Here is a 144,179-nt window from a genome sequence, read left to right on the forward strand (position 1 = left end):
AGCAAGAATTCTTTAATCCTTGTGGTTGGTTCTAGTCTTATTAGTAAGGGAATAAGTTGGGGGCTCTCCTAGTCTAGTGTGTGCTGTTACTGCAATGGATAGGCTTTGGTTGCGGGGTTAAATATCAGTTTGAAGAATAAGGAAATTTAAGGTTCAGAGGCTGGTATAATTTTAGTAGGCAGGGATAAATATGAACCTTACAAAGAGAAAAACCTCAGAAATTTGGAAGCATCAGGACTGTGGGACTGACACTAGTGTATATCTTGAGTTTATTTAAAAGAACTATTGTTTTTCTTCTAAATATCCAGGTATGGCTGTATTTTGATTATAACTCTTTTTACTAGATGTTTAAGATCAAGTTGATCAATTGACCTTGTTCATATCTGTTGTTAAGAGTCAGCTAAGCTCCCATAGGGGTCACTCTTGGTGAACTTAAGAGCAGCTTCTTAGTTCTATTAGTGTCATCTGCTTGCTTGAATGAGTTAAGGTCTCTTTGATGAGATTACTTCTCTTGGAAGTATCATGGATTTCTCCCTTCTCTAATGACCCTTCTCTTTGCAGCAAGTGCTCTGTTTGACTTTCTGTTCTCCAGTGGTTTCATTAATCTGCCTGATTGGAAGGTCATGTGACCCAAAGTTGCAAAGCTTCTTAGAGAAGTTCTCTTATTCCCTGGGTTCAGGCTGACACAGAGGGCAAAAGCCAAATATTAGTTTTCTTTCCTTTTTATTTTAACCTCAAAATTTAAGCCTTGGTGTTAAACATCTAGCAAGCCACTTTCACCAGTCTTAAAGTAAAAGTACTGGGTTAACTTCAATGTCAATAATGTCACAGTCATTTACTTATATTTAATTGGGGTATTTATTAGTACTAGAAGTGAGCCTTATATCCTACCTGTCTTTAGGTGATTACTTGTTATCTCCAATTAGCCTAGATTGGGTGTTCTTGAGGCATACCTCTGCAAAACATTAATAAGCAACAGTTACTGAGTTTACAAGGAAAATATAAGATGCAATTAACAAGGGTAAAAACATTTTCAGTTCATGTAAGAGTTATCTTGAATTTTAGCTTCATTATACAATATATCCCTGTTTAAGATCACAGTAATCTTTACAACAAACATCAATCTTCTGAACACAATTTTAAGTGACTTGAAGTCTGGCCTATTTTAATGTAATTCAAACAGGTAGTAAGGTGACAGGCAGAGCCTGATGTTAGGTTAGGTGTGGCTCCTGGTTAATTTTTAGGCAAAGTGTTCTAGTTCTGAAACTGATCTTTGTCTCTTTCTTAAATGCCATTAAAAAGTTTGCATATATTGTTTCCAGAGTCTGTATGAACATTCATTAACATAATATAACATTATATTTAAAACATAAATTAAAGAAAGACTGAGAGAACTTTTAACTTTCCTTTCATGTGGAAAATTGGCAAAATGCTTTCATGCTTTATGATACTAAACTTTAAACAGATTAGGCTCTTATTCTCTTTTAGAAATACATTTATATTTTTATCCCAGTGTAAAATGTTACAGTTACAGAGCATTCAATTATATGACAAAATCCCCAATTAAATTTGTTATTCTTATAACTTTAAAATCATCAGCTTGATTAAGATGTTATTTTAAATTTCGTGCTTTCAAGACTTGTATACCTGGAAGATATAAACACATTCAATATACAAAGAAGAGTAATAGTACCACAATGATATTGGTGATTTTATATTAAAAGTTTATCTTTTAAAGGAAAATTTAGACTGTAATGTAGTGCAATACTCAAAGAAGTTGCTGTTTAACCAGAGTTGTATAAAACACTAATATCTTCAAGACTAGTTGCTCTAAAGAATAAAACTTATTAGATACAATGTTAAATGTAAATTAATGTTGTAAGAAAATTTTTGTCAGTTTAACATATAGATTAAACATTGGTTTTATATCGGTACAGTAGTATTTGACCTTAGGGAAAAATCATTAAAAGATTTCACTGAATATTCACATAATATAACCAACTTATTTACATATAAACTTGTTTAAAGTTACCTTTTACTTACATAGACCTTCACGTTGTTTATTTTATCACACAAATACATTTTTACCCAGAAACATTTCCCTTCTATTAAATATACTTTTATACTTAGAACTTTCTAATATCTGTTTCCTATCTGTTGACCCTTCTTTTTGTTTACACTCTGAAATAACCCTTAAGAAATTTTTGAATTTAGATATATTACTTTGTTTTAATAAGAAATGCTTTCTATTATTTATAAAATACTAATTGAAACAGTTGAAACATTTGGATCCTTTGTACATGGAATTACATCTGATTGTTCATCAATTTATGAAAACACAATGTTCAAGTACAACATCCCATGGAATTCAAGAATTTAGGAGTACTTGATGTTACATTAGCCATTAGCATTTTAACTTTGAAAATTATGAGATGTCTCTAGCAAACACATTCATAATTAATACCATATATGTCAAATCCAATTTGCTTATTTTTCCTATAAAACTTACGATATTAGACAAATGCATTGAACAGTATTTGCCATATCTTCCTTGTTTAAGAAAAGTCTTAGAAACAATAGATATTAGACATTTTAAAATAAATATCATATTACTTTGACCACCAAGAGAGACTTGTGATTTAAGCAATTTTAATTTCATTTGTTTACCCAATTTAAATTGAACCTTTAAAATCACATGATTTAAAGGTATTTGGATCCGTATTTTTGAATTTTAATTTATGACCTCTCATTATCTATATGCCAATTTCAATATTATGTATATGATATATGGATGCAAGCACATGTATATTGACAGATAACACAGTATACACATAACATAAAAGATATAGTAGCTTTTTGAGGTGAATCTCCATAGCAATAATATAGAGGTTTAAGAAACTCTAGAATTGACTAAAAATAGGACTGATCAGAAAAACATTAACCTAAGTTAATGTAGGATCAAAATCAAGAGCTCAAAAATATGCAATTTAAAAAAAAAAAGAGACCTGGGGGAAAAACAGATAAGGTCATTAATTATTTCAGTAAAAGTAGCATGAGAGAGCAAGAAATGAGAGAGAGGGAGAGAGGGAGAGAGAGAGAGAAAGAGAAAGAAAGTCTTGCAAACATTTGTTTGTGTTGCAGCCCAAAAGTTAAAAGGGACACTTTTTTTTCCCTCTTTAGTCTCAGGTTGGGACCCTGCTGGGCCTGCTGACTTTTGCAATTTACATTCCAAGGCTGGCTTCAGAGTGGCTTGACCAGGGAAATTGCTGCCTAGGGCTTTTTAACATCTTTTTTTCCCCCGTGGTTGGTATCAGGTTAGGTAAGGATGCAAAAAATTATGAAACATTATTATACTCCTATTGAGACATACCACTGGCTCTTGGGTTAGTTAGAGTTAAGGGAGGATATTTACCAGTAAGTTGTGCCCTTAAAATTCTCTTCAGAAGGAGCATATTTACTGCTGCTTGGCCATTCACCATCCCTGTAATTTAAGATTCCTTGGAGGTATTAGAGAACTTGGGAATCTGGCTATAATGAGGGTAGGGGTGTTTGCCCTGGGGACAGTCCACCGTCCAGTGTCCCCACTGCCCACATTTAAAACATGACTTGGTGGAGGACCTTGGATTTTGACAAGCTTTTGTCCAATGTCCAGTTTGTCAACATTGAAAACAGGGTTCTTGAGATATATTAGATGGTCTGCTGGGGCCATGAACAGCATGGCTTTTTTTATTTTATTTTTATTTTTTTGAGGGGGGTGGTCTAGGGTGACTGAGGCTAGGAACTGATGCTTTTCTTTCTACTGTTTGACCTTATCTTCCCTATTGCAAAAGATCTTGAAAGGAGTATTTAGAAATTGCTTCTGGAAAACTTTGACACCCTTCTCTAAGAGTCTCAGTTTCTTGTGGATGTCAGGTATAGACCCTCTGATGAAGTTAAAATGTAAAGGGTGTCAGTCACCAGGGCTATCAATATACAAATTTGTATATTTAGTGACTGCCTCAGTAAGTTGGGCAAAAATAAGGCAGACTTTTCATTGGGTCTCTGGGTAATTTTCTTTTTTTCCCAGCTTACTTTGGTGTGAGAATTTTTTGACATTCCCTCAAGGAGACAAGTGACCATATGCTGTATCCTGATAACTCCCAGGTCTTGAAGTTGGTAAGTCCAATCAGGTTCAACTGAGGGAAGAGCAATGTTGACTGTGGGGTGGATTTCAGGGTTTCTCCATGCAAGAGATTTGCATGATCTCTAGTAGTCTGCCAGATACAGGCGTGCCCCTCATGGTTCAGGGTGGAAGTTAATATATATATATATCTGCCCAAGTGAGATGACAGACCTGAGTCAGATGGGTAAATTCCTTCTTATACTTGGCAGGATTTTCAGAAAATGAACCCAATTTGTCTTCTATTTTGGGACATATCTGTCATGGAGAAAGGGATATGAACTCTGACAGTTCCTTCATCCCCTGTTATTTCCCAGAAAGGGAGCAAAAGTCCTGGTGGTAGTAATTTTGACCACATACAGGAAAGGGATGGCAAAGGGAAGGGAGAGTGTGGAGTTGGTGAAGGGCAGTCTAATGGAGGAGTTGTAGGACTTTGAGAAGGATCTGATGGGGAAGTGATGGGGCTTTGGAGTAGGAAACCCAACGGGGAGATGGAGGCCTTAGGGAAGGCTAGGGGGACCCAGAATCAGTAAGGGGAGCGTTCGTCCATCATCTGCAGAACTGTGAATGTGGAAAGGGATTGTCAATTTGTAGCTGATAACTCCAAAGTAGTACAAGGTTAATATAGGGAGGGGTTTAAGTGGAGAAGGAAAAAGGTCTGGAGATACAGGAGTTCCAAATACCTGCCATTTGGGGTTAAACATTTTTCTAAAGCTTGTAAATCCTCTTTATTGAGTGTTCCATATTTGGGCCATGTGTGCTGGCTATCAATCTGTACTGTGGCCAGATGTAAGTACTGAGTCTAATGAGACATTTAATTTTGAGATCAGTATGGGAAGAAAGGGTTTTAAAATTGGTGGAGACAGCCCATGAGGGTGTCTCTGAGAACCTATTGGGTAGTTCCCATCTTTGGAGAGGTTTGACAGAGGAGGCGACAATGAAGAGCAAAGTGTCCCCTGAACTCTATGTCTCCGTATGTGCCGGTCTTGGACTGGACTTCCCCATGAGTGACTGAGAAAAGTATTTTCCTCAATCCCAGTGGTAAGGGACAGGGAACTGGTTAGCCTAAGGGCAGAGTCTCTGTCCAGAAGATAGGAAATGAATAAGGGACATGGTCCTGGTTAATAAATGGAGTCTTACCTCTCTGAATCGATGAGAAGGTCAGTGGTAGATGCAGAAGCAAAATGGCGAGTAGGTCCCTGATGCGTGAAATTTGCTGAGTACCCAAGGGAAGAGAAGATTGGGGAGGGAGAGAAGTAGGCCTCCTGTAATGCCAACAACAAGTTTGATATAAGTCTCTTTACTGTTCACATGGCACAAAGCTGTAAAATTTAGTAGGTGGTTGATATCTGGTACCCCTGAGGGTTTCAGATTTCAGACTCAAAGCCTTCCTGTAACACTAGGGAGTTGCCCCAGACAGATGACTTCAGTTGCTTTTGAACCTTCCTCCTGTCTCACGCACCAAACCTCTCCCACACAGCGAATGATATCTGGTACCTCTGAGGGCTGTCAGAGTTAGATTTCAGACCTGAGATCTTCATATAGAACTATAGATTTGCCCTGGCCAACCGGACTGAATTGTCTTGGGCCCTTCATCCACATCTTGCATCAAATGTCTTCTGCATAAAGTAGACAGCAAAGGGCAGGAGAGGCCTAATTTCAACAGGAAAGGGAAATGCAGTCAGTTTGGAGATTCAGTCATAACTTCTGTGAGCAGTGGCTAGAAGTCCTCCCAACCTTCAGAGGACCTTAGAGATTCTGGCAGGTCACAGTCACTCTCCAGGCCTCATCAGCTGTTTATTTGCAGGAGAAGGGAAGGGGTTGCGGGGATATTACCTTGCTCTTGATTCCAGGTCAGTGAACAAACTGTTAGCACAAAAAGACCAGGACAGATACAGATCTCACAAATTATCTCAGCTGTTTATTAAGGAATTAAGTTTCATACCGAAATATATGTTTAAGTGAGCTATTTCACTGCTGTGACTAAAAGGATCTGACCAGCACAATTATAGAGGAGGAAAAGTTTATTGGAGGGCTCACAGTTTCAGAGGTCTTAGTCCATAGGAAGCTGGTTCCATTCTTTGGGGCTCAAGGTAAGGCAGAACATCATGGCAGGAGAGGGTGGTGGAGGGAAGGAGCTTATGTCACAGTGAACAGGAAGCAGAGAGAGACTCCACTCTCCAGATAAAAAATATATACTTCTTAGTCACACCCCAATTCCCACCTCCTCAACTTCAATTTATTCCATCATGGATTAATTAACTGATTGGGTTAAGATTTTTACAACCCAATCATTTCTTCTCTGAACGTTCCTGCATTATCTTGCATGTGAGCTTTTGGGGGACACCTCACATCCAAACCATAATGGGGGATGCAAGGGTGAAAGGCACCAGTGGATTCACTTTCCTGGTGGAAAATGAGCCACTACACAAAGAAAGAGACTGGGTTAATACAAATTATTTTGAGGGGTGGTCTACTGAACATACCAGTTCTCTTGGACACTCTAGAATTTAAACCTTTTGGGTCAGGAATCTGTGGGCAGTGTCTGGAGAGGATTTACTTTGAAGGACATTAATGCCTCTTAAAGACTATTACTTTAGAGGTGATAAAACACTTCCTCCCTTTCTGCAGCAGCACCTGGAAAACATTTGTCTTGGGAGAAGAAGGTTGCAGTGGATGGCTGAATTTTCACTCCCTTTTCTCAGGCCACATTATCTTGGGGAATTTTTTATTTTCCATATCCATTAGAAATGGTCATTCTTTTCATATTCACAAACTGATTATTAAGTTTCACTGGCAGAAAAGACAGCTTATATCCATCTTTGGTATTGGGCAGTACAAGATTCTGCCCAGAGAGGAAAGGGTCTGGGCCATAGTGTAAACTTGGTCCACCTCATGCTTTAAATGTAGTCCTGGCTTCTCTGCCACTGACACTATTTTAAAATGGACAGGACATGTTTTCTTTTCCTCTTCTCCCACTCCCTCTCCCTAACCTGGGAGTAGGGTGGGGAACAATATTACCTTTTTCCCATCCTAGGCTAAATTATATATCTTTGAGCACACACCCACCAAAGGAACCAAGTAATTCAGATCTCAAGGTTTGCACCAGAAAAATCTAAGGAATGGCTGTTTCCAAAATTAACAAGTGAATCAACCCCACAAAGGGAACACCTAGAATGGGTCACTTCTTTAAAAACTCTCCTTCTCCGTGATGAGTAGATCACAGTCTCTGGGCCCGTAGTCCCTTGTGCTTCTACTTTGCTAACAAAGTAATAAATTCTTTTTTATTTTTCTCAAAACTCCTTGTTATTAAATTGGCATCAGGGACAAGGGCTGAGCTTTCAGTAACAATAGTGCTCACTGCTCTATTCAAAGTCAAATTGGTAGATAAGAAGTTTAAATTCAAACCAGATTTGAAGGAAAACAGAAGAAACTTCATTGTTTTGAAAGTTCCATCTCCACAATCTCTGAATATAAGCAGAAATTTTAAAGAAAAGGCAGAAAAATGAAGCAAAAAAAAAAACCAGGTGTTCATAGGAAAGTAGAGTTGAAAATTCAAACCTCGGTTCTTGTGTTCCCATAAAAGAAAATTTAAAGTCAGACACCAGAAGTCCTGCAAGAGAATTTTCTTATAAGTGAAAGGAAAGTAAAAGCAAAGTGAGGCTTAAGCAGATAGCACTCTCAAGAGAGTGGGACATCTCCAAGCAGATAGTGATAAAGGAGATAATGATATCTCCAAATTTGTTACTGTTTGATATTTACCAGCAGAGCTGGGGACCACCTTCTGTATTCTTTGCCAATCAGGTGTTCAACTCCTCCTTCTTGTTGGTCAGTTGAGAATTTGACCTTAGTTGGTCCTCTCCAGAACTGTTATGGTGGCCATCCTATTTAGGTGTGCTTCTTCTAGAAGACAATCCCAAATTAATGTGGGCCCTGGGGTCAACAACTAGTCAGAAATTACATTTGTGCACCTGCACTAGTAAAGGAATCTTACTTCCCAGACAATTGGAGACACTTATAGCCATAACTCCTAAGTTTACACCAACCTCAGCGGACCCTGTCAAGAGTTAGTCCCATTAATCCTGTTCTCTTGGTGTGATTTCCATATACCTCCCTTGCTTCAGTTTATTTCCTACAAGTTAACTACCACTATTTGACTTCTTAAGAGTTTCGAAAAGGACCCTAAAGCAATTTTAAGAACAATTTATGACTTTATCAAGCATTTACTGCTCACTGCTACCTACTACCTAACAAGGCAGTACACAAATGTTAGCAGTCTGAGTCAATACCACTAAGACGTTGTTGGGAATCTCCCAAGTAATGAACACCCGAGAAATGCCATGGCAAGTAATGATACCGCCGTTTACCCGTGACGAGTTCTGCTCCCTCTAATGTTGAAGTTTTAACACTAGAGAAGCACACCAAGGCAAGCATATTAGCAGGTTTTATTTAAAAGTAGTAATACTACAGACTTCTCCTGGGAGGGAGACGAGGGCCATGGCTGATGTTCTAAAGTCCCAAGAAGTGAGCCACCCTATATCTTTTATACATTACGGTCTCTTTTGTTCTCTAGTTCTCTCCTGCCTTATCTCTCCTTCCTGCCTATGTGACTAGACCTGGTTTTGCAGGTGAGATGTAAAAAGTAAGAAGTGGATGGGGCAGGGGAGGACCAAAGAGATTCAGTCAGGCAAGGGCCCAGGGGGCATTAATTAGCAGCTCCTTGTCTGTAGTTCCTGACAAGAGCAGGTAAATTTCATAAACAATGGGCTCTGCAGATCTTTGATATTCCATTCTCCCAGATGCAGTCTCCAACTTCCAGAGGCAGATGGCTTTCATGGTCTTTATTTCCTCCATTTGACCAGATCCCCTATTTCTACATGAACTGCCTGTCCCCAGTTCTGGCTTCAGTAATATAGAAAATGGAAAAGTCCCCAAGACAATGTGACCTGAGAAAAGGGAGTGAAAAGGCAGACATGTATTGACAGCCTTCATCTCCCTAGACAAATGTTTTCCAGGTGCTGGCTACAGAAAGGGAGGGGTGTTTTTTCACCCCTAAAGTAACAGTCTCTAAGGGGCATTTATTTCCTTCAAAGTAAATCCTCTCCAGACACTGCCCACAAATTCCCAACTGAAAATGTTCAAATTCTGGAGTGAGCAAGAAAACTGGTATGCTCACTAGACCACCCCTCAAAATAACTTATATTAATCCAGTCCCTTTATTTGTTAAGTGGCTCATTTTCCACCAGGAAAGTGGGTCCACAGGTGCCATTTCATTCCCACAACACCTGTTTTGGTGTGAAACTTTGTTCCTGAATAAACAGCTGAGATAACTCATGAGGTTTGTGTCTGTCCTGGTCGTTTTGTGCTAACAAATACCTTCATAGGATATGGAGACTGATTATTATTCACATTTAAATGAGGTTTGCCTGAAGTCCCAATGAATGAAGGTAAAACAGAATTCATGGCAAAATGATCAGGTAGTGATGATACAGTGCCTCTTTCTACCATGCCTGGAGGCTAAGCGGTAGACATATTAATGAGTGAAGGCTATGAAAAATAGCAACCTCCAAGAAAAAGAGGAAAAACAATCCCCAGGGAGAAAGGAAGACAATGTGACTGGGTGGGGAGATGGGGGTGGGAGAAGGCAAACAATGGACTCTGGTTCTGGACCTTTTCCTAGAAACAGTGGGTTTTAAACTATTTCAACTTTTCCTCCTGATTTGAGATTTGAACTTGCACAACTGGTTCCCCATGACTACCCAAATGAGGCATTTTTTGCCATGATTCACTTCTTACTTAAACCCTATAAAGATCAGACCCACCCCAGTTGTTATCAATCTCCATTTTCTCTCCTGAAAATGTGCCCCTCTGATACTTGATTGCTTGATTCTGCTAATTAATAAAAGGCATCCTTCATCCCTTCTGTAGAGATCTGCTCCTCTTTGGGTCATTCTTTGCTTTCAGTGAGTCCCATCAAGGCCTACTTGAAATGTAAATGTTGCTGAAAACTTGGTCCTTGTCCCCAATACCAATCCAATAATGAGGACGTGGGTTTTGAGAAAAAGGAAAAAGAAGGTTAGTGCTTTGTTAGCAAAGAAGAAACACAGGAGACTCCTGTCCTAAAGACTGTGATTCTGTCCATCAGCAGGGACAGGTGGCTTTTAAAGAGGTGACTCACAGGGTATATTCCGCATGTTGTCTCTTGGGAGTTGTAATCCACTTGTTAACTTGGGAGATAGTCATTTCTGTGGTCTTCTGGTACAATCCCCAAAATGTGGATGACTTCATTCCTATGGTGGGTGTGTGCTCAGGGACAGATAATTCTGCCAAGGATGGGGAAGAAAGGTGATTCTTTTTCCCCCTGAGATTAGGAAGGGGCAGAGATTAGGGAGGAGCAGGGGGAGAGGAAGAGAAAGAAACATGTTCATTTAAAAATAAGTTGCAGAGGCAGAGCAGCAAGGGCTGCATTTGAAGCATAAAGCAGACCACTGTTACATGAAAGACCTTGAGATTCACATGTGGGAACACCTCCAGTCAACTCCTTTGCCTCAGAGGTAGAAAACAGAGGTAGGATGAACCTGGAAGGAAAAGAAGGTGATAGCCCTAATACTTTTAAATGCCTGTTTAACATACATTTTCTCCATGGTCTGCCCAGAACCACACAAAAACTCATAAACTGGCACACCAAAAGAGGTTTTTCTGCTATCAGGTCTCTTTTCACATGGCCAGAGTTCTGTCTTCTTGCTTAAATAAATCCTGCTCCATTTACTCTTCCCTTCCCTGACTGTGGATTTTGTTCTTTAAAGTTTGAAAGGCAAGAACCCAGAGGAAATTGGTGAAATGGGAATCTAGTCTTATGTGAAAACTTCAGTTTCACTAAAATCCAAGATCTCTGATAGATTTAGGATACTGTAGATTTAGGAGAAAAAAATCTACACATTCTAATATCTAAATTCTAACAGCTAAAATGAGGGTGACTGGGCAGCTGCAAGGATTCTAAAACATAGGGAATTTCATGTCGAGGTTTCCTCTGAAGAGACTGTGGAATTCTTACACTTGTAATGGTTGCCACTTCACTTTTTGAATATAACCTCATTGCTTGGAGGCTGCTTTTTTAAAAGGAAGTGTTTTTTTATTTGTTTTCCTCTCTCTCTCTTCTAACCTCTCTCACTCCCTAACAAGATTAGGCACACAGTGTTATCTTTCTTCCCCTAGCTAATTGTCCTTGAACACAAGCACCACAGGAAGAGGATATCTGCCAGACGATCTAAGAAGTGAATGTCTTACACACGATCAGGCTCAGGTTGCCCTGGGACCAGTACCAGAGCCCACCTGGAATGCAACCTTGAAGAGTTCCTTTAAAACCCCCTGTTCCTCCTGATGGGCAGAATCACAGCCTCTGGGACAGGAGTCCCCTTACTTTCTCCTTTGCTAGCAAAGCAATAGAACACCTTTTTCATTTTTCTCTAAACAACGTCCTCATTATTAAATGGACCTGAATTGGCATTGGGACATGGACTGAGCTTTCAGTAACACATTCCAATGCTCTCTAGACCAGTGGCACTCCACTGGTGCAAGGGCACTTGTCCTGTAGGAGAGATGTGGCAGTGTCTGCGGAGATTTCCTTGCTTGTCATAAATGTGTGTGCTGCTGTGCCCTGGCATCTGATGAGAAGGGGTCAGGGATTCAGCTAGACATCCTATAAAGCATAGGGTCAATTCCCACAGCACAGAATGGCCTGGTTCAAAATGTGTCAAGGCAGAGAAACACTGTCCTTTTTGGAGAAAAAAAGGTGAAAGAAGTTTCTCTTTTATTAATTTTCACAAAATTAATAAAATGTCTCACAAGGGATACATAAAAAAATTAATGCAAAGTCTTACAAGGGATATATAAAATCTCATCCCAGTTAAAATATTTGAAAATCAATTGAATGCTAAATTTTCATCATAAGCAGAACTTAACTCATTCTTTCACTCAGTGATTATTTATGTGTAACAGTCATAAAGTAAATAGTATTACATTGCATACTTGAAATTTGCTTAATGAGCACCAACTGTTTTCACCATAGAACAGAAAGAAGAGAAAAAAGAAAAGAAAAAAGGAAAAGAAAAAAAAAATCATAACTATGTGAGGTAACGATGTATGAATTATGTGAAAAATAATCTCCATTATGGTGGTTACTTTACACTCTGTATGTGTATTACACTATCAAGTTGTACACCTTAAAGATACACAATCTTTGTCAATTTTATTTTAATATGTAAATATTTTCAGGAAAGAAAAAATGAGTAGCTGTGTATTCCAGGGATATGGAAATCTTTAAATAGATAAAAAATGACCCTCAACCTTAAATATTTCTTATAAAGAATCACCAATTAGAGTGCAGTTTTTGGGCCAGATCGTTGAAGGCATTATTATTGTCATTGTTGTTATCATTATTATTATTATTGTAGTATTTAAGTTCCAAATAACAGTCTGAAGCTAGCAGCTTATTTGCAGACTATATGTGAGAGAACTTAGATTGAGTTTAAGCATCTTGCTCAAAGTCATTCATCAGGTGTCAGAACATGGTCACAGGTCTTGAACCTCTTGTCAAATGCTCTTCCCAATTCACTAAAGTAACAAAGTCTATGTTCCATTTAAACAAATGACTCATGAAAATAGAGACACAAATAAGTAGCAATGCAATCTTAAGAGAATAAAAAAACAAGTGCAGTATTAGTATAGAAACAAGGAACGTTAACTTATGCCTTAGCCTTTAAAAGATGTATGTGTTAAACTTGAAGACAAACTCGGAGGATCAGGCATAATCCTGGAAACTATAACTGCTACCCTATTTGGAGAAAGTTTATTTGCAAATGTGATTAGATGAAGGACCTTTACAGGGATGAAACAGGGACTAAACAGAGGGTAAAACGGCAGAGAAACGCTCAGGCCTTCATTTATAATTTGCTGCTAACACTCTTTTTCTACTTCCCCACTCTCACACTGTGTGAAACATGCCTTTTTTTATCCCCCCCCATTCATAATTAAATCAACCATAAACATCAAGTAGAGTAGGACCATGCAGAGAGACACAAGAGTCTCTTTCACAGAGAATTAAAGGACAATTAAAGGCATTGTCAAAAAAAAAAAAATACTAGAGCCTTCCTGATTCAGCTGCTCCATAAAAGGTTAGGCCATTCTTTTGTTTGTGGGTAATTTTGAGGACTCTTTCAGTAAAGGCTGTCTCATTTATCTGGAGGTGAAGCCCCTATCCTCCTTATTTTTCTTTTCCACATTACAGCTTTGTCTGTATATTCAAGCTTACTTGACCTCACATTCATATTTAACAAAATCTTTTCAAATGTCCCCATCCCTGATATCAGAGATAGTATCCTGGACTACCTGCAGGTTTGGGGGCTACTGTAAATGCCATCTCAAGGAGATATCTTGCCAGTAAGAGGGAAGCTAAATGTTATCTCTTTCTCTCTCTCTCTCTCTCTCTCTCTCTCTCTGTCTCTCTCTTTCTCTCTCTCTCTCTCTCTCACACACACACACACACACACATGAGAAGATGCAATGAAGATTGAGCTGAGGGAGTTTTGAAGATGTTTGTCTAGTTGGATGAACTGTCACAGAATGTCTGCTGGTAGCAGAAGCTGGAGGAGCAATGATGTTCTCTTCTAGAAACTCCTGAGCTCTTGAGGGGCTCACACCTTGATTTTGGCCCAGTGATATGAATTTCAGATTTCTGATTTCCAGAACTGTGAGAAAATGAAATTGCATAGTATTAAACCATCACATTTGTGATAATTATTTTCTGAAACCATAGGAAAATAATATAGTGGGTTTAGGATAGAATTTTGATTTAGAAAAGGTAATGAATGAATGGCATCATTTCTAGCAGATAAAAATAATAAAAACATTAACAAAGGTTTTGAATCCTTAAGAGGTAGGGCATCAAACACATAATTTAATTGTTTAATCAGGAATAATTATAAAATTTGAAGCAAAAGGTAAAAGTAAAGCAATAAAAATGATATTATAATAGGTAATAATATATCATTATACTGGTAAGAATTTAAGACAATATTTAATTTTCATGAATATTTTGTCATAAATGTAGAGAATGTCATGTCAAGTTTGCAGATGTGAAAGTTTACAAATGTTCCAAAATTGTAATCTCATAGCAGAAGAAGTAATAAAAGAGAAAATTGTGAAAAATTACTAAAAATTCTATCCAGAAATACATATGAGCACATTGGAAACTAAGAGCATATTATGAAGAAAAAGCATAGATATTAAATAAATATAATTTTTCCTCTAATAAAACTGAATTCAATTTAGTGAAAATGGCTATATGCATCAAGGATAATGAAAAAACATTTCTGTATGTACTTTGATGGGAATTCGTTGTGCCTATGTCAGACCAAGAAATGGGGTCTAATTATACCATCTTACAAATCCATTCAATCCAGTTGGAGATTGAAGAAGAGTAGGTAAGGTAGAAGAGTCAATTAAACTATAACCAGTATAATACATGGCTTAATATACTGGTAAGTGGTCCATTAGAAAGCACACATAATCCCCTTGTTCCTAAAATATTTCCCCATTTAACATTTCTCCACATTCATTCACACATAATTGCCTTTAAAGTTTCCTTATGCAACCCTGAAATCTACCTAAGAAAATAACTGTTAAGAAAATAATTTGGATCCTACCATTTTTTTGAGTGCTTCTTTCACATCCTTGTTCCTCAGATTGTATATCAGGGGGTTCAGCATGGGAATCACAACAGTGTAGAACACCGTAGCCACTTTGTCAGCATCCCAACTGTGGCCTAGACTGGGCTGGCAATAAGTGAACAGGATAGTTCCATGGAAGACGACGATGGCTGTGAGGTGGGAGGCACAGGTGGAAAAAGCTTTGTGCCTCCCCTCTGCAGAGCGCATCTTCAGGATGGTGATGAGGATGAACAGGTAGGAGGTGAGGATGATCGTGATGGTAATGACTTCATTCACAGTGGGCACAATGAATGCCATGAGTTCATTGATTGACACATCAGAGCAAGCAAGAGAAAAGATAGGTGGTAGATCACACAAGAAATGATCAACCACATTTGATTTGTAGGATGGGATTTCAAGAACTAAACACAGGTGAATCAGAGAACACACCATTCCACAGAGGTAGCAACTGGAAACCAACTCCATGTGGAGCTTCTGGGACATGGTCACCATACAGAGGAGAGGGTTGCAGATGGCCAAGAAGCAGTCATAAGCCATAACTGCCAAGAGGAAGACCTCAGTGACCGCACATGTACAAAAGAAGTAGAATTGCACCAAGCACCCTAGGAAAGAGATGGCTTTGTCCTTGCTGAAGATGTTGGCCAACATCTTCCGCACGATTGTGGTGGAGTAGCAAAAATCTATGAAGGACAAGTGGCTGAGGAAAAAGTACATGGGCATATGAAGTTGGCAGCTTAACTGAATCAGTGCAATCATGCCCAGGTTGGCCAAAACTGTGACTCCATAGATGAGAAGGAATATCAGAGGGAGAAGGACTCTCACCTCAGGGACATCTGACAATCCCAGCAGAATGAACTCTGTTACTGTGGTGCAATTTTCCTCCACCATTCCTGCTTGGGTCAGGCTGTTCTGGTGTTTTTTTTTTTTTTTTTTTTTGGAGAGAGAATAAAAGGGAAAAGAAGTTTATAGTAATATCAGAAAAATTTAACATGATATAAAAGTATATCATTGATCTCAGAATATTTAAGAAGGTAACAAAACATAACTATCAAGGAAAAGTTAAGTATCTCAGTGAATGCCACTGTTCTAAATTAACTTATTTATCAGGAGAATCATATATTTATTTCCAACTTTTTCTACCAGAGTAGGTTTAGGTGATCTGTTAAATTAGATCACTCCAGGGACTTTGAAATAGACTCCATGTTTCATATCAAAGCTATATAGTACTCCCTGTAATTTTTATTATGTTGCATCTAAGCACAATGGCAGAGCTTATGACTTTATTTGTATAATATACACTATTCTTTGGTTTGATTTGTCATAACATTAATTTACCTTAAGTGAGTTGCTTTACAGCTACTATTGAGAAACTTGACAAATTTGGGCAATTAGAGGCTCAGGAAGATAGGTCATTTAAATCCAGAAATATGTAGAATGAATAAAAGTTAAAAGGAACCCTGAAAAATCATAGTAATCTTGCTTATAAAATTGATAGTATTTTTTATTAATTAATGTTCAATATTGCTGATGACCCATAGAGATTAATTCTTATATAAACTTATCTGGAAAGTAACTAGGCAATATGCATCTGAAGTCCTAATCCAGAAAATAATAAAAGGTAAGTCATCCTTTTGTTTAGAAGAACTATTATTCTTAGTAAAGGTTTAGGTATATTAAAAGGAAAGACAGAAAAAGGGATAAGACAAAGTCTACCCTTTACTACTCTATCTTTCATACATTCAGTGTTTGATGTTACACAGAAAATCATTCCCATCATCTTCCTCTAAAACTAAAAGACAAACACATTTTATGTATTAAGCACACAGGGAATAGTCCTCATAAATATTCTATTTGTATGAGAGATGAGTTCAACATATTTCAAAATATTTTTTTTCTCAGAAAATATTTTAATTTCCTTTTCAAATAACCAGAATCTAGTTTCAGCTAACAAACCTGTGGTACCATAATTTCCTCCTAGGTCCTAAGGATGGTAGGTGAATAGTATATGGTTAGAGATTTACACTATACTTTAAACTCTTGGGAAATGGGTCCCTGAAGTAAAATTGTTATTAATGTCTGTGGTTTAACCAAATACAAATGGCACAAAGGGCATGTGAAGTAAGACAGGAAATATAATTAATCTCTGTGGAATTAGCTGACTATTTCATCAAGCTACTCTAATTCAAGAAATAACTGTTTAAACCCAAACATGCCTCCTTTCAGACTTCCGGTCCTTTTTTGGAATTCTATAACCACATATCAAATATGTGAGTCAGAGTTTATGCTTCCATTCTGAAGTAACATATATATTTCTTATAAACATTCACTTTCTTATTATATTATTAAAGTCCTTTACTTTCCAGCAGGTCAGGTGCTTTAAATCACACCAAAATTCCTTCGACTGTCATAATGAACTTACTAATAAGAAATTCTAATTAAAAATCACACTTTGGGGTCATAATGTGTCTAAAACTACTCTAAATCATAAAGTACAAGTTTTGCTCTTCTGGTTTCTGGTTTTACACTTCATGACTGAATATGGGAGAAGCACAGGACCAGCACCAGTGTAGGAACTGCAGTTTCCCTAGTGACTGTCCAATGCTGGAAGGCATCCAGGGGAAATCACTCGGTGAACTCTGCTACGTGAGCGCCCTTCACACTTGATAAGGGCAAGCAAGGCGCCTGTTGTACTTGTCTTTATATATCACTAGATATACATGTGGGTTTTCAAGATATACATGATCCAAAAGCAATTTCATATAAATATATTTTATATATTTTCAACTTCTATACAATATATTTCTAAAGTTGATCTCCCAAAGTTTTCACACAAAACTAATAAGACAGTTTGTTTACCTATTCAAACACTTATTTAATTTTCACATACAAAAGGAAAGCTTATGTAAACCCAGCGTGTAGTGAATTATCATCTTGAGTAAAAATCTGTAGACTAAAACAAAAGGACAACTTGAAATATTGTATCGGGGCTACTTTTGAGTCTTCTTTGCACATGTCATAAACTTATCAAATAATGTTTCAGCCTTTCTCTAGTTCCTACATTTCCTTCTACTGCCATCTAGTGTGTAGAAGTCAGGGATGCAGCTCATATTCAAAGGATATGGTGTAGTGGTCCCCATGGAAAACTGTCCAGTGTGAAACATCAGTAGTGTTATGAGTGACAAGTCCTACTGTCTATGTCATGATTCTTCCTTTCAATATTCCTATTTTTATTTAAAACTTCTTCCTGAGTTTGTGAGTGTATTCTTTCTGCTTGTCTCTGAGCTCTTATTGCTTATCTTGGTGATTTTTGCTTTTTTTGTTTTGTTTTGTTTTTGATTATTTGAGAAAAACTCTTGGCTGAGTTTCTACATACATTTCCTATGTCTTGATCTCTGTACCTTGAAGGAAAACCAATTATAGTTATTCTTATTCCTTGATGTTGTTGTGCCCGAAGGCTCGAGACCCCGCAAAGACCACCAGAGACCACGATCAATGCAAGCAGCAAAGAGTCATTTATTAGCAAGCTCGAGCTTGGTCCTCTGCGTCCTTAACCAGTGACGCTAAGAGAGGCCCCCAGCCCTCTTTAACAGGGTTTATATAATAAAAGGCAAGCAGTTATACAGTGTTCTTCCTAATTAGTTAACATATACAATTGTAAAGCATGTTATCTTAAGTTCTGAGTCGCTCTGACTTCCGGGAGGAGGGTTATCGTTAGCAAGGTTTGTTCTCGGGTCAGCTCCCCTGGCCTTCACAGATAAGATGAGAGAGGTTTGTGTTTATACATTCTTTACCATTTTTACGACCGGGGCTGTGGGCAATTTGGGAAAGCTTGTGTTTATACAGGTGCGGAAGAGCAGGGCTGTGGGCAATTTGGGGAAGCCTGTGTCTCTATCTTTCAATGTTACTGCCCTTAGGTGTGGTCTTTACTCATTTTCCTCTTTTTCATTTGAAGTGGGCCATATCGATCTGTCTTTAATTTCACTAAAATACTGCTTGGTTATGTTGGAACTACTACTGTTCTCCTTAAATGCTTTCCTTCTTGGTTTTCTTTTTAGTTTAATTTCTAATTATAATTTTCATGACTTTTTTTATAAATTCCCTATATACTCATGCATGATGCCTACCTGTTTCATTAGTGCATATAGAAATTATAACTATTTTTAGATTGATTGTCATATATTACTTTTTAAAAATTTATTTTTATTGTAAACAAATGGGATGCATCTTGTTTCTGTTTGTACATGGAGTAACAGCATACCATTTGTGTAATCATACATTTACATAGGATAATGATGTTTGATTCATTCTGTTATTTTTTAATCCCCCCCCTCTCCTCCCACCCCTCTTTTCCCTCTATACAGTCCCTATTTCCTCCATTCTTGCCCGCCTCCCACCCCCCATTATGTGTCATCATCTGCTTATCAGTGAAATAATTCTTCCTTTGGATTTTTGAGATTGACTTATCTCACTTAGCATAATATTCTCCATTTCATCCATTTGCCTGAAAATGCCATAATTTTATTATTTTTTATGGCTGAGTAATATTCCATTGTATATATATACCGCAGTTTCTTTATCCATTCATCAATTGAAGGACATGTAGGTTAGTTCAACAGTCTGGCTATTGTGAATTGAGCAGCTATGAACATTGATGTGGCTGTATCTCTGTAGTGTGCTGATTTTAAGTCCTTTGGGTATAGGCCGAGGAGTGGGATAGCTGGGTCAAAAGGTGGGTCCATTCCAAGTTTTCTAAGGAATCTCCCCACTGCTTTCCAGAGTGGCTGCACTAATTTGCAGCCCCACCAGCAATGTATGAGTGTACCTTTTTCCCCACATCCTCTCCAACACCTATTGTTGCTTGTATTCTTGATAATTGCCATTCTAATTGGGGTGAGATGGAATCTTAGTGTAGTTTTGATTTGCATTTCTCTTATTACTAAAGATGGTGAACATTTTTTCAAATGTTTGTTGATTGCTTATAGATCTTCTTTTGTGAAGTGTCTGTTCATATCCTTAGCCCATTTGTTGATTGGATTATTTGTATTCTTGGTGTAGAGTTTTTTGAGTTCTTTATATATTCTGGAAATTATTGCTCTATCTGAAGTATGAGTGGCAAAGATATTCTCCCACTCTGTAGGCTCTCTCTTCACATTGCTGATAGTTTCCTTTGCTGAGAGAAACCTATTTAGTTTTAATCTATCCCAGTTGTTGATTCTTGCTTTTATTTCTTGTTCTATGGGAGTCCTGTTAAGGAAGTCTGATCCTAAGCCAACAAGGTGAAGATTTGGACCTACTTTTTCTTCTATAAGATGCAGGGTCTCTGGTCTGATTTCAAGGTCCTTGATCCATTGTGAGTTGAGTTTTCTGCAGGGTGAGAGATAGGGGTTTAATTTCATTCTGTTGCATATGGATTTCCAGTTTTCCCAGCACCATTTGTTGAAGAAGCTATCTTTTCCCCATTGCATATTTTTGGCACCTTTGTCTAGTATGAGAAAATTGTATTGATTTGGGTTTGTGTCCATGTCCTCTATTCTCATTGATCTACCTGTCTATTTTGGTGCCAATACCATGCCATTTTTGTTACTATTGCTTTTTAGTATAGTCGAAGTTCTGGTATTGCGATACCCCTGTTTCATTCTTCCTGCTAAGGATTGCTTTAACCATTCTGGGTTTTTTATTATTCCAGATGAATTTCATGATTGCTTGCTCTATTTCTGTAAGGTACATCATTGGGATTTCAATTGGAATTGCATTGAATCTGTATAGCACTTTTGGTAGTATGGCCATTTTAACAATATTAATTCTGCCTATCCAAGAACATGGGAGATCTTTCCATCTTCTAAGGTCTTCCTCAATTTCTTTCTTCAATGTTTTGTAGTTTTCATTGTAGAGATCTTTTACCTCATTGGTTAGATTGATTCCCAAGTATTTAATTTTTTTTGAGGCTATTGCAAACGGAGTTGTTTTTCTCATTTCCCTTTCAGCTGTTTCATCGCTTGCGTATAAAAATGCTTTAGATTTGTCGTGTTGGTTTTATAGCCTGCTATTTTGCTGAATTCATTGATGAGGTCTAGAAGTTTTCTGAAGGAGGTTTTTGGATCCTCTAAATATACAATCATGTCATCAGCAAATAGAGACAACTTAAGTTCCTCTTTTCCTATTTGTATCCCTTTAATTTCTTTAGTCTTCCTAATTGGTCTGGTTAGAGTTTTGAGGACAATGTTGAATAGACGTGGTGAAAGAGGACATCCCTGTCTTGTTTCCTTTTGTAAAGGGAATGGTTTCAGTTTTTCTCCATTAAGAATGATGTTGGCCATGGTCTTAGCATAAATAGTCTTTGCAATGTTCAGGTATGTTCCTACTATCCCTATTTTTTCTAGTGTTTTGAGCACAAAGGGGTGTTGTATTTTGTTGAACGCTTTTTCTGCGTCAATGGAAATAACCACATGATTCTTATCCTTAAGTCCATTGACATGATGGATTTTGTTTATTGATTTATGGATGTTAAACCATCCTTGCATTCCAGGGATGAACCCCACTTGATTGTGGTGCACAATTTTCTTAATATGTTTTTGGATACAGTTTGCCAATATTTTGTTAAGGATCTTTGCATCTATATTCATCAAGGATATTGTGCTAAAATTTTCTTTACTTGATGTGTCTTTTCCTGATTTGGTTATGAGGGTGATATTAGCTTCATAGAATGAGTTTGGTAGGGTACCCTCCTTTTCTATTTCCTGGAATACTTTGAGAAGTACTGGAATGAGTTGTTCTTTAAAGGTCTTGTAGAACTTGGCTGAGAATCTGTCTGGTACTGGGCTTTTCTTGGATGGTAGAGTTTTAATGGCTTCTTCTATTTCATTGCTTGATATTGATCTGTTTAAATTATACATGTCCTCCTGGTTCAATTTGGGAGGAGCATATGTCTCTAGAAATTTGTCAATGTCTTCGGTAGTGTCTATTTTGTTGGAATACAGATTTTCAAAGTAGCTTCTCATTATGTTCTGTATCTCAGTGGTGTCTGTCATGATATTTCCTGTTTCATCATGAATTTTAATAATTTGAGTTTTCTCTCTCTTTCTCTTTGTTAATGTGGCTAAGTGTTTGTCTATTTTGTTTACTTTTTCAAAGAGCCAACTTTTTGTTTTGTCAATTTTTTGAATTGTTTCTTTTGTTTCAATTTCATTGATTACAGCTCTGATTTTAATTATTTCCTGTCTTCTACTACTTTTGCTGTGATTGTCATATATTTGATTGTCATATATTTATAACATATATGTTGTCTCTAAATCTGGTTCTTTTAATTTTTGTTTTTGCTTTCTGACAGCAAGTTACTATCTTTTGCTTGTATGTATACCTTAAAATTCTGATTAAGAATGGATATTGATGACTCAAAATGGAGGCATGGTCTTGGAGTTCCAGGTATTTGGATCAGGAGTATCTCTTGAGCCAAGCAGTTTGAGACCAGCCTGGACAACACAGTGAGAGCCCACATAGGAAAAAAAAAGAAAAAGAAAAAAAAAAGGAAAGAAAAGAAAAGGAAAGGAAGGAAGGATGGGAAGAAGGAAGAATAGTTATCATTTTGGGAATAATAGGGCATTTGGTATTTCTGTCCAGAAATTTCTCCTTTCTTTTGCTCAATGTTAAGTATGTTAAGTATGTTGAGCTGGGCTTTCAGCCTAGATGACATTGTGATTGCCTTAGCTGTAGGTATCCAGCTTGACATGAGTATAGCTATCTTGCTGGGAACTATCAACTTGCCCATCAGTTATCCCTGGCATGTATTTCAAACTGTATTGGATAAGAAATATGTTAAGATATTCATGAAAACATTCATGACCACAACTGAAGTCTTGGATTTTTCTTAACTGACTTTTAACCTATTAATAGTATTTGTTCTGTTTTGAGGAATTACAGCTACATTCTGTTTGACTGGAATGTAGCTGAACCACTTGTGTCTATTTTAGTGTATGAATGATTTTGTCATTCCATGGAGAGTGACTTGCTGCCATCCAAGACTTCCTCCATCCATAAGTACCTAATAAATTGAATTGGACTCTGTGTAATTCTATTTAACTGCCTCTTTCATCAATCTCTCTGCACGTTCTACGTTTTATGGCTGGTTTGCATACACCTGATTTTCCTGAAATAATTGATGAGTCAGCCAGGAGCTTTGGAAACTGATGAAGGAGAAAGAACATTCTGCAGGGGAAATCCTGAGCATCTACTCATGTGTATGTGGAAAGGGTGGACTAAATGCCAGATCTGAGAGGCCTGCCATATGAGTACAAGGACACTCTGAAAGTGTGGCTGTATTTGGAGCAACTGTTGACAGATATTTGTCTAATCCACTGTGGTGAGGAAGGGCTGTAATTTGTGCCACTATTGAATGGCCATTGTTGTAGCTGTAGTTGGCTACTGATGCAAAACTGGCTGCAGAGGCCAGAATAAAATGGATGGAAGAGGAATTGTAGCTACAAAGAGATGTGCATTGTTCCACCTACCTTCTGTCCTCCAACATCAAAGAAAAAGTAGAGGAACAAAATTCTAAATTGGAGATATTAGCTTGTGGATTTTTCAGGCTAGGAGGAAAAACAATGGAAGAAACAAGTGAGAGTTACTGTCTCTTGACCTCTCTTGACCTGAGTGAGATACAAAAAAATGGAATTCCTGGGAACAGGAAAGATTGCCTAAGAAGATTTTCTGTCTTATAAAACAAACTTTTCATCGCAACTGTGATTGACTGCAGTGGAAGACAATAGTTCAGACAGCAGTGAGCTTAGCCCGGAACAACCACCATGCAAGAAATCATACTTGGACTGGGGTTATAGTTCAGAGCTAGAGCACTTCCCTAGCATATGTGAGGCACTAGATTCAATTCTCAGCACTGCATATAACTAAATAAAATAAAGGTCCATTGACAACTAAAAAAAATAAAAGAAAAGAGAAAGAAACCTTACTAATCCAGCCACAATCATAAGCAGAATTGATAGACACTGCAAAAACTGGAACATTTTCCTACAAGAGTGCCTGCCTGAATGATGAGTCTCTGGGATGTGGAAGATTTTCTTTGCAGGAGCAAGAAATAATTCTTGAAAAAAATGGATTAATATCACAATGGACTTGGCACTTAGGCAAGGTTACACATTTCTTGAGTTCCCTGCAGGGAGCCCATTGCCTTAAAGGCTAGACCACATGGCAGTGAAGGAATCATGATACAAATGGAGGACCTTAGATAAGGCAGATGCTCTCCCAGAGAACAAAGAAGACCAGAGTTTTCTGGAGGAACCAGAAAGGGATGGGACAACTACACCCAGTTAATTAATTAATTAATGTTCTTCCTTTTTTTAGTTATATATGACAGTAGAATCCATTCTGATATAATTATATAAGCATGGACTATATTCTAATTAGTACCCCATTCTTGTGGATGTACATAATGGTGGGATTCACCAGGGTATATACATATATGTACATAGTAAAGTTATGTCAGAATCATTCCACTGTCTTTGTTTTCCTATCCCCCTCCTATCCCTTTATTTCCCTTTGTCTAATCCACAAAATTTCTAGTCTGCCTCTCCCCGTAGTTGTTGAGGGTTAACTCCCACATATCAGTAAAAACATTCAAACTTTGTTTTTTGGGGATTGGCTTATTTCACTTAGCTTGGTAGTCTCCAGGTCCATCCATGTACTGGCAACTGTCATAAAGTCATTCTTTTTTTTTTAATTTTTTTTTATTGTATACAAATGGGATACATGTTGTTTCTCTATTTGTACACAGAGTCAAGGCATACCATTTGTGTAATCATACGTTTACATGAGGCAATGATGTTTAATTTTTTTTCCTCCCCCCCACCCCTCCCACCCCTCTTTCCCCTCTATACAGCCCTTCTTTCCTTCATTCTTACCGCTCTCCTTAAACCTAACCCTAAACCTAACCCTAAATCTAATGGTAACCCCTCCCACCTCCCATTATATGTCCTCATCCGCTTATCAGCGAGATCATTTGTCCTTTAGTTTTTTGAGATTGGCTTATCTCACTTAGCATGATATTCTCCAATTTCATCCATTTGCCAGTAAATGCCATAATTTTATCATTCTTTATTGCGGAGTAATATTCCATTTTATATATATGCCACAGTTTCTTTATCCATTCATCAACTGATGGGCATCTAGGTTGGTTCCACAATCTGGCTATGGTGAATTGAGCAGTAATGAACATTGATGTGGCTGTATCTCTGTAGTATGCTGATTTTAAGTCCTTTGGGTATAGACCAAGAAGTGGGATAGCTGGATCAAATGGTGTTTCCATTCCAAGCTTTCTGAGGAATCTCCACACTGCTTTCCAGAGTGGCTGCACTAATTTGCAACCCCACCAGCAATGTATGAGTGTTCCTTTTTCACCACATCCTCGCCAACACCTATTGTTGCTTGTGTTCTTGATAATCGCCATTCTAATTGGGGTGAGATGAAATCTTAGGGTAGTTTTGATTTGCATTTCCCTTATTACTAGGGATGTTGTACATTTTTTCATATATCTGTTGATTGCTTGTACATCTTCTTCTGGGAAGTGTCTGTTCATTTCCTTAGCCCATTTGTTGATTGGATTATTTGTATTCTTTGTGTAGAGTTTTTTGAGTTCTTTATAGATTCTGGAAATTAGCGCTCTATCTGAAGTATGGTTGGCAAAGATATTCTCCCACTCTGTAGACTCTCTCTTCACATTACTGATAGTTTCCTTTGCTGAGAGAAAGCTTTTTAGTTTTAATCTATCCCAGTTGTTGATTCTTGCTTTTATTTCTTGTGCTATGGGAGTCCTGTTAAGGAAGAATGATCCTAAGCCAACAAGTTGAAGATTTGGATCTACTTTTACTTCTATGAGATGCAGGGTCTCTGGTCTGATTCTGAGGTCCTTGATCCATTTTGAGTTGAGTTTTGTGTAGGGTGAGAGATAGGGGTTTAATTTCATTCTATTGCATATGGTTTTCCAGTTTTCCCAGCACCATTTGTTGAAGAGGCTATCTTTTCTCCATTGCATATTTTTGGCACCTTTGTCTAGTATGAGAAAATTGTATTTATTTGGGTTTGTGTCCATGTCCTCTATTCTGTACCATTGATCTACCTGTCTATTTTGGTACCAATACCATGCCGTTTTTGTTACTATTGCTTTGTAGTAGAGTTGAAGATCTGGTATTGCAATACCCCCTGCTTCGCTCTTGCTACTGAGGATTGCTTTAGCTATTCTAGGTTTTTTATTCTTCCAGATGAATTTCATAATTGCTTGCTCTATTTCTGCAAGGTACATCATTGGGATTTTAATTGGAATTGCATTGAATCTGTATAGCACTTTAGGTAGTATAGCCATTTTGACAATATTAATTCTGCCTATCCAGGAACATGGGAGATCTTTCCATCTTCTAAGGTTTTCTTTAATTTCTTTCTTTAGTGTTCTGTAGTTCTCATTGTAGAAGTCTTTCACCTCTTTTGTGAGATTGATTCCCAAGTATTTTATTTTTTTTGATGCTATTGTGAAGGGTAGTTTTCCTAATTTCTCTTTCTGAAGATTCATCACTTATGTATAAAAATGCATTGGATTTATGAGCATTGATCTTGTAACCTGCTACTTTACTGAATTCACTTATGAGTTCTAAAAGTTTTCTGGTGGAATTTCCAGGTTCCTCTAAATATATAATCATGTCATCAGCGAACAGGGATAGTTTGAGTTCTTCTTTTCTTATTCGTATCCCTTTAATTTCTTTGGTTTGTCTAATTGCTCTGGCTAGAGTCTCAAGGACGATGTTGAATAGAAGTGGTGAAAGAGGGCATCCCTGCCTTGTTCCAGTTTTTAGGGGGAACACTTTCAGTTTTTCACCATTTAGAATGATATTAGCCATGGGCTTAGCATAGATGACCTTTATAATGTTAAGGAATGTTCCCACTACCCCAATTTTTTCTAGTGTTTTGAGCATGAAGGGATGCTGTATTTTATCGAATGCTTTTTCTGCATCTATTGAAATAATCATGTGATTCTTAACTTTAAGTCTGTTGATATGGTGAATGACATTTATTGATTTCCGAATGTTGAACCAAACTTGCATCCCTGGGATAAAACCCACTTGATCATGGTGCACTATCTTTTTAATATATATTTGTATGCGATTTGCTAAAATTTTGTTGAGAATTTTTGCGTCGATGTTCATTAAGGATATTGGTCTGAAATTTTCTTTCCTCGATGTGTCTCTGTCTGGTTTAGGTATCAGGGTGATATTGGCTTCATAAAACGAGTTTGGGAGGGTTCCCTCCTCTTCTATTTCATGGAATAGTTTGAGGAGTATTGGAATGAGCTCTTCCTTAAAGGTTTTGTAGAACTCGACTGAGAACCCATCTGGTCCTGGACTTTTCCTTGTAGGTAGGCTTTTGATGACCTCTTCTATTTCATTGCTTGAAATTGGTTTATTTAAGTTGTGTATGTCCTCCTCGTTCAGTTTAGGTAATTCATATGTCTCTAGAAATTTGTTGATGTCTTCGAGGTTTTCTGTTTTGTTGGAGTATAGATTTTCAAAATAGCTTCTAATTATGTTTTGTATTTCACTCGTGTCCGTTGTGATGTTTCCTTGTTCATTCCGAATTTTAGTAATTTGAGTTTTCTCCCTCTTTCTCTTTGTTAGTGTGGCTAAGGGTTTATCAATTTTATTTATTTTTTCAAAGAACCAACTATTTATTTTGTTAATTTTTCCAATTTTTTCTTTTGTTTCGATTTCAGTGATTTCGGCTCTGATTTTAACTATTTCCTGTCTTCTACTAATTTTGGTATTGGTCTGCTCTTCTTTTTCTAGGGCTTTGAGCTGTAGTGTTAAGTCATTTATTTGTTGATTTCTACTTCTTTTGTTGAATGTGCCCATGAAATAAATCTTCCTCTAAGTACTGCTTTCATAGTGTCCCAGAGATTTTGATATGATGTGTCTTTGTTCTCGTTTACTTCTAAGAATTTTTTTATTTCCCTCCTGATGTCTTCTGTTGTCCATTCATCATATAATAGTGTACTATTTAATCTCCAGGTATTGGAGTAGTTTCTGTTTTTTATTCTGTCTTTTATTTCTAATTTCATTCCATCTTGATCTGATAGAGTACAAGGTAGTATCTCTATCTTCTTGTATTTGCTAACAGTAGCTTTGTGGGATAAAATATGGTCTATTTTAGAGAAGGATCCATGTGCTGCTGAGAAGAAAGTTGGATGGTATATTCTATATATGTCTGTTAAGTCTAAGTTGTTGATTGTGTTGTTGAGATCTATAGTTTCTGTATTCAATTTTTGTTTGGACGATCTATCCAGAGGTGAGAGAGGTGTGTTAAAATCGCTAGTATTATTGTGTTGTGGTCTATTTGATTTCTGGAATTGAGAAGGACTCGTTTGACGTACGTGGATGAGCCAATGTTCGGGGCATAGATATTTATGATTGTTATGTCTTGCTGATATATGCTTCCTTTAAGCAGCATGTAATGTCCTTCTTTATTCCTTCTGACTAGTTTTGGCTTGAAGTCCACATTATCTGAAATGAGGATGGATACTCCAGCTTTTTTGCTGTGTCCATGTGCATGGTATGTTTTTCCCCATCCTTTCACCTTTAGTCTATGGGAGTCTCTTTCTATGAGATGAGTCTCTTGCAGGCAGCATATCGTTGGATTTTTCTTTTTAATCCAATCTGCCAGTCTATGTCTTTTGATTGATGAGTTCAGGCCATTAGCATTCAGGGTTATTATTGTGATATGATTTGTATTACCAGTCAATTGACTCATATTTGTTTTTGACATGATTTGGTTTCTCCTTTATTTGGCTATTCCTTTAGGCTAGCACCTCCTGTTGCTGATTTGCATCGTTGTTTTTCATCTCTTCCTCTTGGAATATTTTGATGAGAATGTTCTGTAATGCTGGCTTTCATTTTGTAAATTCCTTTAGCTTTTGTTTATCATGGAAGGATCTTATTTCATCATCAAATTTGAAGGTAAGTTTTGCTGGGTATAAGATTCTTGGTTGACATCCATTTTCTTTCAGAGCTTGGTAAATGTTGTTCCAGGCCCTTCTAGCTTTTAGGGTCTGGATTGAAAAATCTGCTGATATTCTTATTGGTTTCCCTCTGAATATAATTTGATTCTTTTCTCTCGCGGCCTTTAAAATTCTGTCTTTATTTTGTATGTTAGTTATTTTCATAATAATGTGCCTTGGTGTGGGTCTGTTGTAATTTTGTATATTTGGAGTTCTATAAGCCTCTTGTACTTGGTTTTCCATTTCATTCTACAGATTTGGGAAATTTTCTGATATTATTTCATTGAATAGATTGTTCATTCCTTTGGTTTGTTTCTCTAAGCCTTCCTCAATCCCAATAATTCTTAAATTTGGCCTTTTCATGTTATCCCATCTTTCTTGTAGATTCTGTTCATGATTTCTTACCATCTTCTCTGTTTGGCCAACTTTGTTTTCAAGATTAAATAATTTGTCTTCAATGTCTGAGGTTCTGTCTTCCAGGTGTTCTATTCTATTGATTATGCTTTCAATGGAGTTTTTAACTTGGTTTATTGTTTCCTTCATTTCAAGGATTTCACTTTGCTTTTTTTTCAGTATCTCTAACTCTTTATTGAAATGATCTCTTGCTTCCCGTATTTGGTCTTTTAACTGTTGATTGGTGCGATCATTTAATGCCTGCATTTGCTCTTTCATCTCCTCCTTCAATGCCTGCATTTGCTCTTTCATCTCCTCATTTGCTTCCCTGATCGTTTTAATTACGTACATTCTGAACTCCCTTTCTGACATTTCTTCTGCTGTGCTGTCATTGGGTTTTATTGATGTAGTATCTAGGTTTGTTTGGGACATTTTCTTCCCTTGTTTTCTCATATTGGTCAGCTGTCAGTGGTACCCTGAGAAATTGCAGATTTCCACTATTGGCTTATAGTGTCCCAGTAGATTTCCGGCGTATCACCTCCCAGCCTTCAGTAGCCTGATGTCTTGGAGGAATTTGATAATGCAGTGCATCCGAAGAAAGCTGCCCCTAGCCCCCTACTGGTTCCAGGGTTTGGAGCTGGCTCTGTGCGGAAAGGCTGTCACTGGGGGCCTGCACCGTGCAGCTGGCCGTGTGGAAGGAGCCCACTGCCGGAGTGTGGAAGGCTACCTGGGGAAGACTCTAGCTGCCCTGCCCTGCTCTGATAAGCCACCCCTATCTGTGCCTGCCACCTGGGCCGAGCTTTACCCAGTGGGCAGACTCACCTGTGGCTCTATTTCAGTCCGAGTCTCTCAATACCTCCCCTTCTTAACTCCTGGGTTCTGGAGCGACTGGGGGTGCAGTCACCCTCTCGACCGCCATCTTGGATCACCCCTGTGAAAAGAGCCTGCCGCCTGAGTGGGCAGAGCCGCCTGAAGAGGTCTCTGGCTGCCCTGCCCTGATCCCAGAGGCTGCTTGCAGATCGAAGCTCTCCGTTGGTTTGGGAACTTGTGGCTGGTTCTGTGTAGAAAGCCTCTCACTGGGTGGTCTGGTCTGAGAAGCTAGCCTTGAAAGGCACCTCCCACCGCAGGGGTCCAGGCTACTTGGGGAAGTCTCTGGCTGCCCTATCCTGGTCCCTGAAGTTGCTTGCGTGCCGGAGTACGCTGCGCTGCGCTGGTTCTGGGACTTGGAGCTTGTTCTGGTCAGAAAGGCTCTCACTAGGGGGCCTGCTCCGAGAACCTGGAGAAGCTGGCTGTGTGGGTGGGGCCCACCACCGGAGAGCGCAGGGCTGCCTGTGGAAGACTCTAGCTGCCCTGCCCGGCTCTGATAAGCCACCTCTATCTGGGTCTGCCACCCGGGCCGAGCTTTACCCAGTGGGCAGACTCACCTGTGGCTCTATTTCAGTCCGAGTCTCTCAATGCCTCCCCTTCTTAACTCCTATGTTCTGGAGCGACTGGGGGTGCAGTCACCCTCTAGGCCGCCATCTTGGATCGCCCCATGAAAAGAGCCTGCGGCCGGAGTGGGCAGAGCCGCCTGAAGAGGTCTCTGGCTGCCCTGCCCTGATCCCAGAGGCTGCTTGTGGATTGAAGCTCTCCGTTGGTTTGGGGACTTGTGGCTGGTTCTGTGTAGAAAGCCTCTCACTGGGCGGTCTGGTCTGAGAAGCTAGCCTTGAAAGGCACCACCCACCGCAGGGGTCCAGGCTACTTCATAAAGTCATTCTTTGTAATGGCTGAATAACAGTCTGTTGTGTATATATGTCACACTTTTTAAATCTATTTATTGGTTGAAGGGCACGCTGGTTGTCTCCACACCTTAGCTATTGTGAGTTGAACTGCTGTAAACATTGATATGACTGCAACTCTGTAGTATGTGGACTTTAACTGCTTTGGATATATATTGAGGAGTATTATAACCAGGTCAAATGATGATTTCATTTCTAGATATTTGAGGAATCTCCACATTGCTTTCCACAGTGGTTCTACCAATTTGCACGCCTAACAGCAATGTATGAGTGTGCCCTTTTACCCACATGCTTGCCAATATTTACTATTATTTGTATTCTCATTAATTGCCATTCTGACTGCACTGAGGTGAAATCTCAGTGCAGTTTGAATTTGCATCTCTGCAATTACTAGAGATAGTGAACATTTTTTTATATATTTGCTATCTATACATATTTCTGCTTCTGAGAAGTGTCTGTTTAGTTCCTTTGCCTATATCTTGATTTGGTTATTTGTTTTTATGGTGTTAAGTCTTTTGAGTTATTTTTATATCCTAGAAATTAACACCCTATGTGAGGAACAAGTGGCAAAGATTTTCACTCATTCCTTATACTCTTTCTTTACACCCTTGATTATTTCCTTTGCTGTGAATAAGTTTTTTGGTTTGATGTCATCTCATTTATTGATTTTTGATTTTACTACTTACACTTCAGGAGTCTTATCAAGGAAGTCAGTTCCTGAGTCAATGTATTGGAGTGTTGGACCTACATTTTCTTTTAATATGTAGGCATTTCTGGTCTAATTTCTGGGTCTTTGGTTGAGTTTTGTTCAGGGTGGCAGATAGGGATTAAAGTTCACTTTACTACATAGCCCATTTGGAATGGTCTGGGTCCTTTCTCTCTCTTTGCCCTTGAGTATGATGTGGTCTCCCCCTCTCTCAGTCCCTTGAAAAGGGCATTGTCCCCTTCTTTTTCCTAGACTCTTGAGAATTGTGTGGTTTCTTTCTGTTTCTTCAGTCTTTTGATTATGATTTGGTCGCCTTCTCTCTTTCCTTATTATAGTTATAAAGCAGTTTTTGTATGATACTGGGGAAGCCATAGCTGTTTCAGAGATAAAGTGGCTCTCATAGCATGTGCCTGGGTACTAAATATATCTAAGTGGGGAGAACAAGCAAGTCTGTCTGCGTAAAAGGGGAAAAAAGGGACCAGTCTGGAAAGCTACAAAACAAATGTTGTTTAATCTTCATACTCACTGATGTTTCAAAGATAGGTAATCAACCCCACCCAGTGACCTGTTGGTGGCTGAAAAAAAATCTGTGGGAGAATTTTGGCTTAAATCAGAATGATACAGGTTTTGTTGAAGAGAGAAGCATTCTGGGGTCCTAGCAACCCCCTGCCCTCTAGGTGGGAAGTGTATACAAGGAAGTGCAAACTGTCCAGAGAGTGAAACAAAATTAAATTTCACTCTACTACATAAGGATTTCCAGTTTTCCCAGCACTGTTTGTTGAAGAGACTGTGTCTTTTGTTCAATGTATATTCATGGCACCTTTATCTGGTATGAGATAACTCTACTTATTTGATCTTGTCTCTGTGTCTTTTATTTTGTTCCATTGTTCTTCATCTTTGTTTTGATACCAATACCATGCTGTTGTTGTTACTATAGGTCTGTACTATAATTTAAGGTCTGATATTTAGATGCCTCCTGCTTCACTTTTGTCACTAAGAATTGCTTCAGCTATTCTGGACATCTTGTTTTTCTGAGTGAACTCATGACTGCTGTTTCTGTTTCTATGAGGACTATCATTGCATATTGGTTCAAGACTTCACTTTGAATGCCAGATGCACTGGTGATTGCCTGTAATTGTACTTGGGAAGCTCAAGCAGGAGAATCATAAGCTCAAGCCCAGGCATGGTGGTGTAGAGACACTGTCTCAAAATAAAGGAAAGTTGAGAATGAGCCTAGTGTTAGAGTGCCCCTCCGTTCAATCTGCAGTCTTGCCCTCAGTGTTGTTTCCTATTGATGTTGTCTAATTTCATTATACTGATCACATTTTTTCTGAGAAGACCATGCTCTCTTACAGAAGACAGTAGACTGCCTTTGTACCAACTTCCAGGCAAGAGGTTGAGTCATTATCTCACCAAAATTCAGGACCGAATACTGTTGCCAAAAGTTTGGTCTTTGTCCCCAATGCCAATCCAATAATGAAGACACAGTTTTGAGAAGAGAGAAAAAGGAAGATTTATTGCTTTGCTAGCAAAGGAAACACAGGGGACTTTTGTCCCAAAGACTTTGATTGTACCCATCAGGAGGAACAGGGAGATTTTAAATGAAATCTTTAAAGGTTGCATTTCAGAAGGGCTCTGGCAAGGAGTACCAAGGTGCTCTGATATTCAATTCTTAGATCTTCTGGCAGATTTCTCCTTCCTGTGGTGGGTGTGTTAAAGGACAATTAACTAGGGGAAGAAAAAGATGATACTATCTCCCTAATCTTATTAAGGTAGGAGAGAGGGGAGAAGAGAAAGAACACCACCACCAAAACCAAAAACATGTCCTTTTAAAAATAAGCCTCAGAGCAAAAAGAACTATATTCAAAATGTGAGTTGATCACTGTTACATTTCCCCACTGTCAATTTCTACCTTCCATTTCTATGGAAAAATGGGCAAGAGACATCTCCAAGCTGCTTCCTACAGAGAAAGGGCAATGACTGGCATCTTTACAGTGGAAGGTTTTTACTTGTTGCCATTCTTTCTTCCTGTCTTTGGTTGTGTATTTGCAAAAGAAGGAACAGTAACAGAAAAGTAAATGGAAAGGTACATACACAGAGGCAATGATGAACAGGATAGTCAGAAGGAGGAGGAGGCAGCCTAGTAAAATAGACGTAATCCTTCTTGGTGTCCTGGAGAAGACTCCAGAGAACATTAGTTAGGCCTAGTTTTATTCCATCCAAAAGGGATGTGTGGTGGTCAAGGGTTTGTTGCAGCTTGTTTGCTTGTTACCTGATCTTTTCAATACCAGTATTCTCTTTGAAGAGGTGTTAGTATAAACAGAGTAGGATGTGTAGCTATAGCACAAACACCCCCTTGTTTGGCAAACAGTCTAAAGTCACCCAGTTATCTAAAACTACTTTGGCCAAGGAGTTCAGAGACATTTGTAAATTTGAAAGGGACAGGGCTGTTTCCTTGACCAGAGTGATTAAAGTGGTGGAAAGATTTTAGAGGACCCAATGATTCACCACAACCTCCCCACCATGGTAATAAAATATAGTCAAAGAAATATTCACAGCCATCAGGGATCCCCTTGGGGAGGTCCCTGGCTGTTGGAGTAAAGATCTTTAACAAACTCGTCCAATGAGCAGATTCATTTAAAAAGTGAATTACTGTCACGTACTACTATTTAGAACAAATAAAATAAAATAAATTAAAAAAAAGAGTGAATCGAGAATGGTATCACTAAATTTCCTAGAAAACATTGGGTGACTGTTATGAAGTTTCTGAGGCTTCTGTAGCCCACGGATGATTATTAAACTTCAGACAGAAACATGTCCTGCAGGGGCACAAAAGACCATTGTTTCTTTATATAAATGCAATGGGTCCACAAGGAGGAAGTAATCCCTGACTTTAAATCCTATTTGTTCCATCCAAGAGTAATCTGGGAAGGAATAGGCAGTTACTACTGTAATTTTCTCTGTAGAAAATTGGGTAACCTTTTGTATACACAGAGGTAGTTGTTCTTGTTCAGGAGGGGATATCATTTCAAGGTACTCTGGAATTCGTACTCCCCTGTGGGCCAGGTAAGTGGTATGAGTGGCAATAAGAGGAAGAGTGAGACAGGGAACATTGGAAACAGTTTCAGCTGGCTCATGCATTACTGGAACCCCATGGACAATGGTGCAGGTTCTGAGGTCCCATGTTGGCATCCAGTCTCCATCTGGGATTGGAGTAAAGTTCATCAGTGGTTGTACAAAGGCATCACCTTGGTCCACAGAGGATTAAGCCCAGGGAAGACAGATCCAGCAATTAACTGCAAGAGTCAAGGTAGACAAGGTCTATGCTCTTCTGACCATATGTTGTCCACCAGCCTAGAGCGGGAATAGGGGAAAACAAGAGAATTAATGAAAACATAAAATCTCTCATTGGGTTTTCCTGAACAGGTATTTTAAGTCCTCTAATGGTTGTGATGCCCATGCAGGAGAGGTAACTTCCAGTCAGTCTCTGGGGCACTTCTTCACTCTGGTCTGTTAGACACAAGGTTATATTACAGTGAGTTTCAGAGATGTGTGATTTGTCAGAAGCACGTTGTAAGGTCCTGTCCATTTCTCTCCCAGTTGTTACTCTGGTCCCTGTTCTTTCCAAGTCTTGAGTAGCAGCTGGTCCCCAGACTGGAAGGGATGAAGGGTGATTCCAAACTTGAGGGAACCTGCAAGAAGCAAACCCATGCTCACTGATTAATATCTGTCTGACCTGTTATAATACTGCTTTAGTCTATGTCTCCTGCTATAACCATATCCTCCTCTTTCCCTTGGGTGCCAGGAAGGGTCTCCCATAGAGTATTTCATAGAGGTTTAATCTGAGGCCACTTCTGAGCACCCCCCGTATTTGGAGAAGAGCAATTGGCAACACCTCATTCCACTGCAGGTGGGATTCTTGGCATACTTTAGCCACGGTATTCTTTAAGGCATGGTTCATTTTTTTGTCATTTTTCCTATTGACTGGGATCCCCAGGATTCATGTGGTTTCCACTGGATATCTAATGCCTTGCTCTCCCATTGGGTTACCTTTACAATAAGACTGTCCTCTGTCACTTTGAATAAAGGAAGGAAATGCATATCTTGGGATCAACTCCTTCAAGAGAACTCTAGCTATTTTGAGGCCTTTTCTATTGTGGTAGGATAGGCCTCTGCCCAACTGGAGAAGGTATCTACCAATACCTGCAAATATCTAAAGTTTCCTGTGGCACTGTGCATTTGAGTAAAATCTATTTGCTGGTCATCAAAAGGCTATATTCCTACATGCTGTGTTCCCCTCCTAGGAGGTTGCCTTTCAGTCTTTGTATTATTTCGGTCAAATAGGACACATTTTTGTGTCACCTGCTGAATAGTTTTCTGGAGATGGGGTTTGATAAAATTTGCCAAGACATCCCTCCTATAGTGTATACTGTCATGTAGCTGTTTTACCAGGGTCCAGACCAGTCTTTTGGGCATAAAAATGAGTCCATGGGAATTTTGTCACCACCTGAAGTTTTGTTCCGAGAGTCAAAACTTGCCCATTTTTCATCCTCCTCAGTATAAAAGGGTTTGTACTGGTCCAGTTCAAGCTGATGTATCAAGCCCAATAAACATGTTTTTTTTCCCCCCTTGCAGTCATTTTGGCTATTAGTCCAAAATTAGAGATCCAAATATGCAGAATTCAGACATTCCTAGGAACCCATGTAAATGCCTCTGTTTCCTGGATTCTCTAAGATTCAAGATAGCCAGTTTTCCATCTGACATCAAACTTCAAGTTCCTTGGCTAATTTGGAATGCCAGATAAGTGATTTGTTGTTTGTAAGTCTGAGACTTTTTAGTGGACACTTTGTGTCCACATGAGGAAAAATGGTTCAGTACAGTAATAGTATCTGAAAGACAATGTTCATAGTCTGGGCTAGCTACCAGCAGGTCATCCACATATTGTAAAAGGATTCCTTTTGTTAGCACAAAAAGACAGCAGGACATAAACCTCAGGAATCATCTCCACTGTTTATTCAGAAATGAAGTTTCACACCAAAACAGGGGATGAAGGGATGAAGTGGCAAAGTGGAACCACTTTCCTGGTGGAAAATGAGTCACTGAAGAAAGAAAGGGACTGGGTTTATATAATTTATTTTGAGGGGTGGTCTAGTGAACATATCAGTTTTTCCTTGGGCACTCAGGAATTTGAACATTAGGTTGGGGGTCTGTGGCAGTGTCTGGAGAGGATTTCCTTTGAAGAAGGTTAATATCTCCTAGAGACTGTTATTTTAGAGGTGATAAGACACATCTTCCCTTTCTGCGACTGGCACTGGAAAACATTTGTCTTAGGAGATGAAGGCTGTCAGTGCGTGGTCTTCTTTTCCACTCCCTTTTCCCAGGCCTCATTATCTTAGGGATTTTTTTTTTCATTTTCCATCTCTATACCTCTATACAGCTGTAACCCTCATAAGTCTTTTGCCAGAATCTTATTAAACAAAGTGGGAGAGTTTTTAAAACACTGAGGAAGGACAGTCCAACAATACTGCATAGTTACTTTAGTATTTGGGTCCTGCCATTTAAAAGCAAACCATAATTGGGACTACTTTCCAGGGGGATACACAAGAATTCCTCCTTCAAATCTAGTACTCTGAACTAGCTGTAGTTTCCTGGCATCATTGCCAATAGGGTATAAGAGTTAGGTACTATGAGGTGAATATCTTGAACAATATTATGTATGGCTTTCCAGTCTTGCACAAATTGACATTCAGGAGTGTGAGGCAGAACATCATGGCAGAAAAATATGGTGGAGGGAAGCAGCTCACGTAATGATCATGAAGCAGAGAAAGAGACTCCACTCTCCTGGTACAATATATATACCTCAAAGGCACATTCCAGGCACCTTCTCAAGCTACACTTAAAGCAACTTCATTTATCACTCAGTTAATCCCATCAGAGGATTGGTTCCCTGATTGGGTTAAGGCTCCATAATTCAATCATTTCTCCTCTCAGTCTTCTGCATTGTCTCACATGTGAGCTTTTGAGGAACACTGCACATCCAAACAATAACAAGTATTAAAGTAGAGAATGTGAAACAGTCACACAATCAGAGAAATATGATTGATGGCATGTGGATGGGGAAGGGGAATATGACAATACTGGGTGAAAAGTGAACCTCAAAGCTTCCATGAACAGGAATGTCCATACCACTACTATTTATAACAGACAAAACACAGAAACAACTTGGATCTCTTTAATTTGATGAATGAGCAAATAAAATGTATGACACACTAAAATGAAAAATTATTTAGCTATGAAAGGGAAGGAAATTCTGTTACTTGCTGTGCAAAGAATAGATTTCAAAAATATGGTAAGACAAATAAATAGCAAGAAAAAAGGCCATGTATTATGTGGCTCTGTTTGTAGTTGACAACCAGATTAGGTGAACACACCTAATCTACAGAAAGTAAATAGAAGGTTCCAGGAACTGAGGGGAGGGACTAGAGGAGTGACAACTTAATGACCCTGAGTTTCCCATGGAGGGGATGAAAACTGTTTTTCAAGTGAAGTGTTAGAGTACTCAACCTTCCAAACACAGTCAAATCCACTGCTGTGCTTACTTTAAAGTGTGAAAGGTATAGTATATGAATTGTATTTCAATGAAAAACATTTAGAGGGTGAAGGATAGTGCTGCAGAAATGAAGGAAAAGATGGACAAGAGAGAAAAGTTGGAATTGATTAAATGAGGGATTATTTGGTTCATTGATTCTGCTTCAGCTGGACAAGGATTATGCACATTACATTTTATAATATAAAATGTGCACATATTCTTATATCCTACAGGTCAAACTAATTTGCAGTTTTCATTCTGACATACACCATATAGTGACTTCAGATTTCAGTTCAACATTCACTAAAGATGCTCACATATTCACAGGGGACAACACACTACCAGAAATGTAATTGCATGGTTGCATAATTTCAAAGCCTGAGGGAAAAGAGTTCAGAGAGTTCAAGTCCCAAATACTGCCTGTTATAATACAATGGTATTTGCTCGAAGCTCAGTGACAAATGAACAGCTCATCTCAGGTAAGCTCCTTTGTTTCCAAATTTTGAACTCTAGGGTTAAAAAAAATTGATCTCTTTGGAAATAAATGGACGTTTTGTGAATGAACCACTTCATGCCTTCTTATGTAGTTTTGTGAATTGTGAAGCATAATGATAAAAAATAATGCTAATGTGTTCTCAGAACTGGAAAATTCTGAGTGAACTTGATAGTATTCATAAAATAGCATTATATTTATTTAAATTCTGCATAGGATCATAAGCAAGACTTAATTTATCATTGAATAGGGATATACAGGAATGTAAGGTATTTTTGAAATTTTTTTGATTAATTAATTAATTGATAATAGAAGTACCACAGTAATAAGAAAACATACAGATAAAATAGCTACATTTATCCATTCTCCACTTTCTACATATCTTAGTACAATTAAGAATCATACACACATGCACAAGGATTACATATTCATAAATACACAGATGCTTAAAGAAAAGAATCCTATACATGTATAAAGTATTAACTGACCCTCATACTGTTTTAAGTCAAATAACTCATGAATTCAAAATTTCTTACCTACTATCTATTTATGTCTTCCTATCAGAAGCATACAATGTATTTTTGTAGAGTAGAACAAATGACCAAATTTTTCTTAGAATTAAAAAAATTACAGATACAAATTGTGTTCTGTCCTATTTGTGTTCTGGTAGTAAAATGTAATCAAATATGTATTTTTTATGCTTTGAAAGTTTAGACAAGAAAGGAAAAGAATGGACAGGGAAAATTGTCCATCCCTGAGTGAATTCATTTTCTTGGGAATTACCACTAATGCTGACTTCAGAGTGACCATTTTCATCATGTTTCTCCTGATTTACCTCATTAATCTTCTGGCAAACCTTGGAATGATCTTCTTAATTAGAGTGGATCCCCAGCTTCACACACCAATGTACTTTTTCCTCAGCCACCTCTCCTTCTGTGACCTCTGCTATTCCACAGCAGTTGGTCCCAAGATGCTGGTCAACATATTCTCCAAGAACAAATCAATTCCTTTCCTTGGTTGTGCTCTGCAGTTCTTGACCTTCTGTATCTTTGCAGATGCTGAGTGTCTGCTACTGTCAGTGATGGTCTTTGATCGCTACAAGGCCATCAGCAACCCCTTGCGCTATGCAGTGGACATGTCCACTAAGGTGTGTTCACTGCTCATGGCTGGGGTTTACCTCATAGGATTTGCAGATGCTTTGATACACATGACATTAACATTCCACTTATGTTTCTGTGGGTCTAATGAGATTAATCATTTCTTCTGTGATTTACCTCCACTTTATCTCCTTTCCTGTTCTGACACACAAGTCAATGAGCTGGTATTATTCACCATATTTGGATTCATTGAACTGAGTACCATCTCTGGAGTCCTGGTCTCTTACTGCTACATCATTTCATCAGTCTTAAAGATCCACTCTGCTGAGGGGAGGCTCAAAGCTTTCTCTACCTGTACCACCCACCTAACTGTAGTTGCAGTATTCCAGGGCACTATGCTCTTTATGTATTTCTGACCAAGTTCTTCTTACTCTCTAGATCAAGATAAAATGAGCTCACTGTGCTACACCCTTGTGATTCCCATTTTGAATCCTCTAATTTTTAGTTTACTTTACAAGGATGTGAAAGAGGCTCTGCAAAAACTCAGAAGCAAAGGGTGGTTTTAAATAATTATACTATCTATACATATGCATATTTATTTAAAGTGGTTGGTTTTGTAAACTTGTATTTCATGATATGCAAGAAACAAAAATTATATTATATAATTAATTTAATAAAATGTGCACTTCTATTAAGGTATGATTATAAGAAAATATTGCAGATCTCCATGTGTCTTGTTTCATTATTGCTCTTGAATCAATAAATGGTGCCCCATCTTTGTGTAGCATTTCTGAGCCTTTCAATTTCCAACATTTCATATGATCAATTTTTTATTCATATTCAATTTTATAAAAATTTAGAAAATGTTTTTGCTAATTGACTTTTTACACATTTAAGCACTTTGCATGCTTTTGTGAATTTAGTAGTTTATTTACAAGTGACTGATATTTTAATGGAAGTAACGGACATTAATTTACTGAACACAGAAATAATTCATAATGACCTCAGAACAATAAATAAAAATATAGTGAGATATATTCTAAAGGAGAATATGGAAATTCAGGAGGAAGAGGATAGTATTCCTTATGGTGTTATTCAGTCCCAGACCAAAGAAGAAGTGTGGACTGGAAGGGTTTCTAGTGCAGGGTTTGACACTAGGAAAGTTTTTAGGCATGTGCATCTATAACACTGGAGAATCCAAACAGCTTGTTGTGTAAAAGAGCCTTGATAAGTAAAAGTACGTGTGTGTGCTGGAATTGTCAGCAGTCAGGCCCCCATCACTTCCTTCAGGAAATTTTCCTTTGCTTTTCCCCTGTATTTGGCCCTGATTAAATCCTTCTCTTCCTTTTTCACAATGAATCTCTTAGGTGATTATTCTGTGTTGCTCTGTATCTAAAGCAATATCTCTAATACAAGAATGCAAGCATACTTTGATCAAGTGCTGAGCTTCCACCCAGTTTTACAAAGCAGTGGCCTCTCGACTATGTCAAGGTTAATTGGGGTCCAGATATAAAGGTTAAGTGGAGAGCAATAAAGAGGCAAGCACACAGGATGGTGAACAGCAAGAAGTGGCTTCCATGGAAAATCCAGTCAGTTTATTCTCTACTCCAGGGTCATATGAAGTTACGTTAGGTTACATAGTGCAATTAACTTTGTGCATGTGCAGATCACATAACTTGCTTGCTTCTCAGAGTCCACTACTACCAAAGGTTATTATAATAAGATAATGTCTCCAGGCCTCAAGGACAGAGGAGTTGCAGAGCATCTCTAAGTCATTCAAAGAGAGCACCTTTCGTCCTGAGGAGCTTGCTCAACTTCAAGGACTTTTGCTCCTCTGTACATTGACTAGCCTGGGGTGTCCCTACACACCTGGGATATAAAGTGGAAAAACAAGGAAAATAAAGTAAGGGACCATAAAGCATACATTTTTGAGTGCTTACTAAATGTTAAAAAAGCAAAAGTAACTGAGATTATGGTTTGTGAAACATACACACCCAGGCAATTGTTTTAAGAAAATATATAAAATGGTTATGGATACTAAGGTATTATAAGTACAAGGACATTCACTTCTTAAGGAGTAAAGAGTTTACATCTCTGTGTCTTTGATGTTTGATATTTCCACTTCCAGTTGCCTGATGGCTTGTGTACTGATCAGGCTTTTGAGGAAACATGGACAGGGTTTCTCTTTGAAGCCCCTGGAAAAGGGCATTTCTGCTTTCTCTCTGTTAGTCCCTTGAGAATTGTGTGGTTCCCTTCGGTTTCTTTAGCCTTTTGATTATGATATGGTACCCTTCTCTCTCTCTTCTATTTTAGTAATAGAATAGTTTTTATATGATGCTGAGGAAGCCATAGCTGTTTTAGAGATAAAGTGACTCTGATAGAACGTGTCTAGTTACTAAACATATTTAAGTGGGGAGAACAAACACATCTGGGTAAAAGGGGGGAAAAAAGGGACTATCTGGAAAGCTACAAAGCAAATGTTGCATAATCGTCACACTCACTGATGTTTCAAAGATAGGTAATCAACTCCACCTAGGGACTTACTGGTAGCTCTGTGGAAAGACATAAAGCAGCTGCAACTTCTCTTTTCTGCTCTCTCCACAGAGAGAGACAATTAGCCTGAGCATTCAGTCAATGCAGGTCATTTTGGATGAATCCCTTGCAAACCTTGAGATTAGGAATGGGATCCAAGTTGTTTCCAGATTGAAGGAAATAAGAGGGAAACCTGAGGTCTCATATAGAATTCACTTTATGCTTGTCCACCAAATTAGAGAAGAAACATTGCCCTAATAAAATATGATGCTAAATGCACTCAAATCCATGGCACTCAATCCATGTTTTCCAGGGCCATGGACAATCACATAAAGATATGATGAGAACAAAACAATGAAGGAGAAGCAAGTATCACTGCATTAAACACCCTTGGTACTGTATCAGGTGCTCCTACATTCATTCTAGGAAATCTTTGAAAATATCCCTGGAATAGCTGTCTTGCTTGGGAAAACACTGAAAAAAAATCTGTGGGAGAATGTTGGCTTAAATCAGAGTGATCGGATTGTGTTAAAGAGAAAAGCAAAGTGGAGTCCTATCAATACCCTGTCCTAGGTGGGAAGTTTGTATAAGGTAGTGCAAACCATCCAGATAATGCAACAAAATTAAATTTCATTCAGCTACATATGGATTTCCAGTTTTCCCAGCACCATTTGTTGAAAGGTTATCTTTTGTCCAGTGTATGTTTATGGCACATTTTCTAGTATGAGATAAATGTATTTATTTGGTTTTGCCTCTGTGTCTTTTATTCCATTCCATTGTTCTTCATGTCTGCTTTGATACCAAAATCATGCTTTTTTGGGGTTACTACTGTAGGTCTGTAGTATAATTCAAGGTCTGATACTTAGATGCCTCCTGCTTCACTTTTGTTACTAAGGATTGCTTTGGCTCTTCTGGACCTCTTGTTTTTCTGAGTGAATTAATAACAGTTTTTCCTGTTTCTCTGGAGAACATCATTGCATGTTGACTCTAGACCTCACTTTGAACATCAAGTGCACTGGTGATTGCCTGTAATTGTACTTGGGAAGTTCAAGCAGCAGAATCATAAGCTCAAGCCCAGGTGTGGTGATGTAGAGAGACAGTCTCAAAATAAAGAGTTGAGAATGCAGCTTAGTGTTAGATTGCCCCTCAGTTCAATCCACAGTCTTGCCCTCACTGTCATTTCCTACTAATCATGTCTAGTTTCATTATACTGATGACATTTTTCTGAGAAAGTCATGCTGTCTTACAGACCTTTGTACCAACCTCCATGTAAAATGTTGAGTCATTATCCTTCTAAAATTTCAGGATATCATACTATTTGTAAATTCTCCTGGGGTAATCTGAGCAGGTTAAGCTAATTCAATACCTGGGATACTACTCAATTAAGTCAGATTTTTCCTATACCTCATGCAGTAAAGGATGCCTAGTCTTTTGTAGGGCTCTGTATGACTGGCAAACTTTCATTCCCTATTTATCTCAATGCCTGTATCCTCTATATTAGTTAATTATAAATGGGATTTTATAGGTCTGGATTGGCTTCCAGATTCAAAAAGGCAAACATCTTGACTACACAAGTATAAGCCTACAGTACCCATTTACCAGGTATGCCAATACGACTAGATTTCAATGCAAAAGATGGTCTGATGCAGCTGTCTTACAAGAGTCACAAGGACTAAAGTTACAATTGTGCATTTTTAAAAATATTTTTTAAAGGAAACTGAAATTAAATCCCTTTCAAATGGCAGTCCTAGCAGTACAAAATGCCCTAGTACTGGTGAAACCACCAACCAAGACTCTGCCAATCACAGTGCACATTAGCTTCACTTCTTAAAGCAAGTAGATGATCTATTAAAAACAACCTCAGTCCTCAATAACAGTGACCCTTACCTTGAATCAATGGCACACATGTTTACAACAGCAAAGCATTCTAACAACTTTATTGACCTCCAAGCTGCAGACTTTGTTGAGTCTGTTAATTATAAAAATCAACTCATCCCATGGGCTACTGCACCAGTGCCTGTAATGTGACAGATGCTGAAGGGTTTGACTCCCATACTAAAAAATGCTGTGCAAGCAGATGGGTTCATCAGGTGGAGCCCAAGAGTCTGTATTGCAGCAGCATTAGAACCCAACCAGGATACTCTCTGGTTCAGGCGGGGGAAAATCAGTGCAGTGAATGGGCAGAACTAAGGGCAGTATGTCTGACAGGATCTCAGAGCCATGACTTGTTTGGGCTCAACTATTTGGCAGGGTGCCATCCTTAAAATGAAGATGGTACAATCACAATTGGAACAATGGTTCATACTGGAAAAGCAATCACTGTGGAGTCATGGTGTGGCAGTATATGTGGACAGTGGCACGAACCAGGGAGACAAAATCAGCTGCATGTTGGATATCCATCATGTTAAGTGCTCTACCCCTGAAATATGGAGGCAAATACTTTCACTTAGGTGTTGGTTCTGGTGTAACCCAGATAACTGAAATGGCCTTGTGGTCATAAAGAAAGAGTGGACTTATGTAGAGTGGAACACAGCTAAGGAAGCATGTTCACAACTGAAATATTGTGATTTGGTGGCAATTTGAGAACCTTTGGTAGGTGGGTTCACCCCGCCACCCCACTTCCTGACCCACATTCAAGAACAAATAAACTGAGTTATTTGACCTGCACAGGACTCCAGATTGATTACACTGTTGTCATGCAAATCATTAAGGGACCTAAGCACACTGTAACTTCTGTATATACAGCTACTGGTCTCATGCAAACCTTTCCTAGCTAGAAAGCTAACCAAACTGCCACCATCAAAGTCTTAAATGTAAGCCAGGTACAGCAGCACAAGTGTATAATTCCAGCAACTCAGGAGGCTGAGACAGGAGGATTGAGAATTCAAAGTCAGCCTCTGCAAAAGTGAGGGGCTAAGCAACTCAGTGAGACCCTGTCTCTAAATAAAATGCAAAATGTGGCTCAGAGGTTGAGTGCCCCTGAGTTCAATCCCCAGTACCAAAAACAAAACAAAACAAAACAAAACAAAAAAACCTTGAATTTAAATGTGGTGCATGAGTATACTCAAACCATGAATAATAACTGAGGCACCCATTTTATAAGATGTGTTGTTCGTGATTGGGCTCAAATGAATGATGTATTATACTACTTACATCTGAAATATAACTGCCAAGCAACAAGATTAGTAGAGAGAATAAATGTCTTAGCAACAGATATGGACCCTAATAGGTGCTCACATTGGTTGTGTGCAGTCCTCAGAAAATTTTGACTTCCAATCCAGGATGGTGGCACATGCCTGAATTCCCAGTGACTCAGGAGACTGAAGCAGGAAGATCATAAATTCAAGACCATTCTGAGCAACTTAGCAAGGTTGTAAGTAACACTGTGAGTCCCTATATCAAAATAAAAAATAATAATAATTAAAAAGGCCTGGGAATGTGGCTCAGTAGGAAAGAATTCCCAGTACCAATACCCCTTCCCACCAAAAAAAAAAAAAAAGCAAAAAAGAAAATTTCAACATTCATAAGGCTGGTGTGCTTTCCCCTTATTAGTACCTGGGGACATTGTTACCTGCCACAAATACCACAGTTTTCTAATCTATGCATCCAGATTCTGTCCAAGGTGATATACTAACAGAGTGATAATTTCACAAACACACAAATGCTAAATCCAGGGGAGGAGACTCTTAAATGAGAACTCAAATGGTCTGTTCCCCCGTGGTGTTTTGGATATTGCTTGTCCTGGTGTGTGGTGTTTCGGCCATCTGAATTGGTTCATGTTTTCCATGTTCATCCTGTTGGATTCTGGATCCCTGGTCATGGTTTTAAGCCCTGGGTAGTCTAAGCAAATTTAGGGTACTAATGTCAGCTTCTTGATGGAGCATGACTTTTTATTCTTAGTTTTAGGATTTATTAATGGACACCATACCATCGATTAATATGTGCAGTTTGCTTTGTGCATCAGCTGCTGCTGCCCTATTATCTAGCAAATATGGTACCGCTTGTAATTATTGTTTTACTGGATGGTGCAGATTAGCCATTGCTATAATTCTTTTTCTTTTTTTTTTTTTTAACCCATAGCTACATACATTTGCTGCTTACCCTGTTTTCAAATAATGAAGCCATGCTACAAAATCACATGACCCTTGATTTAATAACAGAATGAGGGAAAGGTGTGCTATTATCCAAACAAAAGGCTGTGTGTACGAATCTCATAACAACAATATGCCAACCTCATGTCACGTAAGACCCCAACCACCACCCTTTCTGTCTCTGTATCATCTTTGGGAGAAAAGCTAATTTTTTGGTCTCAATCCTAGATCTCTTGGTGGAAAGACATTGATTGTTATCCTCGTTAGTTTACTGTTCTTTCTTTTCCTGCATGTGCCTCAACTGCTGCTTTAGAACCTGTTAGCAGTATAGACAGATGGCTTTGTAGGATACCACCAACAAAATGATAAACCCTCACAGGCTCAGGGCACATGGCACAGGGGAAGGCTGTAGGATTTTAAGAGAAATTTTCAGAAGTGGAATGTAAGGATCCTTCTCAATATGACAATAACCGTCTTGATAAGTGTCATCGTACCTATTTGGTGATCAAATAGGATCCTATAGGATGATAGTATTTCATGCTAGCCAGTGAGGCAGATTAGTGGACTATTTCTTAACTGATGTTTGATTTATTAATAGTTGCTTGTTGGGGGGGAGCTTAAGTATACTCCAGTAGGCCTCAGGTCGCCTTTGCTTAATTGAGCACATTAAACCCTTTATTATGCATAGGTTTATAGGAATCCTCCTGTCTTTCTGCTACCCAAGATATGCTGCCTCTTTCTCTAAGCCCTAGTAAATTGCACTCCATGCAATCCTGGATTGGTTTGCTGATTTAGTCTTTCTGCATTTTCTGCTTTTGGCAGCTGCTTCTCATACACAGTTTTTCTCATACATCAATGTGCTATAAGTTACAAATCATTCTCCTGTTCCTTTGTATTTATGGTGGGGTTGTGTTGCAACAATTTTACTGCCTCATCCAATTTAAGTTTAGGTTTTCCCCTGTGTACCATTTCTTAGAAAGGATCTTTCTGGATTGTCCCCTACCAGCTGTGTAATACTGTTTCTGGTTACTTAAAGCTTTGTTAACTGACTTCCCAGTGACAAGTTGTAGAAAAGTTATGCATTTTTAGAATATCTAATTCGAGAACAATAGTTTTTTTTTGTTTTGTCATAATACTGACGCCAATCTGAGTTTCTAAGTCTTAAATGAAGCCAGGATTATGATAACATTGGGTTAAAAAAGATTCAATAAAGAAAATCAAACAGTTTGTCATTTAATAAATCATCCTACAAACTTCTAAAATAAGCTCAGAAACTGAGAAAGTGACATTTTCTAGTAGTTTCCCATAACTTTTTAGGAAAATAAGAAAATTACCAGTTTTGTTTTCATCAATAATTAGAATAATATAATCATAATTAGCTATTAAAGTAATTATTGATGACAGGCATTCATGAGTATTTTGACACATTGTGTTGGTGATGTTAAAAAATATTAACATTACTAGTCAAAAAAATTAAAAATACACTTCTCTTTCCATTTTTGTTTCAATGTGATCCAGTTTAAGGATGCTAAGAGCTCTGTTGTTCTAATAATGGAAACAGCAACTTTGGATATTTTTAATAATGAAATCATTTTAAAATACAATTCTTTTTAATAATATAATTAAGAGGTGTAATTCCAGTGACATTGTACAGTTTCTCTGAATATTTTACCAAAAAATGTGCAATATAAGTTATACCAAGAAGTAGTGTAGTAATTATCATATTGATTTTTTGTGAGAAAAACTTTATTACCACAGGAAATAAAGGGTCAATTAACAGACATGTTTTAGGTGACAAAGTTATATACTCATATGTTGATAAGAAATACTGTTGTGAAGAATTTGTACAATTTTAATGTGAGTTCAGGAACAAGAGAAATGAAACAATTGTCCATTTCAGATTAATTATGATGGACATATGATAACTGTGGTACACAATGTAAATTATAAATCATTTGTTTTACATTTTAATTTTATAATGAATAATTTTTAAAAATTGTATAAAAATGCTAAAATTTTATATATTTTCAGAACTGAATATTTTAAAAGGCACATGAGTAAAAAATTATAAAACATAAATATAAATTATGTTCCTTTTAACAGATATCACAACTACCAGAGTCACTTTGAAATTCTAAGTTAAAATACAAAGGCAAATGCACAATTTTACTTCAATATTCATTGAAAGGATTGTGGCTCTGGTTGAATCACCAAATTTTATCTTTATTTTGTGACTCTAATATTTTAAATCATTGATCAGAGCATTAAATATTATGTATTTCCACTTCCTCATATTAAAAGTTAATGAGGTAGTGTCTCTAACTGAACAAGAAAGTAATTGCCCTTTACCAAGTAAGGAGAGAAATATAAGGGTTTGCCCTTTGAAAGCGGATTATTCATCACTGGTTTCAAGAAAGATTGATAAAACCTTTAAATGATACTTTCTCATCATTGTTCTAGGGAAGTTAAATATCAAAAAAGCAACCATCAGTGGTAAAGTGTTTGCCTACCTCATGTAAGACCCATGGATTAATCTTAAGTCTAGCAAAAATAAACAAACAAATAAAAATGAAGGTCGCAATGCATTCCAGAGAATAGTTCATTGTGCATAGATGAAACTATTCTATGTCATTAACAATGCAATATTAATAAGTGATTTTTAATTTATCATGACAAGTTTACAATTATATAGTTACTGTAAATTACTTCTATTTCATTGAATGAACATAAGATCATTTTTTCATTTTAGTTACCCCAAAAGACCCAGAATTTCTTATATTAATAATTTTCCAACCTAGTTGGAATTATATCCAAACAAAATGTATAGAACACAAGATTATATAAGACAAGAAAAATTCATGACAGAAGATAAGATAAATGTAAGATTTCCAAATTAGGTAACCATCTCTGTGAGAGCTTCTTATTATTAACATTACAATTATTAAAGGAATATCCAACTTTCCTAATATACACAATAGGCTTGGTCTTCATTTGTTTATCTAGGCTACAATTAAAAGTGACAGTGAACTTAATGTTACATTCAAGTCCAACCAAGGTAATTAGCTCTCAGTATTCACATCTACACTGAAGCATTTTATAAAGACTATCTAAACAGTCAAGATGAAGAGAATTCTCAAATACCCTGTGAATATTTATCCTGAATACTTGGTCATAGAAAAGAGGAATAGACATTGAAAATGAGCACATCATTTCTGCATTTTCCCTATTCTAAGTAGCAATGCTAAAAGCCTCTTATGTCCTTTTATTCTTTGCAGTGAAACCCTTTTCTGAAATAATTTAGAATACCACCCATATCTTATTAAAATGTGTCTTCCTTGGATTAACCTACAATATAACTTGTATGCAGATAGCATAAAATAATAGTTCAAAATATTTATTATTTCAATGCCATAATTATAATCACCTCCTGAACATTTTTCTTGCTCCTGAATAAAACTTCATGCCTTCATGAAGCAGTGGATGAATAAGAATTAACTCCAGAATAAAATGTCGTGTGTTGATTTTTTGTTTCTCTTAAAAAAGAGAAAAATATGCCCATCTTTCAAGGTCAAGGTAAATAGCAAGGAAATATGACATCATCATCATTTATCAGATGAATTTGAAAAGGATATCACCACAAACTCACTTACTGTATTTATCTTCAGGAATAAATTTTGAATTCCTTGGAAGGTTCAACAACCTTTCCCTTTCATTTATTTCACTAATTTTACAAAAGCAACTGGTAATTTAGCACTTTAACTCTAGGAGTCACCAGGAATGAGAGAAGGGCAGCATTAGCCTGTGCTACACATACATAATATGGGAGATACATCGTGTACATTTTCATTTGCCACACAAAATCAACTTGTGGACTAAATGACATTATATAATTTTTAGACAAAGACAGAAGTCAAGATCAATTAGTTTTATCTGGCTTATACAAGTCACGCCAAGTATAGGCTCGTTGGTTTAAAGTTCATATTAAAATGTTTTCCGTTGCAAAATATTTTCTCCTTTTGAAATCTAAAGTGATTTTAAGAAAAAGAAACTTGACCAGAGTTAATTCAAAAAATCATGGTGTGATAGCCATATTAAATATATATAGTTAATATTTAAAAAGTGTGGTGTGCATTAATTTATTGACTGTGTCCTTGACATCCTTATTTCTCAGACTGTAGATCAGGGGGTTCAACATGGGGATCACCACTGTGTAAAACACAGAGGCCACTTTGACTGTGTGCCTGGAGTTCTTGGAGTTGGGCATACAGTAGAGGAAGACGATGGTGCCGTGGAAGATGGAGATGGCCATCAGGTGAGAGGCACAGGTGGAGAAGATTTTGCGCTGCCCACTGGCTGATCGCATCTTCAAGGCAGTGGTGATAATAAACATGTAAGAGGTAAGAATGATGAGCAATGTGCTTATCTCATTAAAAGTGGCAACAGTGAAAAGCAGCAACTGACTGAGATAAGAATCAGAGCAAGAGAGGGATATCAGGGACGATAACTCACAGAAGAAGTGATTATGTTGAAGCCCTGAAAATATAATTTTAAAGCAGAACATGTAAGGGTTAAGGAACATGTGACTCCTCATGCATAAGATCCAAACACCAGCAGGGCACAGAGTCTCTGGGACATGACCACAGTGTAGAGCAGTGGGTTACAAATGGCCACAAAGCAGTCATAGGCCATCACAGCAAATAGAATCAATTCAGTAACTATAAAGGTGCAAAGAAAAAGAACTGGACCATGCACCCTGAAAGCAAAATGGTTCAGTCTTCTACCAGTAGATTCACCAGCATCTTAGGAGCAATGATAGAGGAATAGCAGAAATCCGCAAATGAGAGGTGACTGAAGAAAAAATACATGGGAGTGTGCAATTTTGGGTTAATTCTGATGATCACAATCATCCCAAGGTTCCCTACCAAACTGAAGTTGTAGACTGCCAGAAATACCAAGAAGAGGGGACCCTGCAGTTCTGGGTGATACAAGAAGCCCAAGAGGGTGAAGGTGGCTTGGGAGGTTACATTTCTCTCTTTCAGAAACATGTTTTCTTTCAGTGAGATCTGAAAATCATCTTGGAAATAAAAGAAGGAAAGTGACACCAAAATCATGCTTAATCACCCCCTCAGCAGAATATGAGGTGAAACAAGATGAATCTCTTTTATGACCCCCAAAATTATCCAGTATCAAGACCAAAAGAATTGAAGTTTCAGAAATATGATTTGAATGAATTTTACTTTCTCAGAAACTGTACTACTAATTATTCTCATATTCTGCAACGTAATTTGAAAATATGCAAAGATAATCATTATTAGCTCAGCAGTTTGAACAGAAACATGTGATCAATTCCTCATGTACAATATTCAAATCTCAGTGAGCTTCATTATCTCTTCAAGAATAATGTCTAGCAAAATGAAATAGTTATTTTGGTTCTGTGATTACTCGTAAAAAGTGCAAGCATTTGAAATGGATTCTATAACTAGTTTATCTAATAATGATTTTTGCTTACATTTTGACACTCCAAAAGAATAGTCCATCTAATTTTCATTTATATGCATGGTTTAATTATTCATTTAGCATCTTAATCATTATTCTGCCTTAATTGAATATATCAGACATAGGAGTCTGTAATTTCCTTTTTTTAGTATTGAAAATTATCTGTTAAACTGCTCTGCTCTCTGGATGAACAAAGGGAAACTTGAAGAAGCCATAATTAGCTGAGGCAGGAGTATTGCAAGTTTGACCCTAGCCTCAGTAACTTATAGACACTGCCTCATATTTTTAAAATAAATACAGGGCATGGGGATATAACTCAGTGGCAGAGCACTAACCTTGCATGCACAAGCCCATAGGCTTCATCCCTAGCACTACCCACACTCCACACAAAAATACCACCATGACTTGACCAAAAACTTACCAATATTAGATCATCAATGAACCCAGTTTTCTTGAATTCCTATCAAATTGTTATCTGGTCTCCACTGCCATTTTGATTTGCATTGGAGATATAAAATTTAACATTTTAATTTATAAATATCACATTTTCATACTTATTTTTCTAATTATTATTATTTTGAGGTGGGGACTGGGGATTGAACTCAGGGGCAATTGACCACTAAGCCACATCTATTTTGTATTTTATTTAGAGACAGGGTCTCACTGAGTTGCTTGGTGCCTTGCTTTTGCTGAGTCTATCTTTGACACTGTGATCCTCCTTGTCTCAGACTCCTGAGCTGCTCTAACTATTTTGATTACCTTTTAGAGAACCTTAAGAATGTCAAATGGGAAAGAAAGTGATGAGAGTCTCAAAGATGCTTTGAATGTTGGCACTAAGCTGAAACATACAGACTGGATTTCACAGAAATGTCTCACTTGGATATGAATAGGCATGATGAAAATCCATAATCACCCACAAAGACATTTTCTCTTTCTTGGATCCTCTATTCTTCATCCTATTAAGTCATCTGAAACACTCATTCTGCCCCTCTAATACCTGTCTGCTCCAACCCCCTGAAAAAATTGGAAGAAAATGGTAAGATGTTGTCACTAAATTGAGAAGACATTCAGGAGCAAAGGGTTATTGACATGGAGAGATTGTAGGGCTTTCTCTGGTGCTCAGGTATCATTGTCAGATAAATTAGAGAACCCTAGTTAAATTTGAGTCTCAGATAAATGATGAATTTTTTCTGTATGTCCTAAATATTGCATGGTGTATACTCAGAGAAAAATATTTGTTTATCTGATGTTCAAATTCAATTTGGTATCCTCTATTTTTGCTAAATCTAGCAACCCTATATCCAGAACAACTTAGTGTTTTATGGCAATCAGCACAACCAGTTCACCTGAGACCTTTCTTTAGTACTGTGAGCAGGGCTCCCTCAACCACATTTCCTTTAATGAGGACCCTTTCTCATACTATCATTTCTGGTAAAACTTCTTTGGTTCTGTAATCAAGAGACAGTTTCCAGATGTTCCAACATGGAGGACTCTCTATGGGCCTATGTTCAGATATCCAAGGACTTAAATATCATTGGGAAGACAAACTTTTTGTAGTCAATTCTGTTTAAAATTATTTATGATTGTTTTATCTTACTATTTTTAAACTTCAGTAGGACTTATCTTCTGTGCTGGATTATTCTGTGTAATAGGAGGCTAACTTGTGAATTGTATCAGGTACAGCAGAATCTCTGGCCTCCGTTCACTGGCAGTGTCTCACTGACTCCACCCATTTGTGAAAAACAAAAATCTCCAAATTTATTTGAAGAAGAAAGATTCATAATGTTCTGTAAAGAACTATTTCTTTATTTTCCTGATTTGGATAGCTTTTTGTGTTTCTTCTGATTGCTACTTAAAACTAATGTATAATTTCCATATCAGGATTCCTTTTCCCTCAAATGATAATATTTTACAGATCCAACAATTTGTATTTTCTTTAAATATGGGTAAATGTGATATTTAAAAATACTTTTTATAATTTTTTTCTGATAGTTCTTGTTTTGTCCCTCATGAATCAGCTTTATGTCCACGCTCTAAAAACATATTTAGATCATGTTCTCTTTGTTAGATTTCCTTAGAAGGTTCACTTAGTCCTTTCAAATACATTTCATTTAAATACCTATTTCTCTTGCAAACTCCTTTAAATTCTACCACACACAAGGAGATATATATTCCTGAAAACTCACAGTGGCCTAACTTCTCCCACTCACAGTGTACTTCTTCAAAGCGAGTTTCTCCATACAAAGTTCTCGAGAAAGAGCACGCTTCCCCTCAGTAACCCCATACATAACATGTGCAGTGGCTCAAAATTTCCCGAAATTGTTTTCCCATGAAAATCTGACAAAACCCAGGTCATCTTCTAAAAACCTTCCTTAGAAAACATCATCTGCACTTTCTCAGACCTGTGAACTTGCCTCCCGGTGGCAAAGGCAGCCCCACTGGTCTTGAGAGATTCATTTGGGGAGACACAGTACCCTTATTTCTATTCCATCTCCCTTTGGGGTCTTGTCCTAGAGGAAATTGGTTGCCTTTTCTCCAGGGGCCTCAAAACAGCAATTAACACTAAGGACTCATTTCTGATGTAATTCTTGTTTCATGGAAAATGTAAATGAGGTCAACAGCATCTTTAGAAACATTTTATGTAAAACTTAACTCAATTGAATACCATCTCCCTCTGCTCCATGAATATTCTCCCACTCCACAACTTTTTTTTAGAATGACAAAGTAGAGCAGAGATTATAATTTTTTTTTATTTATTCAACAATTATCTCTTAAATTTCTGCTATGCCTCTGTTCTTTGCAAAGTTTCAGCGCCCTTTTATTACTCTAACCAGCAGCAGGTAGATTCTTCCATTATGTCCCTTGACTACTTGGTTATGTTCTTGCCAGAGATACAATGTGGATAACTTTCTTCATATATATTCAGTATAAGACTACAAATGCTTGGAATTTGTTTCTTCCTGTCCTAGGAGCTAAATCTTACTAGAACCAGTATCCCCGGATGTCTAATGTTATTACAATATCTCAATATCCTACAAAAATATATGCTATTATTCATAGAATGATTTCTTCTTTGCTTCTGATTTAGAACATGACTTTCAGAAATTTATCCTGAATATTACAATCCCAAATATCTACAAAAGTCAAAATTCTTGATTCTTTTTTCCATCTCCAGTGATATTTGTTTTGATTATGCTTTTGTTACTTTTATATTCATACATGTGTTTTCATATATGCCTAAGATGCTGTCCTATAATCACTCTTTACAAAAAGCAACATATATCTTTTTGGATATACATAAATATCATTGGATGGATACACTTTTTTTTCACGTGGTTGAGAAAAGAGGGAATGGAAAATGCAATCATATCACTTGTTACCAAAATAAATATGTTCAAACTAAATCAAAATAAATCAGTGAATACATGATATAGAGACCAATTTATTCTCCAGTGAGTAAATCTGAGTGCATATTTAAGATCCTAATACTGGCTCTCCATGTCTGGTCTAGTCAATTTAATATATCTCAATTTTCTTCACAAATTTTAGTTCCTATAATTATCAGTAACTTTTTATGTATCTATCTACTGTTAATGTGTACTTGTCAAACAGATCTGTGAGATATCTCACCTATCTTTAGAGTATCATTTATGTTATTTATACATCAAAATATTACTGAGGTAGGGAAACTTCTATGCAACACTTTATGATTCCTCATGACTACATTCATTTTATGCATTTTGTCACAATTTCTGCAAATTAACCCATACTTAACCATCACTCAGACCTTGGTGAGGTGTGGTTGTCTATATATACATTGGTATGGTTTTCTCTCCAACCAAAATGTGGATTTCTGGTGATCAGAAAGGGTTTCCCCTGTGTCTGTCCTCACATATCCACAGGGTCTCTCAAGACTGGACATTACAGAGGAAAGTATCAAGCAGGACACTTGTCTTTAGTCCCTTCATCTGGAATGTTTGCTCTCACTCTGTTCTCACCTTGTTGGGAATAATAATGTGTCCAAAGTTAAAGTTTATTTATTAATAGTCAAAGCTACTCAGTATCCCAAAACTTATCTTCTACTCTTCTAGGTTTATCTTACCTAATAGTGCCCTTAGGTTTTTGGTGTTACCGTATAAATAGTGATAAACTAGAAAGTATGAGTGAAATGTGAAAATTCAGTATAAAGAGAGTGTTAATATGGACACAATATGGACTCAAATTCTTTCTCCTGACAAAATTCTACATAAGAACATTGATAACTTGAATCTGTACCACAATTTATCTGTTCTAAGACAGTTTCATCTCTTATGAAATCTCTATAGTTGAAGATACTTTACAATTAATAGTAAAGATGTCATTGTAATCTCAAATCATTAATTAGCAAAGTTTATTTCTTGTGAGCATGTGAACAGTACTGAATATACCTTGTCAAAATTTAAGCTCAATAAAATCTTGAGAGGTTAGAACAATGAGTAAGTGTTGAAATGTAGGAAAACAAGAATTGAAAAAGTGAAGATAAAATTTCCAAATTAAAAAATGAAGGTTGAAACACCAATTTAGTTTTTTTGAATTGGGTCTATTGATTTTCTAACTTTTTATAAATACAAGGTTAGAAACTTCATTTTAAAAGCAAGTCCAAGTAGAAATGGTCATAATTCATAGTGTATTTACAAAGGAAGAATCGATGTTCCACAGGAGAAAAGGCTGAATCAAGAAATGTTCCTGAGAAAGACAAAAAGTGACAAAGATTATCTTATGAAGACTAAATACACATGTAAGATGAAGGTTAGAAATCTACTTACAAGTGAAAGTATTTTATCCTCAGTGTACTGTAGATGTAACATGAATATAAGAAGTTCAGGCATGGTAAAAGCAGTAGTCTGCTACTCATAATAATGGCATTTACCTGATTAACAGTGATGAATAAGAACAGATACAGAATCCATAGAGACAACTATAGAATGTATTATAAATAAATGATTATAAAAAGTGTTTACCCATGACATGTAACTTTTCTCCTAAGATTTTTATGAAATTATTATTATCACAATACACATTTTTCATCCCTTAACCCAAATTATGTTAACACCCTGGATAACATTTTGGAATCCACCACTTTTCTGAGAGCTTCTTTCACATCCTTGTTCCTCAGGCTGTAGATCAGGGGGTTCAGCATGGGGATCATCACGGTGTAGAAGACTGTGGTCACTTTGTCAATGTCCAGACTAGTGCCAGAACTGGGCTGGCAATAAATGAACAGGATTGTTCCATGGAAGATGACTATGGCTGTGAGGTGGGAGGCACAACTGGAATAAGCTTTGTGCCTCCCCTCTGCAGAGCACATCTTCAGGATGGTGATGAGGATGAACAGGTAGGAGGTAAGGATGATGATGGTAATGACCTCATTGAAATTGACTACAATGAAGAGCAGCACTTCATTCACAGTGACATCAGAGAAAGCAAGATTCAAGAGTTGGGGTAGGTCACAGAAGAAGTGGTTAATCACATTTGACTTGTAACCTGGGATGTCAAGAGTTAAGCAGAGATGAATGACAGCAGACACTGATGCTAAGAGGTAACAGCCAGAGACCAACTCTGCACAGAGCTTCTGGGACATGATGACCATGTACAACAATGGGTTGCAGATGGCCACAAAGCAGTCATAGGCCATCACTGCCAGCAGGAAGACCTCTGTGATTGCATAAGTACAAAATAAATAGAGTTGCACCATGCAGCCCTGGAAAGAAATGGCTTTGTCCTTGGAAAAGATGTTGGCCAGTATTTTGGGCACTATGATTGTGGAGTAGCAGAAGTCCACAAAGGACAAGTGACTGAGGAAAAAGTACATGGGAGTGTGCAGGTGAGAGCTGAGCTGGATCAGTGGGACCATGCCCAGGTTGGCCAGAACTGTGACTCCATAGATGAGAAGGAACACCAGGAAGAGAGGGACTCTCAGCTCGGGGACATCTGACAATCCCAGGAGAATGAACTCAGTCACAGTGGTGCAGTTTTTCTCCGTCATTGTCACAACAAGTCAAGTTAAGGAATACATATGAGAAGTTTTGAGCTAGTTAAGGGAGGAGATCAAAGAGAAAATATATTAATATTAAACACATTCATTGATTGTAAGAGAAACATAACTCATGTTTTCAAAATGTTCAAGTTTTATGAATAATATAAAATATGAATCTCTGTAGATCTTACTATGAAAGTTAATTTAAGCATGAGCAGCTATCTTGAATGATTCTCAGTTAACTACGACCCTGTACAGTTAAGATGATTCATTGAATTAGGTGGTTTAGCAGAGTTTGAATAGATTCAAAGACATACTTTAATGCTGCTTAGAAATTAGCTTGGATTCACTAAGAAGTTATGATCATGAATTGTAAAACAAGTATAAAATTTTTGGTGTACTTTTTTGTTGAGGTTTAAAATCTTTCAGTAACCTAAATCTGCACGTACGATTTACCTAAAATTCTATTGTAGTGTGTGAACATTTTCTTTGAATCTTGTAGTTCATGAAGACTCTCTATAATTAGAATTAGTCAATAAAAAAGGGCCTTAACACATACACTCAAAGACACAATTGTTTTTATTATCAAATTAGCAAAGTTATGATTTCATTAAAACAATAATTATGAAGTCCTATAATGTCACAGAAAAAAATTTGCACATTTTTTAATAAATTAGGCAACATTTATTGAAAGTCTTAACATTTCAAATAGTAAAAGTTGTTATTTTAATTAGATATTTTATTCTTAGTAAAACAATATCAGAAATGATTATATTGAAAAGTTATGGAAATTTATGTTCAATGGTACATTATTGTCTGTGACTGTTTTGACAATATTCAAAAATAAAGTTATTTAAACTATGCTTTATCATATCTATGGTAGAAATGTACTTTCAAATTGTTTTAAAATGACAAATTTTAAAGAATAGACACCAGTAATACCTAGAGTGCAAGGGTTTACTTGTAAATGAGAATTATGTTTAGAAGTGAATACAGGTAGATACACCATATGTCATCAAATTAATTTGACTACAACCCAGATATAAAATATTTCAATCACATTAAAATAGAGGTAGATGAAAACTTTCTAAGGTCCCTCAAAGAGTTATTTGGGTAAAGGGGTAATATTTTATATTTCATGTAAGTGGAAACTACCATACAGACCTTTCCCTTAAGAAAGAGGCCTACGGAAGTTGAAAGATCTTACTTTATGCCTTCCTTCTTACCTTGTAGAAATAGAGACTTTGCTATGCCATTGTAATCCAAATTGACTGAAGATGGTCTGGAAGAGAAACAGCCTGATATTTTCTCTGTATCTTTAATCAATTTTCATGAAATGGCAATAAATTATTCACCTGAAACCATGGTTTTCTTGTGTCTTAAACATTTAAAAAAGAGAAGAAAGAGAATGAGAAGGAGAACAGAAAAAAAAGAAAGGAAAGAAAGGAAAGAAAAGAAAGTTAAGATATTTGCCTGAATGCAAATGAAAAATCCTCTTTAAAAATTCTATTTCAATGTTCTATAGTAATAGGGAACTAAACTACAACAACTCCGTAGAAAATCTAAAAGTATCCTCTGCTAAGCAGAGGTAGTTCATTACCAGCTTGCAGGAATATTAAAAAAACCTTCAAAATTAGGGTGGCAGTGGTAATCATGAGCTCATCTTTGATCATTAAACACCTTATGAAGGATACTGGTGTGGCAAAAGTTGGAAAAATAAGAGGAAAAGAGAAAGTCTACCATTTTTTAGTTTGCATTTTTATATGCATTGATGTTTTATGTTGCAGAAGAAATGGTTCTAATTTCTCTCCTGTCTCTTAAATACAAGAAACAAATATTTAAAAAGTAAGGGCATGAGATAAGTGTTCTCATAAAAATTCTTTAATTCTAAGACAAATGAGTTAAACATATCATTAATTATGATTGGTTGCTCAGAAAGTACATGTCTTTTCATTTTCAAGTACCTAGAGTCTAGTTTTAGAGAACAAACCTGTGATATAGATGTTTCCTCACTGGAACTGAATGTGTTAGATGTGTATAGAATGCTATTATACTGTAAATTAAACTCCTGGGAAATGGATCCCTTACTTAAAACAATTACTAATCTCTATGGCATAAGAAAATAAATGAAAATCGAAGTAAAAATTGATGTTACCGAAGGCTCAAAAATAATGAATCTCTGTGGAATGTGATCAGAAAATCTGGTTTAAAACCACCATACTTGGTGCTATATTACAGAGTAGGGTGAACATAGTTAACAATAATGCATTGTATATTTTAAATGGCCAGAAAAGAGAATATTCAATGTTTTCATGCAATAAAATGACAAATGTTTGTGGTCAAAGATATATAATTGCCCTGATATGATCAGTGCATCATGTATACATGCATAGAAGCAGCATACTGTGTCCTATAAATATGCACAATTTTGGGCCAATTAAAAAGAAAAAAATATCCTGAGTGGGGGAAAAATAATTTGACACCAAACCTTCTTTTTTCTAGATTTTATGGGTGATTGGAATTCTGTATCCTAGTATCTGATATATGAGGCACAGCTTGTATTGCATTGGAATTATGATAAATATTTCTGACGAACTTTCCCTTTCTCATAAGATTACAACAATCCTCAGATTCCAGGAGGGCAGACTGTGTACAGCAACACTGGAGTTTCTTCTCATACAGTAAAGGTAATGGATCTGCTGGTCAGATCGCTGTAATCATAGGACACACTTATTGAGCAGGCATTGTGTGTCAGAATCTATGTAAATATTTTCTTTCTTTTTTTTTTTGTGGGGGGGGACGGATCAGGTATTGAACCCAGGGTGTTTAACTACCTAATAAAATGCCAAGCCCATGCTCTGTGTTTTATTTATTAATTTTGAGACAGGGTCTCACTGAGTTGCTTAGGGCCTTGCTAAGTTGCTGAGTCTGGCTTTGAATTTTCAATCCTCCAGCCTCAGACGCTTGAGCCACAGGAATTACGGAAGTGGGCTACCACGTCCAGCTCTAAATCATGTCTATCTGTTGTACTTTAAACAAGGCAAAGAGTTGCTGGAGAAGGCAACTGCTTCCTGTTTTTTCCCAACCATGTGACTGTATGGAGTAAAGAACAGACTCAGAGCCAGTGTTAGGACCTGTCTCATGCACATATTTGGACTATAGGGCAGAATAAAAAAGAAAGAAAGAAAAAAAAAAGAATGAAAAGAAAAATGTGGAACCAGAGGAACCTTCCCTGCAATGTTTCCTGATTCCTCCAGACCATATTCATTATTATGTAATAGTCACAATTTCTGTGAATTAGCTCTTGTTTAACTGATGTTAGCATCTCAGTGTAACTTAGTTATTCATATATACAACAGCATGGTTTTCTCTCCCAACCAAAATGTGGATTTCTGGTGATCAGAAAGGGTTTTCCCTGATCTGTTGCCCTTCTCACACATTCCCATATCCTCTCTAGAATGGATACTTACATAGAAAAGTTTCAAGCAGAACACTTATCTTCATTCCCTTTATCTGGAATGTTTGCTCTTGCTCTGATCTCTGCCTTGTCAGGAATAAGGGTGTGCACACAGTTAAAGTTAATTGCCAAAGCCACTCTAGATCATAAATCTTATCTTCTATTCTTTTTGGTTTTTCTTACTCTACGTTGAACTTAGGTTTTTGGTGTAAAGATCTTATAGTTGTGAATCGTAAAATCTTGAGTGAAATGTGAAAATTCAGTATAAAAAGGATGATATTGTGGACTCACTTGCTGCTCTTCCTCCTGATGAGATTTTAAATAAGAGCACTGATATTGGAATCTCTACCAAATTTTATCTAGTTTAAGACAGTTTCATTTGTTTAAAGATCTCTATGGTAGATTGTATCTTATAATTAATAGTAAAGAAATCACTCTGATTTCTAATTATTAATTAGCAAAATGTATTTCTTGTGACCATGTGAACACCAGTGTTAAAATTTAATGTCAATGGGGGCTCGCATTGTAGCTCATTTCCTAGCATGTGTGAGATACTGTGTTTCAGTTTCAATAACACATATAAATAAACAAAATAAAGACCCACTGACAATTTTAAAAAATTGAAAATATTTAATATCAATAAAATTCTATGAGTTAGGCAGAATTAGTTATTGTTAAAATGTAAGAAGCCAAGAATTAAAGAAATTATGTTCCAAGTTATATAATTAAGGTAGAAAAACCAATCCTAGTTTTATGAACTGGATCTTGTGACTTTTTAATGTTTTATGACTGGGAGAATCTTAATTTAAACAAGTGAGTGCAAAGTACAAATTTAAGTAAATCATAATGGATTTATAAAGGAAAATTCAATGCTGCATATGAATTAAGAAATGCTGCTTAGGTACACAGAAAATAGTGATAAAAGATCTTTATATGAAGAATAAATACACATGGAAGAAACAGAAAGAAAGTTAGGGTTATGCACTTACAAGGTACAGTACATATTTAATCCAAAATGTATTGGAGAGGTAGCATGAGAATCAGAAGATAAGAAAAAGTGAAAAAGAAGCCTAAGTAATAGATGCACCTGCTCATAATAATGGTGATTCAGTGACTAATAATGAGGAAGAGACATGAGGCAGAACCCACAGAGAAAGAGATAGAATGGATTATATATAAGGAGTTATAATAGATGCTTGCAAAAGACACATAATTTATTTATTCTAATATTCTTGTGAAATGAATATTGTCTCCATTTATCAAAATAAAATAATGTGCAGAGTTCTAAAAATAATGGACATTGCAACAACTACCATGGCAATACAGGAAATAAGAAGAAAAAAATAACAATTAACAAAATATGTGCATGAATGGAATTCTTATGCTTGCATAAACTAGTTGACGAGAAGCTGTTCTTCATTATTGATATCAGGAATTTAAGTTTTAAAAATATTATGTTTTCCCTAAAGATTACTGAAACAAATGACTTGTGAGTTCATTAAAGTACATGATAGATTAAAACAAGTTAAACATTCATGTTCTAAGAGGGCTACTACTCATACCACTTTACAATATTACAAATTGAAGACAAACATATCAATAATCTGCAACTTTTGAAAATGCTGAATCCTGTCTTTATGAATTGAAAATGCACAAAGATTAGAGAACCAAAAGACTCTCTCATGCCTGCCTACCTCCTCCTCATCTTCCACTTTTCAACTCCTAGGCCCATCTCTTCACACTTATTACAAAATATGCTTTATTAAATTGCCTGGCATAATATTTTGGAGTCCACCACTTTTCTGAGAGCTTCTTTCACATCCTTGTTCCTCAGGCTGTAGATCAGGGGGTTCAGCATGGGGATCACCACGGTGTAGAAGACTGTGGTCACTTTGTCAATGTCCAGACTAGTGCCAGAACTGGGCTGGCAATAAATGAACAGGATTGTTCCATGGAAGACGACTATGGCTGTGGGGTGGGAGGCACAGGTGGAAAAAGCTTTGCGCCTCCCCTCTGCAGAGCACATCTTCAGGATGATGATGAGGATGAACAGGTAGGAGGTGAGGATGATGGTGATGGTAATGACCTCATTGAAATTGACCACAATGAAGAGCAGCACTTCATTCACAGTGACATCAGAGCAAGCAGATTTAAGAGTGGGGGTAGGTCACAGAAGAAGTGGTTGATCACATTTGACTTGTAACCTGCGATCTCAAGAGTTAAGCACAGGTGAATCAGAGAGCAAATAGATGCATAGAGATAACAACCAGAAACCAGCTGTGCACAGAGCTTCTGGGATATGATGACCATGTAGAGCAGTGGGTTGCAGATGGTCACAAAGCGGTCATAGGCCATCACTGCCAGCAGGAAGACCTCTGTGATTGCATAAGTACAAAATAAATAGAGTTGCACCATGCAGCCGTGGAAAGAAATGACTTTATCCTTGGCAAAGATATTGGTCAGCATTTTGGGCACTATGATTGAGGAGTAGCCAAAGTCCACAAAGGACAAGTGGCTGAAGAAAAAGTACATGGGAGTGTGCAGGTGAGAGCTGAGTTGGAACAGTGCAACCATGCCCAGGTTGGCCAGAACTGTGATTCTGTACATGAGAAGGAACACCAGGAAGAGAGGGACTCTCAGCTCAGGGACATCTGGCAATCCCAGGAGAATGAACTCTGTCACAGTGGAACAATTTTCTGCAGTCATTGTCAACAGATGTCAGGTTAACTTACTTATGGTAAGTTTTGGTTTACTTCTGGGAAGACATCAAAGAGAAAGTGAGAGGTGGTTATTAATTTTAGGAAAAAGTAACATTAGAATGAAATGTATGCATGAATTCTAAGAGGAATGTAACTGTCAAATTTACAAAATGTTCAATAATTTTAACAATACTCTAACCTATATATCTCCATAGAGTTCACAAATGAAAATTAATTTCAACCTAATCAATAATCTTGAATGATTCTCAGTCATTAATTTCCTTGCGCATTTCATATCATGTATAGAATTAGGTGGTTTGATTGACTTTGAAATAGATTCTAAGATATTCTTTAATTTTACATGGAAATTAACTTCTAGTCACAAAATTTTTAAAAATTTATTACAATAAATATAAAAGTTACTGTGTACATTTTACTGTTATTATTAAATTTATCAATAACCTTAAATTTTCCCATACAAGTTATCTAATTTTCTCTTTTATTTATAATTTCCCTTTTTTACAGACTGTATTTTGATTCATTGTACAGAAATGGGGTATATCTTTTTGTTTCTATGGTTGTGCATGATGTAGATTCATACAATTCGGGTAACCATACATGTACATAGGGTCATGATGTCTGTCTCATTCTATTGTTGAGGTACATGAACATTGTCCTTGAAAATAGTGTTTCATGAAGACTCTTTCAAATCGGAGTCATTCAGAACCAAAAAGGAAAATGAATACATACAGTTTAAGGCATAATAGGTTTTATAAAATTACTGATTATTTATTTCAATTTAATGGTAATTATGAAGTCTTTTAATGACACAGAAAGAAAAACACATCTTTCTTGCTTTTTGTAAAAGCAATTAGACAACACTTATTGAAAATCTTAACACTGACAACAATAAAAACTAAATGATTTTTAAACTACCAGATATAATTCACAGTAATATATTATCACAAATGATTACATTGAAAAATTAGGAAAAAATATCTTCAATTCTCATTATTGTTTATTAGTTTTGACAATATTCATAAGTGAAAGAATTATCAACCTGTGGTTCATCATATCTACTGTGGAAATTTACTTTCAGATTGTTTTTAAAAAATTTAAAAAAGGAGACACCAGCAGTACATAGGAGGCAAACTTTTAGTTGTAAGCGAGGGTATATATGTAGAAATGTTAAAACAGACAGACACTCCATATGTCATCAACTTAATTTGGCTATGACCCTTATATATAAGTGGTTTATTCAGATTTTAAAAAGGTAAGTGAAAATTTTGTAAGGTCCCTCAAAGTTTTATTTGTGTAAAGAGGGTAAATTGTATATTTCATGAAAGTGGAAACTATCATCCAGATCTTTCCCTTAAGGAAGAAGCCAATAGAATTTAAGTAATTTTACTCTCTGCCCTCTCTAAATTGTAAGAACAGATACTTACTTCATTAACATATTGTAATGAAAACTGAGTGAAGACCGTCTGAACTCAAACAGTCTGATCGTTTCTCTGTATTGTGAGTCAGTTTTAAAGTAATTAAAACAAACTATTCTCATGAATTCAAGTCCATTTCAAAAAGCTAAGACTCTTGCTTGGATAAAAGAGGAAAATCCTCTTTGAACAATTTATTCCCAATATTCTATGCTAACAGGGAACTAGTCTATGATAAATCCAAAGAAAACCCAAAAGTATCCTTCTACACTGAGCAGAGGACATTCATGACCACCTCACAGTCACACTCACACAACCCAAGACTGGGGTAGCAGTGGAAATCACCAGCTCATCTGTGGTCACTGCAGATCTCACGAAGACTGCTGATGTGGCAAAGGTGGGGGAGAAAGAGAAAGAGAGAAAGTTTAACGTTTTTACTTTGTAATTTTTATATGCATCAGTGTTTGATGATGCAGAAGAAATAGTTGTAATCTCTCCCCTGTCTCTTAAATAAAATTAAAAAATTTTGAAAAGTAAGGGCATGAGATAAGTATTATCATAAACATTCTCTAAGTCAAAGACAGATGAGTTAGACATATTTTTTTTCTCAAAAAATATATGTCTTTTCATTTTTCAAGTCCCTAGAGTCTAGTTGTAGTGAACAAAACTGTGGTATGGACGTTTCTTCCCTGGAATTGAGCTGAAGGTGTTAGATATGAATAGAATGAAATAAAAGACTTTATAATATAAACTATGCCCCTGGGAAATGAATGCCTTAGCTAAAAATATATTAATCTCTATGGTATAACAAAGTGAGGAAAAAATCAAAGTAGAAATTGATGTCATTTAAAAGGTTTAAAAATAATTAATCTCTGTGGAATGTGATCAGAAAATGTTTTTGGAAGCACTGTAACTTGGTATTCTATTGCAGAGTGGGGTGAACATAGTTAACAATAATGCACTATACAATTTAAATGGTCAGAAGAAACAATTTTCAATGTTTTCACCACAAAAAATAAACATGACGAATGTTTGAGGTGATAGTTATACAAATTACCCTGATTTTATCATCATCATGTACACATATAGAAACAGCACACTGTGCCCTATAAGTAAGTACTATGTGCCAATGAAAAAGAAAAAAAATTCTACATTGAGAAAAAAAATGTTTAAATCCAAACTTACTTACTTCCAGAATTTTGGGGTAGTTGCACTTCTGTGTCCTATTATCTGATATGTGAAGCACAGCTTGTTTTGCCATTTGAAATTACCATGAAAATTTCTGAAGAACTTTCCCTTTCTCTTAAGATTACAAAACCCCTTAGCTTCCAGGAGGGCAGACTGTGTGGAGTCACACTAGAGCTTCTTCAAATACAGTAAAGGTAATGAATCTGCTGGCCAGATAGCTCTAATGGTGGGACACGTTTATTGAGCAAGCATTGTTAGAATCTATCTAAATCTTATCTAAACATTGTCTTTTTTAATCTTCCTAATAACCAGTCAAGAAACAATTTTGTTTTTATGCACGTCTTACAAAGAAGGTGATGGAAGCACAATCAGTCATAATTTGAACAAAGTTGAAGAGAAGGCCACAGCTTCCTGTTTTTCCCACCTACATGACTGTATGGAGAAATGCAGAGATTCAGAGCTAGTGTTTTTTTTTTTTTCAGTGCTGGAGGTTGAACCCAGGAACCTGTGCTTGCAAGGCAGGCACTCTACAAAGTGAACTATATATCCAGTCCCAGAACCAGTGGTAAGACCTGTCTGATCCAGCCCAACTGTGCCAAAGGAGTGGGTTTGGATGCAGAGAGGTCAAAGAAAGTGCCTAGAGACAGCATGGGAGACACATAGTATGTTGGGAAAAGCTTACAGGAGATCACTGATGCTCCAGGAAGAATTCAGTGGCAACAGCAGACAGCACCTCCATCCCTCTTGTCCTTTGTCAGGCAGTGCCTCCTGTCCCTGCTGGAGTTTTGTCCAGTGGCAGCTACCTGGATGAGTGGCATGCATCCTTTCCAATCATAGAGGGTCTGTAAGGTAGGATGCAGGTGCAATGACATTATCATCATTCCTTTGCTTGGCCTGCTTGTCTGACCAGCAGTCGAAGGAGTGTCATGAAACAGCACAACTTTGATTGGTTCTCAAATTCTAGGGAAGGTGAAAGGATGAGAAATAAAAGTAATAAAGGAGAGAAAGACAAACAAGCAATATAGGAAATCTTGTGAGCAGGAACAGCCCAATTAAAAGCTCATGAGTTAGTGCCCATATCTCTCGAAGCTCCAGGCAGCTTGGCATCTCAAGGATATTGAGTACACTCTTCTACCCGAAGACAGCAAACAACTGGCATTTGAACCCAAAGCCAGTAAATTCTGTGAGGCACAGAATCCTCCATGGGCAGGCCATCACCAGTGACTGAGCAGTCTCAAACTGGCGAGAAACCACCAAGAGTTCTCAGAAGGGCATCACCTCCACCTTGGGATGGTTCAAAAAAACCTATAATTAATTAGCTCCTCCCAACCAAGGAGCAATTGTCTTGTACATGCCAGAAAATAGATTTCTGCAGACAACACTAACTTGCCCTTCTTCTCTGTGTGCCTAAGCAAAAGCCAGTGTGAGTCTAAACTTTCTGGTCCAGGCTTGCTCTTGATGTTCCCTTAACTTGGTTGGATGTTTTGATGTTTGGGAACAGATAGGAGGCATCCAGAGACTTGGTGTTTACAGATGATACAGGATGACAGGTGATGTCATTTTAATGAATGAGTGTGCAGTACCAGAAGGCATCATGTGGGAGCCACATTACCCATCTTTTGTAGGACTGCACTTTGACCTCATAATGTCAATGTAGGCAAGGGCTTGTGCCTGCCTCTGTGTATTGCTGGTGTACACCATGACTATACAACGTGCACATGTTCAAAAGGTCATTTCAGATAAATTAAATTCCATAATTCCCACTATCAAAATAGTTCTAAAATGATCTTCTAGGAACTTCATAGGAGGTTGAAGAGACATCTAAATATTATTTTTCACACTTTTCAAAAGAAAAGAGAAGCTCTGATGAAATCATATATATGCCCATGTGTAAAATCCTGTGGATCCAAATTGGGAGAGTTTCAAATATTGTTGTTCTTAGAACTGTTTTGAGTTATTTTAATTCTTATTGATGTCATCTTAAACAAATGATAGTGAAATAGATAAAAAGTTAAAAAACCCCAGAAACACATCCATACCTGCATTGATACACTTTCCTGAATTTAGTGAGTAAATACACACTCTCAAAGTTTAGTTTTAATGAAGTATTATAAGGTTAGTAAAGATAGTATACATTAAGATGAAGGAAACAGAGGATTGAAGGAGTTAAATTCTTCCAAACTGAAAAATTCAGAGTCAAAGTACCAGTCCAGGCTTTCATGAAATCAAGTCCATTGTTTTTCAAACATTATTACACAACAGTATATGCTTCATTTAAACATGTGAATGCAATTCAGAAACTGAAATAATAATGCAACCTCAAAGTGCCAGTGGTGTACATCAATCAGGAATGAATGAACACATATAATTTAGATACATAAAAGACACCAAGATGCATGCAAAGAACATGAACAGAGCTTAGAAATTATATGTGTTTCCTTAATCATTTCATCTATAGTGAACTGAAGTGTTAGCATGAAAATAAGAAGAAAACAAAGTGAAAAAAGAGACACTTCAGAAACTGTTACCCCTAATAATGTTTTTGTAAATGGTTACAAGTATATATAAGGAGGAGAGAGAGAGGGACAGACATGGGGCAATAATTATCTACTAGGGATCAGTCTAAGCTGATGCCTTCAGGTTCTGTAACTCAATATTTGTAATGTAACTGTGAAATTACTATCATATTATACATGAAATGAGGTATCATCTAAGGTTCAAGCACCAGACATTAGGACAACTGCAGAAAAAAAAATGGAAAAAAAATATAGTAAATAACATATATAAAGTAACAAAAAAATAAACTCATAAAAGTATGTAGTGACATATAGATTTATCATCCTGTGGATACAGTGTCAATTGTGTTATCCTCATTATGAAATGACAGAGATTCTACTATGACAAGAATCTTACTTTCATGGATCAGGGAGACTGATATGAAATGTGATCCTTATGTTCTTCTTTAACTTGCAAAGGTTTCACACCAAACCAAATATGTGTGTCTTATAAGTACCATTAACCATATTCATTTAAATATCACAAATTATTTTAAAATTTAAAAAAAGTTTTGATACTTTTGAAAGATGTTTAATCCCACAGTTGTAAATTGAAAAGATACAAATATAAATGAATTGAAAAGCTCACTCATGTCTTCTTAGCTTGTTCCTATTCCCTGTGCTCCAACACCGCAGCCCACCTATCCACACCTCCACCTGCGTCAACTTTGCGACCTAAGTCCTGGCAAGTACACATTCTCTAGGAATGTGTTTTAGAACTGAGAGTTTTTCTAAGAGTTTCTTTTACATCCTTATTCCTCAGGCTATAGATCAGGGGGTTCAGCATGGGGATCACCACAGTGTAGAACACAGTGGCCACTTTGTCAGCATCTCCAACATTGCCTGAAAGGGGTCTGCAATAAATGGAAAGGATTGTTCCATGAACATGGACGATGGCTATGAGGTGGGAGGCACAGGTGGAAAAAGCTTTGTGTCTCCCCTCTGCAGAGTGTATCTTCAGGATGGTGATGAGGATGAACAGGTAGGAGGTGAGGATGATCACAATGGTCATAGATTCATTGAAAGTAGCCACAATGAACAGCAGCACCTCATTCACACTGACATCAGAGCAGGCAAGACTTAGGAGAGGGAATAGGTCACAGAAGAAGTGGTTGATCCCATTTGATCTGTGGAAAGGGATCTCAAGGGCCAAAAACAAATGAATGAGAGCCGACACTGATGCTAAGAGGTAACAACCAGAGACCAACTCTGCACAGAGCTTCTGGGACATGATGACCATGTACAGCAATGGGTTGCAGATGGCCACAAAGCGGTCATAGGCCATCACTGCCAGCAGGACGACCTCTGTGACCACACAAGTGCAAAACAAATAGAATTGTACCATGCAGGCTGGGAAGGAGATGGCTTTGTCCTTGGTAAATATGTTGGCCAGCATTTTGGGCACTATGACTGAGGAGTAGCAGAAGTCCACAAAGGACAAGTGACTGAGGAAAAAGTACATGGGAGTGTGCAGGTGAGAGCTGAGCTGGATCAGTGCAACTATGCCCAGGTTGGCCAGAACTGTGACTCCATAGATGAGAAGGAACACCAGGAAGAGAGGGACTCTCAGCTCGGGAACATCTGACAATCCCAGGAGAATGAACTCTGTCACAGTGGAACAGTTTTCCTTATCCATGTGCCCACTTTATATGTGGCTGGTGGGGGGAAACAAAAACAAAAACAAAACCAAAAATTAAAAGCTATTCTTCATTATGTGATGAAATTTAGTTTTCACTGGATAAAAAATTTAAAAAATTAAAAATAAATAAAAAACAACAGAATCAATAAGTTAGTTAATTTTATCCATAGAGAATTGTTATCTGTGCTATTCAATTTAGCAAAAATTAAGGCATCACATAATTGAGATGCATAAAGCCTTTAGTTTACTTCAGAGATCACATGAAATTATTAATATTTATAAAATCTTTTCTGTATGTTTGATTAGGTTTTCAAAATTGCAAGTTTGGCATTGAATCATGAGGCGTGATGTCATCATGTTATTTGATTAGCAAAATTTCTGTATAACTTTTAAAGCCATTTTACCTACTTGACTCTATAATCAATATTCCAAATATTGTGATCAAAGGAAATAAATTTTAAAACATGTGGTAAAATTTTCTGAGTTTTCCTTTCTGAAAACTGATGAGATAGGCTTATTTATAATTACTATCCCACAAGTGTTTAGGTTTTGTTTATGTATTTTAGTTGGGAAAGTAGTTATTATACTCCATATCATCATTTCTTCTATAAAATTAACCTAGTTTTTCAGTTTAATAAAGTGCCTAATGTTTGCCACAGTTTAGGTAATTAGTACTCTTGAGAACAGCCTTCCTATATTTATAACATTTTTAATGTCAGGATGATCTACTTGACAATTAATTTGCTTCTTTGATTCTACCTTAAGAGTTAATCAAAGATGTGCATAGGGTATTATTGAGAAAAATAACCACTTAACATTGCAGCATTATTTATGATAAAAAATTTAGAAATGAAGTATCACAGGAAATTTTCAAAATTATTTTTTAAGTTCAAGATGATATGTGTTAAAAAGTAATATGAAGGAAAATATGCTTCTCTTTAAAATATCATGACAAATAATTTTAAAGATATTAGAATTGATACTGATAAAATGAGTCAGTGAACAATAAAACTGAGGGACAGGTAAAATAGTATCCTTATGTAATTATATTGTTTTCTTTCTCTAAATGACCAGGAAAAATGAGTTGTCCTCCACTGAGTTCAAAGTAATGCAAAATTTTGAATTTTTTTTTCCTGTTTTTAAGGCTGAAAAAAAAAAAAAAAAAAACCAGGTGGTTAGTGGTTCACAGAGCACTGCTCCTTTACCAGGAGTTGAATATGACCACTACGTGGCATTTGTCAGTGATATTTTTGGTTGTCACCATGGTAGGTGCGTGTACTTATTACATCTAGTAAGGATGCTACTAAAAACTCTACCATCCCTCTCCCTCACCTTCACCTCCAACACAGCCAAACCCCACGGATGATACTGTAAGTCACTGAGAAACCTGCTTTCAATTGACATTCTAAAGTGCTTTGTACAGAGCTAAAGCAATCCCTCCCTTTTCTACTTCAGTGACGGTTCATGTGTTTGTGTTCCTCCATGGAAATTCTCATGGGTGTCTCATTGCCACCCTCAGTGTTGGGGTGACCATATGGAGCCTCTCCATGCAGGCTTGACCAGGTTGCACAGATGGAGTTATTGTGAGAGAGAGATGTAAAAGAAGAACTGAAAATACATTTATCTCCATTGTTCATGTTGATTTTCCTCTCATGCTAGCATTTCTTATGAGATATGTGCTTCTGCAGATAAAATTGTTCTATTTCCCATTGAGAATGTTCTTTACCTCAAAAGGAGAAGTATATTTTCTTAAAGCAGTGCTTAAATCTTGACATTTCTCAAAGAATTCTCTGAGAGGAATACTACTCAGAATTTTTTAAAAATCTATAATACTATTTTCCTCTTTTACACCTCATTCTTCTCTCACTTATGACTATAAGAGATTTCAAACATGGAAAAAAATCAAATTTCCAGTTCCCAGAAAATGTTATTCATATCCAAACATCCCCCCAAAAATAATAAGTATGTATTTCAACCCATCTGTGGAGTAAGTACTCAATTGCTTTCCTTTTTTCTGAAATTGATGTGATGGAAAATGTCATAGACTTTATGTTTGTGGATGTTTCTCTGGGATCTGTGTTCCCTAGGCTACTCAAAACAATTACTGATCTCTGTGGGACATCAACAAAATATCAAGAAAACTCTTGGGATTCAAACAACTATTTTCACTATGGGAAGCAACTATCTTCACTATGAGGTATGAACTGGGGAAAATAAATAATGTGGTAGGTACACTTTATATTTCTCTTTTATGCATAGGTTATTATAAGCTAACTCCATTCATTCAGAGTTTATGATGAATTTGATACATGGAAAGCTACATCCAATAATTTTGTCTTTGAGTTCTCATATTGCCATTATGAAATATATGGATGCATCTTTTAAGTTTGTCTGCTTTATATACAACAGCTCCTTCCTGCAAGGTATAGGGTCTCAAGACACATTATTCTCCACAGAGTGGGGACAGTGAACCTACTATAGTGAGAATAATAGCCATTGCTCACTTGGGCACTTACTATATGCTATGTACTTTTCTAAATCCAACTATAACGTATTTCCTCTTTACAAAAATAAATGATATAAATAATTTTATGTCCTTTACAAATGAGGTTACTGGGCCAAAAGTATAATTTGCCCAAAGTAACGCAGAGAATCCCTGTTGGAGGTGGGACATATGCTGCTTTCAGTTTGCACCACACATGACTATGGAAAGAGCATAGTTGCAAGGTCCCTGGGAGGACAGAGTCCCTGTGCAAAGCAGTAGTCCTTTGCATTGGGATGTCTCACCATCCCTCCATGTCTACTCCTTTCCTGACTACTGAACTTTGACATGACTTCAGTATTCAAACCACAGTCCATGTGCCCCTAGATACAGCAAATATTTTGAAGTTTCATAGAAGTAAATAGTTACAGATAAACCATTCCTAAATTCTCAAAAAAACTCTTCCTAGGTTGATCTAAAGACTTTCTGAATTTAAGGAATCTTGGGTTTCATTTTACAACTAGCATTCCCACATGCCTTTTCTCCATTTCTTCAAATTCAATGACTTTCTCTTATTCATTTAAATTTTCTCTGTGAATTACTCTAATCAGGAAAAAAACCCAAAACCAACATCCAAAACCTATGGCAAAGGACAACTTTAAATGTTATCCATGCGTCCTGGAGTCTTCTTCATCAAGACAAATCAGTTCTTATTTTCTCTGGTATATACGAAAGTAATTTCATGGAAAAGAAAATTTACATGTATTATAGTCCATGGAGGAATATTTTGAAATCAGATATAAAGTAGACTGATGGACGTATTTGTTTAATACCAATTCAGTGTGCTAGGTGTAAACCATACAACTTTTGTCCCAAAATGAATAACTATTGAAGAGAAGATCCCATGACAGCAAAGCTAAAAGAGTATTTGCAAAGAACATGGTTGTCCATGATGAATGACATCCAGCAAATGCCTTGCAGAAAGCTATTTGCTTTTCAATTCATCTTATACTTAAAGATTTGTGCGGCATTTGTAAAAGTTGGTAGATTTTTATTTCTGCAAGAGAAATGTAGGTTCAACAGTCCATCATATTCAAACAAGCATCAACTTCTTTAACAAGACTCCTAAAGTACATGATAGGAAACCAATACTCAATAAGTGAAATGGAATGAAACCAAACTCCTTCTTCATAGCAAACAAAACAAGAGCATGGAAAGAGAGAGACTGTAGAAAACAAGTAAGAGCATGGAAAGAGAGAGACTGTAGAATGGGAAAAAAATCTTTAGCACCCAATATGCAAGGGGTTAATATTTAGAATATATAAAGAACTAAAAATAAACAACACAAAAACACCAAATAATTCAATTAATAAATGGGCAAAAGTACTAAATACACACGTCTCAAAAGAGAAAATACTAATGGTCAACAAATACATGAAAAAAATCAACATTTCTAACAAGCAGGACAGTAGAAATCAAAACCACATTGAGATTTCATCTCACTCAGGGCAGAATGACAATTATCAAGAATACAAACAATAATAAATGCTGGTGAGGATTTGGGGATAAAAGTACACTTCTACATTGTTGGAATAACTATCAATTAGTATAAACCATTTGGGAAATAGAAGATTTCTCAAAAAAAACTGAGCAAGGGGACCACCTTTTGACCCAACTATTCCACTCTTTGGTATATTTCCAAAGGATTTAAAATCAGCATACTACAGAGACACAATCACATCAATGTTTATAGTAGCACAATTCACAATAGCCAAGCTATAGAACCAACCTAGGTGCCCTTCGACAGATGAACAGATAAAGAAAATTGGATACATATACAAAATGGAGTATTAGCCATAACGAAGACACTTTATGGTATTTTCAGTAAATGAATGGAATGGAGACTATGATGCTAAGTGAAATAAGCTAGACTCAGAAAGTCAAGGGTGAAATGATATGCAGAAGCTAGACCAAGATAGGGGAAAAAAAGAAATAGACAGGCGAATCCTATAAAATTAGAAGAGGGATCATTGGAGTAGAGGAAAGGATTTGTGAGGGAGGGAGGAGGGATGATAAAGGGGAGAAATGTTGAACTGTATCTGACCAAACTTTCCTGTGAAAGTCACCATAGTGAATCTCGCCATTTCGCATATCCATGAGGTACTAATTTAGAAAAAAAAAAAAAACTGTAAATAAATAGAAAAAAGATTAGTATACTAGAGGAAAGGGAGAAAAAGGAAGGAAGAGGGAAGGGGAAGGGGGGTGTATTGTGGACCAAATTAGAGCAAATTATATTCCATGCATGTACAATTGTGTTAAAAATGAACCCTTACACATGAGTTAAACAAACTAATAAAAGTTCTAAAACTATAAAAAGTGAGCATTAAGTAGAAAGTAAAGGTAGCTGATATAGAAAAGGTTTATCAGAATTTATCTTATGGCCACTCCATATTTTGAATAATATAAACATGAAACTTTAAACTTTTAATAATATTTGATTTTTAATTCACTTAATATATGCACCTATTCATGAAGTATAATGTGATATGTATTTTAATTTGTTCTAATTAGTTATATAGGACAGTAGAATGTATTTTGACACATCATACATAAATGGACTATAACTTCTCATTCTTATGGTTGTACATGATGTAGAGTTATACAGGTCATGTAATACCATAAATACATAGGGTGATGATGACTGATTCATTCTACTGTACTTCCTACCCCACACTTCCTGCCCTCCTTTCCCTCCCCTCTACCTAATCAAAAGTACCTCTATTGCTCCCTAGCATCCTCCTTATTGTGAATTAGCATCTGCCTATCAGAGAAAACATTTGGCCATTGGTTCTTTGTGATTGACTTATTTCTCTTAGCACGACATTCTCCAGTTCCATACATTTACTGCCAAATGCCATAATTTTGATCCATGTATATACAGAGTAATGGTCAATACGGGTTAATTTTTCCATATATCACCTTAAATTTTTATCATTTCTTTGTGGTATGTGCAGTCAGAAATTATCTCTTTTAACTATTTTGAGATACATAGTACATTACACTTATTGTTTGTGTCTTCAAAACACGAGTATTTATTTCTCCTCTCTGACTTTTTTCCTCTCCACTGCTTTCTATTCTCCCCAGACTCTGGTAACCATTATTCTACTCTCAATTTCTCTAAGACCAACTTTTAAAATTCTACATAGAAATGGGATTATGTGATATCTGTTTTTCCTTATCCTGCTTTTCCACTTCACATAATATTGTGAATTTCATTAGCAAATGAAAGTCTCTCGTGTTATAATTTCAACCACAAAATATAATACTATGAAATATCATATTAGTAAAATAGTGTGTTGGCAAGTTTAAATGCAGATATTACATTTTATAAACTGTTTAATGATATTACTTTGATCAATAAACTTGCAAGTAGAAGAATGATGGATATCTTTAATTTATATATGGTAAGACCTGAGAAAATATTTGCAGTAAACTTGCCTGAATTTGAAAAAGTGATTACCTCTACTGACTTCAAAACAAACTGCTCTAAAATCTATTTGTTAAAAGCAACCCTTATTGAATTAGCTGTAATATGTTTATTTATTAAAATATTGATATAGAAATGATACTGAAACCTGTTGATCTAGAATTGAGTTTTTTCTACAAATACATTATTTAATTGGAATTAGAAACCCAAGCCCATATGCCCATGAAAAGAAATACTTTCAGGAATATTTGAAAAGTTAGTTAGTTATATTTTATCAAAATATATAGTGTTCTTATATTTTAATTTGTGGTGTGTTTCTTATTACAACATCAAAAAACAAACATTGTAAGAGCCAAAATAATATGATCAGAGGAAATACTTTCTTTGACCCATATAAAATTGTGCACCAAGTTACATTTTTCTTTCCCTAAAATAAATGCAAATTGATTTTTTTCACTCTATTAATAATTGTTCAGAATTTTATCTAAGCATATTAAGTAAAGAGGAGAAAAATGACACACACGTTATTCAAGCAAAAGTGAGTTTATTAAAGTAGAGATCTGGTATTTTTAATCTGCATGATGAATAGAATATGGATTTTTAAATTTTATTTTGAATAAGTATATGTTGATACTAGTTATCTTTCAACATTTAAGAGAAGTTCAAATAATTTTGTTTCAAGGTGAATGAGAATTCTGTTGAGAAGGACTTAGGAATTATGCCGTTTCTCAACAAAAAAGTGCCAAAGCATTGATAATAACTAGAAAGAAAGCATGAATAACAAGTTGGCCAGGTGTGTACCAACATTGCTTTGCAGGTAAGATCTTCTCATATCCAAGCTGTGTGTCTTAAACCTCTGGTGAAGTATAAGATGGATGTCACACTGTCACACTGGTGCATCTTCAAAACTACAGTTAGCATGTAGACCAGAGTTTTCTGAAATTTCGTTTTCAGTAACCTGTATGCACTACACAGGAAATGCACACACATATACTCATACATGCAAGTTATATCACATTAGCTCAATAAAATATTTGTTGGTTCTTAGATTCATTATTGTTTTTTTTCAACCAGAATTTATTTATGCTATTTTCCCTTTAATAAAATTCTTTTTTCACTGAAATGAATCAGCAAAACTCTACCCATTCTCTTTTCCAAGGTCAAGTTCATATTACACCTAGTTTATGAAAACACCCTTCAAAAAACCTTCATGCATTTTAGCATTCTCTTCATGGTAACCTTTATGGTTCTTATTATTTCCACCATTATGCATTGATAATATACCTCATTGCTGTACTATGCTTCATTGTAACTATTATTTCTATGGTATAAGTAAAATTCCTATGTTTATTAATAGGCTTGTATATTATAAATACCTTATAAAAAGGGGGATGAAACTAATATTGAGTTATACATAGGTATCAGAGATGGAATGAATGTTGTCTTTTAATCTTCACAATCAGATTACAAACTATATTGTGTTATCACAATTTGTGATTAAATGTATTAACGATAAGAGAGATTGGTGAACTTTTACAAAAAGAGAGTCAAGTTTATTTCCTTGAAAGAAAACTCCATTTCTATTATCTTGTACAATATGATCCTATTAATTTTAATGTTATCCTTAAAACCAAACTTCAAGAACAAAACTTAAATATCAGGAACAAATGTCATGCTAATATGATGCTCAAAAAGAAGAGACTTTACTGCCCAATACTTTGCTGACAGTGTCCTTGACATCCTTATTCTCAGGCTGTAGATGAGGGGATTCAGCATGGGGATCACCACTGTGTAAAACACAGAGGCCACTTTGACCATGTGCCTGGAGTTCTTGGAGTTGGGTACACAGTAGAGGAACAGGATGGTGCCGTGGAAGATGGAGATGGCCGTCAGGTGAGAGGCACAGGTGGAGAAGGCCTTGTGCCTCCCCCTGGCTGATGGCATCTTGAGGATGGTAACCAGGATGAACACGTAAGACGTGAGGATGATGAGCAGGGTGCTGACTCCATTGAATGTGGCAAAAACAAAGAGCAGCAAAGAGTTGATGTGGGGATCTGAGCATGAGAGGGAGAGCAGGGAGGAGAACTCACAGAAGAAGTGATCAACTGTGTTGGAGCCATGAAAAAACAGGTGCAGAGCAGAGCACATTAATATCAGGGAACAGGCCGCCCCCCATGCATAGGATCCCGCCACCAGCACAGCACAGAGTTTCTGGGACATGACCACTGTGTAGAGCAGAGGGTTGCAGATGGCCACAAAGCGGTCATAGGCCATCACTGCCAGCAGAAAGGTTTCGGTTACCACAAAGGTACAAAACAAAGAGTATTGTACTATACACTCTGAAAAAGAGATGCTTCTGTCTTCTGCAACAAGGTTTTCCAGAATCTTGGGAGCAATGGTGGAGGAACAGCAGAAATCCACAAAAGAGAGGTGACTGAGGAAAAAGTACATGGGGGTGTGCAGTTTGGGATTAATTTTGATTATGGCCGTCATCCCAATATTCCCTACCACCGTGACACTGTAGATAGTCAAAAAAACCATGAACAGTGGACTTTTAGTTCTGGATAATCTGAGAAACCCTGGAGGGTGAATGTAATCCCACTTTTATTTCTATCTAACAGTACCATGTTTTCTTTGGTCTGTAATATTAAAGTAAGTCTTGAAAATGAAAACAGTGAAGAATGATGTGAGGAAATAGGAAACTTGATTCACTTCTTTACAGAGCCTGTAGAATGAAACAAAATCACTTCAGGATCTAGATTTTCAATATTCAAAGTAGACCACATGTTTAAATTTTAAAACGCAGGAACCATTTTTAAATTTTCTTAAGAATGCAATTATTGAAGTGAATCCTAAGTTCTCAAAAGTAATTTGGAATCTTAAGACATATGGGAAAATAATATAAAAATATGTATGACTATATTAAATAGATCTTGGCATAAAAATTTCAGCTGCCATTGAATTTTGTAAATTCACAAAAGTAAAGCCTAATATAGTTTAATGGTTTATCAGGTCAACACTGCAACCAAATTAATTTTGCATTTTGTTTACATGATACTGTTTACTGCCAGCAGCCTTAACACTTCTGTGCCTGCATTGTGAATTCCATATCTGAGCACTTTAATCTGTCTGATACAATAAATACTATACCAAAATATATCATAATCAAGATTTCAGAGGGTATTCTTTTCAACTATTTTCACATTGCCTCTGAATAAAATAGATAACAAAATTAGAATGAATTTTAAAGATGGTCTACTTGACTACATTGTTTTAGAGTTGACAAGAGAGAAGCCAGAGAAAGTTCGACCTTACCAATGACACAGCCCAATCTTCTCATCTGCCTTGAGCTCTTATCCTCAGACTCCTAGCCATGAGCCCATTCTTCCCTACACTAGACTGTAATCTGTATTTTAGGTCTAGATGCTAGTACATTTCCTTTGTTAATAATCACACTTTTAATTTGTGAGCAAAACCAAGGATTTCAAATATATCAGAAATAAACACATGGCACTGAAAATGCCACAGAGCATCAAAGGAAGCTACAGAATGAGATCCAGGGAATGTTTTCACGGGAGTATCCAGAGTAACTAAATGTACTGAAGATTCGACCAAAAACTTCCAATTACAAAGGCAATCTGTTTTCTATGCATCTCTGTGTGTCTCACTATCTCTCTCTGTTTCCTTGTTTCTGTTTCTGTCTCTTTGTCTCTCTGTCTCTCATTGGCACACAGTATCTCTCAGTTCCTATTGTACCATAAATGTCTGTCTATTTTTTTCTGGTAGAGTTGTCTGTGATCACATAACATAAGAAACAGTTTTCAGGTGGTGCATCAGTAAAATTTGCAAAATGAATGCAAACACATTCAAAGTCTCTGAGCTTTCTTATATTCATAAATATGGATATTTATGGCAGACTCAAATGTAAGTATTAAGTGTGACCTCAAAGAACAAAGAAATCACAAACACTCTGATTATCACATTTTTCATAACATTTCATTTATCTAAGGCCTTTAAAAATTCATTTTAAACCCATTTTACATAGAAGAGAATGACTCCTATGATCCAAACACTATTGTTATTTTGCTATTAAATTTATACATCTCTGTGTTCAGGAAACACAATACTGCAAATCTTCTACCCTATTGGATTTTTCTCTCCAGTTTGCTTATTACATTTGCTCACTGAAGTCACATGTGCTTCCTGTTTTATAATCATAATGATGTTGGTAAATTTACTTTTTTCCACTAGAGTCTATTCTACCAGAATATATTTCATTTACTTATATCCTTGCCTACTCTACATTGGCTATGCCTCACAATTTGCAGAAGTGAAATAGTCCACATCCCCCCGCTTTCCAGTGCTGTTCTTCCTCCTTGCACCATACCTGCTTTGAGGAACTAGGCTGAGCCAGAGCCTCAAATACAAAGCATGGCATGCAGTGCTTTCTTGTTTCTTGCAAACTCACCTTTATTTCTCAATATAGTTCTAGAGTCACTTTCTTCCCTCTTCAGTTGTCCTTCTTGAAATAAATTTCAATCTTTCATTTGAATTTTAAACCTGATAAACCAAAGTTAAGATCTCTCCCAATTGGGAGGGAAACGTGTGTTTTTACACCTGTAGATAAAACCTTGGAGACCTGAGCTCTAGAGACCAGGTATTGCCCCACTCTCTAGAGGGCACAAAGGAAGCAACTAAACTAATCATCTTATCTGATAATTATTGTTTTCATTATGTGTTTTTTGATGAGCACATATAAATTCTGCATTTTATGGAGCTACTCTGTGACATTTCAATGTGTATACAATATATAATGACCAGATTAGGGTAGAGGTCAAATCTATCATCTCATCAGTTATAATTTCTTTATCTTGGGAACATCCAAAACACTCTCTACTAGCTTAGGAAATGTTCACTAATTATTATCAACTATAGTTATTCTAGTCTGCAAGGGAACATTATAAGTTATTTCTCCCACCCAGCTTCAATCTATGAACCAGCTTCTCCATACTCTGCTTCCCCAACATCTATCCCAGGCTCTGGTAACCCTATTTTGTTGTTTACTACTGCATCAACTCTTTAGTTTCTACATGTAGGAAAAACCTGTAGTACTTTCTCTGTACTGGTTAATTTTACTTAGTATATTTTTCACTTCCATCCATGTTGCTGCAAATTTGAGAATCTCATTCTTTTTATGACTGAATGTTACTCCATTTTTTTCTTTGCCTGCTCCATCCATCAATGGATACTTAGTTTGATTCCATATCTTGACTATTGTACATAGTGCTGCAGGAAACATGTGAGTGCAGAAATTGCTTCTACATACTGAATTAAGTTTTTTAATTCATTTTCAAGTAGTGGGATTGCTCAGCACATGGTAGTTCTATTTCTGGTGTTTTGGGTTATACCAAGAGTGTACAAGAACTTCTCGTACTTCTCAGGCTCACCCATATTTATTACTTCTCATCTTTTTGATAATTGTCATTCTAAATGAAGTGAGATAATATATCATTGTGATTTTCATTTGTATTTTCAGATAAAGTTATTGAAATATTCACATAATTCACTCAGAGTTAATTGGGTTATTATGGGATTTTACTGAGTCATTCAAGTTGCTTATACATTGTTGATATTAATCCTTTGTTGGAAGAATAGTTTGTCCCTATTTTTTTTTTCCATTTGGTGGGTTGTCTCTTTATTCTGTTGGTCATTTCCTTTGCTCTGCAGATGGTTTTTCATTTTATGTCATATCATTGGTCAAATTTTCCTTGTCTTGCTGTGCTTTGGGGGTCATACCAAGAAAACCTTCAGCCAGATCAATATCTACAAGAATGTCCCCTATACTTCCTTCTACAACTTTCATAGTTTGGGATCTCTGAGCTATTAATGAATTTTCACTTGATGCTAGTACAAAAGATCAGAGTAAAAGATCCAAGTCAGGTATCTTTTTAAATTTGTTTCTGCACATGGATGTCTGGTGACTATCGCGTCCCCTGCCCGCAGAGAAACACGAAACCGGATCAGGGCAAGTTCTTTATTTTCTGCAGTCTGCTTCTTCTGGCTGGCCAGCACTGGCCGCTCTTGCAAGCGCCTTACATTACATACATCAACCAATCAGCTTATAGATCACGAGGGAAAAGCATGGACAGTAATGGAGCACAACAGTGTGGATATAGCAATCATGCACTGTCCACGAGGACCCATAACCAATCACATTAACTTCCTCAAATAACGCCACTTGTCGGCAGAGAGTATTAGTCTGCTGGAGGTACCTGGTTTTGTTCTCAGCACTTCCTTGGCACCTTGCCAGGCGCCATCTTGGCCACGCCGAAGGGCTGGGGGCCTGCAGTACCCCGACAGCTCCCCCTTTTTTATTTATTAAAAGAATGCTGGCTTGGGATCGTGCCTGTCTTAGGCGGAGTGGTCAACTATCGTCCTTACCCATCATCGGATAACTGCAGAGCATGCTACAGCTCCTGTCTTAGGTCGGTACGCGGTTACCTCCTTCCTTACCCGTCGTTGACTACCGATCCAGCATGCTCAGCCAGACTTGAGGAGAGCTGCCAGCCTCTAAGGCCATCATGGCTTGATGGAAAATGATGCGATCTCTGGCATGAACTTGGCGTATACGCATGATAAAGCGTGTGAGGAAGATAATTGCAATAATCATTAGCACACACAATGCTCCCATTCCTGCCCATTGCTTTACAAAACTGAAGGAAGAAGATAACCAATTTTGCATTTCAGATATAGGGGCTACATTAACTCTAGTAGAATTAAGGCTAACAATTTGTGATCTAAGAATGGCAGTAAGATTATCAAATTTATAAGACCAATTGGCACGTAGCTGAGTAGATATGATTTTAGACAAATTTGCTGCATAACTAAGATTATGATAAGCTACAGGTGTAATGCACAGTCCCGGCAGATGATAAATACACCCCACGCTTAACAGTTCTTGTATAAGGTCCATTTGTTCTTGAAGTAAGTCCACACGCTGGTTCACCAAAAGTAGTCCTGCTTTTAGGTGTTGATCCACTGTTTGTTGAGTAGACAGAGCAGTAGCTGTCTGCTGGACCACTTCATTAAGCTTAGTTGCTGACTGTACTGATGTCGTCAAGGCTACAGCTGCTGCGGCGGCTGCTGCTGCTGATGCAACTATGGTGGTAATGACTGCTACGGTGATTCCAAAGTCCCTCTTATTTCTGGAAAGCAATACTGGCAATTCATCATCTGTAACAGAGACTGGCATAGGCAGAAAAGTAGGAATTCGCATGATGACCGCTCGGGAGAAATTGGTAGCATTCCAACATTGAGAAAGGTAGCATCTAGATTGAGAGCAATTAAGATTTGTGCTATTAGTGTTAGTTAGTAAAAACATAAAAGGAGGGAACACACAGACTGGGGTGGACAAGAATGAAAGATTTTGAGTACAATTAGTAGTAGTCTTGGCTCCACTCTTGTCAATTCCAGTCCACTTCCTAGAAGTCCATTCGCATTGTCTGAAAGAACCTCCTTTAAGAGCAAAAAAGGGTTGTAAGTTAGTATATCCTGAAGTCGAGGTAAATAGCAACCAATTATCAAAAGGATTAGTGCGCCTTCCGCCAGATTTGCCGTCATAATCATGAAAGTCATCAGTAGTACGCTGAGAAGTAAAATTTGGTGTGAAGAAAAATCCATGTTGAACTGGGGCTGCTTGCTCAGCATCTTGACAACCTGTCCAAGTAGGAAGTGTGGAAAATTTTGGTTTACATGGAGGAAAAAGTCTAGGAGTTTTAAATCCATTAGTGGGAAGTGGTAATCTGTGAGGTATAAGTCCTGTAATCAAAGTGGCTGCCCCTTCCCTATATTCCATTGATGTGGTTATTTGTGTACCATTACCAAAGTGAACACCAAGCGTATTATAGCCTTGGGTAGATCATCAGGAGAATCCTTGGATGTAAAGAAACCCTGTACCTGCTTTTGGAGAACAATACAAGGGTTAAAGTCATTACTACTAATAGCATTAGCTTCAGGTATATCAAAGCACAAGGTTCCAGGGAGGGAGAAAGTGGAAAAATTATATAGATGAGTATCTGGATCAAAAGACGTGGTGGGTAATCCTGTAGCCGCATTGGTGGTGAACAATGGAGGAAGTAAAGAGGAAGTATTAGTTAACGGTAAAGGATATGGCCAGGCTTTAACTATCGCCCATAATTCTCATGTCTTCACCAGTGTCAACATCATCATTAGCAGGGCGCTTATCAGCACGATGTTCTTCATCGTTACTTTGATGCACCAGTCTGGTCAACCTTTCAGGTATCCAAATTGGTGTTTGCTGATCCTGTGGGAAGACACAAACAGACCCTCGGACCCACCGAAGAACTGGATCTGGTCCTTTCCATGTACCTGTGAGAATATCTTTCCACTTTACCCACATTTGAGTACTTGCGGGATTAGCATGTCTCTCTGCAGCCGTGCTTCCATTTTTGTCCACATTTAAAAAATTTAAAATAAAAAGTACTAAATTTAGTTTTTCTTTAGGTGCTCTAAGGTCAGCACCTATTCCCCCTTTTTGTTTTATTAAACAATTTTTTAATGTTAAATGAGTGCGTTCCACTATTCCTTGTCCTTGAGGATTATAAGGAATTCCTGTGATAAGTTGTATACCAAAATTTTTTGTAAATAGAAGAAAACTTTTGGATGTGTAAGCTGGCCCATTATCAGTCTTGATGATTTTTGGAATGCCCCAGGCTGCAAATGCTTGTAAACAATGTTGTATAACATCTTTAACCTTTTCACCAGTGTGAGCTGAGGCCATAATTACTCCTGAAGCGGTGTCTACTGAAACATGTACATACTTTACAGTACCAAATTCAGGAATATGAGTTACATCCATTTGCCAAATATGATTAGGTAACAGTCCTCTGGGATTTACTCCAACAGACTGTACTGGCAATAGGGTGGCACAATGTTGACATGTTTTAACAATTTGTCTAGCAACATCTTTAGAAATATTGAACTTTCTTCTAAGAGTAGTAGAATTAACATGAAATTGTGAATGAAACATCTTAGCTTGTTCAAATAGTGTAAAAGCAAAGATGGTTTTTGTGGCTTTATCAGCCTTAGCATTTGCTTTGGCAAGTGGTCCTGGTAGGCCAGAATGAGCTCTAATATGTCCTACATAAAAGGGGTATTTGCGGTCTAAAATTAGGGCACGTAAGGTTCGAAAGTAAGGAGCAACTGTGGATCCATCAGGAATATAAGGCACAGTTTCTAAACAAGGAATTGATTGTACTATATAATAACTGTCAGATAACAGATTAAAAGGTTGATTTTTCATGATATTAAAAGCTAAGACTACTGCAGCAAGCTCCACTACTTGGGCAGATGAGGAAGGGAGAATGATGGTTTCAGTTTTATCTCCAACTATTACTGCTCCCACTCCATTCTTAGATCCATCAGTAAATATTGTTTGACAATGATGCAAAGGCTGCATCTTTGTAATTTTTGGAAATATAATGGGAGTATTTTTACAAAATTGTATCCATGGATGTTTAGGATAATGATTATCAAATGTTGCTGTGGTTGAGCAATATAAAATAGCCCAATCATCATCATGCTGAATCAACCACTGCATTTGTAGTTTAGTATAGGGAATAATAATAACCTTAGGGTGACTTCCAAATATGGTAATACAGGCTTCTAACCCTTTGTATATCAACTGAGCTATTGCCTTAGGAAATGTTTGTAACTGTTTTGTGGGCGATGCTGGGAGATTGATACTCTGTAAAGGTCCTCCTTGCCATAGAATTCCATATGGGCTATGTTGTTCTGGGATAATAATCAACATTAGAGGTTGGGATGGATCACATCTTTCTGTATAATCTGATTGCAATCTCTGTTCTACCAGCGTGAGAACCTTTTGTGCTTCCGAAGTAAGGACTCTCGGAGAATGGAGATTAGGGTCTCCTTTAAGTATATTAAATAGAGGTTTCAGCTCTCCTGTGGTAATCTTTTAATATGGCCTAATCCAATTTATATCTCCAAGGAGTCTTTGAAAATCATTTAGTTTTTTAAGCTTATCGGTTCTAATGGTTAATTTTAAAGGCTTTACCATAGTAGCTGTAAGCTTAGTACCTAGATATTCTTGAGTTTCTCCCATTTGTAGCTTTTCTGGAGAAATATTTAAACCATACTGTTGTAAAGTGGAAATTAAAAATTGCAAAGCCTTTTCCAAGAATTGTTTGTTTTTGTGGCAGATAAGGATATCATCCATATAATGATAAATCAACAAGTCTGGAAAATTGTCTCTTGTAGGTTTTAAGGCTTTATCTACATACATTTGGCATAATGTGGGACTATTAGTCATGCCTTGAGGCAACACAGTCCACTCAAATCTTTGGTCAGGCTGTGCATGATTGAGAGAAGGTAAGGTAAAAGCAAATCGCCAACAATCCCTTCTATGTAATGGGATTGAGAAAAAACAATCTTTTAAATCTAAAATGACAGTGGGCCAATTTTTAGGTAAAGCTGTAATTAAAGGCAATCCCCGTTGTATAGGACCCATAGGGAACATCTGTGCATTAATGGCTCTTAAATCATGTAATAGTCTCCACTTTCCAGACTTTTTCTTAATGACAAAAATAGGAGTATTCCAGGGAGAAGTGGACGGTTGTAAATGTCCTGCCTGTACTTGTTCTTGTACTAATTTATGAGCCGCTTCTAACTTTACTGTAGTAAGGGGCCACTGTTGAATCCATTGTGGCTCATCATTTTTCCAAACTATTGGAATTGGTGTAATAACAGTGGCCCCTATATAAAACCCAGCCCTCTGAAATCATTTTTTGGAGGAGGTAAGGGCAAGGGTTGTAGTGATCCCTGTTGTTCTCGACCTAACCCTTGATTTTCTGTATATTGCATCCTTTTCATCATATGTGTCACAGGTTTAGAATTAATATTTGTTGTTAATTTAGCATTCATTTGAGTTAAGACATCCCTCCCCCATAAGGAAATAGGTATTTTACAGATATATGGTTGAAAAATCCCTGAATGGCCTTCATTATCCCTCCAGGACAGCGAAGCAGCACTCTGGTTAGGTGAGTGAGCCACACCCAAACCTTGTAAATTTTGATTAGCTGTAACTACAGGCCAACCTTTGGGCCAAACTGCTTCACTTATTATACTTTTATCAGCTCCTGTGTCCAGTAGTCCTATAAAAGGTTTATGTCCCACTATTAACTGCATTATGGGCCTATCTTGGAGGTTCATAGTAAAATTAGCCCAGGGTCCTCCTGTAGACCCAAATCCGTTATTTCCTCTTATTGTCTTCTTACTAGGCCACAAGGAATGCTGACTAGGTAAAATTAACATTTGTGCTATCCTATCTCCTGGAGAAATGACTGTAATTCCTTTGGGTGAAGAAACCATAGCCCTAACTTGTCCTTGAAAATCAGGGTCAATTACTCCTGGGTGGACTATAAGACCTCTTAAGGTAGAAGAACTTCTGCCTAGAAGCAATCCTACTGAATTTGCCGGAATATTTCCTTCCCAATCTGTGTCTACCATTTGTACACCCATATCAGGGGTTAATACGAGTCTGGAGGTGGCACAGATGTCCAATCCTGCACTTCCTGAGGTGGCTCTTCTTTCCTGAGCTTCATTCCCTTCTCGGTTGGAGGATACCACTGTCGTGGCACTTGTTGAATCACCCCGTATATTTGTTTTGGGCCCCGGGGCGGGCCCCTCACCCCGTTTTTTTGTAACTTGGGGTTAGTTGGTAAAAGATTCCCTTCATTGTCCCTAACAGAATAACATTCACTAAGCCAATGATTTCCTCTTTTACACCGCGGACATAACTTAGGCCCCTTTCCTTGGCCATTGTTTTTGGAAGGGCAACATGCTTTGAAATGTCCCATTTGTCCACATGTGAAGCAGGAACCAGGAGATCCTCCTTTTTTACTCCCTCCTCTTTGTGCTAATGCTGTGGCAAGAACAGAGGTTTGTCTGTCGAGTGCAGCAATAAATGCAGCACTATTTCCAGAGGCCTCATTAATGTCCTTGCAGACTCTTAAATAAGTAGTCAAGTCTTTATTTCTCCATGGCCTGATGGCATCTTTGCACCATTTATTGGCTTGTTCATAGGCTAACTGTTTTATTAATGGCATTGCTTGATCAGCATCTCCAAAAATTCTAGAAGCTGTTTGAATTAATCTATCAACAAAGTCTGCATAGGGCTCATTACTTCCTTGGGTAACTTTTGACAACTGTCCTTGTAAATCTCCTGACCCTTGTAGGGTTTTCCATGCTTTAATAGCAGCCACAGCAATTTGAGCATACACTGCAGGATGATAATTAATCTGTGCCTGGACTCCCTCATAAGGCCCTGTTCCCATCAACATGTCTCTGTCTACCTGTGGATTCCCTGAAGCTGCATTGCGCCTTGCAGTGTCCATTGAAATTTCCTGCCAAGCTGTTTTCCACATAAGATACTGTCCCCCTGACAAGGTTGCTCTAGCTAAATTAGTCCAATCCAAAGGTAGCATATTTAAAGACATCATGGTCTCTACCAGTGAGACTGTAAAAGCCGATTGAGGCCCATAAGTGCTCACTGCTTCTTTTAGCTGTTTAACCATTTTAAAATCTAATAGCTGATGAAATCTTTGATTTTGAGCATCCTCAAATACTGGATATGTAGCATTCTGTAAAGAGGCCCACCCTCTATGTCTGCTATGGTTTTCCTTTTCCTTAAACTCCATAGGTGGTGCACTGGGAGCAATAGGTGTACTAAGCCTTCTGGGGGCAATAGGTGTACTAAGCCGTTTAGATGCTAGATGGCGCTCAGGTTGCACGCTTAACTTTCCCATAGCTTCCTCAAGCTCCTCCCCAGTAAGTTCTTCCTCAGAACTTTCTCTTTCCGTATAACTTTCTCTTTCTGAAGTCTGAGAACATGATCGTTCCTCTTTAATTTCTTCTAAGATCTGACTTCCTTCTTCTAAAGGCCCCTTTAAGTCCCTAAAAGGGTTTTTTGATTTACCTTGCTGCATCAAACAAGATTTAACAAGTGACCATATTGGCAGAGTTCCCATTGGCAAAGGCTCGCGTCTCTCCGCGTCGCGCAGATCCTCTCCTAGCTGTTCCCACTGAGGAAGATTTAATAATCCCTCGTCTAAAAACCACGGAGAGACTTTCTCTACATTATCTAGGAACTTGAAGGCCGTGTTTGCCTTTAATGGTGTTCCGTGATTTTTTAAAAGTTCTCTAAGTGGCCGCTGCATTCTAATCTTAGACAGATCCGTTCCCATGACTACGAGGTAGTTTACTAGTTTAAACACACAAACAAAAGACAGGCGCGCGCACGCACACACGCTCACTCACACACGCACACAGTTTGGTACCACTTGAATCGTCCCTCCCACAGGGAACCTTTTGTGATAAATCGTCCCTCCCACGGGGATCCTTTTGTGATGAATCGTCCCTCCTCTGGGGAACCTCTTGTGATGAATCGTCCCTCCTCTGGGGAACCTCTTGTGATGAATCGTCCCTCCTCTGGGGAACCTCTTGTGATGAATCGTCCCTCCTCTGGGGAACCTCTTGTGATGAATCGTCCCTCCTCTGGGGAACCTCTTGTGATAAATTGTCGCAGCTCCGCGAACCTCGAGACATCTCACCTTTTGAACTCTCAGACTAATTTTTCTTGATTTGAAAACTTATGTGAACTTACCCTTATATTTTTTCTCGTTCCCGGTCTTGATTCGGCACCATCTATCGCGTCCCCTGCCCGCAGAGAAACACGAAACCGGATCAGGGCAAGTTCTTTATTTTCTGCAGTCTGCTTCTTCTGGCTGGCCAGCACTGGCCGCTCTTGCAAGCGCCTTACATTACATACATCAACCAATCAGCTTATAGATCACGAGGGAAAAGCATGGACAGTAATGGAGCACAACAGTGTGGATATAGCAATCATGCAGTGTCCACGAGGACCCATAACCAATCACATTAACTTCCTCAAATAACGCCACTTGTTGGCAGAGAGTATTAGTCTGCTGGAGGTACCTGGTTTTGTTCTCAGCACTTCCTTGGCACCTTGCCAGGCGCCATCTTGGCCACGCCGAAGGGCTGGGGGCCTGCAGTACCCCAACACGTTCTGTCCTGCCCACACCTAGGTTTGTTTCCACAATGCTGACAGGATGCCTCTGGTGCCTCTCACCATGGAGCGAGACTGGCACCGGGTCAAAAGAAGAATTGCTGACAACACTAGATCATGAAGAAATTTCACTGTGGCCAGAATCTGAAAAATTGTCCATAGTACCCCTAGGAGCCCAAGTACAACCTGCATGAGAAACAAAACCAGATTAGTGAGACACTCTGTGTTTGCAACATAAGACTGAAGTCTGCCAAATAGAAGCAAAAGGAAAGAAAAAGTTACACACGGATATCACCATTGAAATACGATTGTTTTTTAACCAAGTGACTAAAAGATCAAAGTAAAATTTTACTTGGATGGAGATAAAAAGTTAGAGAGGGACAACTCTCTCTCTCCCTCCATACATATTGTTATACAAGCTCAGAAAAGATTCCACTACTTGACTGTTCTTAGCTTCCCTGGCTATGAATGACACTACCATTAACCTATAAAAGGAACCTGGGCTGGAGTATCACTCAGAGGTAGAGGGAGGTTGAGCATGCACCCCAGGCCTGGGTTAGAATCCCAGCACTGGGAAACATCAACAACAAAAACATCAACAATGACAACCTCAACAACATCATCAACAACAACAACAACATCAACAACATCAAGAACAACAAAAACAACAACTGATTAGATTTGAAAGCATGATTTTTTGAAAGCATGATTTTTTTTTCCAAACTGCTAAGTCAGTAATCTTGTTTTCAACTAAGTTTTCAATTTTCAGAGTGATAAGTACAGCAAAGTTCAACTGAAACTAGTCTTCAAAAAGAATAAAAAATAAGACCTGAAGAATCTCTTTCGATTTTTGCCATTCAACATTAATAATACATTAGCTGAATCACATGAAAAGCCACTTGTTGAGGATGTAATGTGTACTTTTCCCCAGACCATCACTGTAAAATGTCTCAACAGGTGTCCGTTTCCTGTCCTAAAAGGACCCTTAACTCTTCTTTGTTACTAAAAATATTTCTGAAAGTCAAAAAAGAAGAGGTTTATCTTGATATTTTTAATGGAAAAGAATAAAACAAATCTTTCTCAGTACTTATTTTTATCTTTTTTATAACATGACTAAGGATCTCCTATTAGTTTAAAATATATATATGTATCTAGAGCATCTAAATGCTCCCAATTTAAGTATGTTTCCATTAATTTAGTAAACTGGTACTTCCTGATTTATTTTTTAAAGGTTACACAGTTATTGAAAAAATTTAACATGTTCATATATGAAATATCTTTTTTAAACACACACTACAAATTCTGATGAGCAAGATTTAAATCCTTCCCTAAAAAGTCTGCTCAAAAACAAAACAAAAAAACCCAAAAAACAAAAACACTGTTCAGAAAAATCACTCATTTGGAGCACCTGACATTTGGAGGAACTCTTCCATTTTCTTCAACTAATGAGATGATTCCTCTTTCCCATCCTGTTTTTGGTTCTAAAAACCGCACCTATCCCATAAGTATGTGGTGCATTATTCTTGTTACTGTTCTCACTTCAAAGAGAAGAGGAGGAACTGGTTAAGTCCAACTGCCTGGAGCAAAAGATCCCAGCTGATTTCCACTGCCACCTCAGGACAGGATGAGAAAAGAATTTAGATATATCCATTTAACAAAGGCCATAGAACTGATACCCACATAAAATGCAGATGCCTGAAATGTCTACAAAGAAAAGCAGTTATTTGTTGAGGGAGTGAAACCTAATAATTGATTAACCTTTCAGGATCATCCTCTAAAGAAAACTAAATCTTAGCTTTTTACTACTGACTGACACTCACTCTTTTCAATTAAAGGGTAGTGGGAGGAAGGAACCTGGAGAGTTATGTGGAAGAAAATTATCATCTATTTTAATATAAGAAAGCATCCATATAAGGAGAAGATTTTGATCACCTAAAATGTGGTCTCTTAAAATAGCAACAAAAAAGGTAATCAAGACCCATATTAATACAAGGGAAAAAAATAAATCAGGAACATATCAGTTTTTTTATGTTTTCAAAGAGCTCTTCTCTCTATTAATGTTATATAACCAAATTTAGTAATATGAAATTTTAATGTAAAAGGATTCTTTCCACATTGGGACAATAAAAAACTTAAATTTTAGAAATAGTTTTATATACTTATGAATTTAATTCTGTCTATTATAAGAATAATATTAAAAAGAAATGCCAAAAATTTTTCCAATTCATACAAATGAGGGAAAAATTCCATTGAACATTATAGGAGAGACCATTTAAAATTAATATTATATTAAAAATTAAGAAATACATAATTCCAGAATTTATTATAACTGAAATGTATAGATTTTTGATAAAGAAAAAGAGCAAGTTGCTTTGTTCTACCTTTCCTTGGAGAACTCTGTGGGGAAGTGGGAGGAGAAGACAGTTGTGGAGAAGCTTTGGATCTTGTATCATCAGCTGGCTTCTTAGGATGTTCCAAACTCTCTTCTTCAGATAGGGAAATAATTTTCTTTAAATCTTGTGGAGAGTTGAAACCTATAAAAGAAAAAAAATAAGTTAGGTATGCATTTTCAAGACTGAAAATAAACAGCAATGAATAAAACATTTTTTTGTACAGTAAGATTCAACTTATTTACGATCAAAATGTGCTTGGTGTTATTACTCTTGGTATAAAAAGATCCTGCCAAAGGCACGAGATACCTGGAGTTTTGTTTTTGACTGATATCTACCAGACTATTAGAAGCAGATTTTGATATTTTACTTTAGATTTTAAACCTTAAAGTACTCATCATTTTTATTCAACAATGAAGAAAAAACACACCACTTGAAAACACTTGGATTTAGGATGAAAGTGGTACGGCCAATTTCAATTCCAGTTGTTTCGAGTTTGGGATGGAAACGTGTACTGGTATTGTTGGAAATGTTAGCACTGGAGAAGAGGGTCAAGGGTTAAGAGGAACTTTCTAGAACAGTAAATGAAAGGGATTCTATGCCCTTATATGCAAATAAGCACATGAAAGAGGGGCAGGAGACGCCTCATGACTGCACTGTGCACAGAGACCATGGAAGAAGATCTCAGAAGAAGGGAGTGAACCAGTGTAGGATCCAGTAGTATGAGGATGCAAAGTGCCCCCCCAAATTATTTTTCAGAAATAAAGAAATCAAATTGTACTTTGAAACAAAATTACATCATTAATTAGACTGGGGAAAAATGCCTCTCAGTATATTTAAGTTACTCTTTTATGTAATGTGACTTTAAATAGGTTATACTAAATATCATGACATGTATTATTTCAAGCACAGTTTTTTCAGTTCATAAATTCAAATGGATCTAAAATATTTTGAGATATTCTCTTTTGGAGAATGGAAGAGAGCTTCATGTGCAGGCATACCTACATTATATTAAATGTGGCTAAAAGGCTATTTGTAACTCAAAGGAAGAGTGATAATCTTCCAAACAAAAAAGTTCAACCTGTGGGGGGCTTAGGAGCACATGTGTATTGAGAGCAAGAGCAATAAAGGAGCATGTCATTTGATTTGTTTGTGATAGGGACAATGTAACATATATTTGAAAGGGGGCAGATGTCAAGTAAAGGTGTGCTTTTTTCACACTCCTCCAAAACTCAACAGAGAAGACATTTGCTGATCAAAAGGAATGGGGCAAGAACAGAGTCTGTGAGGGCTCTGTCCAACTCCCAGAGTGCAGGAACCTCATTACTGCCATCAATTTTATCTGCGCAAACTCTTTGCTATCCATTTTCTTTTCAAAATCTCTTTATTGCTATTAACACTGTTTTCTTTTGCATATATGTAGAAAAAAGAACCAATACATTTTTATAAAACTTACTTTGTTTTACATTTATATAAAGGGACTAAGTCAGTAGATCAGTTAATTTTGATGGGAAAGATGAAAACTGGTTGCTTTTTAATTCTGAGGCATTAGCTGTGTTCTCACTGCTCCCGAGTTACCGAATCAGTGACTTAATGAATAAGGATTCCCTTTCATGCCTGCCATGCACAAGGCCCAGGGTTCTAACCCCAGCACCATGAAGAAAAAGAGGAAAAAAAAATCACCTCCAGACAAATCAACAGCTTAAAATATTCTGATTACATTTCTGCAATTCATTGATCATAAGACAGAACTAGTTTAAAACTCATATAGGAACAAAACCAATTCAGTACGAGAAAAAAATCAAGTTGGTAAATGCGTAACTTGCTCATTTTATTTCCTTACCTTACCATGACAAATAAATGTGATTAAATAAGAAGCTAGGTATAAAAACAGTCCCACTCACTGGCAAAAATGAAGCTTAATTTGCTGAATATTTATGTTTGATTAGGAGAAAATAATCACAAAGAAACTCAAGGATGATAGGCAAGTTAGGCAAGATGAACATTCCTTTTCCTAATCTGAAAAGCATGGCAATGAAAAGCACCAAAAAAGAAAATGAAGTTGGGATTAGCTAATTAAAAAAATAAAATAAAATTCAGGTTTGAGGAAAAGGGAGGGAAAACATGAGCTTCATCACTTACCAAGAGGTGGGAGATCCTTCACAGGCACCTTCCATGAAGGGTAGAGGGCCCCGGCAGGAACCCAAGGTCCTTGGTCAGCCTCATGTGGTGGCTGCTGTGGGGGCGCCTGAGGCTGGGGTTGGGCTTTTTGCTGTGACCCTGCCCCTGGAGCCACTGGGGAGGTCTTGGATTTGACAGGCTTTTTGTCACCAGGATTCTTAGGCACTGGTCATGGTTTGGTTTGAAAATAGAACAAAGAATTTAAAATATTAGTAGCTGTGTAGAAGATGGTGGTAGAACTAGGAGAGTATTTTCTGAAGTTAGAACCCTAAAGTACCCACCTTCCCACCTGCTGCCTTATAAAGGCCAGAAATGGGGGTGGGGAGGGAGGGGTGGCTAGTTACAGAGAACGTGAGGGGACTGGCAGGACAGAGGCATCTGACTAATGAAATTAGTGATCTCAAGATGATGACACCATTCAAACACAAAATTAAAAACAAAAATTAATAATACAAATGTGGATAGCCTGTGTTTTGTGTATGGATAAAGGCTGCAACAGGAAAAATACCAGAAATTATTTTTTTAAAATGACATCCAAGACTTTTTGAAACACCTGAGCTAAGTTTTAATTTAATAAATGCTCTAACTGTAACCTATTTACTATCAATTCCCCAATGGAGAATTATCTATGTGGGCAAATAATAAACAACACTGCTTAATGTGTTCTACTGCATGTATCATTCCATGGTAGACAGAAGGCAACCCAGTGTAACAGGACAATCAAGTGTTTTGCGTGTAGAATCTTAATACCTAAAACAATTCAATGACATGTACTTCCCCCGTTGACATGTTTAGAAGCTAAGGATGAGGAAACTGAAGTGAGTCCTCCAAGGTCACATTGTTAGTAAGAGTTAAAGCAGGATTTGAAGTCAGACCCTCTGCCTCCAGAGGACCAGCTCTTCACCATGACTAAAGTGCCTAATAGGATCCTGTATAAATCTCATTATGTGAACCTCCCAAAATCATCTATGTAACATTTAAATTCTATAGATTACCTTTCAAACCTGTCCACAGAAGTTTCCAAAGTGCTCTAAATGAAAAATGCCTTTGTTTTACAAATACAGATACAGGTAAAAATAGAATCAGCCCATGTCTTACCTAGCCAGCTTTTAATTTCTATTTGTTTATTGTGCAGGGCTAGGTAAGCACTCTACCACCGAACTACATGCTTAGCTGCTTATTTTTTATTTTTAAGAGACAGATCTCGCTTTGCTGTCCAGGCTGGTCCAGAATTCCAGGCTTCAGATCCTCCCACCTAGTCCTCTATCAAGACTGGCTCACAGGTGAGTTTTTTAAACAGTGAAGACCTACACCTAAGGCTAAGTTGTGGCTCACTATGTAGTGAAATTATTGTTTCAAATGACAGCTCAATTTGTGACTGGGAACTATCTGGACTGTGGATGTCAAAGGCACAGTACAGCATCCAGTTCTGTGCTCCTCTGACCAGGTAGGCCCCAACCCCTCAGGTTGCCCATTGCTTTGGGAGTATCTTGGTAAGAAAACAAGGAATGCAAATTGGAACTGCATCTGCCATGTGTCCCCTGAATGAGTATCAGTTGTGGCGGAATGAAACCAAAGCAACTTGAGTAAGTCCACAGTGCTGTCCTCCATGAACCAACTCAACTGAACACAAAAGTCTCATCAGGCACAGGGGAAAGGCTAGTGCACTTGAGGACCAGCAGCTTCCTTCTCTGAACAAGTCCTTATCTTGTCACCACCCACGTCGCTGCACAGGACACAAGCCCACATTCCAGTCAGAGTCTGCAACTGTTTCCAGAAAAAACTCACATGCATTGGTTGCTGGCTCACACTGCAGAGATAACGTCCGAAGACTCTTCTCATCCATCTCCAGCTCCAGATTGGACAGGTATTGCTTCACTTTTTGAGGCATCTGCGCATCTTCATAAAGCCTTTTGGCTCTGAGAAAGGAACTACGGCGTACCCACTTTCTATGACCACCTGTCTCAGCAACAGCTAGCACCCTTGCATTTGCACTACCCTGTCTGAGGGACCTGAAAGAGGAAAAGGTGCATATGCAACTCACTCTAGCATGGGCTTATTTTATCTTCTGGAAACTGCCAAAAACTATATACATATTCTACATTTGAAAGGTCACATGCCTCATTCCAGTAAGTAAACTGTTAAATAAAATATTGAATCATACAGATTATAAATGTTTCCAGTTAAAAAAGAATTATATGCAATCCATACATAAATATATGTGTCTGGCACTTGTTCTGATTCAACTAGGATATTCTACTTTTCTTCTCTATATACAGAGCATTCAAATTCTTTCATAGAAGCCAGCAAACAATTATATATGAAAGCTCATGCAAGAATTCGCAGCTACGAACATTAAGACTTACACTTTTTTTACTTAGCCTAAAAAGGGTGTTTTATTTAGATTCAAATAAAATTAGCTACACTGTTCACAACTGCTTTCTTATTCCTTGGGTTGAATGTGGTGAGTTTTTATAGTAATATAGTCAATCTGTTAATACAACAATCATGCAAATGTAAACATCTACATATGGAAACTATTTCGCACATGAATTGTTAAAAATTATTTTTTTAAAAGATTGGTTTATATAGAATGAAAAGAGTAGTTAGTTGAGCTGGAAAAAATTTGGTTTTGACACCAGGGGGCACCTTTTATATTATGCATATGTACTAAAATATCCATGCAATAGTATTTAAATTGCACAACTTTTCTTTCTAATATCGTTCTTGCCCTCCTCTTCTTTGGGCTTTCCTCATTTCAAAATATAAATTATACTAAAAATCTTCAGAGAGCTCAGAAATATGTCTGGCCCATAGTTCCCCAAAACAATCATCAATCATTTCACAGCTCTTGTGGATCATGACTTCCAAAGCACAGGCCCCAACAGATTAAACTTGAAGTCAGTTTGCCATCTGAAATTCTGCTAGAGCAAGAGTGTCAAGAAATAAAAATGCAAAAATGCAAAGCATCAGAAAATGGAGCAGGTAGGAAAATAATGCATGAGCTGAGCAAGAACTGTGTGTGGGTATGCAAGTTCTCCACCACTTACCCCAAACTCGGCCATTTCTTCTTCCTGTAAGTGAGAGCCATGGAGATTGAAGCATGGGTGTAGACAGAGACAGAGAGATCACAAACTCATAGAGAAAGGACTGGACTTCTGGATAAGCAGTTCTAGAAGCCCACAAACATTAAACTGCACAATCATCTTGCACACACCACTTTACTAGACACATTTTTCTGGTTCAAACGAACAATATACTTAAAGTTTTTGTTCTAGAAAACAAGACTTCTTTTGTGTCCTAATCATTTTGACTTCAGTTTAGTCAAAAAAAAAATCTATCCTGTGGATGCTGAGACAATGTTGTTTGAGGTGTTCACATATTTTAGTACGTGCTACCAGTTACAAATTCTAACTCTACAATTCAGTGTTTAAAAAATAAGAAATAGTATCTGTGACTAATGTTAAATTAAAAATATCTGAAGGACAAACTTTTTACTAAGAGTCAGGGTACACCTGATTTATTCCAAATGGAAATTCAATAGTGATTCTTGGTACATCCTAATATAATTTTTGCAACACTGCAAATATAAATATGCAAAACTTCCTCATTCACTGGGAAACTCTTAACTTCTCTAGTCCCGCATATGCCACTGGAGGTGACTTACTCACCGAGTCCTGAACATGAGAGCGGGGTCCACATTAACTGAAGCCATTTGGCCAACATGCCGGATTTCTTTTGCGATCATTCTTAGCTTCTCGAAGTTGACCAGCCCGTCTACTTTTGAATGGTTTCCTGTAATTCACAAATAAGAAAGAGGAAATCACATGGCATTGACTCTATACTTCTACAAGTGAGGACCAATCTCCTCTAACCTTGTATTTACCTTCATGAAGGAATGTGAGATCCTTCTTGATAACTGGGAAGAGAGGAATTATGGGAGGCTGCAGGTTTGGACTCTTGAGGAAATTGCGGTATTTTGCCATGTTTCTGGAAGGGTCAAAAAGGTCTTGGAGATCCTAAAAGAGCTTTTCATATTTATTGGGAAGTTTTTTCCAGGTAGCTCGCAGTCTTGCCACTGGTACCAGGTTTAGGCCACTGGGAAGGGAAAAGAGAAATGTGGGATGCAATTCAATCATCTCTTCTGAAATGAAGGAAGCAAAACACTGTATTGCTCACACACTGACAAATACACCTGTGTGTATTCTTTACATGTAAAGCAGTTTACAGATGGATGCACAGGAACCTTGGGTAATCCTGGGTAATGAGAATGGCAGGCAGAATCAGGGTCAGGGCCAAGAAAATGGGTGTAATTCTTCATCCCTTTATACTCTCTGGATCTGTTTTTATTATCTGATATAGTCTGGATCCTACATGTCCCCCAAAGGCCTATATGTTAAAAGCTTAGACCCATGTCACAATGCTACTGGAAGGTTACAGTGAAATTAAGGAATTAGTGAGAGATCTTAGGTCATTGAGTATACCCTAAAAAGGTGAATTCTTTCTTTTCTTCTTTTTCACATCCTAGCCATGAGGTGAACAGCTTTGCTCCACCACATGCTCCTGTTGCCTCAATGCAGGCTAAAAAGCAACAGAGGCAAATGCCTGAAACCTCCAAAACTGTGAGCCAAAATAAACCTTTCCTCTTTATAAGTAGATTACCTTTGCTGTTTTGTTACAGTAATGAAAGTTGACTAACATACCATCAGCAAAACCACTAGAATATAAGTATTTTTGCTTTTCCTCCAAATAGAGCAATGTTTGGCTCATAGGAAGCATTTGATAAAATAGTGTAGGAAAATATTCTATAGTAAGAAATTAAAGTAAAACATAGTAGTCATGAGAGCATGATCGAACTCCCAGGAAGAAAAAATGACTAATTCTATAACATCAAAATACCTCATTGTTTTCATTTTTATTTTCTTCCAGTTTCAATCTAAGCACTTAAAAGGGAAGAAAATTAACATTTATGGGGATTTTCATTATGCTGTCCAGTGGAATTCCACATATATTATATCACTTAATAATGATAATTCCTTGGGGTATTGTTATTTTAAAAGGAACTTAATTGATGTTTCCAGCAATAACTTCCCCAAAGTCCAAGTTAAAAAAAAAAACAATAAGTGGTAGATATAGACTGTCTGGCAAATCAGCATGTGAGAGGTTCTAAGTTAAGGAATAAGAATCAGGAAAAAGAATTGTTCATTAGGAGTCAATGACAGCCTAGCATGGGTTTGATTACCATTGTTTTTTTGAAAAAGTGAGTCACTTATGAATCACCCCCATTTTATATTATATGGTATCTCTGGATTGAGGTTGTTTCTAATCTGTAATGTGCACTGAATCTTAAGGCAAACATGCCCTCTTACCTGATGATTGCAAACATGGAGTTAAAATTCTTGCAGTCCCTACAGTGCAGTGCGATCTTGATGAAATGCTTCATGATCTTCATCCTCTTCAGCTGGTTTGTCTCTCGGAGAATTTCAGACGCCACCCAAAATGTTTCCTGGTTAATGACTTCTTCAAATTTCTTCAGGTTCACATAGCTGGTTTCTGACTTCAGTTTAAATAAATCATCTATATATTCAGTAGGTTCAATGCTGCGGAAGAGTTCGAAATTCCGCACGGAGAGCTGGGTGGCAACTTCCACAGGGCTAAGCTGCAGGAGGGAAATTCGACTCTCTCGCAACAACCCCTGAGCATCCTCATCTGAACAAAGGATTTCAGTTTCCATGTTGTTTTTCAGATAATACCTGTGAAAGCAGGATACGTCAGACATCATCAAGTCTAAGCAGAAGCCTCGTGATTTCCGTAAAAGAATAATGCTACCATTTAGGGGAAACTTGAGAGCATACAGAATTGAATCCTGGAAGAATTCTTTTCAACCAGGATGGGCAGCACAGTGGCTGCCTTAATCGCCAGACCACAGACCAGAAGTCAGAGATGGAAAAGAGCGAATCACGTGGGATTTCATTTGTACTCACTGTCATTCTTTGTCACCATTCCTTTCCTGCTTTCTAAATCATTCTACAATTTTGGTGACAGATGACAGAAAATAGCTATTTCCTCAGTTTAAATAAGGGTCCAGGCTTCATGGGCGGAAGCAGGAAAGATCAGACCCAGGGCATCACTCCATTTTCCCAGAGTGAAAAAAGAACCCAGCACTTGATGGGTCCAAATTAGATCAGTTCAAGCTACTTATTTTATTAATATCCCTTAGAACCCTAAAAGCTGTTTCCCTCATGTGCTCTTATGACTAGAATAATCCTACAATGAATTTTAATTTTTAAATATGTGGATTTTCATGAAAACCCTACAGGTAATAGTGTTTCCTTTTAATCAAAATAGGAAACAGTCATAGAAACAGAGTTGACTAAAGATTAGTGACTTGTTAATGTCAATGCAGGGATCAGAACTCAGAGCTAGTGCATCTCCATTAAGCAACTTGTTGAAAACACCATTTAGGTGATTGCTCTTTGCTATTTCCTTCTTCCCTCCCTCCCACCTTCCTTCTTTCCTTCCTTCCTTTTAGGGTGGGCAGATGTTTTCTCTTAAGTAAAATTCTATAAATGAAGAAACAGTGGAGGTCCTGTGAAGCTATCTTTTGCATATTTCACAAAGCATCTATGGCAGAAAATATGTTATCTTGGGCTTTTGACATTCATAGCTTTCATACTCTCCCTTTGGATTACTCATGAAGCCCATGGCAGGGATCCATATATAATTTTCCTGAATAATGAATGTGAACCATGAAGTTGCAGCTCCCTGGAGATCTGAAGAACTTCATCATGATTACAGACATAATCAATGTACATTCAAATGATAATTGAGAAAAAACAACTTCCTAAAATAAAACTATCACTAGAGTTGAGGTTGGAAATAAAAGTCAGGAGTCAGAAAGTTATAGTTGGTAGCTCTAAGACAAATTTTGAGTGAATTAAATCATAGTTTAGATCTATAACATGGAAAAGTCAAGTACAATGGAATACTTTCTAAAAAAATAGGAAAAAAATGTTATTTATGTGACAACTCAATTTTTAGCCAGTATAGGACCCAGTAATTATATGAGAGTCAAAAGTTAACTGCTTTTTCAACTTTTAGTGATTTGTGGTTTGAGGGCAAAATTGCATATACCCCTCAATAGAAATGTCACTGAAAAGAAGGACAAAATCAATCCAATGTTTTCATGCAAGGAACACGTGTTACATATGCACTTATACAGCAAGGGATCAAGCTCTCTGTAGCAACTGAAGTTTGGTTCCAGAGTTCAGGAGTGTTTTCTGTAGTGTAATTACAATGACAGATTTGACAGAATTCATTAATTCTGCCAAACACACTGTCATAGATGTCTCTGCCTAAACTAATGAAGCTCCTGGAAAAGTGAGGTATGTGGGATCAAGTGATGATTAAACATGATTAGAAAATCTATGAATGCCAAATCCAAGGAGAAGAGAGCAGCAGGATTCACTCTGTGACTTTACATCAAGCTCCCTCTACTGTTTCATCAGCAGGTATTTACATGGCAAGTGTGAGGAGTGATTGCTTGTATGTTGGCTATTGATAATAACTCATAGGTCACAGTAACCTTGAGTAAGTGCCTAAGAGTTCCTGGTGAGGGCCAGCAGTCTACTGTATACAGTTACTTTGATACAGCAATTTATGGTGGGGTGCTTGGTTTTTAATCTGCAGGGATATTTAGTCACCTAAAAAAAACTTAAAGTATTCATCTCTTAGATTTTGATGTGGGTTTCAAGAGGGAGGTTAAGAAATCCAGTAAGATAGTGTATACCTTCCGCTCAGTTGTATTCTATCCGCAAGTTTGGAAAGCTGAACTGGAAGTCTTCTCTGTCTGATGACTCCCTCGGGTGTGACTGAGACCTCACACAGTGAATACTGCTCTGGGGTGGCAGTAAGAGCAAACTCCCTGATGGCCTGAATGACCACTTCCTTCGCTGTGGTGTCCTTACTGATCATGACGTATCGGCTTTGCTGATCAGCCTTAAAAACCCTTAGCACTTGATCTGGCAAATCTAGAAGAAAGAAAACCACACATAAGTAGAAAGGATTTAGACATATGGTAATGCAAAGTAATCTGGAAAGAACCTCCCTAGAAGAGATGATGATGAACTCTGACCTCTCCCTTACTAGAGAGCTTCAAAGACCATTGACCCACTATGTTGTAAGAACACATCTTCCCTTATAACTAAATGATGAGACCAACACAAACCCATCAGGACATAGTAGCATATATACAAGACTGTCATGTGTGTACCCAAAAAGAAAAATTTAAATCTAAAGTTGATCTTTAATAAATTGAAAAACCCAACAGTGACCCCAAATATACTTCCTCTTCTTACTTATTTGATATGAATTAGTAATAACGGCATGCCATGTGTTAGTCTTCATTTTATCAAAGAGGAAACAGGTTCACAGAGATTTAATTTCCTGTAGCCATATCGAAATAGTCTGCAGAATACGATGAGAACTGGTTCCAAAGGTTTGGAATTTAAGGTTCAACCTGATTCTTCACATCTGTTACAATCCGTGCCAAACTGAGAGAGATCATGTGGTATTATCAAAATCACAAACGCATCAGTACAGAGTGGTATAAACACAAGCCTTCATGTGGGGTATTGAAGAAAAAGATGGAAACAGACAACAAGGAGAAAACCAAAGCAGCCTTGGGGATGCTCACCAGGAGTAGTGCTGGAGTCTGAAACGCGAGGATGTGACGGCAGCACGTCAGGATCACAGGAGGACAAGGTGCCGCTGACTGGCAACGCAGTCGGGATGTGCTCTGTCTGCCTTAGTCCTACTCTGCTGTCATCTTGAGACGGACCAATCCCAATGTCACTGAGTAAAGAAGAAAAGGTGAATTATCAGCAAAGTAAGCAGTGGTAAGCTCTTATAGACCATTAATGAGCCATATCCCATGGAACTCACAATTAGTGTAAAAATGTCATTGATGTACTTGAAAATTGCAAAAGCCACTGCTGTTTAAGTGTATCCGATTCACTTTGCTGTTTCTTAAGTATATAATGTTTCTCTAAAGCCCTTTTCACTAGAGAAAACCAAAATCCAATATGAGTAGTTTCTCAGCCTAAAAATATATTCAGGAAAATATGAGCTCTAGTTTCTGGTGGGAATCGGCTTAGGAAAAAGCATGCTGAAAAGAGAGCATTCAGTCTCACTCATCCAGGGATTCCGCATCAAGACGATGAAGTTCTATGGTCCCATTTGCAAGAAATAAAGAAAATGAGGAAAACGAACATGGAAAAAAATCTATCCTAATTTTGTTCTTCAATATTCTAAGGGAAAATGGGATTATTATGCAGTCAACTGTAAGGAAACCCTGACAGACATTATTTCTTAGTTATACAGAGCATAAAAGAAGAGTGGTACATGGCGGCATTTTCTAGGCTCAAGGAAAAGGTGATAAAAATCCAATGACTCACTTTGACTTTTACTCTGCTCAAATTTTCTAATTACACATTTATGTTCCCGGAAAAGCATTGGTTATTGTTGATGTCTACAAACTCATTTCTATTTATAAAAAACTATTGCAGCAAACAACTCTTAAAACATGATTTAATAATATATATAAATTATTTCTAAAGGATCTATTTTTTGAAGGATCAAATGCTTCCAAAACAAAAGATCAAATAAAATAAGCTTATGCATGCAAAACAACTAGATTATAAGCAAATTTATGTTCTAACTAGTTTTACATAAACACCTTGAAAGAAAATGCAAGAACATTTTACTAAGGTTGGGATGTAAACCAAGGCATCATAAATAAGATAATTGTAGTGTATGTTTTTCCAAATTCATAGGCGAATCTAGGACAAAATTAAACTTCTTTTTAAGCACACAGTGGTATGTGCATGCACTTTCAATTAACATTCCGTGAAAGATGGAAATCTTCATGTCTGGGGGTTTTGTTTGTTTGTGGTTTTGGGCCTTGAACCCAGATGTGCTCTCCCACTGAGTCACATTCCAGCCCTTTTCATGTCATTCTGAGATGGACTCTAGCTAAATTAATGAGGCCAACCTCAAACTTGGGATCCTCCTGCCTCAGCCTCCCGAGTTGCTGCGATTCCAGGTGTGTACCACCACACCCAGCTACATCAGTGGGATTTTATTTCTCAACTATATAAAAGCACTATTTGCCAAAAACATTAGATGTAATATATGACATCAAATGATTACTATGTCCTCAGACCAAGGCATGGATGACTGGGATACTCCTGGCACAAGTGGCTATGAATATTAGTGTCTTGCAGGCAGATCTGCCTTCTTAAGAAATATTTCTCAGCAACATTTTAACACGTTGCATGATTACTTACAGTAATTACTTACAGTTTCTTGATTACTTACTTATATCTCTGTTGTACAAAACAGAGGTTACTCTTGACTAAAACTACTTTATACCTGAGACTCAAGTTTGAAACAATCCTCTTTAAATAAGAAAAGAAAAAGAAAAAGAAAAGTCCCTCTCTGAGCACACCCTCTTTTTGATTGACCTCCCCAACTGTTTCATTGTTACTGAATTGTTTTTCAGTCTTCCTTGATTCTCTAGTCTGTTGATTCTTCCTGTTTTCTTCTGGGTTCATCCATTTCCCTCTCCACCCATCTGGAAACCAAATCTGGATTCTATAATGCTGATGTCACACTCTTTCCTCCTCTCTTTAATGCTCATTTCCTTTCCAGGTCCATCCTTACTAATTTACTAGTATCCTGCATCTTAGCTTCTATAATGCTGCTGTTTAAGGAAAAGACATATACACAGCACAGCATATATATTTTTAATTTTTAACTTTATTTTCTTTCTTTCTTTCTATGCAGTGCTGAGAATCAAATCCAGGGCCACACATGCTAGGCAAGGGTTTTACTACTGAGCTACAACCCCAGCCTAACACAGTGTATTTTAATTAGATGATATTTCTAATTTTCTAGTTCGATGGTGTTAAAAATCGTCTCAGGCAAGGGGAGTAGCTCAGAGGTAGAGCACTTGCCTAGCATGTAGAGGCCCTGCCTTCCACTCCAGCACTGCAAAACGCGAAAATAAAACCAAACCAAATTTTACAAACTCATAAATACATAATGGTTTCTAGAAGACAAACACTGAAGTAGCAAGTAGTATTAAATGAAGCCCTTTAGAATAGATCCTCCTGTTTGCTGGGCCTACCTTTACATCTTGGTTTTTCAATTTCAATTGCACTGCATATATGATTTCAAATCATCTGCACAGGAAAGTATTTAAACAAACCACATATTTACTTAAGATGCTGCTCAGTGTTTTAAAGCCAGCACATCTAATTATTGTCTCCTCTCTTTTCCCTTGACTAGCTTTTGAGTGTCTTTCCAAGTAACAGAGGACAAAATTATGCATAGGATTCTCATACTGTGTTCTTTCCAACGTCCTGTGCTGTGGATGTATTCCACCCCAGTTCTAACATGTCATTTCTATTAATACTTGTCAGGGTCATGCTGACTTCTCTTTGATTTTTTTTTAGGATTCATATTTAACTCTTGGTCAAATATGACTCTAAGATCTTTTTTATTATGATGCTCTTAATAATTCTGAAGTTAGTTTATTTTTTCTTCAAGAGGGGCCACTGTATAAATTGATTTCTATATTCTGTACCAGTTGTCCTAATTCATTCCCTCTTAGAAACTTAATATAAAACATTCTCAAGTCTAAAAATAAAACCATCACATTCGTTGTTCTTTATCCACAGAATTTTACCATAGAAGTTTTCTTTAGAAATGACTAATCATTATAGTTCAATGGGGACAATACAAGTTTGACATTTAATTCCTTAATATGTTTTAAATCATATTTCCCCACAGGTGAAAAATTTATTTAAAATGGAATTAAAAAAAAATAAAAGAAATGCTTGTTGCAATCCTGAATAACTATATCTATTGCTCCTCTATAGATCCATTGTCATAGAAATATATTAACCTTCATCCTTTCAATTTATCTTTTATACTGTTGTACCTTGAAGAACATATAATAATTGAACGTGGCATACTGAGTTACTTAACACTAAAAAATGGCAGATGGTAATTAGTGTTATGAAACATCCCTAGATTCAAGTACCAAAGTTAAGATATAAATAATCAAGTCAGCAAACCTAAAAAAAAATGGTTGGGAATCCCTGCAACTTTGTCTAGCCTAAGCCTGTCACATAAGTAAACAGCCAAGAGGAAATTCAAAAATATACCGGACGCTCTGCCTGCAGAACTCACTGGGAAGAATGAAAGGAGATCTGCGCTTGATTATTGATGCCTTGCAATGGTTAAATAACTGAAAATGGAAGTGAGGGAGAAAGAGAATGGAAAGATTTACAGAGGCAGCTGAAAGAAGTGATTTGATTGGTGAAGTACAGATGCTGTGGAGGAAATATCCAGAAACAAAGGTACAGTAGCCAAAGCTCCAAATCCTGCGGGAAACGGGAAGCACAAACTTCTCAAAAGTTCAAATGAGGGGGAAAAAATGTTCAAATGAGAACATTCTAAACCAACTCTAATGAAAATCAGGGGTAGGCAAGTGGCAAAACCAGGATTAAGATGAACACGATTGTTTCCTATTACTTCTAAGACAGCTCAGGCATCACACTCAGGACATCACACTAATGTGCAAGGTCACATCACTACCTGAGCAGATCCTCTTAAGACAATAGAATCGAGCACAGAAAACTTGTAGACACTCACTTATATGGTTTCTGAGGCAAGATAATCCGAGTCTTGTCAAGCCTCTTCTTTAGCTTGTTCCTTCCCCCGACAGTGTTGGCTTTACTTTTTTTATTGGCTTTTTCAAGTCCTGCCACCTGTTCTACATCTACAGCCAGGTCTGGAATGGAATAGCCGCTGGCCTTTTCGGTATCACCAATTTTGGGAAGGTGGGGGGCACCATCTTTTTTTTCTTCTGACAATCTCGTTAGAAGTTTTTTAAACACTAAAATACATAGAAAGCAAGTCATAAAAGGACAAATACTGTATGGTTCCATTTACATGAGGTACGTAGAACAGTCAAAATCATGGAAATGGAAGTAGAAGGGCAGTTATCAAGGGTTGAAGGGAGGGGAAATAGGGATTTCTTATTTCTTGAGTACAGAGCTTCAGTTTTGCAAGGTGAGACTTGGTGGTTTGTACAACAATATTGAATGTACTTAATGTCATTAAACTGTTAAATTAAAATAAAAAATATAGAAAGAGAAACACCACAAAATGCCAATTACAAGTCATAAGGACAAGGTTAAGGCAACTGCAGAACTTGGAAGTACATGAGAAGTACAGACTTCAGCTATTAAAATCCTACTAGCAAAATACTAGTCCAGTGACTGATGCCAGGAATCTACTTTGTATACTGCTCTATCCAAGCAAATTTAAGAATTTATTTCCCCCTGTACCAGGGATTGAATGCAGAGGCACTTAACCACAGAGCAACGTCCCCAGTCCTTTTTTGTATTTTACTTACAGACAGGTTCTCACTGAGTTGCTTAGGGTCTTGCTAAATTGCTGAGGCTGGCTGAACTCATAATCCTCCTGCCTCAGCCTCCCAAGCCACTGGGATATAGGTGCCCAGCAGCAGTAAACCTTTTAATCTACAAGTAGTTTATAATTTATCAACAGAAGGGAAATTTCATTTACCAATAAAAACAGATTAAAAAAATAATTTTTATAATCCTCAAGTCAGTGGATATTGATTTAGAGCTAATTATATACTTATAAAATGAATTCTATATTTATATATTTTAGTATAAATACCGATTCTTATATTAAAATATACAAATTGCTTCTTTCATGATTAACATTTAAATGTTTAAAAAAAAACCAAAAGGAGAAAAATGAAAGTCTGCAAAAATACTTACCAAATAAGTTGGTTTTCACAGTGATAGACAGATGTGTGTTAATCCTAAGAATTTCCATGGCTTTTGACAGCTGGATATTTTCAAAGTTTTGACCATTTACTTCTAGTATCTAAAAGTGAAATTATAAAATTAGCATGTCACTGACTGAAGAAAGAAAAATACCAAAACTCTCCTTACATCTGGACTGAGAAATATCATACCTGATCCCCACGTTTCAAGCCTGCTTCTGTTGCTTTGCTACCTGAATCAACACTGTCGACAAAGATTCCAAATCCCTTCTCGGAGCCTCCAAGTAAGATAAAAGGTAGAGGCGCTTCCCGAGATGGCTTTGTTAACGTCACCAATCTTCTTTTTGCCTTAGCAGCACATGCAATATTTAACAGCCTTAGATGTCCGCCCATTTTCTATAAGGGTTCAGAAAGAGTGGTGTCAATGCAAGACAGGAGGAATAAATAATCTGAAAGCTGATCTTAAAAAATAAGCCACAACTATTACCTCTCTTTCCAGATTATTCTCAAATTCTTCTAGAAATTGAGTCATTGCAGGATCTCCTTCAAAGTCACTGAAGTGATTATTCACCCACAATAATACTACCTGTGTAACCTGAAAAAGCAATTAGTTTCATGAAGTTTTCTTTGTTTAGGACTAAAGATTGGTGATTAGATTAATTTCAAATAAGATATCTAATTTTCAATTTACCTAAAAATACTGAAAAAGAAAAAAATAAACTAATAACAATAAAACCTCCAATAAGAAATTTATTCATATAAAAATGATCTTCTGAAAAATATATGTGTATTTCAAATACAGACTATATGTTGCTTTGACGGGAGACACTATAGATTTATGAAGGTATTTAACTAAGATCCAACTTTACTTTCAAAACATATTTGAAATAAGTCAAAATGAAAGCATGAAATCAAAATAGGTTAATATGAAAGACAGAAACTAAAAAATAAAAGGTAAAAACACAGACTAAATAAGGAAAACAGATAGTATTAAGCTTAGAAATATCTGTAAGGAATTGGGTTGTAAAAGAAAGGAGATAAGACTACATAGTTTATCATTCAATCTGAATTTGAGAGAGCTCTCCAGGGCTGCAGAAGAGGGTCTGCTTAGAATGATATTAGGGGGGACTTCAGTCTTGATGACTGTAATGTAAAAGCTGCTCTATGCTAATTTAAAAATTGTAACTTTCTTTTACAGGATCTACCAGACTGGAAAATGCTGATTCCCATGGTATCCTGATGTTTGGTTATATTTTAACACACTCTCAACATGTAAACACTTGGTGACCAACTTATTGGCCTAGGCATTTAAAGAAGAAAAAAAAGAAGACATTTCTAGAGGTAAATTTTGAAATATATAACAAGAACTAATATTCATATCACCTTACCTTTTTCTTTCCTTAAAAATATTTTCTTATATTCCATTAGCTTGAACATTAACTGGTATGACAAATGTATTTTTAAGCTTATACTTTAAAAGTACTACATAGTGAAGAGCTGAAATAAACTGCATTTCCAACCTTATCTCTGAGGTGTGGGTCATTAAACCACTCCAATAACTTTTTGCCCACTTCCGTTGGACTAGAAAGAAACGTCCGGTAGGTCAACAGGAAGTCTTCTATGAAGGTTGGATCTACTACTGAATGCTCTTCCACCAAATGCATTGTTAACCTTTCTGAGGTGCCCTGTGACAAATAAAAGGTTTAATCATTATCCTGAATAAATAACATTTATATGGTGCCTTGATTTCCACCCTTCAACATAAAACCAAGCAGGTAGTAATTCAGATGATTACTACTCTTACTATACTGATGATAATTAATAAAGTGCTATTAATCAGGACGTGAAGATTTTTTATTACAAGAGATGACCTTTAAGAGGTATGATGCTCGCAAATGAAAAAAGAAACAAATCTTAAATTGCCATAGCTTATACTACTCCAAACATCCTTTCCCTTAGGATGAGAGTTCTTGGCCTTACCTTGATGACAATGTGGCCCTTCCTTGTTCCAGTTCCATCAAGTTCTCGGTGTTCTTTGACCATAACGATCTCACCTTCCTCTTCTACTTTTTGCATATTCTTTTCTACTCACTTGAGGATGTGGCAGTAATCTTGCTGGGCAATGCAGACAAACTGGAATAAAACATAAGTCACATGTTAATGATAAAGTGCTTGCAAAAGACCTAGCTGTACAAATAATTCAGTGTTTTCATTATTTAATACTGACATTTTTTCCTGTTTTCCCCATACTTTCCAAATTAATACATTAATGAACCTTAATCAAACTTCTCTACCTTTAATGTATTTCTTACTTGGTCAAGAAAAGTTTCAGTTTTAGAATATTTATACATATTTTACATATCAATCATAACAGTTTAAAAAATCTGAAGATGAAACTAAAAGTTCCTTTAAACATATCTCTCTCACAGTAAAAAACATTAGGGGAAAAGAGAGGAATCTTAGAGTGACTGATAATAAATCATATATTTGTTATAGCTCAAATCATTATTCCTTATAACTTATATTAAGGGTAATCCTTGCTCTTCAAATATTAACAGTTTCAGAGCTTGTGGCTAATCGCTTAAAGCAATTAAAGTTCTTAATAGTTTTAAATAAAGTTAAGAACAAATTATAGAAATCATGTATTATATAACTGAAGGCCAGTGAGGAGACAAGAGCAGATACTTCAGCAAACAAAAGTCACTGTGTTCCTTCAAGTATGATTTACAAAATCATCTGGGGATAGAAGACATAGCATTTATTTTTCCCTTTCAACATAAAAAATAAGAAAAAGGTTCAATTACAGTATATAAGATAGAATATGATGCAATCATCCAAAATCACATTTTCAAGGTTATTTAGAGCTCTGGCTTAGTGTTCATATATTACATGAAAACTTTTAAAAGATGCAATACCAGACAGGCAAGGTGGTGCATGCCTATAATGCCAGCTATGCTGGAGGCTGAGATAAGAGGATCACAAGTTTGAGGCCAGCCTAGGCAACTGAAGCAAGACCATTTCAAAATATGTAAAAATGACTGGGAACATAGCTTAGTGGTAGACAGCACTTGCTTAGCATGTTCAAGGCCCTAGTACTACACACACATGTACAAATATAATAATTAATTGTCATAAAAATAATCATAATGATAACATCATCACCATCACCATCACATTATGGTAATCTTGTAGGAATTTTTCTCAACTTATGCTTCTAATTGTACAATGAGGAAGGCAGTACTACCATCCCCACTGTAGAGAGGAAGAAAAGGCTCAATGCTCCATCATTGCATGCTGGCTAAATTTTTTTTAAAAAATGATACCTGCACATCAAAATCTTGGGGGAAAGTAAAATAAAACATTAACAATACTTCCAATAAATGTAAATCACATGGGACTTTCATTTTATTTATTATGCTTTTCTATATTTTCTATACTTTCTGCATAGTCAGTAGTTCTGTTAGTGAATAGAAGCAGCAGTTCAGAAGGAAAACAGCAAACTACAGCATACTACAGTACCAAGTTACTGATCTCATCTAACTTTTCTGATAAGTATTTAGGAACAAAAAGTTAAAACTTTAAAAGAGATGGGATTTTTGTGTACAAATAAATATAAATAATTGAATTAAGACATTTTAAATATCCCATTTCTATCACACTGACCATTGGTGTACGCATGTTTTGAAATATACAGCCCTTGGTAACATATCTCAAAAATATCTTTATTTCTTCTTACACAGCAGCAAAATTGCTCCCCAAATTTGCATGGGAAATTTACAAAGGTTTTATCTCCAAATAATTTTAGGTGTTCTTTCTTACACTCAGTTTTAGAGAACATAATGAAATCATCATTTTCTTGTTTATTTTCCAAAAGAGAAATGTATCCCTGAGTTAAAATGAATAAGTAGATAGATGTATGAAAGAAAACTCTTTTTGAAGAGAAATATACTGAAATTAATCTTCTTGACTAAAGATTTAAAGAAATTAGAATAAATTTGAATTGAAATGCTTAGTGTATAGATAGACATTTAGGCATTTCATGTGTAACAAACTGAAATACCATCCAAAAATTGAAAAAAATTTCAAACTGAATTTCTAATATGGTCATATGGAACTAGTATCTACAAAGATGAATCTTAATTGAAAACATTTACCCTTTTATTAGCAATTTATTTTTGATTTAAGAAACTTATAGATCTAACATGAAATTACCAGGTAAAATTTAAAGTGGTATGAAGAAAGTTAAAAATCTGTGAATTGTTTTAATGAGGTTTTAGAATTTCAGTCAGCTGTAAGCACATGGGAGTGCTGTATGATCTTAGCACCCTAATAAGAAATAAAAATTCAAATGAGACTTTACTTCCAAAAGATCAACAGCAAGGGCTGGAGGTATAGCTCAATGGTACAGTGCTTGCCTAATGTGTGGAAAGTACTGGGTTCCATCCCCAGAGTTACAAAACAAACAAACCGGGTCATTGGCAGTTCATGCTACAGTATTATTTTTCTTCGGGCCCGTGATTCATGATTTAAGTTGAAAAATTACAGATGATCAAAGAAAGTAAAAGTAAACTTCCATCAATGAATTATACAGTTAACTTTCAACATGATGCATGACAAACTGTTTCCTCATCCCAAACTACTTCTTAATTTCAATGGTCCCAAGAAAACATGGTTCTGATGTTGATTTACCTTAAGAGGTTAGATAGATTTAAACTGGAACTCTGTAGTCTTTATGGAAAATTCACACTTAATTGTTCAAATTAGGTATCCACGTGTTCACTCCCACTGAAGGGTGAAGGGCAGGTGGTAGAGAAGGAAAAAGGGGAGAAAACTTAAGGGAGGAGGTATCAGAGGAAGAGGGGAAGAGGGGACAAAGGGAGAAGGGACGAGGAAAACAGAGTGGTGTATGGGGAGCAGAAAGCTGTCAGGAGCAGAGACTGAAGCGATGCTTCTTCTTCAAACTCTCTGGCGAAAGTGCCAACTGAGATTGCCCAGTTGCTATGGTGATGCCCTATGTATACAGGAGGAGGTTTTATACTGGCCATGGAATTATCAGTTCTCAAAGTTCAGACACCAACTGCCAGGGGTGGAGAATCTTGGGTGCAAGTTGATAATTATACTTGGGCCATTAGCCTTCAATCTTGGTTCTGTGTGCTTTGAAGAAACTTTCTCACTAGAAATCCTTTTGATGATAAACCTGTATAATACACATGCTGAGCTGGCTTTTGGTCATCTCATCTCTTCCACAGTGTAATGCCCACCAGGTCCTAGCCTCTTCTCTCTTTGTGTGTCCTGTTCGTTTTTTCTAAAACCCCATCACCCCCATCTGGTTTCCTGAATTAACCTCCATGCAGGTCCTGCAGAAAGCCAATACAATCACCAAGTGCAACAGGATGTCCAAAGCTCTAATCTTTACTCTTCACACCACACGAAGGAGTAATAACAGACACTGGAGAGAAACAACTCCAGTGTTTGAGGAGAACTCAAAGGAATCATCCAGAATAAAACATAAGAGTTTGAACACATCAGGGAATTCTAAAAATATTAAATTTAATCCACTCACTAGTGTCTTCTTTTGCTTAACATGAACTCAACTAGGTGTTGCACTATAGGATATTTATTTTGGATCCCACTGGAATGTTAAATAGTTAGCATCAATCCTAAGTGAAGCTTATTTTCTTATAAAACATATCACCACCTTTGTTCATTAGAGTCAACAAGCTGTTATTTCCCTATAATATGGTCAGTAGAATGAGAGACACTGTGGAGGCCATTTTATAGTTCTACTGTTTCCAAGAGGAAGAGTTAAAATAATAATTATTATTATTCCTGACAGATATAGGACATTTTAACAGAAGGTACTTAAGGACTAATTTTTCATTCTGTAAATAGATTTGACTCTCTTCTCTAACATAACACATACCTCCTCTTCCTTTCCTGAACTCCAAGATAAATACTTAATGGTACCTGACATGACTTACAAACTCTGTAATATTCAGTCACATAACATTTTTTATCAATTACTCTAAAATATTTATATGCATCTTAACTCATTTAGGTCCCATGGTTACATTTCAATGACCAATTAGGTGTAGTCATATGCCTGCTAAACTCTCACAATTGAAATAACTTTTATTTGGCCTCTAAGGAACAGACTCCAACTCAAATGTTACTGAGATCCCAACATAGAGAAGAAATGATTCAGGAAGAAACTACTAAAAGATAATAGGATGCAGAAACCTTTAACACTTCTCTAGCTTGTCTTTTTTTTTTATTGTGAACAAATGGGATACATGTTCTTTCTCTGTTTGTACATAGAGTAAAGGCATACCATTTGTGTAATCATACATTTACATAGGGTGATGTTGGTTGATTCATTCTGTTATTTTTTCCCCTCCTTCCACTCCTCCCATCCCTCTTTTCCCTCTATACAGTCCTTCCTTCCCCCATTCTTGCCCCCCTCCCTAACCCTCACTCTAACCCTAAAACTAACCCCTCCCACGCCCCATTATGTATCATCATCCACTTATCAGCGAGATCATTCTTCCTTTGGTTTTTTGAGATTGGCTTATCTCACTTAGCATGATATTCTCCAATTTCGTCCATTTGCTTGCAAATGCCATAATTTTATCATTCTTTATGGCTGAGTAATATTCCATTGTATATATATGCCACAGTTTCTTTATCCATTCATCAACTGAAGGGCATCTAGGTTGGTTCCACAATCTGGCTATGGTGAATTGAGCAGCAATGAACATTGATGTGGCTGTATCTCTGTAGTATGCTGATTTTAAGTCCTTTGGGTATAGGCCAAGGAGTGGGATAGCTGGGTCAACTGGTAGTTCCATTCCAAGTTTTTAAGGAATCTCCATACTGCCTTCCAGAGTGGTTGCACTAATTTGCAACCCCACCAGCAATGTATGAGTGTACCTTTTTCCCCACATCCTCGCCAACACCTGTTGTTGCTTGTGTTCTTGATAATCGCCATTCTGATTGGGGTGAGATGGAATCTTAGGGTGGTTTTGATTTGCATTTCTTTTATTACTAGAGATGTTGAACATTTTTCCATATGTTTGTTGATTGTTTGTAGGTCTTCTTCTGTGAAGTGTCTGTTCATTTCCTTAGACCATTTGTCGATTGGATTATTTGTAGTCTTGGTGTTGAGTTTTTTGAGTTCTTTATAGATTCTGGAGATTAGTGCTCTATCTGAAGTATGATTGGCAAAGATTTTCTCCCACTCTGTAGGCTCTTTCTTCACATTGCTGATAGTTTCCTTTGCTGAGAGAAAGCTTTTTAGTTTGAATCTATCCCAGTTGTTGATTCTTGCTTTTATTTCTTGTGCTATGGGAGTCCTGTTGAGAAAGTCTGGTCCTAAGCCGACATGTTGAAGATCTGGACCTACTTTTTCTTCTATAAGATGCAGGGTCTCTGGTCTGATTCCGAGGTCCTTAATCCATTTTGAGTTTAGTTTTGTGCACGGTGAGAGATATGGGTTTATTTTCATTTTGTTGCATATGGATTTCCAATTTTCCCAGCACCATTTATTGAAGAGGCTATCTTTTCTCCATTGCATATTTTTGGCCCCTTTGTCTAGTATGAGGAAATTATATTTGTTTGGGTTTGTGTCCGTGTCCTCTATTCTGTACCATTGATCTACCTGTCTATTTTGGTACCAATACCATGCCGTTTTTGTTACTATTGCTTTGTAGTACAGTTGAAGTTCAGGTATTGCAATACCCCCTGCTTCATTTTTCCTGCGAAGGATTGCTTTAGCAATTCTGGGTTTCTTATTCTTCCAGATGAATTTCATGATTGCTTGTTCTAGTTCTGTAAGGTACATCGTTGGGATTTTAATTGGAATTGCATAGAATCTGTATAGCACTTTTGGTAGTATGGCCATTTTGACAATATTAATTCTGCCTATCCAGGAACATGGGAGATCTTTCCATCTTCTAAGGTGTTCCTTAATTTCTTTCTTTAGTGTTCTGTAGTTCTCATTGTAGAGGTCTTTCACCTCTTTTGTGAGATTGATTACCAAGTATTTTATTTTTTTCGATACTATTGTGAATGGAGTAGTTTTCCTAACTTCTCTTTCTGAAGATTCATCACTTATGTATAAAAATGCATTGAATTTATGAGCATTGATATTGTATCCTGCTACTTTACTGAATTCACTTATGAGTTCTAAGAGTTTTCTGGTGGAATTTCCTGGTTCCTCTAAGTATATAATCATATCATCAGCAAATAGGGATAGTTTGAGTTCTTCTTTTCCAATTCGTATCCCTTTAATTTCTTTGGTCTGTCTAATTGCTCTGGCTAGAGTTTCAAGGACGATATTGAATAGGAGTGGTGAGAGAGGGCATCCCTGCCTTGTTCCAGATTTTAGGGGGAATGCTTTCAGTTTTTCACCATTAAGAATAATATTAGCCATGGGCTTAGCATAGATGGCCTTTACAATGTTAAGGAACGTTCCCACTATCCCTATTTTTTCTAGTGTTTTGAGCATAAAGGGGTGCTGTATTTTATCAAATGCTTTTTCTGCATCTATTGAAATAATCATGTGATTCTTGACTTTAAGTCTGTTGATATGGTGAATTACATTTATTGATTTCCTGATGTTGAACCAACCTTGCATCCCTGGGATGAAACCCACTTGATCATGATGCACTATCTTTTTAATACATTTTTGTATGCGATTTGCTAAAATTTTGTTGAGAATTTTTGCGTCGATGTTCATTAAGGATATTGGTCTGAAATTTTCTTTCCTCGATGTGTCTCTGTCTGGTTTAGGTATCAGGGTAATATTGGCTTCATAGAATGAGTTTGGGAGGGTTCCCTCCTCTTCCATTTTATGGAATACTTTGAGAAGTATTGGAATGAGCTCTTCTTTAAAGGACTGCCACCTCCAGGACTGCCACCTGCAGGACTGCCACCTCCAGGACTGCCACCTGCAGGACTGCCACCTACAGGACTGCCACCTCTAGGACTGGCACCTACAGGACTGCCACCTCCAGGACTTCCACCTCCAGGACTGCCACCTCCAGGACTGCCACCTCCAGGACTGGCACCTCCAGGACTGCCACGTCCAGGATTGCCACCTCCAGTACTGCCACCTTCAGGACTGGCACCTCCAGGACTGCCACGTCCAGGATTGCCACCTCCAGGACTGCCACCTTCAGGACTGGCACCTCCAGGACTGCCACCTGCAGGACTTCCACCTCTAGGACTTCCACCTCCAGGACTTCCACCTCCAGGACTGGCACCTCCAGGACTGACACCTCCAGGACTGCCACCTCCAGGACGTCCACCTCCAAGACTGGCACCTCCAGGACTTCCACCTCCAAGACTGGCACCTACAGGACTGCCACCTCCAGGACTTCCACCTCCAGGACTGGCACCTACAGGACTGCCACCTCCAGGACTTCCACCTCCAGGACTGCCACCTCCAGGACTTCCACCTCTAGGACTGCCACCTCCAGGACTTCCACCTCTAGGACTGCCACCTCCAGGACTTCCACCTCCAGGACTTCCACCTCCAGGACTGCCACCTCCAGGACTTCCACCTCCAGGACTTCAAACTCCAGGACTTCCACCTCCAGGACTGCTACCTCCTGGATAACCACACTCTAGCAACTCCACCCTGAGGGTGGAGCAAGCATCATACCCCAGACAAATCCACATAACACTGCTGAGAAAGGAAGGCAAGAATCTTTGATTTTTTTCAATAGAAAAAATTGTTGAATTTTTCATTGAGATTTTTTCTTTTTAGTTTTTATTTTTTCCCTCATGTTTTTGCCATTTTTCAAACCAATTATTTTTCAATGACAAGTTTCTTGAGGACTATAATGTCTCATTAGCATATTTCAGGTTTTTTGTATTCTTCTTACTTTTTTTACATTTTTAATTTTTACATTTCTACTATATATATACATATATATAGCCTACATATGGATATATATTTCTCTCACTTTCATTTCCCTTGATTATTTCTCCATTTTCTCCTGCTAACAACCAATCTTTATTGTTCCCTCTTTTACAAGTCCTTTAATTTTTTATTTCTAATTTCACTCCTCCTTTTTCATAATTGTCACACCCTACACCTGTTCCATTCTCTCCTTCTCTGCCATTTGAAATTGTAAACCCTTTTGCAGACTTTCTGTTTTCATCATAGGCAAGAAATCAACACATCATCTCTCCTTATTGCAAGATATCTGTAGATGTCAGCAGGAGTTATTTGGTTTATGTCTGTATATTGTATACATTGGTTGCTTGCATTATTTTTCTAACCCTTGATGGCAAGGTACTAAAAATTCCCAGGACCATTATAAGTATAGGGTAGAGACTGTAGTGACTCATATCCATACTGTGAGATGGGAAGACAAACAAGCAATGTGAAAAAACAAGGGAAAGTCATCCCAGACAAACCAAGATGCTCTAATAGAATCCATTGACACTACAGTGGAAGATGTGTCAGAGAATGAGTAGAATGTACACAAAATAGTCTGTGAGGTAAATGATGATGTAAAAAGTGATACCAGAGAGAAAATAAGGAAGCAAAAGCTCACTTCAATAAGAAAGATAGAAATTCTGAAAAAATCAAGCAGAAATATCCAAAATGATGAAATTAACAAACCAATACAAAAATTCAATGGAAAACATGACCAAAAGATTACATCCTCTGTGGAAGACAGAGGTTCAGGCCATGAAGACAAAATATATGATCTTAAAATTAAAGTCAACAATGAAGAAAATATGTTAAGAGGCATGAACAGAACTTTCAAGAAATATGGGAAAACATAAAAGATCAGATTCAAGTTTTAATGGGATAGATGAAGGCATGGAGATACAAATCAAAGCAAAGCACAATTTTTCAAAGAATATCAAAATTTTGCAAACTTGAAGAATGAAATGGAAAATCATATACGAGGGGCAACCAGGAACCCAAATATACAAAATGACACCACACCTACACCAAGGCACATTATTATTATAATGATTAACATAAAAAGTGATAGAATTTTAAAGGCTTCCAAGAAAAAAAATGACAGGACACATTGAGAGGAAATTCAATCTGGAGCTCAGCTGATTTTTTCAACCAAGACCCTGAAAACTAGAATGTCTTTGAATAATATATATGGAATTCTGAGAGAAAATGACTGCTAGCCAAGAATACTGTACCCAGAAAAACAAAATCTCAGAATTGATGATGGAATCAAAACCTTCCATGATAAACAAAAGTTTAAAAAACTCAAAACTAGAAAACCTGCATGAAATGCCTTCAATGAAATATTTTATGAAGAATGAAAAGTATTAGTGAAAACAATCAAAGGGTGGAACTACACTAAATGAATAGAGAAATTAAGGTGAAAATTTTAAATGAATTAAAATTAATTAAATTAAATTAATTAAAATTATCCAGAAATAAAACAAAATGATGGAAATACAAATAATATCTCAATAACTTTGAATGTAAATGACCTGACTTCATCAAGCAAAAGACACAGAGTGGCAGATTGGATTAAACACCAAACCCACCAATATGCTGTATCCAAGAGTTTTACTTCATAGGCAAAGAAAGACATCAACAGTCTATAGGTGAGAGAGTAGGAGAAACTTATCACTCACATGGCTCTGGTAAGTAGTGGTTTCTATCCTCATATAAGATAAAAAGGACTTCAAGTCAAAGTTCATCAGAAGGGACAAAAAAGGACATTTCATACAGCTTAAAGAAATTAAACATCAATGGGACATAACAATCACAAATATTTATGTCCTAAATAACAGAGCATCTATGTACATCAAACAAATGCTTCTCATTTCCAAGAATGAAATTGATCACAACAGAATAATACTGTGTGATTTTCACAGATCTCCACTGGATTGGTACTCCAAGCAAAAACTAAACAGCAGGCACTGAGCTGAGGACTGTTGTCCTGGCAACCACTACCTGTCATCTGGGTCCTCCACCCTCTGGCAACCCAAGGGATGATAATGGCCACACATCCCAACTGGGAGAAGCTGTATAGTGTCTGCCACAGCTGTAACATTGTACAGAATTAAATATTACAATCAATAACAGACTTAACAGACATATATTGAATATTTCATCCATCAATGATTGAATAAACTTTCAGCACACAGACCATTTTCTAAAATAGACCATTTCTTGGGCCACAAGCAACTCTAAGCAAATACAAAAATAGAGGGATGGTACCTTGCATTCTATCAGATGACAGTGGAATAAAATAAGAAATCAACAAAAAAATAAAGATAGAAGCTACTCTAACACCTGGAGACTAAATAATATGCTATTGAATGACCAATGAACATCAGAAGAAATCAGGGGTGAATTAACAAATACTTAGAGGTAAATAAAAATTTCCACATGACATCAAAATCTCTGGGATACTACGAAGATAGTTCTAAGGGGAAATTACCAAATAAATGACTTCACATTACATCTCAAAGGCTTGTCAGTCATAGACTTTATTTCTACAACAGACCTCATAAATCTTTATATAAATCTGTATAAATTGCTTAGGAAACAAACAAGATTTTGTTCCTCTCAGAAGAAATTAATGCCTTTAATTTCTCCATTCATGAGGATGTTCATCCCTCAGGTTCCCTATCAGAATGGAATCTAGCTCATATTCTGTCTGAGCTTCATGTATGTTCCATCTGCCCATCATTACCTCAACCCCAGTTCCAGGTCTGCCTCTACTATTCTATTTTGTTTCATGTGCACTTTCATGTGATGCACAGCTTGAATCCAGAAATTTTCCATATGGAAATCATGGAGCGTATCAACAGTAATATCAGGGATTCAGGTGATCCATGTGAGAATGGAGTGGGAAAGAGGACACCCATCAGACATTGTAGAGAGAGGACTTTCAGAGTCACAGGAGGCACTAGTAATTTCTCACCCCTGAATTTAGGCATCACAACATATATAATGGGTATGAGCTAATTTGAACTTCGGGTCAAAGTGAGAGAAGTTGGATTGTCTACATGATTGGCACATACTATTTTTGTCAAGGGAACTTAGAGAAAGTTTTGAGTTTCACACACCCCACATGGCTATAATCCAGAACAGAATCTAATCAAAAGGTCATTGAAGTATTCCACTGGGGACTCCATAATTCTGTGCTCCCCAGTGGGATCTTGTCACCTTACTGGAGGCACTAAAATTACAGGCTGCACAGAAAGATGACCTCACAGCACCCTTTTCCTTAAAACTATGCAAGTTATTCTCAGGTACAATAAGTGTTCCTCATCTGTCCAGGTAAGTGCCTCTCTGTTCCACAAATGTAGTGAATGAGGACATGAGCCTTATGGATGGGGTCATAAGGGAGCAAATTGGGACTCTTTGTGAGATTTTTGTTGGCATTAGATGAGACACACAGCTGTAACCACTACACTCAACCTGACAATTGTGTTTTGTAAGATGCAAAGAAGGAAGTCCTCCTAGGATATGCCATCCTTTCATTTTGAGACCTAGAAAATTGGCCAGTGTTTTCTATTGGAAATGTTCATTATTTCAGGTTTCTACTTAATTTTCTTCAGACAGCTATAGCAGTACTCAAGTTATATATACTATTCATGCTCTCTCATGTTTTATATGTTCCTTAGTTTTAAACAAATAATCAGGGAAGTTATAAGGTTACCTGCATTATTTTTATTAAATATATTCAGCTCTGTTTCCCATCTCCCTGAATATATAAAACTACTATTGATATTTGACTTGAAAATTTTGAGAAATTAACAGTAATTTTACATACTCCAGAATGTAACAAGTATAACCACACATTACCACAAGCATCTATTGAAGTTGCTCATGAAATATTTCTTGTCTTAATCTCACAAATTAAAAAGGAATGGTTGCATCCATACTGTGTTTTCTTCCCATTAGCAAATTTCAAGGAGCAGGGCAGTGGTCCCGTGACAATCTTAGGTGAAAAGACAAGTGAACATTATCATGGTTTCCTTTTCCTTACCCCTAAAGGCTCAGGAATATAATTTACAATATCTGTGTAGGAAGATTATTTGTTTCCATTAACCTTGTCCATTTTCATTATTCATTTATAGATTCTCTTTCCCTTTTCCCTAATAATGAATGTGTCTGAAAGGCATTTTGTTAGATTATATAGAGGAGAAAAAACTCCTGCTGTTCAGGTGTGTTTGCTTCTGTTAATTTTTTTAAGTACATCTTTTCATGAAAATGCATTTGTGGAAGATTTTGGACCTATCTCATTTTCTTCCTCTTTAAGCAAACTGGACTTGACTCATGTCATTATTGAGTTGATCAAGGTAACAGATTCTCCTGCAGGTATCTTTAGGTTTCCCAGTAATGGTAGCTTAGTTTCTATGATGAAGCTCCTTTGGAGCTTATTCATATTGTAAGAAAAGTAATTTTTTAATCTACTGTTTCTTAAGACAGATTTTGAAATATTGTTAGGGTCTAGCTGAAAGTATGTACACTGAGCTGTAACTAAATCTTTTCTATTTTCATAAATCATGAATTATTATCATCCAGATTTTTCAGAACACCTGTAATTCTTTCACACAAATATTCTTCAGGTTTCTCTTCCCCATATTTCTGGGAATTGTGTATTTCATAGAACTTCTGCACACAGCATGGCACATGATTGGTGATGGTTGTGCTCTCCCAGATGTGCAAGGTGTTTCTCCCTAGTGCTCTTCATGGTTTCCTGGCTAGAATTGTGCCACAAAGTAGAACTTTCTGCCCAATTTACCCCTGTACCAAAACCAAATGAGTCTGTACACATCCTACCTCCCAGATTTCATTTCTCCAGGTTTACCTCAGCACACAGAAGGTGATGGGAGCAGTGGTGAAGTTGAACTACATGGCAAGGAAAAAACAAATCATGCTCCTTTTCTGCTGCTTCTGCTGCTATTCTCCTCCTCTTCCTTCTTCTTTTCTTTCATCTTCCTACAATTTATACTTTGGCTCCAGGGATTGAATCCAGGAGTGCTTAACCACTGAACAATATCCTAAGCCCTTTTTATGTTATATAGAGAGACATGGTCTCACTAAGTAGCTTAGACTGTCCTCAAAATTGTGATCCCCTTTCCTCAGCTCCCAAGCTGCTGGAATTACAGGCATGCACCACCTTGCCCGGTGATGTTAGTTTCCCTCTGATTTATGTCCCTCTCTGTGGAAATTCCAGTGTTTCTGAGGATAGTTTGCTTTCTCTGGTTTATAAAATGTGATTGTTTTTGCTTGAAACAGTATGACTTCCAAGCACCATCACAGCACTAAGAGTCAGAGTTGAGGAGGCCCACTGATCATCCAGCTGAGAGCAGGGAGTGCTTATCTTCCCCTGATCTGATAGGATCTTTCTTGCTAGACAGGTGTGAGTGACAGGAGTCATGACTGGGAGGGGACATGCTTGGTTTTATGATGGTCTCCTTTTCACCAGAATGTTTTCATATACAGGGGAGATATTAAAACAGATATAGCTACATACTTATCACTAAAATACTTCCAGGTTTTATAATATTTTAGTGAGCAAGGTGTATGTACTTGATGTGTATGTTTTAGTGATACATTAGTATGTGATCTAAAATTTAGATAGAAGCTGAGAATGGTGGAACATGCCTATAATTCCAGCAGCATAGGAGGTTGAGGCAGGAGGATTGTGAGTTCAAAGCCAGACTCAACAATGTAGAAATGCCCTAAACAACTTAGCTCAACACTGTCCGTAAATTTAAAAATGAGGTTGGGGCATGTGGTGATGTGGCTAATAATTACACAATCCTGAATAAAAATACTGGTACAAAAAATAAAATTGGATATGGCTGGATATCTCCAGATATGTAATCTCTCATTGATCTACACAGTTAATGTATGTAGATGTGTTCCCTCAGTCTTGTATTTACCCTGGAGAAAGGAGATTCCTTTCTCTTGCTGCAATTGTGGAATTGCACCTTCAAAAAATTAAGACTTTCTGGTCATTTTAAAGTAACAATGAACTGAGGTCTTAATTTTCGAATATTATTGAAAATTCATGGCTTATTCTTATGCTTTATCCAAAACATATATATTTCCAAGACTAGATTTTCTGAAATAACACTGAAGATAACTACCTAATTTTCTGATTTATAGATGATTAAAACATGTTACTATGGGTTTTACATGCTGAATTTGAATATTTCAAGGTATAAAGTGAATTGAACCCAATGAAAGAAAGTCTCCATTTTCCAGAAATGGCATTAGAAAATGCAATTTCACAACTGTCATTTAAATATTCATTTTATATTATTATAAATGAATGATTACCTATTGAAGATAGATAGATACAACATTATTTTTTAAATCTTCATCAATGTACATTTTAATTCAAATGAAACAGGCATATGAGAACAGATGTATGTCATTTTTATGTAGAAAGGGCTGTGTGCTGATCATGTGTGCTGCACAAAACATGAAACAAATGTACCTTTCTTGAAAACATTTCTAGTGTCTTTCCAAGGATTTTATGTTAACAGACCCAAATATGCTGAATTAGTCAAAGGATGAAATTGTCATTTTGCCTGATCACCACATTTGGAAAAAGATGAACTTTTTTTCTAATGGTGTAGAGAATTTTCCTTTTTGACAAATGCTGCATGTCTTCACTCATGTATGGAAGTTAAAAATGCTGCCCACATGGAAGTTCATCTCAGCACTGGCTGGGAAGGGGTGTGGGAGGAGCAGTGAGAGCAGGGGTGAGGGGCACCTGTGCACTGCTGCAGGGCTGGGGTAGGAAGTTCTCATGTTCTACAGCTCAGTATGGCCCCTAGAGTCTCCATCAAGTAATTACATAAAACCAAAAAAGGGGAGGGGAAGAGCTCGGATGCTCCTCACATGTAGAAATTAAAAACTTGAGGAGATTAACATGTTAATCACCATAACATGATCATCAAACAATGTAAGCCCCTATTGACTTACAATACTGAACTGCAAGTTTAGGTCAAAAGATCATCTCAACTAAAGGTTAGAATAAAAACAAATCTGCTTTTAAATGTTTAAACCAAACACCTACTTAAGCTCTGAATTCTTAAAGGGTACCCTGGGGAGACAAATATTTACAATGTCATATTTCCTAAGAATTTTTTCTTTTATTTACCAGAGATTTAACCCAGAGAGAGTACATGATGGACCTATATCCAAAGTCCTTTTTTATTTTAATTTTAGAGACACTCTCACTAAGTTACTAAGTTAAGTTAGGGCCTATGCTAAGTTGATGGGTTTGGCCTGGAACTCGTGATACTCTACTCTCTGCCTCCTGAGTTGCTGGGGATTTTTTGGTATTTTATCTTTCAGATCTATATGCTCATGAAATACTTTAAGACTTTGTTTTCAGATGACACATGGTTCAGGATGAAAAAGCACAGATTAAAATTAAATTATTACATATATGAGGTATATAAAACACATATACACATATTTCCCAGAAAAATATACTGCCAGTAAGTCATTAACAAAATTTTCTAAAATAAGGGCTGTGGATGTAGTTCAGTAATAGAAAATGTACCTAGCATGTATGGGGTTCTGGGATTGATCTTCAGTACTGCAAAGCAAAAATTTGAGTACCAATTTTATATGTAGACCTCCTGAGTCTGAAGAAATGCCACTGTTTTCATGAAAGAGGAAAGGAAACCTGGACTCCAAGATGACTCATGTTGAAAGATAGGTTGGATACTTATCCTTTAATTCCTAAAAATGAAGTGAACATGAATCCATTTTAATTATGGGATGTTGTTTACCACAATTATTTCACATATTTATGTAGGAAAGACTGCAAAAGGTGTTTCATATAATATTTGATAATTGCACTGGCCTGAATAGGTCAAATTCTGAGCAAATAACAAAAAAAAATTTAACATACTTAGCTGTATAGGTTAAATCAAATTCTTCTAAAGTTCCATCACCATTCTCTGACCAGGTATTCCCAACATATTCTAATATTATGGTAATTTTTTAGCATCTCTGAGTTGGTGATAGAGGTGATAAGATATTAAAAGAAGTCTGTAAAGTCTATCAACTTACATAAATAAAATCTGCACAATAGTTTTTAAAAGTATAACAATCCTGGAGAGATAATCTGTGCAGGAAGGCTTCCCTGTTTGGCTTGTATGCTTCAACCTCTTTCACTCCTTTTGTCTCTAGTGCATACATGACTTGACTGTTTTCACTATATAGATGAGATGAGCCTATAGCTCAGGGTCATGGGCTTCTCAAAATCACACTTGAATTCAATGGAAGATCATATAGGTATATTCAAGTCTTCTGACTTCAGAGTTAGTAATTCTTAGTATTTTCTCTATACATACATTAACAAAATTACATGTGTTCATAAACAAACCAGAAGAAAGATAACATGAAACTAATACAAATATGTGTGGTCTAAGGCATTGAGACTTTTTGCTTTGGAGAGATTTCTTTTCAAATGTAGACCCCACAATTTTAATTTATCAAAAATTATACAGTTTTTACCTTAATCCTGACATTAAATCAAGAAGATGAACAGAAAGAAAATTAAAACCCACCCTTGCATTAAGACATCAACATGAAAATCTTAAGGTCATAACAGAAAGATTTTCTGAAAATTAAAAACCAAAGGCCAAATGTGTTCTCTGATACATGGATAATGATACATAACAGCAGGGTGGAGAAGGGTAGAATGGAGGAAGAAAGATTGTGTAGAGGAAAATAAGGAGTGGGGACAGGGCAGGGGGAAGAAAAGATGGTGGAGTGAGACAAACATCATTACCCTATGTATGCATGATTACACAAACGGTGTGACTACTTCATGTACAGCCAAAGAAATGAAAAGTGGTATACCATTTGTGTACAATGAATAAAAAAATGTTAATTTTATTGTACACAGAAGGTTTTGCACTTTGAGACAAACATAATCAGCTATTATTGGGAGATGATGTGAAAAGTGAGAGAAAGAAATGCCTTCCAAAAGGTCCATGAGAAACATGAGTGTTGGTGGGATAATGGGGCACTGGGACAGGTTCACAAGTTTTCCTTATGGCTAGAGGATTGGCTGAGATTGATGAGATTTAATATGTGATAATGAATTTTTCTTACTTTTCTCCCAAGACATATACCCCCTGATTCCATACCCTACAAGATGAGTAAAAACAACAAGCTGCAAGGTATTATTAACTTAAGTAACACCTTTTATTCTGAAACTGGGATTGGGATCATGGCCAACACCATTCTTTTTCTGTTCCATATCTTCAAATTCCTCTTTGACAACAGGTTCAATAAAACTGACCTGATCATTGGTCTCTTGACTCTAATCTGCCTACTAATGCTGCTCACCATGGGGTTGATAACTACAGACATTTTTACATCTCAGTGTGACTTTTGGAATGACATCATGTGTCAATAAGTTATCTACTTGTACAGGTTGATGAGGGGCTTCTCCATTTGTACCACCTGCCTGCTGAGTGTTTTCCAAGTCATCACACTCAGACCCAGAAGCTCCTGCTGGGCAATGTTCAAACAGAAATCCCCACATGACACCCTGAGATCACTTCCTTTCATGTGAATCTTCTACATGTCTTTAGTGCTCACTTCTAACACTCTGGGGTGGACATATCCAATGTAACCACAAGCATTTTATTTCTCATGATTCCTGCACTATTTTACTCATGAGTTAGTTCCTGAAGCATTTATTTTCCATACTGGGTGTATTTCAGGATGTCTTTCTTATATGGCTCATGGTCCTCTTCAATGGGTACATGGTGACCCTCTTTTGCAGGCATAACAGTCAGTCCCAGCATCTTTGAAGCACCAATCTGTCTTCAAAAGCATCCCCAGAACAGAGGACAAGCAGGACCATCCTGCTGTTCATGGGTTTCTTCATGCTAACATACCATTTGGACTGCATTGTCTCCTCCTCAAGAACTATGTGGAAAAATGATCCTGTTTGTTGTTCTATCAAGATGATGGTGTCTGATGACTAAGACAACCAGTCCTTTGGTTTTCATCTATATTGAAAAAAAAGTGCTAACTTCTTGAAATGGTTGTGGGGAAGGAAAGTAAATGTTGAATCATTGAATGATGGATAAATTATCTTAATGAGTCACTGCATAGCTGTGAAGCAATTAATCATGGCATAGGGTGTATGCTGTCTGTGTTGAAAGAATAGACAAACTGGGTTTTCTTAAAACCCAGTTACTTTGGTTACTTTGAAACTTGTGAACGAAAAATACATTCCAGATAATTTGTCCATATACTTCTGAGAGTACATAAGGACAGTATATTTCTTATTATTATTTTCAAGTGATCCCTGAAAGGTAAATCTCACATTTATTATCTGGATTAGTCCATATATGTATAGATATGTGAGACATTGGAGAAGATTTTAATTAGTCAATTGTCTCATGAATCTAAATTATGCCTAGAAAATTGTAAATTTCTATCATTATATATTGTCTTCTGATATGCAATTGTAGTTTTATGAATGCATCAAAAATTGAACACAGGGACTCAAACTATTATTTGAACACCAATGCTCATACCATCTTGTATATAATATGTGATGCTGGAATTAATCTGAGACCCACAAACTAATGAATGCATAAACATGTGATCTGGATATCCCATGGAGTACCACTCAGCCTTAAATAGGGAGGAGATTCTGATACATAGAAAATGACAGATGAATCTTGAATACATTGTGTGAAGTGAAATATTATGCACAAAAGAATTATTATTGTAGATGTAAAAGGTGAATCTTTGGGGAGTATAACTTACAGCAACATATACAGAATGATATTTTCTAGCAGTTGTTGAAGGAATTTACTTGGAAATTGGTATTTGATGAATACAGAGATAGTTTAGAAAGAAAAGTGCTGGAGATAGTGGGTATTATACATGCACACAGATTTTATGTGCTTAATTCCACTGACTATACTCTTAAACATGGGTAACTGATAAATTTTTTCTTTGTGTACTTGATCATAATAAACTATTTCAATGATCTTAAATCCAATCACGGGAAAATAATTCTCTGAATTTAAAAAGAAAAGTGAAATGTTTCTCAAACTGCCAAAATTTATTTTCCAATGATTTAAAAAACTTTCAACAAAACTCTGCCAAACAGACTAGTCATGGTGGCACATGCCTGTAATCCTTGTGACTGGGAAGGCTGAGGTTGGAGGATTGCAAGTTCGGTGCCACCCTTAGCAATTTAATGTGGTGATAAGCAACTTACCAAGAACCTCTCTCTAAGTAAAGTACAAAAAAGGGCTGAGAATATGGCTCAGTTGTTAAGCATCCCTGGTTTCAATGCCCAGTATTGAAAAAATGAAATGAACTAAAAACCTGTACCAAAGTGTAATTTGAAGATGAACCCCTGAAGTTCCACTTCACAACTACTTTTTATAATGATGTAAGAGAGGTTCTTGGTGTGAATTCAGTCTGGGAAGCTCACCCTTTATTGCAATTTCATCATTGTCTTAAGTAACTCTTGTATGATAACTACTTGAGTGAAGTGTTTTAAATTAGGTCTAAACACCAAATTTAAGCAGTGCCTTAAAAATTTGGAATTTCACTGAGCATGTATTCATATGTGAGCATAGAAATTTTATGTCCAGTTTGTTCTACTCTCTTCCTTACTCCCATCTCACCTTCCTTCATTCTCCTTTGACTGATCCCATGTACTTCTCTTCTTTCATCCCCCTCTCCTTGCTATGTGTTTGCAATCACACATCTGAGAGAACATTTATCCTTTGGTTTTTTGGGATTGGTTTATCTCACTTAGCATAATAGTCTCCAGATCCATCCATTCACCAGCACATGCTGTAGTTTCATTCTTTATGGCTGAGATATACTCAACTATACATACCTCATTTAAAAATCCATTCCTCTGTTGAAAGGCACAGTTTTGTTTCATAGCTTAGCTATTGTGAATAGAGCTGCTATAAACACTAATGTGCCTGGTTTCCTGTAGCATGTAATTTTAACTGTTTGGGTATATTTCAAGGGGTGGGATGATTTGGTCAAATTGGTTCCATTCCAAGTTTTCTGAAGAATCTACATACTGATTTCCAGAGTAGTTGCATCAATTTACAGTCCCATCGGCAATGCAGGAGTGAATTGCCCATATCCATGCCAACATTTATTTTTACTTGCATTCTTGATGATTGTCATTCTGACTGGAGTGAGATGGAATTAAAGTGTAGTTTTGCTTTGCATTTCCTTAAGTGCTAAAGATGTTGAACATCTTTTCACATATTTGCTTACCACTCATATTTCTTCTTCTGTAAAATTTCTTTTCAGTCCCTTTGCCCATTTAATGATTGCACTATTTATTTTCTCAGTGTTAAATAGTTTGTGTCTTTGGGTATTCTAGAGAGCAATTGTCTGAGACTCAGGTTACAATGCTGTTCTCCCATTCTGTAGTCTCTGTCTTCATGTTCTTGATTGTTTCCTTTCCTGTGAAGAATCTTTTTAATTAGATACAATCTTATTTACTGATTCTTGATTTCACCATTTGTGCTTTAGGAGTCCTGTTGAGGAAGGCTCTTCCTACAGTAACATGTTGGAGAAATGGGCCTACATCTTCTTCCAGTAGGCTCAGGGAAAATAATGTCAATTTTTATATAGGTCAAAGTATTAGGTACCAATGATTACATCAAAATAAGAATTTAGGATAATATGACAACACCAAATACTTTATATACTATCACCCACTAGCATCATGGTCCCTAATATGTTCAGATAATTTTGCATTTAAAATTGTGCTCTGAAGCAGTTAATACAAAGAAATTAAGTAGAAGGACCAGGTAATTTATAGAAAGGTTATCTAATCTATACCTTTTAAATATTGCAATAATCAGAATGCACAGTAGTAGTGCCTAAATTAACTATCCTAATGATTGACATTATAAAATTTGGTGGAATTTTGAAGTCCACCAAATGACAACTGGAGGGAAAAGGAAGGAATTAGAAAAATCTAGTTGTGATAAAGAGAATAATATATAAAGACAACATTTACAATATAAGATGTACTACTTGGTCCATACCTTAGCTGATGCCCATCTTTTATAATGACATTAACAAGTCATAAAATTTAAAGTACAATCAGATTCCACAAGACAATCACTGGATTGTTGCAATTTTAAGGACTGGTTTGTTATGGTAATAAACATTAAAATTTGGTTGAGGCACACAAACCCAAAGGCAACAAATGCTGGGAAGTATGCAGAGAATAGGAATCCTCACTGATTTATGGGATGTCAAAAACTACAAGCTTGTTGAAAACAACCTTGCAATTTCATAGCCTATATAAAGTCACTAACATGATCCAATGATCACATATCTATGTTTTACCCAAATTGTTAAGGCAATTTTTCATAGCAGATTAATTCATAATCACTATAAACTGGGAAGAAATAAATTGGAAGGAATAAAAATGTACTTCAGGAAAGGAATGGTTAAACAAATATTGTACTTCCAAAAAAACATTTCCAAGGTAGTCTGCTGATGATGCAACAAGAGAAATGAAACCCAAATGCATTTTATTAAATGAAAGAACTCTCACTTAGCTCAGCCTCATCTGCTTGTGACTACCTCAACCCAAACTCCAGCTCCATCTGCATTCTTAGCATTTACTTCATCATGTTTTAATTCTAATTTAAATCACACTCACACTTTGAACCTTGACCCTGCTACTTTCCAAATCATGGAATGCAGAGTCTTCCCTACCCAGGAATCAGGTGCTCCATGGAAGAATGGACTGAGGAAGATGCTCCTCATGCATTGTGGGTAGAGACCTCAGAGCCAATGGAAACTTCCAGGAGGTGCCAGAATTTCTCAGACCAAAAGTGGACTTGAAAATATGAACTGATTGTAGACAAACATGTTCTAGGTCAAAATGCAGAAAGTTGATGCTTTCTAAGTGACTTGGACCACTGTGTTCCATAAGACACATGTCAATTAACTTAGAGAAAAGTTTGGAACCCTGTTCTCCCTAGATTGCTGCTATCCACCAGAGGATAAAGTCAAATGAAGAGGCAGGTGAAATGTCCTACTGGGGACTCCATGGTATTTGCTCTCTAGTGAGACATTGTCCCTTTTTACAGAAACAACTATTAAAGGCCTGCAGAGAGCTTAGTTAAAGACCTCCTTTCCCTAAACCAGCACAGGTTCTTTTCAGGTGAGCTGAGTCTTTGCTGTCACATACATCTGGGTAAGTGACTTTGGATCCACCAATGCAGGACCAGTGGAAAAGGGGTCCTAGGAAGACTGTGGAAGGAGGAAGACTGGGTTTCATAGTGAGGATGTTGGCATCTGCAGAAGAGACATTAGTTCTGAGAGTCCTCCTCAGGTCACAGGATGTATTCTGCATGGAACAGTGGGGATATTTTCGTCATAGTCTACTTATGACTTTAGAGACTTTTAAAAGTTCCTCAAAGTTTTGCATAGGAGATGTGAATAAATTTTAGGTTTTCATGAACTAAATTACATTTGCAGACTAGCTCCATTCATCAGCTGGTTACATGTGAAGTATTATCTTGCGATTTTAAACATTACATCTTCAACATATTTTACCAGGCAAGTGATAAGTTCTAATATCACATTTTGGTTAAGCACACATAGTTATGCCTCTGTCATTATCATGACTTAAGCAGAACTCCTGCCGATGTAAATGGCTTCTGAGTGCTGCATAATTTTTCTAAGTTTTAAAACCTTTAGAAGGAAATGGGGTTCTATGTTCAAAAGCTCATCTTAGAGAGGGAAACCCTGCATTCCTCCAAAGTAGCTCCTTGGATTTTCTCAGGAAGATTTTCTTGTATCAATCCAATTTCACAAATTATGACCTCATGGAGTTGGCATGGACCCTGGGATCATCAATTTAGGAAATTTCAAGTTACAGGTGCATAGTGGTTAGTTTGCAAGTACATGAAGTAATCAAAAAGTGAAGCTGGTATTAGTTTCCCATTCCTGGCTCCAAAAGACCCAGTAATTTAAGAATATTTGTGTCAATTCATCTTGGTTTTCTTTCTTATTCATTCAGAAATACTTCTTGTTTCTGTAATCATGGGAATGTCTGAAACTCCTTTTATTTGAAGGAAAAATAAGGGCAGTTAATATCTAAGTTGTCACCTCACAGTGAGAAGTTCTTTCAAGGGGAGAAAAAGCAATGTATTTCTTTTCTAGTTGTTTTCATGAGCAGATAAATGTGAACTGATCTCTTTTTCTTGTGATCAAGATTAAAAGAATAAGATTAGTAAGGAAAACAAACCTGTGTAGCAAGAAAGCCAGCCTTGACTCACTTCATCATGGAGTTGATCAGGGAAAGATATTCTCCTGAATCTCCTGAAAATTCTCATTTTTTGCTAGTAATCCATGAGCATGTGGTTTCAGATGAAGCATTTCTGATGCTTCCAGCTTTTTTTCCTTTATATTCTTACCTTTAATTTGTTTGTTTGTCTGTTTTTGGTACCAGGGATTAAATCCAGGGTAATTAAACATGATGTCTAGCCCTAGTCCTTTTAATTTGTTATGCTGGGACACAGCTTCACTAAGTTGCTTTGACACATGCTAAGTTGCTGAGGCTGGCCTCAGATATGTGATCCACCTGCTCCATCTCCCAAGTGGTATTTGCCACCTTACCTGGCCCTTATTTCTCTACCTTTACTATTGAAATTTGTGAAGAATTATTTAAAAATATTGGTAATGTCTCTATTCTGAAACACAAGCTATACTTAACAATTCTTTTAATGTACAAAGAACTTTGTATAATTTTTACCCTGCTTTTAGAAGTGTGACTTCTATTCATTTGCTCAAATATTCTCCAGGATTATGATCACATACACTGAGTGCATTTAATTCAGAGAATCCCTGTGGACAGCACTGGCAGCTGGCTGCTGAGAACTTCACCTCCCCTGATGTGCTGGCTATTTCTTCCTAGTGCTCTTCACAGTTTGCCCACTAGACTTGGGACACAAGAAAGAGCATGCTACCCAATTTATCCACAGTCCCCAAACCACCTGTCTGAAGCAGGACCTGTCTCACCTACCAGATCCCTTTATTAATGTTTAAAGGAGATGATATGATGATAATGACAGTGAACTTGAACTAGAGTAAAATTGAGTTAAATGATAATGACAACCCAAAGTCTACTCTCTCATGTGTGTGAGACTGGACATGGATTTCTAAGTGCTGGATGGGAATCATGTTATTTACACACAATCTCCACCTTAAAAGATAGGCAAGATGATTTCAGGATTCACAGGAGCAAAGAGATAGGTGTCCCTTCCCTCCTTCATGCTGGAATATGCACACCTAAGTGTCCAATCTCACATGGCAGTGTGCAGACAGATTTCCCCATTTCTTTTCATGCTCCAATTCCCTCCTGGCCACCAAATCAGGGAAACCATTCTGAACATTCCTTACTACTTTAGGCTCCCATTTGATAAGGTCACATTAAACAGGATTGTCCAAACTTTTGAAAACTTCAAAATGATAAAATATCTAATATGAATAGACCTTGTTCCATATAACAAAGGAGACTTAGCTGGGTTGTACTTCCTCTGAGGGGTCCCCAGCACACACTATCAATTCTATCAGATTTCTCATTTACATTTTCTAATCCATGTATGTTTTATTTTCCTAATCTTACCACTTAGTCTTTCCTTTCTTGTACTTCCTCTTCTCAAATCTGACCTATTCAAGAAAAGTGTTTTTCTTCTGATCGAAGGTCTTATATACACAATGCCAAATTTCTCTGAAGACTGCCTGTTTTATATTCTGGGTGTGAAATATATACATATATTTTGCATTGTACAAATAGGCTGTTTAAATACCATCTCAAGATACTCACTCCTAAAAGTGACATTCAGGGAGGGTATCCTACAGTATTTGGCTGATGGCATAGAGCTTCTGTTCTGTCCCTTCTCCTGAACTATGTTGTGCTAGACAGGGGAGAGCCTAAGCAGACATAGGAAAAAGTGGACATTCTGGAGAATTTCCAGTTTTTAAGAGTGGAGCATACTCACCAGAATATTTTCTACTAAAATGACAAACTCAGAATTACTTACATACCTTTCCTTAAAAAGCATACTTATTGTATATTGTTGAGATAAATTCAAGAAGTATGTTTGATACTGATGAATGTGATCCAGAAGTTAGAGTGTGATGACTAGAGAAATACCCACTCTGGTGTACCTGGCTCTACTTGGAGGATGCAAAGTTGCTCCTTTTGATGACATGAAATTATGCTAATTTCCTTAATGTACACTTGAAAAAGATTATTTTTTCTTATTTCTATGGTAAAATTTCAACTCCAGGAAAAAAATACTTCCCAGTGATTTTTAAATCTCCACTGGAGCTATGACTTCCTGAATATTAATGCAAATTTATGGCATCTGTACATTCCTGGCATTCCTGAAACTTTTAGTTTGACAGGACTGTAGTTTCTAAAACAATGCTATAATTAACATCATAAAGATCTCTGATTTACAGGTTATTGAAATATACTTGTTGAAGAGCTCTGTAATACCAAATATTTCTACAGCTGAGGTTTTTTAAAATTATTTATTTATTTGTTGAATTATTTGCTTTATTTTATGTTTTTATTTTAATTTTTATTGGTGCATTATGATACAGAACTCTGGAATTCATTGTTATGTATTCATACATGCACACAATAGAAATCAATGATAGCTCAAGTTTTAAAAATAATTTAAACTGAATTAAAGTAAAATTGTACTTCACAGAAATCATGTGAGTGAAGGTAGTTTGACAGCTAGTTTTAAATGGTAGTTATTAAATGATAATTTGTGTCTATTTAATATTGTTGGACCCAGCAGCTCAGCAGGCTGAGGCAAGTTCAAGGCCTGTGACAGCAACGTAGTGTGGTTCCAGTGAGCTTAGCCAGATGGTGTCTAGAAATAAAAAATAAAAAAGATTGGGAATGTGGCTGAGTGATTAAGGGCAACTGGCTTCAATTCCTGGCACCAAAAATAAAACAAAATTTTATTCTTTGTAATCTTTCACACTGGAAAGCTTATCTTAGAGGAAGAAACAAACAAAAACAGACTTATACTGTTATCAGTAAATATCGGTCTCATGCTACCTTTTTTTTGTGAACCATAAAGCTCATAGATGAGCACAACTCTGGTATTTTACTATGTATTCCTGGGATTACTGTGGGACCAACTCAAAAGTGTTGGATGAGTGAATGGAGAATTTCTTAAACTTCAATATTTTTCTTCTTGATGATCATTTTTCTTTCCGATTTCTCTTTACTGAGACTGAGAATAGGAAAACAAGGTCATATTTTATACAAGAAATTTACAAATCAATGGGAATATTGCAGTAAATTTCACTTAACCAGGAATTTATTACTATTTATAAACAACATCCATCTATAAAATTACAGCTACCTTTTTCTAATAATGCTATGGAATATTATTTCAGAAAATTCAAATTTCAAAAGTTTTACCTAAATACCTGTCTCAGGTCTGAATTCTTAAATGGTGCAGCATTTGTGAGTGATTAACATTTTTGCTTTCCCTTAGAATCTTACATTACAGAACCTCTGCCATAAAATTAATTATGCTCATTTGCTTGATTTTCACATGAAAATTCCTTTTTATGTGACTGCAAAGATTTTAGAATACCATGTAGTTTACATGGATGACATTTAAATAAATGCATCACACTCTCCAAGAAATATTGTCCCAGGAGATCACTGACCATATTTTCCATCACAAAATTCAGAGTTTGTCCTCTTGAGTCTGGAGGAATGTTGCATTTGATTTATAATTCAGATTACATCTTAGAGACCATGTTTCATTGGGTTGGATACTTGCCTTTTTTTTGGGGGGGGGGTGCTGGGGATACGAACCCAGGGCCTTGTGCTTGCAAAGCAAGCACTCTACCGACAGCTATCTCCCCAGTCCCGGATACTTGTCTTTTAATTAAAATCTTAACATGGAAAAACAAGGTCTACTTTAATTGAACTTCTATTTACTATTCTGAATGTAATGAATTGAAAAGAGAAAAAAGTGTTCTATGCTCTTGGTATTATTTCTGTAATATTCTAACAGAGGCTAGTTATATTTGCTAGAGGATTAAAACAGTTTGATATGTATAGGCACATCAGAGAATTCAATGGGCATAAGTAAATATATTCAGTTTTCATGTAAATGTTCTACTATGTTGAAAATTTCTCATTTTTTTTTTTTGGTATCAGAGATTGAATTCACAGGAGCTTAACCAGTGAGCCACATCACCAGCCCTACATAATATTTATTTCTAGTCAGGGTCTTGCCAACTTATATGGAACCTAGCTAAGATTCTGAGGCTGGATTTGAACTTTCAATCATCCTGCTTCAGCCTCCTGGGCTGCAGGGATTACAGGCATGTACCACCACACCCTGCAGTAATTTCAAATTTTGATCCTCTTTTCAGGCAACAACAGAGAAGATCTGTTATTAAAAAGACTGAATTGATTCTCCCAAATCACATGCATGAAGAAGTATATGATATGAAAAATAGAAGCCACTATTTTTAGAGTTCATTATGTGCCACAAACATTTCCAAAGGTGGTATGCATAATTTATTTTCTTCACACAAAATATCTCCAGGATTTACATACCATGACTATTTATGTTGATAGCTGGGATGATTAGCCCTCAGCACCAAAGAGTGTTTAAACCTATACTATTGGAAATGACAGCTCATATATATATTCAACCACCTGCCTTCAGGCTTCACATCAACTTTTTCTTGTTTATGTATTATAAATATTTGATCTGACACCAAATAAGAAAGAATTAACCTGGTGTTAACATGAAATAACTCTGTGCATGTCTCATCTCTGGACAATCTGTGTGTTGGAGGGACTCATTTCTAGTTTCCTGCAATCAACCTCGCTCACATTCACCCAAAACTGTGGACCTACTATTGTGTACCTGAAAAAAACAAGCACAGGAAAATCAAGTGATACTCTGCCTTGCCCAAGAAAAATCTCAGGCATGAGGTAATAGGGAGGAATCATATTCTAAAATATATGGCAATGCTTTACTGTTTTTCATTTTGCTTTTGTTACCAGGTATTGAACCTAGGAGTGCTCAACACAGAGTCACATCACCAGTCCATTTTATTGTCCATTTGAGAAAAGGTGTCTTTAAGTTGCTTAGGACCAGACTAAATTGCTGAAACTGGTCTATAACTTACAATTCTCCCATGTCAGACAACCAATCCACTGAGATTAACAGTGTGCCACCTTCTTGAATGACAATTCCTAATGTACAAGAAAATGGATGGACCATTATGTATGCCATTGTGGAGGCCCCAGTGGCACATATAAGTCAGCCAACACTGGGAGGTTTGGGGACAAGGGAGAGCATGGGGATGAGTTCTGGCTGGTGTGAGGTGGAGCTCACATTTTGTTTGCTTTTTGGATTTTGTGCTGAGGCATACTTGGTGGTAAAGTGCTCCAGCACCAAATTACCTCCAGGACTTTTTAGTGTGTATTCTGAGTCAGGCTCCTACTGAGATGCCCACACTGGCTTCAACCTTGTGATATTCCTGCCTCAGACTCTCAAGTCACTGGGATTTCAGGCACCACTGTGCCCAGCACCAGAAGTGAGATTTCACATAGGATTAAGATACATTTGGATAAATCCTTTTTATTTTCCTGATGGTAGGAAACAGACACTTTCTAATTTGTCTCCTAAGGCGTTCACAATAGTATTTTCCCTCATAACCTGAGCAAAACCAAAAACCTATACAGTGATACTCACATAAGAAACATTGTATATTCTGAAATTGGCATTGGGATTGTGGCCAACATTATTCTTTTCTTCCATACCTCCTTGTGCTTCACAAGGCACAGACCTAAGCCCACTGACCTGCCCATCGGTCTCTTGGCACTAATTCACCTGGTAATGCTGCTCATCAATGGGTTCATGGCTGTTGACATTTTTACACCTCAAGGGGGAAGATGGGGTGTCCTGATATGTAAATTTCTTATCTACCTGTATAGGTTGTTTAGGGTTTTCTCCATCTGTACCACCTGCCTACTGAGTGTCCTCCAGGCCATCACCCTCAGTCCCAGAAACTCATGTTTGGCAAAGTTCAAACATAAATCCTCACACAGAAATCTGTTTTTCCTTCTTTTCCTGTGTGTTATCAAATCATTCTTTGGTAGCCACCTCTTAATCTCCATTATTGCTACCCCCAATTTGACCTCAGACAACATAATCTATATCACAGAATCCTGCTCTCTTTTGCCCATGAGTTTCTTTCTGGGACACATATTTGCCACCATGTTGACCTTCAGGAAAGCCACACTTATAGGAATAATGGCCGTCTCAAATGGATACATGGTGGCTCTCTTGTGCAGGCATCAGAGGCTGTCCCAGCATCTTCACACCAACATAATACCATCCCCAGAACTGAGGGTCACACAAACAATCCTGCTGCTCTTGAGTTGCTTTGTGGTCATGTCCATTATGGACAGCATTATCAACTATGTGAGAATTATACTGAATGATGATCCAATATTCTACTGTATCCAGATTCTTGTGACCCATAGCTATGTGTCATTCAGTCCTTTGGTGTTCATTGCCACTGAAAAATGTATAATTAGTGTTTTGAGATATGTGTGAGGGAATACATGAAATATATGATTAGCCATTGAGAGATGATTTCTTTTAAATTATAAAAAGTGCTTTCTTTGGAATGGTTTATCAAGGCAGTTTTGGTATAACTGCAATACCAAGTTGTGCTTCTTCTGTTAAACCCATCTACTTGTATATGCATGGATGGCATGTCCATAAAAGAAAATTAAACCACAGGCCTCTTTGAGACATTTTCAGGGGTTGATTTCTCTTACTGGGTTGTAAAGTGGGTCTTGTGGAGTGGATGTCTGTCGGGGTGCCGCGGACCCCCAGCCCTTTGGCGTGGCCAAGATGGTGCCTGGCAAGGTGCCAAGGAAGTGCCGAGAACAAAACCAGGTACCTCCAGCAGACTAATACTCTCTGCCAACAAGTGGCGTATTTTGAGGAAGTTAATGTGATTGGTCATGGGTCCTCGTGGACACTGCATGATCGCTATATCCACACTATTATGCTCCATTACTGTCCATGCTTTTCCCTCGTGATCTATAAGCTGATTGGTTGATGTATGTAATGTAAGGCACTTGCAAGAGCGGCCAGTGCTGGCCAGCCAGAAGAAGCAGACTGCAGAAAATAAAGAACTTGCCCTAATCCGGTTTCGTGTTTCTCTGCGGGCAGGGGACGCGATAGATGGTGCCGAAACACCCGGGAACGAGAAAAAATATAAGGGTAAGTTCACATAAGTTTTCAAATCAAGAAAAATTAGTCTGAGAGTTCAAAAGGTGAGACGTCTCGAGGTTCGCGGAGCAGCGACAATTCATTACAGGAGGTTCCCCAGCAGAGGGACAATTCATTACAGGAGGTTCCCCAGCAGAGGGACAATTCATTACAGGAGGTTCCCCAGCAGAGGGACAATTCATTACAGGAGGTTCCCCAGCAGAGGGACAATTCATTACAGGAGGTTCCCCAGCAGAGGGACAATTCATTACAGGAGGTTCCCCAGCAGAGGGACAATTCATTACAGGAGGTTCCCCAGCAGAGGGACAATTCATCACAGGAGGTTCCCCAGCGGAGGGACAATTCATCATAAGAGGTTCCCCAGAGGAGGGATGATTCATCATAAAAGGTTCCCCGTGGGAGGGACGATTCAAGTGGTACCAAACTGTGTGCGTGTGTGAGTGAGCGTGTGTGCGTGCGCGCGCCTGTCTTTTGTTTGTGTGTTTAAACTAGTAAACTACCTCGTAGTCATGGGAACGGATCTGTCTAAGATTAGAATGCAGCGGCCTCTTAGAGAACTTTTAAAAAATCACGGAACACCATTGAAGGCAAACACGGCCTTCAAGTTCCTAGATACTGTAGAGAAAGTCTCTCCGTGGTTTTTAGACGAGGGATTATTAAATCTTCCTCAGTGGGAACAGCTAGGAGAGGATTTGCGTGACGCGGAGAGACGCGAGCCTTTGCCAATGGGAACTCTGCCAATATGGTCACTTGTTAAATCTTGTTTGATGCAGCAAGGTAAATCAAAAAACCCTTTTAGGGACTTAAAGGGGCCTTTAGAAGAAGGAAGTCAGATCTTAGAAGAAATTAAAGAGGAACGATCATGTTCTCAGACTTCAGAAAGAGAAAGTTATACGGAAAGAGAAAGTTCTGAGGAAGAACTTACTGGGGAGGAGCTCGAGGAAGCTATGGGAAAGTTAAGCGTGCAACCTGAGCGCCATCTAGCGTCTAAACGACTTAGTACACCTATTGCCCCCAGAAGGCTTAGTACACCTATTGCTTCCAGTGCACCACCTATGGAGTTTAAGGAAAAGGAAAACCATAGCAGACATAGAGGGTGGGCCTCCTTACAGAATGCTACATATCCAGTATTTGAGGATGCTCAAAATCAAAGATTTCATCAGCTATTAGATTTTAAAATGGTTAAACAGCTAAAAGAAGCAGTGAGCACTTATGGGCCTCAATCGGCTTTTACAGTCTCACTGGTAGAGACCATGATGTCTTTAAATATGCTACCTTTGGATTGGACTAATTTAGCTAGAGCAACCTTGTCAGGGGGACAGTATCTTATGTGGAAAACAGCTTGGCAGGAAATTTCAATGGACACTGCAAGGCGCAATGCAGCTTCAGGGAATCCACAGGTAGACAGAGACATGTTGATGGGAACAGGGCCTTATGAGGGAGTCCAGGCACAGATTAATTATCATCCTGCAGTGTATGCTCAAATTGCTGTGGCTGCTATTAAAGCATGGAAAACCCTACAAGGGTCAGGAGATTTACAAGGACAGTTGTCAAAAGTTACCCAAGGAAGTAATGAGCCCTATGCAGACTTTGTTGATAGATTAATTCAAACAGCTTCTAGAATTTTTGGAGATGCTGATCAAGCAATGCCCTTAATAAAACAGTTAGCCTATGAACAAGCCAATAAATGGTGTAAAGATGCCATCAGGCCATGGAGAAATAAAGATTTGACTACTTATTTAAGAGTCTGCAAAGACATTAATGAGGCCTCTGGAAATAGTGCTGCATTTATTGCTGCACTCGACAGACAAACCTCTGTTCTTGCCACAGCATTAGAACAAAGAGGAGGGAGTAAAAAAGGAGGACCTCCTGGTTCCTGCTTCACATGTGGACAAATGGGACATTTCAAAGCATGTTGCCCTTCCAAGAACAATGGCCAAGGAAAGGGGCCTAAGTTATGTCCGCGGTGTAAAAGAGGAAATCATTGGCTTAATGAATGTTATTCTGTTAGGGACAATGAAGGGAATCCTTTACCAACTAACCCCAGGTTACAAAAAAGCGGGGTGAGGGGCCCGCCCCGGGGCCCACAACAAATATACGGGGTGATTCAACAAGTGCCACGACAGTGGTATCCTCCAACCGAGAAGGGAATGAAGCTCAGGAAAGAAGAGCCACCTCAGGAAGTGCAGGATTG

At 37.2% G+C, this 144,179-nt stretch overlaps 4 protein-coding genes and 4 pseudogenes across 4 annotated transcripts; 1 reads left to right on the forward strand and 7 right to left on the reverse strand.

Moving 5' to 3' along the window:
• Positions 1-14,838: 14,838 nt before the first annotated feature.
• Positions 14,839-15,774, reverse strand: LOC124959992 (olfactory receptor 5L1-like). The gene has a single exon (XM_047518508.1). It carries the CDS (start codon positions 15,772-15,774, stop codon positions 14,839-14,841), a length of 936 nt encoding a protein of 311 aa, XP_047374464.1.
• A 23,842-nt stretch (positions 15,775-39,616) lies between these two features.
• On the forward strand, positions 39,617-40,552 carry LOC124959927 (olfactory receptor 5W2-like; annotated as a pseudogene).
• A 10,162-nt stretch (positions 40,553-50,714) lies between these two features.
• LOC124960377 (olfactory receptor 5D16-like) lies at positions 50,715-51,654 on the reverse strand (annotated as a pseudogene).
• A 5,531-nt stretch (positions 51,655-57,185) lies between these two features.
• Positions 57,186-58,130, reverse strand: LOC124959200 (olfactory receptor 5L1-like). The gene has a single exon (XM_047517797.1). The coding sequence runs from the start codon at positions 58,128-58,130 to the stop codon at positions 57,186-57,188; it is 945 nt and encodes a 314-aa protein (XP_047373753.1).
• A 5,210-nt stretch (positions 58,131-63,340) lies between these two features.
• LOC124959201 (olfactory receptor 5L2-like) lies at positions 63,341-64,284 on the reverse strand (annotated as a pseudogene).
• A 5,869-nt stretch (positions 64,285-70,153) lies between these two features.
• LOC124959983 (olfactory receptor 5L1-like) lies at positions 70,154-71,089 on the reverse strand. Its single transcript, XM_047518489.1, has one exon. The coding sequence runs from the start codon at positions 71,087-71,089 to the stop codon at positions 70,154-70,156; it is 936 nt and encodes a 311-aa protein (XP_047374445.1).
• A 7,659-nt stretch (positions 71,090-78,748) lies between these two features.
• Positions 78,749-79,688, reverse strand: LOC124960445 (olfactory receptor 5D18-like; annotated as a pseudogene).
• Positions 79,689-84,924: 5,236 nt separating this feature from the next.
• On the reverse strand, positions 84,925-113,323 carry LOC124959202 (rap guanine nucleotide exchange factor 2-like). The gene is given in 18 exon segments (XM_047517798.1): positions 84,925-85,017; positions 91,152-91,372; positions 93,568-93,720; positions 95,719-95,922; positions 97,546-97,769; positions 98,808-98,831; positions 99,429-99,552; positions 99,644-99,855; positions 101,127-101,510; positions 103,547-103,787; positions 104,453-104,610; positions 108,478-108,721; positions 109,638-109,746; positions 109,838-110,041; positions 110,133-110,240; positions 111,166-111,330; positions 111,626-111,778; positions 113,309-113,323. Coding segments are annotated over 18 exon segments (3,036 nt in total).
• Positions 113,324-144,179: the final 30,856 nt, after the last annotated feature.

Source organism: Sciurus carolinensis, chromosome 11, assembly GCF_902686445.1.
Source record: "Sciurus carolinensis chromosome 11, mSciCar1.2, whole genome shotgun sequence".
In the NCBI taxonomy this organism is placed as follows: Eukaryota; Metazoa; Chordata; class Mammalia; order Rodentia; family Sciuridae; genus Sciurus; species Sciurus carolinensis.

Coding starts and splice junctions, on each gene's coding strand:
- LOC124959992 (XM_047518508.1), bottom strand. CDS start 15,774: ATGGTGGAGGAAAATTGCACCACAGTAACAGAGTTCATTCTGCTGGGA.
- LOC124959200 (XM_047517797.1), bottom strand. CDS start 58,130: ATGACGGAGAAAAACTGCACCACTGTGACTGAGTTCATTCTCCTGGGA.
- LOC124959983 (XM_047518489.1), bottom strand. CDS start 71,089: ATGGATAAGGAAAACTGTTCCACTGTGACAGAGTTCATTCTCCTGGGA.